This window comes from Tasmannia lanceolata, unplaced genomic scaffold, assembly GCF_043159265.1.
Source record: "Tasmannia lanceolata isolate RefF3 unplaced genomic scaffold, GAP_Taslan_0.1 ptg000016l, whole genome shotgun sequence".
Taxonomy (NCBI): domain Eukaryota; kingdom Viridiplantae; phylum Streptophyta; class Magnoliopsida; order Canellales; family Winteraceae; genus Tasmannia; species Tasmannia lanceolata.
Window position 1 is genome coordinate 14,805,435 of NW_027518693.1, and position 107,524 is coordinate 14,912,958.

The 107,524-nt window shown below is 38.5% G+C and overlaps 6 protein-coding genes across 18 annotated transcripts; 3 read left to right on the forward strand and 3 right to left on the reverse strand.

The window, feature by feature from the left end:
* The first annotated feature begins 3,750 nt into the window (after positions 1-3,750).
* On the forward strand, positions 3,751-17,861 carry LOC143848158 (SNF2 domain-containing protein CLASSY 1-like). Of its 5 annotated transcripts, none has more exons than XM_077357012.1 (6): positions 3,751-3,769; positions 9,922-10,036; positions 10,992-11,242; positions 12,076-13,893; positions 15,289-15,447; positions 15,545-17,861. In XM_077357012.1, exons 2-6 carry the CDS (start codon positions 9,982-9,984, stop codon positions 17,504-17,506), a joined length of 4,245 nt encoding a protein of 1,414 aa, XP_077213127.1. In that variant the 5' UTR covers positions 3,751-3,769; positions 9,922-9,981; the 3' UTR covers positions 17,507-17,861. The 5 variants fall into 5 exon arrangements, with proteins under 5 accessions (XP_077213127.1, XP_077213125.1, XP_077213128.1 ...); XM_077357010.1 differs by lacking the exon at positions 3,751-3,769 and adding an exon at positions 7,642-7,775; XM_077357009.1 differs by lacking the exon at positions 3,751-3,769 and adding an exon at positions 8,704-8,993.
* Positions 17,862-22,875: 5,014 nt separating this feature from the next.
* Positions 22,876-38,843, forward strand: LOC143849191 (protein BREAST CANCER SUSCEPTIBILITY 2 homolog B-like). 8 transcript variants are annotated; one of them, XM_077358250.1, is made up of 25 exons: positions 22,876-23,097; positions 23,175-23,324; positions 23,571-23,720; positions 24,419-24,568; positions 26,365-26,499; positions 28,199-28,702; positions 28,817-29,210; positions 29,289-29,332; positions 29,415-29,542; positions 29,629-29,783; positions 31,768-31,890; positions 32,000-32,233; positions 32,314-32,395; positions 32,494-32,544; positions 32,645-32,720; positions 32,830-32,941; positions 33,030-33,101; positions 34,616-34,811; positions 34,888-35,070; positions 35,271-35,413; positions 35,484-35,546; positions 35,648-35,864; positions 36,892-37,053; positions 37,151-37,249; positions 38,409-38,842. In XM_077358250.1, exons 1-24 carry the CDS (start codon positions 22,920-22,922, stop codon positions 37,205-37,207), a joined length of 3,759 nt encoding a protein of 1,252 aa, XP_077214365.1. In that variant the 5' UTR covers positions 22,876-22,919; the 3' UTR covers positions 37,208-37,249; positions 38,409-38,842. The 8 variants fall into 8 exon arrangements, with proteins under 8 accessions (XP_077214365.1, XP_077214360.1, XP_077214361.1 ...); XM_077358245.1 differs by having other exon boundaries at positions 28,199-29,210; positions 38,380-38,843; XM_077358246.1 differs by having other exon boundaries at positions 28,199-29,210; positions 35,274-35,413; positions 38,409-38,843.
* A 1,083-nt stretch (positions 38,844-39,926) lies between these two features.
* On the forward strand, positions 39,927-56,042 carry SLP1 (Calcineurin-like metallo-phosphoesterase superfamily protein). Of its 2 annotated transcripts, none has more exons than XM_077358254.1 (10): positions 39,927-40,208; positions 40,428-40,528; positions 41,626-41,739; positions 44,824-45,036; positions 47,607-47,742; positions 50,250-50,422; positions 50,902-50,990; positions 51,426-51,495; positions 53,969-54,086; positions 55,714-56,042. In XM_077358254.1, exons 1-9 carry the CDS (start codon positions 40,028-40,030, stop codon positions 54,053-54,055), a joined length of 1,164 nt encoding a protein of 387 aa, XP_077214369.1. In that variant the 5' UTR covers positions 39,927-40,027; the 3' UTR covers positions 54,056-54,086; positions 55,714-56,042. The 2 variants fall into 2 exon arrangements, with proteins under 2 accessions (XP_077214369.1, XP_077214368.1); XM_077358253.1 differs by having other exon boundaries at positions 39,929-40,208; positions 53,969-54,077.
* Positions 56,043-58,294: 2,252 nt separating this feature from the next.
* Positions 58,295-63,558, reverse strand: TBL35 (TRICHOME BIREFRINGENCE-LIKE 35). Its single transcript, XM_077357853.1, has 6 exons — positions 63,206-63,558; positions 61,789-62,065; positions 60,933-61,104; positions 60,570-60,766; positions 60,275-60,424; positions 58,295-58,682 (listed from the first exon to the last, which is right to left on the reverse strand). Exons 1-6 carry the CDS (start codon positions 63,396-63,398, stop codon positions 58,352-58,354), a joined length of 1,320 nt encoding a protein of 439 aa, XP_077213968.1. The 5' UTR covers positions 63,399-63,558; the 3' UTR covers positions 58,295-58,351.
* Positions 63,559-65,882: 2,324 nt separating this feature from the next.
* On the reverse strand, positions 65,883-74,442 carry TBL34 (TRICHOME BIREFRINGENCE-LIKE 34). Its single transcript, XM_077357192.1, has 5 exons — positions 74,042-74,442; positions 72,748-72,919; positions 71,641-71,837; positions 68,508-68,666; positions 65,883-66,438 (listed from the first exon to the last, which is right to left on the reverse strand). The coding sequence occupies exons 1-5, from the start codon at positions 74,395-74,397 to the stop codon at positions 66,090-66,092; spliced, it is 1,233 nt and encodes a 410-aa protein (XP_077213307.1). The 5' UTR covers positions 74,398-74,442; the 3' UTR covers positions 65,883-66,089.
* An 11,160-nt stretch (positions 74,443-85,602) lies between these two features.
* On the reverse strand, positions 85,603-86,600 carry LOC143848247 (abscisic acid receptor PYL4-like). Its single transcript, XM_077357144.1, has one exon. It carries the CDS (start codon positions 86,489-86,491, stop codon positions 85,793-85,795), a length of 699 nt encoding a protein of 232 aa, XP_077213259.1. The 5' UTR covers positions 86,492-86,600; the 3' UTR covers positions 85,603-85,792.
* Between the last annotated feature and the right edge of the window lie 20,924 nt (positions 86,601-107,524).

Genomic DNA, 107,524 nt, shown 5'->3' on the forward strand with positions numbered 1-107,524 from the left:
GAGATTTTCAGAGTTCCTTGATGAGATCGTGGATATGATGGAGGGTCACATGGTCCACGTCCACCATGTCAGGAGGTTCAGCGAATGGAGAAGTGAATATGCTTACCCGTGCAAGAGTGGGTAGAGCAGTGAGTGCTTTGACTCTCTTTTCCTTTGATTTGTTCTTTATTCTCTTTTCTTTTTTCCATGTTTGGCGTTGTTTCATCCCATGATCGCCTTGGTCATGATTTATCTCATATTTAATACAATCCAGCATTTCCAAAAAAAAAAAAAAAAAAAAACTTTTAGTATTATATGGGCCCATTAGTATATCATTAAATGTAAGTGAAGTATTCATTTTCATTTTTCACCTAACCATGATCCAAACGCAAAAAATATTTTTTTTCAGAAAAAGTTCCCACTTTCAATTTTTATTGAACCAAACATTTAAAATAGTTTTCAAGTAATAGAAGAGATGAGGCTTTTTCAAGAAAGGCCTTCTTACGGGGGAAGACGAGCCCTAAGGACATGCAAGTTAACCCTTATGTTGAGAGTTTATGTGCTTTTTACTCTAAGGAGAACAAAAAATCCGGGAAAAAATGCCTAGGATGGTGTTCCCGTATGGCCCAGTAGTTTTCAAAAGGTACCCTACGGCCCACACCATAGTATGATCCAAACTGTCTATTTATGGGTCACAGCATAAATAAGTTGTGCCCCAAAAAACCATTTCCGGATCCATACGATGATCCCAACCTTCTGAACTACAGAGGTTTCCATAATATGCGGTTCCTATATAGATTGGAGGTCTAGGATCAACCTATGGAAATGATTTTTGGGCATAACCCATTTATTTCGTAGCATATCAAATGGACGGTTTGGATCATGCTATCGTGTGGGGCCTGTGGGCGTACAGTATGTCCCTACAAGAATTTCTTTTTACAGGAGAGGAAAGCCATATTTGCAGACTTGCACAGAGGGGGCGCAATGCGACGGACGGAATAGGAAAAGAAGAAAAGCCCCTTAGGAGACCCACTATGCCAAAAGCGAGAGAAAGCCTTACAGTACAGTACTTTTTGAAAAATACTGGACTAGATGGGCTTACACCATATAAAATCTAGGAGTTCCACAACCCAGGCCCATTCCCCGTTTCTCCAAATCTCATCAAAACAAAGAGTGCACACTAATCATTTCTACACCAATAGTAAAATACCTCACATACACATTACTTCTGTATATCGTAGTCTGCCCTCATTCGTCATTATTATAACCTTATATTTGATGGTGGTCACATGTGGCCAAATTTCTGCCAAACTTTTGCAAAGAACAACGACATTTCACTGCTCTCTCTCGTACGCTTTTCTGTAAATACAGCTCTTCTCAGTTCATCTGACCCTTATCCTTGGTACATCTTCCATCTGGCACAACATCCAACCGTTCATCTTGTTCCCTTAAAGGACTTCACATTATTAACCCTTTACATAGAACTAGACAATGCCCTTATTAAGCAGGGAATTGATATCTGCACTTCCATATTTGATAACTTCACTCCTCTTCAATTTACAAGAGGAATTTTCTGGAAAAGTTCGGAAAGAAAAGATATTTCTAAAATTTCTTTCTTTTACATACCTTCGATTTATGATGATATCTCTGTAAATTAATCATAACCATATTATTTCCCTCTAAATTAGAGAAAGAAAAAAAAAATCCTGAGTAAAAAATTTCCACGAGAAATGTTTTTCTTGTAGCCCAAACAGAGCCTAAACGTTGTTCACCGAGGGGATAAAATCTTTGGATTAGTGGTTCGCAGGGTTGGGTTTTCTGTCTGATGGAAGGCCTTCAAATGGTCAAGGCTCTGTTTGGATTGCAAGAAAAACATTTCGGATGAAAAAAATTTCTTGGAAAATTTTCTTCCACGATTTAGAAGGAAGTGGTATGATTATGACTAATTTATAGTTACCGATTCGAGTTTTCTTTTTTTCGTGAGTAAAAAAAAGTGAGGAAATTTAAAAATATTTTTCCTTTTCTGGAAAAAATCCTGCAGTCCAATCTCCTATGCCCTCTATCCATTCATCTTCTCTATGCTTTTCCTCTTAATCTTTATGAGGATTGCATGACTCCCGACATTCATCCAATCACCTTTTGAATGGAACCTCAGTTTCACACTTGTGTTTTTTGGGTGGCTTCTTAATATTCTCTAGAGGGGATGTTCGTTTATATGGAATCTATTTTCCCTGGAAAAAACTTTTCTCCGAATATGAGTTCCTTCATTGTTTGGATAACTCATTTTTAGGGAATTTTATTCCTAGCTTTAAATTTTCTCCAAAATACAGGGAAAACAACAAAAACCAGTCAGACCTGTTAATTTTATTTTCCTAGAAAAGAAAATACCCCCATTTTTTAATACATGGTATGTTTTAGAAAAAAAAAAGAGAAAAAAAAAAAAAAAATTAAAAAAACTTTCTGCAGTCCAAACACTTCATATGTAATACCAAAGACTAATTGAACAATGTCTCTATGTGTGAAAAGGACAATCCAACTAATCCCATCTTGGAATTTTCTCAATCCAACCAATCACTGACCAGGTTTCAGAAAAAAACTTGAAGATTTGTATTCATGTGGAGCCCGCCTTACCCTCCTCAAGTCTAGTCACGTTTGGCATCCCTAACCACACAATTGTCTTGCTTATGGTTGATCTACAATCATTTTCAACCAAACTGATCAGACCCAAAGACAATTTTTCTGGGCAAAGTCTAATTCCAAACCTGGTTGGAACCTGGTTAATTGGGAGGAAATCATGAAGCATACTAACAACTACCCTTTCATTGGTATAAAGTAAATAGATTCTATTAATCTTGGATGATTCAATTAAGAGATAAGCATGGGAGATGAGGACAAACTTATGAAAAGATCATCATGATTTACTCTAATAAGATCAACTTATGAAAAGATCATCATAATCTACCCCTTACCTAATCTAACCTAACTACCTCTTATCTAGTATTTGATGATCCAACGGTCAGATCTTGCTCGACCTGGTATGTTGTAACAACCGTGAACAAGGTTTTCTTGATGAGTTAGGGTGGAGACTTATGGACGATCTCCGTTTGTATGACTTCAACGGTCAGATATGCCTACACGATTGAGACTTCTCATCCATATTGTACATCCCCTTGGATATACAATCAACACCTTACAAATGGGTATACGAACACATACGCAAGCCTTCAAATTGCTGGAATGAACCCCGTATTAAAAATTCTAGCTATCCCCCTTCCAATCCACCTTTGACCTTACGAAAAAGTGCGGGTCTTCAGCTGCAACTGGATCATTCTCAATTAGAACGTAAGTGGTGAACAGGGAGGAGGGGTAAGTAGTGTTTAGTTCTCAACTAGTGCGGAGTGGCAAAATAAAGAGCCAGTAGGGGCCTATGTGTGGTGGGTCCACCCCATAAAGTAGGCCCTACCCCTCTCACGCCTCACTCAGAAAAAAGAGTCGTGAGAGAGGGTTTGGTGATGTGAAAACAAAGAAAAAAAAAAAATGGAGAGAGGAGAAAGGGGAGGAGGAAAAGGGTTTCTCTTGGTTCATCTACGGTTTGTTTTAGGGCAAAATCCTAAAGGGGTTTTTTCGTAACCCTAACTCCATTGAAAGTTTAAGTCTTTGCAAAGGGGCAAGAAGAGTTAAGAAGAAGAGCCAAATCTAGGGTTTTAGAGTAGGTCTCGGAGAAGAAGTAGAAGATCTCTCACCTTGTTCTTCGAGGTGGGAAAACATTCTCTTGCAAGGGGTTGTTGAGGTAACTTGTATTTGCTCCAAGTTTTCTTTGTTAATCCTCTATTCTTGTGGTATACCTTAAGTTTTTGGGAAAACTTGAGAAGAAAAACTTTTTATTTCTCTTTTTGTTGAGAAAATCCGCCGGGCAAATCTATTTGACCATGCACAAATTAAATGGAAAATATCAAGTAAACAAACAAGCCACAAGATAAACACCGAGATTTTACATGGTTCGGCCAAGCCTACTCCACGGGCAAGAAACACGATCTTCTACTATGAGATAAACAAAATACAAGGATTACACTGGATTAATCTCAAACCCACAAACTCGCAACTCTTTCCTTGCTTCTCAACCCAAGACCGTATACAGAGAGTAATCCGAGAGAAAACCCAAGAGAAAATCCAAGAGAATATCCCTAAGAAGAAACCCAAGAGGATCCCAAGAAGAAACCCACTCTCTCTCTCTCTCTCTCTCTCTCTCTCTCCTATCTTGGGCAGCAACACACCCAAGAGCCTCTCAAGTTTGACGCAGCCCAAAAGAGAGAAAACAAATATCTTTTTTTATGTGTTTTGGTTTTCCAAACCCTAAAATAGGAATTTTCTATTTGCCTTCCCACCATGTATGGGAAACAAGGCAACTTTCCAACAATCTCCACATTGGCTTATTTTTCAGCCACCTGAAGATTTTTCGTTGATGTCGCCATCGATCTGCTATGGTCGCAGACCACCATTGGCCTCATGAAAGTAACAGCTACACACCCTCGAATCACATTGGTTTTGACTCCTCCCGATTCGATCAACACGGCCAATGCAGATGTGTAGCTGCCAACCTGTTGACTCACTCGGTCAAACCTTGGAGAGAGATCTCGATCCATCATCGCCAACGCAGGTACTTTTCACCATCGTTTGCCACCTGGAAACCAGTCCCTACACTAATTGCGAAAGAGACCCTATGCGTGCACGCGCTACCACTCCGTTTCCAACTAACCGTCGAGATCTTAGGAACACTAGTCACCGTGTCCCCGATCAGACGATATAATCCTCCATATTTCTCTCATTTCATCATAACCACACAACCGCGTGTGATTTTCATGGCTCCACCTGCAACCCTTAGAGTCCAACTAGCCAAGAGATATTAGATTCCTTCGTATCTTTGGGACATACGTCACACCACCCAAAGTACGAACCACTCCATCAAACATCTTAATCTTCACTGTACCAAATCTCGTGACGTCACAAGTAAACCCGTCACCGAAGGACACTATAGCCACCCTTGTCTCCTAGAACGTATCAAAATATTCCCTCCTGGAGTATATATGAACAGAGCACTCTGAATCTAAAATTCACTCATCATGAGGAGACGTGTGATTACCTGTGGAGACTGTGAGAACGTCTCCAAACTCTTCGCTATGTTCATTCTTTAACGCCACCGACATATTCGTAGTACCATTGTCCGTCTGCTTAGCTCACTTTGGACAATCCCGCTTGATGTGGTCATATTCCTTACAATAGTAACATTGCACATCCTTTCCGTCGACCCTGAATCTTGACCTACCTTTTCTTGATTCCCTGTCAGATGACCTTCATCTTTGATTCCCACCATGAACAACCAACCCGTGCTCTTCACGTCCACCAAGAACATGTTTCTTTCGCATCTCATTTGATAAGAACGACGCCGTGACTTCCTCCAACTTTATTGTTTCCTCATCATACAAAAAAGTTGTCACCAGATTGTCGTACGAATAAGGAAGAGAAGTAAGAAACAACTTGTCTTCTTCCTTCAACTTTTCGTCAACATTGTGGAGTTGATCTAAAAGCTTGTTGAATACCGTGATGTGTTTCAGAAGATCTCTGCCTTCCTGCATCTTCAGCCCGTACAATTGCCACTTCAGATACAATAAGTTGGGCAAACTTTTTGACATGTAAAGTTTTTCCAACTTCTACCATAATTTAGGCGCATATTCTTCTTCCATAACGTTAAACATAACATTATCTGTCAGACATAGCCGAATCGTGCTGACGCCTTTGACTCTATGTCTTCCCACTCGACACTTGTCATCTTCTCCAGCTTCCCATCCTTCCCCTTCAACGCCTTAGCCAAGCCATGTTGAACTAGGATGTCATTCGCCCTCACCTGCCATAGGGTGAAACTACCATTTCCGTCAAATCTGTCGATGTTGAACTGAGTAGAACTTGATTTTACCGTCATCTCAGATTACTTCGCACTTCACGGTGTAATGCTCCACCTCGAACAAGAATCTTTCTTTGACAGTCTTTCTACTCCCAAAAAATTGCTCTAACCGCGATCCAATCTCAACATCCACAATCCCCCGGCCCCGGCTCCAGCCTCGACAATCGCTCCAACCACAGCTCTGATACCACTTATTGAGAAAATCCACCGGGCAAGTCAATCCGATCGTGCACAAATTAAACGGAAAAGATAAAATAAACAAACAAGCCACAAGATGAACACCGAGATTTATGTGGTTCGGCCAAGCCTACCCCACGGGCAAGAAACACGATCTTCCAGTATGAGAAAAACAAAATACAAGGATTACAATGGATTAATCTCAAACCCACAAATCCGCAACCCTTTCCTTGCTTCTCAACTCAAGACTGTACACCGAGAATAACCCGAGAGAAAACCCAAGATAATATCCCCAAGAGGATCCCAAGAAGAAACCCACTTTCTTCTTCCCTCTTTCTCTCTCTCTTCTATCTTTCTCTTTCTCTTTTCCTCTCTGTCTCTCTAGCCTATCTTGGGCAGCCAACACACCCAAGAGCCTCTCAAGTTTGTATGGTAGATTAGTATTTTTTGTGCTTTTGTGCTTTTTTTGTTCGTGGCTATTTTCTTGATTCACAGGTAGAATGGGGAAATTTATCCGCCTCGATGTATCCGTGTTTTCTCCAACACTGTGGAAGTGTCATTATCAATAGAGAGAAGGCATAAAACCCCAAGGCTCTACTAGCGTGTTTTCCCCAACCCTGTTATGTGTCATTACCAATAGAGAGAAGGCATAAAATCTAGGGCTGCAACTCGAGCCGGGTTTTACCCGACCCGCATCGACCCAACCCGAAAATAGCCTGGGTTGGGTTCAGGTTTCATGGGTTTCGGGTCGAGCCAGGTTGGGCATTCAAAAGCCCGCAAGAATCTCGGGTCGAGCCGGGTTTGAAGGGGCCCGACCCGAGTTACATAAGTTATAGTATGTACATTTTTTTCTATTGTTAGTTAAAAGTTAAAAGTGAAAACCCACGCACCCACTGTCATTGTATGCGAGTGTAATTTCTACTTCTATGAGTTGAGTTGATTCAGCATTGTTTGATTGTAATTACAACATTGTTTGATTCAAGTGTAATGTGAGTGTAATTACATCATTGTTTGATTCAAGTGCAATGTGAGTGTAATTTCTGCTTCTATGAGTTGAGTTGCCTTGCCAAATAAGAATTTTCCTTAAAAAATTGCGTCAACGTGAAAAAACCCTACCCGACCCGACCCGACCCAAGATTTATCATGGGTAGGGCCGGGTTTGGGAATCGTGAGTTTTCCGAAAAAAAAAAAAACCAGACCCGACCCGACTCGAGATATTTCTCGGGTAGGGTTGGGTTCTCCAAAACCCGACCCGCCCGACCCGAGTTGCAGCCCTAATAAAATCCCAGGGCAGAAAATTTTTCCATCAGAAATGTTATTCTCGTAATCCAAACAGGCGGATAAGACAAGTATTTCTCAAAAGCCCAAAAACGCCTCTCTTTCTCCCTCGTTTATCGCGCTTTGAAACACATCTCGTGCTCCCGTATTCGGAATCTATGCATGCGTGGGACATGGCAAAAATAAAAAAAGCAAACAAAATAAAACATCACTTTTATCAGAACTCTTTAGGGATGATTTCTCCACCACAAATTTTCCTCTTCTATAAAAAATCCCTTGGTCTCTAAGTTCGCCGGAATCCGGTACTGGGTCACCGGAACTTACAAGGGTTTTGCTCTTTTCCCATTTGTCCCTGTTTTTTGGCTCTAGTTTCTTAGAAAAGGTTCGATCGATTCTCATGCATGCTTTCTTAATATTCTCTTTTTCTTCTTTCCTTTTGTGTGTGTGTGTGTGTTTTTTTTTTTCACTTTCTCTGTTTGCAAATTTTTTGATGGGTTTCTTAATTGGGAAATGATATTTCCACTCACTCCCCTTTCTCAGTATTTTCTGTTCATCTTTTCCTGAAAATGAGGAAAGAGACAAATAAAAGGAGATCAAAATGCCGCCATTGTTAGTGGAAATGCTGGAAAAGGGGTGGAAATATCATTTCTGTAGTTATTTGCATGCAGTAGTTTCACTCTTCAGATTGTTGTGTATGTACTCATGAAAAGCCATTTGCTAACTTACGCTGTATGCGCGGTTGGTGTAACCTACGCCCATTCTTGAAAAAGCAAAACTACAGTGCACTCTGCCACGGACCATCGCACCCTTTTTTTCTACTTTTTGCATTTGGGCCCACCATACATGTGGCATGTCCCTGTAGCGATCTGGATCGTTGATCAATCATCGAATGGGCAGCCCACTTACTGTAGACCATTTGGTGGGCCCGTTAGTGTAAACAAGATCTTGGGGTAATGCCAATTAAATTATTGTGGGAAATGATATTTCCATTTCTCACTTTGTTAAGTACTTTATGAATTGGGGAGACAGTACCATTATCAAATAGGGAAATCATACATTCTCCCCCTTTTCTTCCCTGGGCCACCCCGTTTAGTTTAAAAAAGCAGTTATAAATACACTTGAGGGGGTGGACCAGGAAAGAAAATGGGCCAAATATATCACTTCCCTATCAAATTTGGGAGTTAGGATGTCATTTTTCTTATACGCTAGAGCTATGCATGCGTGGGACATGGCAAAATAAAAAAAAAGACAAGGAAATGATAAATTCCCACCCCCTCTAGGATAATTCACACTTCTTTAAAGGGGAGTATGTGGCAGACTTTAACGCTTTTTAAAGTCAAATCACGTTAAAGTGTTCAGAATTATCCAATAGTGGGTGCGAATTTATCATCGTCCCAAAATAAAACATCACTTTTGTGAGAACCAGTGAATGATTTCTCCGCCTCAATTTTTTTCCTCTTCTGTAAAATCTCTCAGTACTCTGTTCACCAACCTTTCTGGATCTAAGTTGGCCGGAATCCGGCACTGGGTCGCCGGAATTTCCGAGGATTTTGCTCTTTTCCGATGACTCTCTGTTGTTGGCTTGGATTTCCTAGTAAAGGTTTGATCGATGCTCATGCATGTCTTCTTTATTTTCTCCTTCTCTTCTTTGTAATTTTTTTGATGGGTTTCTTAATTGGGAAATGATATTTGCACTCCCCTTTCTCAGTATTTTCACTCCCCTTATATTTTCCTGAAAAATGAGGAACAAGACAGATAAAAGGAGATAAAAATGCTGCTATTGTTAGTGGAAATGGTGGGAAAAGGGGTGGAAAGATCATTTATGTTGTTCTCTGCATGCAATAGTTTCTGTCTCTCTTCTCAGATTGTTGAGTATGTACGGATGAAAATCCATTTGCTAAATTACGCTGTATGCGCGGCTGGTTTAACCTATGCCCATTCTTGAAAAAAGCAAAACTAGAGTAGACTCTTTTACTACTTTTGCATGTGGGCCCACCATACACGTGGCATCTCCCTCTGGCGATCTGGATCGTTGATCGGCCATCGGATGGTTAGGATCATCCGGATGGCCCACTAGATTAAAATTACCCACTTACTGTAGACGTCATTTGGTGGGCCCTTTAGTGAAAACAAGATCTTGGGTTAAGATGGTTCTTAAAGTGGACTCTGATTGGTAGAGAATTAATGGCAATTTTCTATGGGAAATGATATTTCCACTCCTATATTTTGATATTGGCACTACTCACTTTGTTAAGTACTTTCCTGATTGGATTTGAATATAGCTTTTATTGGAATGGTAAGAGCCAACAGCTAATTATGAGGCGTAAATTGGAGAGATAAGTACCATGATCAAATATGGGAATGAGGGTATCATTTTTCTTATAATTTTGTCCAATGTTTTATTATGAGCTTTTCATCATTGCCTATATTATTTGCCCAGGAGTTTGAATATAGCTTAAAGAATTTTGTGTTGCATTGTGTTTCCTTTGTTTATGCACTAATCTATTGGGTATTTACTCATCTTTCAGTGGGATACTAGGCATTGAATTCAGATAGTAAGTGTTGGAATGCTCAAGCAAGCTCGCTGAATGGCAATGGAAAAGAAACAGTTGTCTCAACCCATACCTCCAACCGATGCATTCCGTAAGCAATTAAACCATTCACATCTATGGAGATGAAATGTAAAATCAATAGCTATAAGGTCAGTTTGGTTGCATGTAGTTACCTCGTAGAGTAGTGGTTAATTAAAACTTAGGTAGTCAACAGAGAGGAGACAATCCAATATAGTAGTCTCCTCGTAGAGTAGTGGTAACTGGTAAGTACTGTTTGGTTGTCAGCTGAAGTAGTTTCCTAGTGTGGAGTGTCATTACCAAAATAAGGTGGCAGTAGGTGCCGGGGGTTTCATTACCAATATATAGAGAGAAGAGGGAGAAAAAAACATAAACTCCAACACTCTACTAGCTAATAACCACCTTTTGTGGTTTTTTGCTATTAGTTTACTAGTATGCCACGTGGACAGTGACAAAGAGAAGCCAAGTAGTCTTTTAGTAGTGAAAAACCATCTTTTTGTGCTTTTTTGTTAATAGTTTGCTAGTATGCCACATGGGCAGACAAGGAGGAGACAATCTAGGTAGTCAGTCACTTAGTAGTTTGAATGAACACATGGAACCAAACAGTACTTGTAGATGACATGACAGCCCCAAAACTGCTCAACACCTAGTAGAGCAGAGAAATAATTGTGCAACCTGATAGACCATTAAGGAGTCAGTGAGTTGATCCTAGAATTGCTCGAGTGTCTTATATTGGGTTATTAGTTCAATCACCAAGCAAACTCTGCCTTAGAGAACTCAGAAGAGTCGACTAACGACTTAAGAAACATTAACCAAAACTCTTGGGACTCATCTGAGTCAACTTTGACTCGAAATTCTTACAACCAGAGTTGAATCTTGAGTTCTGGATTTTAATGGTCTATGAATACTTTAATGCTCCCAAAGAAATGCTTTCTCAAACGTCTATTGTTTTCCTTTTGTAATTCTTATTTCTATCATTATTTTTACACAATTTGCACCATGCTCATGTTGTTATTGTCATCTTGCAGCATTCGAGACATTTCACAATGGTTCATGGGAGGGCATAGAGCAAGTTAGAATTAAGTGTGGAAGTATCATTGTCCAATTTGTACACCACGGATATGGGATAGAGGAGAATGTCATTCCTAACAACATTCGGTTACGGTCAAGAATGGCAAGCATATCGGATTGCAGATGCTTCTTGAGGCCTGGCATAGATGTTTGTATATTTTCAGCCTACCCAAATGCAATCAATTCGACTCAAGAAAATCTACAATCAGTACGTTATTGTTTTCATTTATCGGGGTTCATTCTAGTTTTGAACTTACAATAGCTCATCATGTCCAATTCGCTGTTTTATTTTACTCCAAAAGCTTAAGCTTTTAGAGATGGTGTTATTTAATCATTTATACTTCAAACATGTTATATGTTCATTATTTCATATTTCTAGTGCTTCATATATTCATATCCACATAACCAGAGGTCCAGAACTATTGATATTGTTTCCAGAACCATAATTACTAACCATACCATTGGAGCTTTTCAAAGCCGTGTTTCCATAGTATACGAGGTGTTTTATGACCAATAATCGGAATATAACATAATTCTGCAATGCCTACCATAAATATCAATCACACAAACTGGCGTTGCTTATATCTAGTATTTTTTTTTAATGGTGCTTACATCTAGTGATTAATAATTATCTATTTGAACTTCTATCTCATGAACCTACTGAACAGTATTAGAACCATACTTTCAAAACTCTCCTGCTTCATGGTGGACTCTCCTGAGTCGAATTCCTTTTACCTTGGCCTCGTTCTTGTCCGATTCTGCATTTTGCCTTCCAAAGTCAATCAAAACTCCTTTAACTCTCCTGAGTTATGCCACTCCAACAAGTATTCAGCTGTGTCAACCGACTACTTGACCGCGTTGTGCTGAGCCGACTCGGATTTGCTTTGGTCATTTTCTGATCCGCATTCACATTTTAAAACACTGATTAGAACATGTCTAAAGCATTTGGGCCATTTTGACATATGTAACTTGAACAGTCTTCTCAATGTTCACTCTACTTGGTTTGAGAAGATGATAATTAGCAATTGTTTTTCTATGTAGGCATGGCGTGACGCTAAAATCATTTCAATTGACCGAAAGCCTCATGAATATAAATGCACCTGCCAATTTTCAGTAAGCTTCTACAGGGATCAGGATCAAGACGTGTCTGTGAAGAAAAAGAGTGCACTTGAAAGGGGCAGCAAAGAGGTTGCAATTGACAATATTGCTATCCTTCAAAAACCCAACAGGAAATGCTCTGAAGATGGATGGTACCAGTGGAGCTCTTTCGAAGACTGTCGCTCTGCAAATGAAAGTAAACTATTTAGCGGCATTCTCGCTTCTGAAATTGCATGGCTATTTGTTATTTCTACTCTGAAAGGAAGTGGCTTTGATGTCATATTGATGCACAACAAGATAGTTTATCTAATTCTGAATGGGGATCGAGACGATGATATTGGGAGTAAAGAACACGAATCTAAAAGTCATGATATGGTCTCCAACAATGTAAAAGCCATTAGTTTCCAAAGATGCAATGGGTTTTTGCAACCCAGGATTGAAACTTTTGCCCTTCATGAGCGTATGATTGTTCCATCAACTATCATTGAGGCAAATCCCATTCATTATATTCTGGAAAATGAATTACATAATGAAATGAATAATTGCTTAGCTTTGCGACGTCCTAAACGTCAAAAGGTGCCAGTTGATAATTTTGTTAGCTATGATTGTTTTTCAAAATCTAAACGCTTGTCAACTAAATCAAGGAAAAATGAGATTAACAGATGGAAAGAAAAGGAAGCGGCATCTCCAATTCAGTTACCCAGTAGACATGATTTACTGCTTGAAGCTGATAATGAATTTTTGATAGAGATGAGTTCTCTGAAACTGCAAAATGAGGGTGAACAGATAGCTCACAGTGATATGGATGATTCCAATAAGTTTGAAGCGAACGAAAATAGTCGGCTACGACACGAAAACATTTATTTTGATTCTATGCAGCAGGTTTGGAAAATTTATGAGAATCACCAGGAGGTTAAAAGTACGTGTGAAAGAACCGAAGAAGACAAAGGCGTGTATAGTAATGATAAGAGCAAATTTTATCCTCGGAAGCGCAACAAGAAATGCCATGGAATTTTTACTGATTCTATAGATATAGAAGAACACCACGCTTGGCATATGAATGGCGTAGAATTTTCTTTCCACGACAATGCTATTCCAAGTAGTGATATTTCCCCTGGTAGTCCGCTGCCAGATATGATTGACAGCTCCGCAGAACTGGTACCACGCCCAAACATGTTGCTTCATGCTAATCCTGTATTAAATCAAGATGGTCCTTTTGTTAAGATTCAAGAAAACCATGCGGAGAAGATTAGTAAGAATTATTCTAAGCACCATAGCAAAAGCAACACGTCAACAAAACAAAGAAAGAGGGCATCAGAAATAAATGATATGGAATTTCCTTCCCTCAATCCTAACGACCCGGACAACTATGGATATAGGGATAGAGCTCCAAAAGATAGAGCGAAGAAGAAAGGATCACATAAGTATCTAAAGGGAGAGAAGGCATATTCAAATTCTTATCAGAGCAACTCTCCTTATCCATCATCAAAGACAAAAAGGGGTGTTGAAGCAAGAATTTACAGTAAAAACTTGTGGCAAATGATAGAAGGGTGCATGAAAAAGATTGAATATGAAATGGATAAACAGGACCCACTTGTTTCTCAATGGGAAGCAAATCAGGTAATCAACAAATCAAACCAAAGGATGGTGTTTAATTGGACACAGTGTGATGATGATTGCGTTGAAAGTCCAGAGCATAATGATTTGTGGAAAGAAATGGATAATTCAATAAGTTCACATACTTCTCTTAAAGCAGGCAAGGTACATGTATTTTTTGATAATATAAGTTTCTGCTTTCCTATTTAATGTATGATACTGAACAGAACAAAAAGTTTTCTTTTAGTTCAAAATGATCAATATGTAGAATCAGAACAAGCGATTGCCGAGATTCGCGCCGGCCAATTTTGATACTATAAGTGTCTGCTTTCCTATTTAATGTATGATACTGATATCCGCACGACCATGTTTTGATACTATAATTGGCTGCTGAGAGCTTTTTGCAAATTGTAATACCCTTTGACTGCTAGTTAAAAAATGTAAAACAGGGTGAGTTCGCCCCATTATCAAAACAAGGTCGTGCGGATATCAGTAGCCTTAATTTAATCTCTTGTTTATGGATAATTTTCTGCTGTAAAAAACCGACAACTAGAAAAGTGGTACAAACTACAAACTTCAACCAGTTTTGATGCAATTAGAGATGGAGCTATATGCTTAGTGATTCAAACAAAAGCGTAAATGGTTTGTGAGTCATTCTCAACTCAACTCAACTCAACTCAACAAAGCCTTTGTCCCAAACTAGTTGGGGTCGGCTAAATGAATCCTTTAGAAAAATTTCATGAAGAAGGTGAAAGGAATCTACCCGGCTCTAATCCTGGTTCTTGTTGGGTTCTTCTACGTGGATCGTTTTCTTCCATTCTATCCTATCCAAGGTCATGTTCTCTGTTATGTTCCTATCTATCAAGTCTTTCCTCATTGTTTCTACCCAAGTTGTTTTCGGTCTGCCCTTGCCTCTTTTTACTCCATCAATTTGGCACGAGTTGCCTCTTCTCACCGAAGCATCCAAAGGCCTACGTTGGATATGTCCAAACCATCTTAAGCGGTGCTCTCTCATCTTCTCATCAATTGGTGCCACCCCCACCTTTTTACGAATGTTTTCATTTTTAATTCTATCTAACCTTGTGTGGCCGCACATTCATCTAAGCATTCGCATCTCCGCTGCACTCATCTTGTGCACATGTTGCTTCTTGGCGGACCAATATTTGAGCCGTACAGCATGGCTGGCCTCACAGCTGTCTTATAAAACTTTCCCTTCAACTTGCTAGAGATTTTACGGTCGCACAGAACTTCTGAGGCAAGCTTCCACTTCAACATTAGAAATTTAAAGAATAAACCATACTAGATGATAAAAATATAGCCATCCAAAATCTAACTAGAAATAGGGTAAAATGTATTTTCAAGATGAGAAAAGGTGTTTTTTTTAGGCATCAATTTCCAGACTGGTATTGAGCCCTCCTGACTGCATGTCAGTGAAGTGGTGTTAGTGAGTGTATTTATTTGTTTATTCTAAAGTGGTTGAAAGAAGGATTTTTAAAAAAGGAAATGATTTTCTAAATAACCCAACTATTCCATTTTAAAACACTATCGACTAATTTTCAGGAATCAAGCATAGGGTTCTCTGATTTTACTACGGACAATTCGTGTAAAGGCAACAGACAACCATGCGACCACGAATACAAGCTGGATGAACAAGTTGGACTTATATGTCATCTTTGCAACATTGTGAGCACTGAAATAAAATATGTGCTGCCACCCATTGTAAGCCAATTTCAAGACTTGGAAAAAACTTTCTTGCAATCCTTAATATGATATTCTGATTCTATTATCATTAACATTTATTGTGGTTTCCTTATAGTTTCAGGGAAATGGTTGGATCAGAATTGATGAACAATGCAATGGAAACAACTTGGTGCATGATAGGGAATACGATTTGGGTTTGAATCCTTTCATCAATGCTGTTTCCTCAAACACCATCTCCGTATCAGAACAGTATGACAATGTTTGGACTATCATACCAGAGTTCAGATTAAAACTACACGCCCACCAAAAGAAAGCTTTTGAATTTCTCTGGAAAAACATTGCTGGAACTTTGAATCCGAGAGACATGAAAATTGCGTCTGTGAAATTAGGCGGTTGTGTAATATCACATTCTCCAGGAACAGGAAAGACACTGCTTGTGATATCATTTCTGGTCAGCTATTTGAAGTTGTATCCCAGAAAGCGGCCTTTGATACTTGCTCCAAAGACCACGCTCTATGCTTGGTACAAAGAATTCGAGAAGTGGGAGGTTTCTGTTCCTATTTACCAAATACATAGCCGCAGAAACTACAAAAAGGAAATTCAAAGTTGTGGAGAACGTGAATCTGTTGGAGACCTCAAGCTAAATCTTGAAATGATGCACATTATGGATTGCTTAGATAAATTACGAAAATGGCATGAACATCCAAGTGTCCTCCTTATGAGCTACCCATCTTTTTCCTCCTTAACGCAGGGAAATTCAAAATCTGAACATAGGAGATACATGGCAGGAGTTTTGCGACAAAATCCCGGGATTCTGATCCTTGATGAAGGTCATAACCCCAGAAGCACCAAATCAAAGTTGAGGAAAGCATTGATGGAAGTGAAAACGGATTTGAGAATTTTGCTTTCTGGAACATTGTTCCAAAATAATTTTGAAGAATATTTCAACACTCTTTGCTTGGCAAGACCGAGCTTTATTTCTGAGTTGGCAAAGGAATTTTACCCAAAAATGGCCATCAAGAGGGTCCGCAAACCGAGAGAGAAGATAGGAAGGCGATTTTTCGTAGAAAATATTGCTAAAAGAATCAATTCAAGTGTAGAGGAAGACAGGAAAGTGGGCCTTGATATGCTAAGGAAAGTCACAAATGGATTTATTGATGCCTACGATGGCAAAACTTTAGACATGCTACCTGGTTTACAAAGCTATACACTCTTAATGAAATCTACAGATGTGCAGCAAGATATTTTATCAAGGCTACAACAAGCAACTGAAGCAAAAGTTAGAAAAGGATATGCTCTTGAGTTAGAGCTTCTGATTACCGTTGGATCAATGCATCCATGGTTGATAAAAACTGTTGCAAGTGTGACCAAGTATTTCAGTACAGATGAATTGGAGGATCTTGATAAGTATAAATTTGACATCAACAAAGGTCCAAAGGTGAAATTCGTTATCGACCTCGTGCAACATTGCATCATCAGAAGGGAGAAAGTACTGATTTTCTGTCGCAACATCCCGCCTATAAATCTGTTCGTGGAGATATTCAAGATGGTTTTCGGGTGGCAAAAAGGCGAAGAGGTGTTGGTGCTTCAAGGTGAGCTGGACTTGTGTGAGAGGGCAAAAGTGTTGGATAAGTTCAAAGAACGTGGGGGAGCCTCTCGAGTACTGCTTGCATCAACTACAGCTTGCGCCGAAGGCATCAGTTTGACGGCAGCGTCACGGGTTGTTCTGTTAGATTCTGAGTGGAATCCTTCCAAAACAAAGCAAGCTATTGCTCGAGCATTCCGACCCGGTCAGGAGAAAGTAGTATATGTATATCGGCTCTTGGCATCGGGGACGTTAGAGGAGGAGAAATATGGTAGGACTGCATTGAAAGAGTTGCAGTCACGGATGATTTTCACTGGTGGATGCCTCGAAAATTCTTCTTACAAGGAAACCGAAAACATTGATGATGAGGTTCTGAGGGAGCTGGTTAAGGAAGATCGAACAAAAGCATTTGAAATGATCTTGAAACATGAGAAGGTTAGCAACAATATGGGGGAAAGCAATGAAGAGGCTGCACTGGTTTTACCTGAGTAAGCTTGTGTTTAACACATCTTTCTGTATTTATGTTTTTGTCTCTTTTGTATGCATTGAGAAAAACTACAGAAAGGTGTTGGAGAAGCAGATTTGTAAGTATTACCAGCAGCTCTTCTTATTTGTATATCTATCTTGTAAATGTCTAAAATGCTCAGGTCCCTGTAGAATTCTGTAAATTTGTATGGCTGTTTTCTTTTCTTGTCTTTGTAGAGAGCATGTGGAACTCTGTGCTTGAGAACTTGGGCTAGGATTTCTTGTTAGACTTTGCAAGATCCTCTAAGACACTTTCTAGTCACAAGGTTCTTCTATTTGTTTCTCATCTTCTTTTAAGAGAAGTTAGCGATCATTTTTCTCAGTGTTTGACAGTTTTATAATTATTAAGGGGAATGGTCATGTTTGAACTGTTGAAAAGTTTCTAATTCTATGGTGGCCTTGAGAACAGAAAGTGCAAGGTTAAGAAGCTTGCCATTCAGCCATTCAAAAAAAGAAAAGAAAAAAGAAAACAGAAGAAGCTTGCCACTCATGGGTTTGGAACACCGCTGTTCGTTTTAGATTATGAGAGCCGATTGTAAGACCATAGTCGGTTAGTTGCAAAATCGGACTGGCAATTGCGTTCGGTTCGCACCCAAATAGTCGGTTCCGTACTCACAATCGATTGTCTAGTTATAACACTAGAGAGGGGGTAAACCCATCGCTTCTTCCTCTTTCATTATTCCCTCCCTCTCTCTCTAGCAAACCTTAGATTTCTCTCTCTCCTCGTATCTGAGCAAGCGCTCTTTCTCTCTCTCTTCCATTGTCTACTCATCTCCTTCCCTAATCTTTCACCTTACACCCCTTGACCTACGCCCAGCGCTGGTCACTAGATCTTACCACTCAGCCCGGATCTTAATACTAAGCCCTTGTGACTCCAGAGTCGAGATGAAGAAGTGGAGGAGGATCCAAGAAGGTACATTGTCATTACTATGTTGCCTGTAACTCATTAAATTTTCATCACTCTTGGAACTGGTATTCTGTCTGTTTTACTTGTCTGATATAACTTTTTCTTGGAAGCATGCCATTATAGGTTTGGTATCCATCTCTTGCAATTGACGCGTTTAAGCAAGAGGATTTCTTGCAGGTATATATCTTTTCCATGGGGAAACTGAAATTTATTATCTAAGTACTGTTCATTTCCTGGTAATCCCACATAAGATAGTATGTTTCATTAGTTTCTTAATTCATATGCTTTTGTTTTCTTATCTTCTGCACTTAAATTCTTGTTTAGAAGCTTACAGGACTTTTAATTTTTGAAGTTACCAACTAGGATTATTATAGTTCGTCGTTGTTAAATATTTAAATATGTCCTAAGAGCTGAATCTCTCTTTTGAACAATTGAATAGCTGCAAAACAAATCCTGATATGGAAATATTCTGAATGGGGCATTCCAGTCTCTGTTGGGATGGAATGCATGTCAGGTATTGAAATTTGGATATAATATATCATTTACATGCGTTCATGCCAAAAAAAAAAGTACTCTTCTTGACAGAGTTAGCCTGCACTTTCTCCAATTTTTATCATTTGCTTCCATCTTACTATACAAAGTGAATTTTCTTCAGAATAAATATTGTGTTCTATATCAAACCATTTGGCTACATATACTGTTTCTTCAGTAACAATCCTGGTCCTGTCATATCTGACTCGCCAAATTTGTTTCATTTATTTGGAACTTTTTTATTTGTGTTTCGTATTTGTTTCATTTATTTGTGGAGTGAGCGGTAACAAATGTGGTTTAGTGATTTACACCCTGTTTCTTATCTTTGTGCTTTAAAACATGAAAGTTTCTGTTAATAAATAGGTGAATTATAATTAATCATAACTGCGCCGTCCAGTGTTTTTCTAGAGTAACTTGTAAATTGCATCTACAATAAATGCAACATATATGGTGTAGATACATGGCTATGGTTGTGTAAATTTCTCAATCTTCGCTTTCTTCATAATGTAAGTGATTTTGAGTTGTGTCTCTTCAGTTAATGGACCATCACATAAATCTTTTAGGGAAGTTTTTGTTTAGTGTTCTCATAGTGGCCCTTTATTGAAGTGGGATATCATATTGGTTCACATATGAACCACAAGATGGGATGCTAATGCTGCTCTGTCGACCAAACCACAATGAAACAAATAGCATCCTCGACATTGGTGCCTACTGACCCTCAGGTGCTTGGAATATTAAGTTCATATGATGATGTCTGCGAATAATCTTTGTAATGGTGAACAGAGAGAAGTCGACTCTGTCCTAGGGTATCAACATTGTCCTAGGGTATGACCATCCTAGCTTCCGGTGATCTCTTCCCTTGCTTTCTGTTTCATAAGCTATTTATCCCCAAATTTCTTCATGTCGAGGGTTGGTTCTTATTTGTAAAAGATTCTGAGCATTTTACCACTCTATGGGTGATTTTGTGATGATGAATTCCAAAATTCCCATGTACAAAGGGGAAGCTTGAGTCTGTATTCGAATATTTAGAAACTAGAGGCAAGTTGGTTTGATTTGGCTAGGATTATGTTGAACCCAATACCAGGAATTCGTGTTTGGAAAATGTTGATGTTTGCATACCTTTACCATGACTATGGCAATTGATTAATTGTTCTCGGCATCAGTTTTAGAAGGATTCATTTCAGAACAGAGGCAATTGGATCATTTAGGAATGGTTTGCTATTGTTGAATTGTCAAATTATGATTTGTTGATGGAGGAAATGTGCCCGGTGAGTTTGTCATAAACGTTCGGCCTTTATTGTTGCGGCATTGCTCGTAATGTGCTTCTTCAGTAGCTTGCTGTGGTGTTAAGAACTTGGTTGCAAGGGTTACAATTTTGAAATCCCTTTTTCTCACTATTTCCAGCGCATGAACTACTTTAGGTTGTTTATGATTTGGTGTCTATTAGATCTTTAGACTTGTGAGAATATAACCAATTTTTATAATGAAATGCTTTGGTCATCTGGTGGTGTAGATGTCCTCTTCATGTGAGCAGTTCTATGTATGAATATACTAGTGGGAGCAACCGTGCGATGCACAGTTTGGGAGTTATTTAAGATGATCGTAAAGAAAAATTGAAAGGTGATTGATGAACAAAGCAGCCTACTCCGTAGGATGATCCAAACCGTTCTTTCGCTCGGCCACAATGTAAATAGGTTGTGCCCAAAAATCATTGGAAAGAAAGAGGCAAAAGTGCAGCAAAGAAAATTTCTATTAACTCGAAAAAGGGGGTGAAGAAGATCCAAAGATATTGAAAATTATTCTCCATTTTTTATATGTACATGTCCCTTGGACTTCTAAGCCTGCTTTTCGATGGGCTGATCCAGTTCTTGCAAAGCTGCAGTGAATGGGCAAGTCTGGCTACCATGATTTGTTTCTAAACATATGAAATGGCTAGATAAAAAAGGAATTGAAACCTTCACTTTTAACTCTCTCCTTTCTTGAGGGAAATGAAAAGATCCTTTCCTCTTTTTCTCTTGGGCAATTCGAAAAACAAATAAAACCCATTTCCCCTCCTATAAGAGTTATTTTTCTTAAATGCAGAAAGGAAGAATTCATCAGTTTTCTGGGTTCTCTTCTTATTTTACTGACATGGAGTTATCAGGCATGGAGGAAGATGGAGGAGAACGAAAGAGAAGTCTTTCAAAAGTCTAACCACTCTCAATTCTAACCCAAAAGTCTTTAAAACAGAGAATGAAAGAAAAGAAGACAAATGATCAGAACATGATTTCCTACAAACATAGCTATAGCGGTTGAACCAGAATCAGCTTCCTTCCCCATCTCCCCAAGCCTTTAGAAACTTAAAACACCAAATGGACCATAAATCAAACTGCATATCAACAAATAATAGAGCAGAATAAATTTAAATGAAACATCTGTACTCGCAAACACCTTGTGTATTGCATCTCTTATGGTCTGACACTCAACAGCAACCGATATTGTAAATCCATCAGACATTCTTTGCATAATTCAATGCTGAATGGCATATACCGTAAGGGCCCGTTTGGATACCTCATGCATTTGTATTTTTGATTTGGATACAAAACACATCAATCATCTTCATGATCATGTTTTAAGAGAGAGAGAGAGAGAGAGGAGGAGGAGGAGAAGGGAAGGAGAGATGTCTCGCTGTTGTCGGAGCAACATGAGGAGCAGCAATGGTGAAGGAAGTTGCCACAAATATTGATTTCCAAATAATGTCTCGCAGAACAGATTTGAAAATCGGAAATTTTTGCAATGTTGTAGCTGATTTGGAAATCTAAGGATCTGTTTGAGTTCAAAATATCAACTAAATCCAAATCTAAATCTTGATGGCATCCAACCGTGGCCTAATTGAATAAGATGAACATAACTTTAGATAGAGAAGAAATTCACCCTGCACAATCAAATGTAAGCATATCATCATTTATTTTAAGATGGAAGACAACTTTACATTAGGAAACAGATCGATATTTGGTATAAAAAAGTAGGGGAAATGATATCCCCCCACCCCCCACCCCCCACGCCCCGAGGATAAATTCACCCCTGTAACGTTTTTCTATGCGTTTAAGACTTAACAAATAACGTTAAAGGGGGGAATTTTATCCGTCAGAGGAGGGAAGATATCATTGCCCAAAAGCAGTCATAAATACACTACAAGGGGGTGACCCATGGAAGAAAGTGGCTACGTGTATATCACTTCCCAACAAGTCTTGAGGGGTGCAACTCGGGTCTGGTTGAGGCCAATCTGAACCCGACCCGAACAACCATTTGCTCAGCCCGAACCCGACCTGACTAAGCCTTTTTGCCGACGCGACCCAACCCGAGATTTTAAGCTTAAAAACAAAAAAAAATTATTAAAAATGTTGGGTTCACTCGGGTTGGGTTGCCCAAGCCCTCAACCTGAACCCGACCCAAACTCAAATCAGGTTGAGAAAATTCAACCCGAACCCGACCCGACTTTTTTCCGGGTTGAACCTGTTGGGTTCGGGTTGAGCCGGCCCGAGTTGCACCCCTAAGTCTTCTCCATTGCCCATTGTTCCACTCTCGTTGGACGATTTAAAACCTCATGAAAAATAGGTCATTTAAGATTTCTTTAAGCCGTTGATTTATGCCGTTCTCAATCTTTCAAATGAGATCAACGGTCTCACTGACCAGTCATGAGTCATGAACATTTTTGGTTCATATAGATGAGATCTCAAGTCTCTAGTCTCAAGTCTCAACTACACAATGAAAGGGGGCGTTCTTATAAAAGTTGCGGGTGCGCGGGGATATTTCCTCTTTTAAGTTCAATCTTCGTTTCTTTTCGCATTACCCGCTACTTTTCCCGCCCGCTTTGGGCTCGACTCGTCGACTAAAACAATTAAAAGAACTCTCTCTCTCTCTCTCTCTCTCTCTCTCTCTCTCTCAGCTGCCGTAACCTCGATGGAAACGACACCGGAGTATCCGACGTGGCAGATATTCCCGGACGCCGGAAAACAGTTCCGGTGGAAGTTTTCGGGCCAAGATCCGAACTCGATATCGCAAAATCCCAACAATACCTCAAATGTTCCTCAAAACCCTAGCTCTTGTCTCCCTTCCATGTCCGATCTCTTGCTTCAAGGCAACCTTCTCTCAGATCTGCTCCTCCTCCTCCTCTCTCGATCAAACCTAAAAAATTCTCATTTTTTTCTTTTGCAGGATCTTCAAAGCTTTTTCAAGACGAAAATGTAAATGTCCATGAAAGTTCTCCAATGTTTCGAACTGCATCAGGAAAATCTGTTGCGGTGAAACAGTCTTCAATTAGAACAGCATTATCTGTTCTCGGAGAGGGTGAGATTCCAGAGAGAGGTGACTCAGCCATTCTTTTTTCTTTTTTATTCATTTTTATTTTCTATAACCTAGATCCTTCCTTTCTTACTGTTTCATTTATTCGCTCTCGCTACAATTTTTTTGAAGATTGTGTTTGTTCTTTGTCGAGGATTACATGAGCATTTTTTTTTTTGGTCCGATTACTTGCTTCAAGGCAACGTTCTCTCATGTCTTCTTATTTTTCTTGTCTTTCGATCATATGTAAAAATTCTTATTTTTTTGAAGGATCTTCGAAGCTTCTACATGATGAAAATGGCAATGGCCATGATAGTTCTCCAATGTTTCGAACTGCATCAGGAAAATCTGTGGCATTGAAACAGTCTTCAATTAGAACGGCATTATCTGTTCTCGGAGACGAAGAGATTACAAAGACAGGTGACTTGGCCATTATTTTTGCCCCTTTTTTTTTTTGTTTTTATATTTTATACCTTAGATCTTCCTTTTCTTCTCGTGTCATGTGTTCATTCTCGCTACAATTTTTTAACAGTTATTGCAACAATAATATTATCCCCATGATTTTGTGTGAAGGATTATCACTGCAATTCTCAAATGAATTTTTGGACTTATTGTAAAGGTTATTTTTTTACCCTGGCTATATGGGATGTAATGGTGAAATTGTTTGGACGCCTGAGCGAAGTGGTACATTCTCAGTTAAATCTCTCTGTTCTCCTTGACTCAATCCAGTTTTTCGGGATCATTTTCCCTAAATTTTGGAGTCTTTCCTGCCTATATTTCGTAATCTCAGCTTCCCTTACCTCACCTCAGTCATCTAAAAAGCCCTAATATCGATGGAAACATTGCTGTAGTATCTGATGTGGTTGATATTTCCCAAAGCTAGGATACAGTTCCGGTGGGAGTTTTCCCTCCAAGATCTGAACTCCACATTGCAGAAGACCAACAATGCCCCCAAATCTTCCTCAAAACCCTATTTCTTTTCTCCCTTCCATGGTCGATCTCAACATCTCAGATCTTCTCATTGTTCTTTTCTCTCGATCAAATCTAAAAATTCATTATTGCACGTCTCTTTTTTTCCCATTTCAAAAACAAATCTAAAAATTCACATTTTTGTGCAGGATCTTCAAAGCTTATTCAAGTTGAAAATGGCAATGGCCATGACAGCTCTCCAATGTTCCGAACTGCATCAGGAAAATCTGTCTCGTTGAAAGAGTCTTCAATCAGAACAGCATTGTCTGTTCTCGGAGACGGAGAGATTACAGAGAGAGGTGACTTGGCCCTTTTTTTCCTCTTCTCTTCTCTCTCTCTCTCTCTTTTGTTTTTTTTTTTTTGTTTTTATATTTTATATCTCAGATGCTCCTTTTCTTCCTGTGCCATGTTTTTCGCTCTCGCTACAATTTTTTGACGGTTGAGTTTGACCTCTGTTGTGGATTGCACGAACAATTATTTCAACAGAAATGCTCTCATCCTGATTTTGCATGAAGGATTATTGGTTTGAGTGTTAAATGAATTTTAGGACTTATCTGATAGGTTAAATTCTTGTTTTTTCTGGATCGGGGATTTAATGGTGAAATTATGCCTTGGCAAAGTGGTACATTCTCAGTTAATTTTTTTGTTCTCTGTAGTTATTTGAGTTTTTTTGGAGAGAAATTTCCTTACCTAAATTTGGAATATTTGCTGCCTCTTCAAGAGCTATTGCCTTCATATGGTGTGCAGTGCTAGGCAAGATTTTGACTGGATACCAGTTATTCAAAAGAAATATTTATGAAACTACTAACTGCTTATTGTGTGGATTCATAGGGGAAATCTTAACATTTTTATAAGCTGTCCCTGTTCTGTCTAGATATGGAGTTGTTTATCTGGATTGTTTAATATCTCAATTTAGATTACTTTCATAGTTTAATTGATATATGAAGATGGTGGAGCAGTAGACCTTTTGGAAACAACAGGTTGTCCTAAGCTTTTGCTCCCTTCTCCTACCTGGCTTATATGCAAAGATGTGAATCATCAGAAATTTGGATTCATTAGAGTCCAATGGTAAAAAGAATTGTATTGGTACAATTATGAATAAACATTGTTTTTGATATCTCTGAACTTACTTGTAAAATAAACCATTTTAATGGTATTTCTACACAAGATTTGTTTAATGTTTGGACTTCAATATGCAAGGATTACAGTGATTCTTCATATTCTTTTACTAATTTTTGTATTCGTTGGCTAAAATAAGGTTGTGGCATGGGATGCCTGAGTTGTACAGTGGTTTTGTCTCCTTTTTCTTTTTCTTTTGTTGGTTTGTCCAGTCTTCTGTGTATCCCCTTCTCTTTTTAACAAAAATTTAATTGTTACAAAAAATGCCATTACTTGGCATCAAAAGTGTAACATGAGTAAATTGTGGTCATCTTTGTTATGGTGCAATTTTTTTTTTGTTATCAATTCCATATTCTTTTGAGTAGCCAGTCATCACAAGCTGTCGAACTCATCCTGAGGGTGGAGGGTTGTAACTTGTAAGGAAGGCAAGAACTGTTTAGAAGTGCTATTCACCCTATTTGATGTTCGGTACCCATGAAAGCTCATGAGACTAATATTTGACTGATTACGTTGTCAACAAGGGAAAATGTTTGGGTGACAATCCTCCCAAGCTCAGGAAATTGCCTAGGTATTATAGGTAGTTGTCCAATGAACATGTGCAGAAGAAAACAAAAAATTGTAGTATACATGAGATCAAAGATTCTCTTGCATATTTAGTTATTGTTCGAGCATGCAAATTGATATACTCATATGCATAGTAGTTTAATTTGAAATGAATATATATGTGTGCTTTAGTTTGTATCATTGGCATTAACATATTGTTCATGCCTCATGATTTATTTTTAAGTAAGTTGTATAAAATGTTGTGTTTGTTGTTTAAATAAGAAAACTTTATAACAATTCATATTATTGACATTGACACATTGTTCATGCATCAATTCCATGCTTGATCCCTTGGTTTGTGGAAACCTCCTTTCATATCTTCTTCTTCTTTCACTTTCTATCCTGACCAAAGCTACAACTTACATTTTTGTAGGGCCTTCGAAACTTCTACATGATAAGAACAACTCTCCGATATTCCGCACTGGGTCAGGAAAATCTGTCGGGGTGAATCAATCTTCAATAACAAAGGCACTGTCAATTCTTGGAGAAGGAGAGACTAAAACAAGAGGTGACTTGGTGGTTCTTTTTCATTTCTATTTTTTTTTCTTGATTGTCTTAGTCCTTGTTTTTATTATTCTTTGATTTGTTTGCCCTCATGTTACAAGGGATTTGGGTTTTGCATTTTGAAAGCTCTTTTTTTTTTTTTTCTCATATTATATCTACTAGCAATTTTTTTTTTAAAAAATTTCTCAGTGTAATTTGGCAAAGATAAAATAAATATAGTATGCAAAATTTTGGTAATTCTTTGCTTCAAAACAAAGCAATGTGAACTTGACATGTTTGATGATCTTAATTCTTGAATTTCAAGTTTGAACGCTCATACTTATTATATATGGGAGTGAAAGCTAACATCTTGTATGAATGTCTGTAGGCATTATTTATGTCTATTATGTATGTATGGCATTGCAAAAGCTAAACTTCTTTTAATTGTTTGATCCAGAGAAGCAGGATTCGTACCCAGAGTTGGGGATTCGCGAATCCGAACCGTGATTCGATTCGAATCCCCGATTCCCCATTTTGGGAACCCCGATTCCCAATTTTGGGAATCCCAATTCCCAATTAATGAAAACCCCGATTCCCACTTTATAGGAACCCCGATTCCCAGGCGAATCTCCAGCGAATCCCAACTCCCCACGACTCTCAACGATTCCCCGGCGAATCCCCGTCGACTCTCTGGCAAACCCACGATTCCCGCTTCCCACCATCCCAGGAGCCTTCGATTCCCGCCTTGGCAACCTTGGTTTGATTTTGGGGTATGGGTGTACTTTGTTGATTATGTTGTCTACAACACATTTAGTTACCGAGAGAATCTATGTAATGAACAAATATAAATAGAATGCGATAAAGAGAAGCCTTGAAGAAGGATGAAAATATGGAAAAGTCTAAAATGGCGATGATTGTTTGACTTGTTCCTAATAAACACTCTAAAAGAAAAGTTTATAATAAAAGAAGAGTTAATAATAAAAGATGTAAATGTAATATTCTATAATAAAATAGAATGTCACACTTGACACGGTATGAATCCATACGCCCACATTAAGTCTATCACTTCTAGCAATACATTTAAAAGTGTCCAAAGGAATAAAAGTGTCCAAAGGAAATATGAGCTTCGAACTTTGATCTTATGCTCTAAATTCGTTTCCTGTCATCTTTATTGCTTGTAGAGTATAAACATGCCAGATATTTATCTCAACTATCTCTCAGGTGGTAAATTCTAATGGGGTATCAAATATCCTATGAAGACTAAGATAAACCCTCCACTAATTTCAACCAAGGGTGTAACAGTGTCGATAGATTGTTATGCATCTATGTCTTTTACACTAATGGAAAATAAGCTAATAACCTGCTGAACACATAAAAGCATATAAAGTAACCAAAGCTGATAAGTAGTGGATGCATCATGCAATATACCTAGATTTAAAGATATACCTATTAATCAGTTGGATGACATTCTTTTGGCAATCATTCAAAATCAAAATCTATGAGTATATTGTATATATGTGGTTTATTGCAGTCCTGGTTGTAACTGCTTCCAGGAAGTATTGTACTTTACATGCATTCTTCATATTTCATTTCGTCATTGGCCTCGTTGCATCTAGGTAAAGTTATGTCTGAATTTGATGTTCCCTGTGTTTCTTATGCATTCCTTCCGCTATCTTTTGGTTTTTATTGTGGAGGCAGCTTAACCTTAACATGTTTTGGTGCAGAATGCGTGGATAATTATGTTGGAAATCGTGGACATGGTTTCTCTAATTCTCTTTTCCAGACAGGTTCTGGAAATATTGTAAATATATCTTCTGCTGGTCTCACCAGAGCTAAGACTTTATTGGGGTTGGAAGAAAATTACAGTCCATGTACTTCTCAAAGTCTCGAGCACACAATTAAACGGTCAGATACGACTGAATTGGATAAACAGGGAAATTCACAGCATCTGGAAAAGTTGCTGGGTCTGACACCTGGAACTGAGGGCAAGCATAGACTTGGGTCTTTAGACGCTAAATCACTTCCCAAATGTCCAGTTAATTGTCAGAAGGATAAATACTCATCTGGAAACCAGTCAAAGGAGGACATATTTGCAATGTGTGGATCTGGTTCTAAACAACCTCCAGTCATGTTTCAAACGGCAGCAGGAAGATCTATATCAGTTTCTAATGATGCTTTACAGCGTGCAATGGGCCTTCTTGGTGACTCCGAGTCAGGGATCTCACCGAGTAAGATTGCTGCATATGATCCATTGTTTTCATTTCATAAAGAAGATACAACTTGTGATATGCCTTCATCTAACAAAGAAAATGTTTCATATGCTTCATTTCTGCCCCAAAAAGCTGCAACTGGTAAACATTTGGCGAATGGAATCCTACCTTTGAAGGGAACATTATCCTACCAAAAGCAGTCATCTTCTTTTCCGAAGGTTGCCAATTCTGAGTCCTACATTCCAAGAAATGTAGATGAAAATGGATTTGTGTCTGAGGGTGTTTGTAGGTCAAATACTATTGAAAAGGTTTTGAACAAGGACATCTGTCCAACTCGCATGATATTTGGAAATTCTTCAGAAGTTACTTCGAGAAGTTCACTAGGAAGGTCATCGGGTGTGGCATTGGTTGACATTTCAAACAACATTGATGCTGCTTATACAAATCAGAAGCATGATACCATTGAAAAAAGGAGGCTTGGAAGGAGAAACTCTATCTCTCCATTCAAAAGGCCCCGGCGTTCTCGGTTTGTTCTTTTTTTCATTTATAATTGCAATAATTATCTTTGGAGTATATTTCTGACTTATTTATGTCTATCCCTCAGGTTCTCCACCCCCTTGAACAACAACATTTCCGTCTTGTCTACTGGTAATCTGCTTAAAATGCTTATAACCACCATTTGTATTTCTTATTAAATTATGTTTTTTTTATGTAAGGCATGCCTTTTTAGGTTCATCGACATTATCAACATCTGAAGATTCCTGTTGCAAAACAAGGGTTTCCACTCGTTATCCATTTCAGGTTAAGAGAAAGACTGTCAAAGAATTTTTCGGAGGGCCTCCCTGTCACCATAATTTGGTAGATTAGTGCTGACATTTGTTATTATTTTATTGGTCTTTTTTTCTTTCTAAGATACCGACTCCTATATTTATGATTGGTTTTAGGTTTGGAGTTTATCGGATGAGGTAAAATTCATGACTGCAGATAGTGCAGAGAACTATATATTTCATGCTATGCCTGGATTGGATGAGGTGGGAGTGGAAGCTCTTCAGCATATGTTGCTTCAATCTGGAGCTTCCTTGCAAAATGCTACCAAAGAGTACATACTGTTACTCTTTGTTTTCTCTGTTTTAACTTTTGTTTAATAAACCTTATTTGAGGCATTGTACTCTTTCACAACTTGGAGGGTAAATTACTGCAAGTGATCTGGTTACTTGATGATATTTATTTTTCATTTTATTTCAAATATTAATCCTGAAGTCTTTGCTAGTAGAAGTTGCCTATCTCTTCCTTCCATTATTTAAGCATGTTTCTTTGTTTCTACTATACAGTATGAATGCTCAATGAACCTATAGAAAGGAGCTTAACAAATCTACCACTGTCCCAGAACAAATACTAGGTCATATTGAGGCTTTCTTTGATGGTCTTATTTCATCATTTGACTTTTGTGTGATTTAAATCCTTCCAGCTGGACTATATAACTAAAGGTAGTGTTAGAGATTTCAGTGTTGCTCATTATTTATGTTATTTTCTTCACATGCCTGTAAGCGAATATATGCTCTTCTTAAGTTAATTTTGGTATGTTCATGTCTAGTGGGCTGAAACTTTTTCTTTCTACATAATACAACTCATAAAGTGAAAGCAGATCTGATTCACTTTAAAATATTAGGCCTAGAGAAAAGGTGAACTGGACCCAAGCTTTCCACTAAACGAACTATAGTTCCTGTTAGCAAAATAATATGTAATTCTTTTAGTATTGCTACATTTATTTTATTTATTTTCCTATTAGAAGTTAAGGGCACATTGTTCTTTGTATTTTGTGTGTCTCATCTATGGAGAAGCTCCAGTATACATTGTAAAATTTCTTTGAGCATAATTGGGTATACAAGTTAAAAATTCTAATATTATTTTCTTGAGAATATGTAGCTAGAGATGCAAATTCTAGTTCTTGTCAAAGAGTTCGTGTGGCTGGTTTCATACTTGTTCTTTTACTTCAGCTTTAGCATTTATATCATTATGTAATGTCTTTCACGTGATTAATGAGAATGCATTACCACGATTTGGGTTCCACATCCTCTTTTTCTTTGTATATTCTTGCAGAATTTACAAGGTGTCTGAGCAAGGTTGCATCTTGATCTAATCACTATTTTCTCATTCGAAATGTTAGCATCATGCGCTTCATATTCTTCGATCTAAAACCTTTTTCTTCTCCTTTATGTAACCCCTCCCCCCTTTTATCACAATCCCAATATCCTAAATCTCCAATTATTTTATCTGAAAATCCTAAATCTCATCACTCTTCCTGCAAACGCTTGATCCATATTCCTTCTATTTGGAAACTCTAATATCCAATTTCTATTCGAAAACCACATTCATGGACGCGTATAAACCTCCATAAATCTGCCCAATATAAGGGTTAAGATGATCCTATGAAGCTGATTTTTTGGGCACACCCTATCTATATGAGGGCCTATCAAATGAATGCTTTGGATCATCCAAACAATGTGCCCCCCCCCCCTATGTTTGTGAGCTCTAGCTCATATAAGCTTATATGAGCTCTAGCTCACAAACATTTTCCCCCATGTGTGTGATGCTTTTCACATTATTAATGAGAGTATACACCTCCAAGAATTGGGTTGCCCGTCCTCTTCTCTCCATTTCTAGCAGATTTAAGCAAGCAACATACAATTTACGGTGTACATGATATTCATACAAAACAGAACATATGGAGCCAAGCTGTGCTTGGAAGTTATATAAGCTTCTAATACTGGGATCTGTGGATTTTGGTCTTAGTACTGAGATGTTATGTAATTGATAGAATGTGATGAATGGCTCTGTGTAACAAAGCAATTTTGCTTATTCCACTTTTCAGCCTGCTATATGGAGTTATGGACTAGTTTCACACAAGTGGAGGGAACTATCTGTCCTTTAGTCCTTGATAGTCTGATATGGATTAACTGTTATATGCCCGTTGGATTTGATGCACTTCAACTTATTATGTAATTCCTAGTGCTTCTCTGAACTGTCTATTCATTTAGCTACCACACTATAATTGATTTCTTTCATACTGTCTTCCACTTTAGGTGGGTTGCAAACCATTACAAGAGGATAGTCTGGAAACTTGCATGTCTCGAGAGATGGTATCCAGCTCAAACTAGTGGCAAATACTTGACAGTGGCTAATGTGCTAGAGGAATTAAAATACAGGTTGATTAATTTAATTCATCCCAATCCATTTTCTAAATGGGTTCTAAGGCATCCATGAATTTCTCCGTGGTAGGTATTCATACTTTATTAGGATGTCTCTGTATAATAGGTACGAGAGAGAAGTAAATCATGGTCATAGATCTGCCCTTAAAAGAATTCTGGAAGGTGATGCATCAGCTGCTTCTATGTTAGTTCTATGTATTTCAGCCATTCGCTCCTACCCTGACCCAAATATTGGAAAAGAGGACTGCCTTATGGCTCCATGCAAAGATGCTAACAAGCGTGATGGTGCTAATAATTCTGAAAGTAGTCATGTTGCTAGAATAGAACTAACTGATGGGTGGTGAGTGCATACTTATTCTTATGCTGATGCATAAATATACTGCAGTTTTTAAGATACTAATATGCTTTTTTCCCATGAAGGTATTCACTGGATGCCCTTTTGGATGCATCACTGTCAAAGAAACTTGTTGCTGGGAAACTATTTGTTGGCCAGAAACTTCGGGTATTCTACACTTTTTTCATGACATTTATCCTATTGGCGTAGAACTATTTCGACAGTGCTATCCTCTAGCTTACAGTTAGTGATTGTGTCTTTTGAAGATCTGGGGAGCAGGTTTATGTGGCTGGGGTGGACCTGTTTCATCCATTGAGGTTCTTACTGGCTTGAGAATATTTTGTTGAAGTTTTAAGTTTGAAACTTCTCATCATACATACTCAAGGTTTCTTAGTCCTTTTTTTTTTCTGTTTTCAGGGATTCAAGGCTGTTACTTTATTAGTGCACATAAATGGGACATATCGGGCACATTGGGCTGACAAACTGGGATTTTGTATGCACTTCCTGATTGCAAGATAATCTTTTTAATTTTTCCAGTGTTTATTTGGATGTACCACATTACATTTTACTCATGTAGCATGTTTTACTTTTGTCTTATCTAGGTAAGGGCCAAGGTGCTCCGTTGGCTTTTAGGTGCATAAGGGGTTCAGGAGGTCCAGTTCCTAGAACGTTGGTTGGTGTGACACGAATTTATCCAATTCTGTACAAGGAGAGGTGAAATAATTTAGAACTGATCATATTGTTTTGTGAACTTATGCAGTGCTTATAGTAGTATCAACATTTGATTCATTTCTCATTTCAGGTTAACTAATGGGAGCTCTGTTGCAAGATCAGAAAGGATGGAAACCAAAGTGTTGCAACTCTACAATCACAAGTAATCGGTCTCTGCTAATTTTAGGCAACACTGTATGATTCATTTCTACACTTTGAACAAGGCTAATTTTCGAATCCTATTTATTCAGTTTGTACTTGGGAATATGATGAACGATATGGTAACCTGCATCTCCTCCTTATTTAACATATGCACACTGTCTTGTTGCAAATAATTTACATATTTCGTATTTTTTTGTGACCTTTAAATTCTTATTGAGTTAAACGTTTCAAGAAATATCATTGTGTAATATGACGTGCCACCACTTCATGATAGCAACATGAAGATTTGATCATGGGAAATCAATCCTTTTTTTTGTTAATATATTCAGAGCATAGTTTTAAAACTCCCCCTCATCATCATGGACTCCCCCCCGAGTCGACTCCCTTTTTACCTTGGCTGCGTTCTGCATTTTGCCGTTGTGTTCCACATTTTGTCCTACAAAGTCATTAAAAACTCCTTTGACTCTCCCTAGTTATGACCGTCAACTGAGTACTTGACTGTGTCATGCCGAGTCGACTAGGATTTTCTTCGGCCTCGTTTTGACCCTCATCCGTGTTTTGAAACACTGATTCAAAGTCTACTCATTGGTTCTATAAAATCCTTTATGTTGAAATTAGCCTGTGATGGTGCTGCCAGGATGTTAGGTGCAGCTGCATTGTTGGAGACTGGACCCCCTCTGGCAGTTCAACCTTATCATGCTGCGCGGGCTTCGTCCTTGTTGACTATTCCCACGGACACCACTTGCCAAAATACAGTCTTCTAAAGCTCTAATTACATTATTGGGATTATTTTCATAGGACATTGTGGTCTCCTATGTTGATTTCCTGGATAGTAGCATTCCTTATCGTGGTGTCTTATATTGTTTAGATTTGTTAGGTAGACTATTACCCCTTAGTCAAGATGAGTAAATATGTTTAGGTTTCAATATTTTGGAGAGGCAAGACAACTGTGTTGATCTTTAGATTCTCTTAGAAGTTGGCAATTCCAGAAACTACCGAACAAAATAATTACTAAAAGCAGCTTAAGTAGTTTATCCTCTTGCCTTTTTTTAAAAATAAAAAATAAAAATCCATTCTATATCTAGCACACTTCCTAGACTCCTATTCCTAGAGAGTTGAGATGGGCCTGTTTCTGGTCTGGAAGTTAGGAATGGATATCCATTTCAATGCTTAACTTGCTTTGGCATGGACTCTGACACCTCGTACCAAAGCAGTGTGCACAAATAAGATGTTTTTAGGTGATCTATGCTATGAACCTGCAGGTTATGTAAGGTAAGCCATGAATTGAAGTAAACATAAGTTTCTCTCTTTTGCTCTATATGAAATGGAAACCACAATGGAAGTTTTGATGTCTGTTGAAACAGTCAAAACTTATTTGCTTGATACCGGTTTTCGTAATACCAACAGGAACTTCTTTAATATACGAAGGTGGTGGTAAATTTATTAATGTCAGTTCATGAAATTCTTAAAATATATCTTTGTATGAGTAATCCTTGACTCCTGGTTTGAATTCAGGCGGTCTAATATTGCAGAGGATATTATGTCCGAGGAACAAAAGGTGTCTGGTTTCCATTATAAGAATCACAGTGATACTGAAGAAGGGGAAGAAATCTTTAAGCTTCTCGAGACAGCTGCTGAGCCTGAGCTCCTAATGGCGGACATGAGTTCAGAGCAACTGATTTCTTTTGCAACTTATCAGGCGAAGCAAAAGGTGGGTATTCAAAACTTAGGTTGGCAAATTGATCTGAATCCAGAAAGAGATTAACAGACGGCACGTGCAACCTTAGGTAATCAGGGAGTCAGATATGCAGAAGAAGATAGAGAAAGCCCTGGATGATGCAGGTCTTACTGTGAGACATGTCACCCCCTTTATGAAAGTGAGGGTTGTGGGATTAACTCGTAAACATTCTAAAAGAAAAGAACGCCCTAGGGAAGGCTTGATAACAATTTGGAATCCAACGGAGAAGCAGGTGAGACTATGAGACTCTGCCTCAATACCTTTTCAACCTACAAGGTCTTGGATTTTCTTCTCACAACTACTTTCTCCATTCTGCCCCCTCTTGATTTTTTCTTCTCTTTTTTTTTGGATTTTTTTTCTTAAGTAAAAATGTTTAAGGGATTTGGAAACAAACTAGGATAGTTAGAAGAACTGAACTGCCGGTCTCTGCAGAAGGTTGATCTGGTGGAGGGGCAAATATACTCTATCAGAGGACTTATACCACTGCACTCGGATTCTGATATCATCTACTTACAAGCAAGAGGATCTACTACGACATGGCAACCCTTACCTTCCTTCACGATTGAAAATTTTGAGTAAGTCACTGTAGTTCCTTCTCTTTTGAGCAAAATACATTTGAATCCAACTCATACTGCTCTTGCACAGACCATTTTCCACTCCTCGAAAATCGGTCTTACTTTCAAATTTGGGTGAAGTTCCTCTAGCCAGGTGAGCTTTTTTGCATCCCCACCTCTTGCTTTGTATGCTCCTCTTCTAATGCAATTGAGTGTTTCCTATGCTTACATTACTGTTCCTGTGGATGGATTCAGTGAATTTGACATTGCGGCCGTAGTTGTGTACGTGGGAGAGGTTTATGTATCAGGTCACCAAAAGAAGCAGTGGGTGTTCATGACAGATGGGTCCGAATCAGGGACCGAGTTACAATCAGAAGGATCTTCCAACTCATTGCTTGCTGTCTGCTTCTGCTCACCTGTCACAGACAACGATTCTCTTACACCAATCAGTTATAATCTTACAGGATCCATTGTGAGTATATGATGAATGCTCCAAAATAATATTGAACTCAGCTCTTGAAAGTTTGGAAGTGAATGAAATTTGTTTTTTTTTTTTTTTGGAGCATTCGCTTTATACTCTACTATATCGTTTCTAACTTGAAAAACCACATTTTTAAGAAATTCCTTTTCAGACATGCTCCACTATGGGATTTAAGTCAAGCCCATCTGAACTTCTTCCAATGGGGCATCTATGGCATATTAGTTTTTTTTTTAATGTTGCATCTGCAGATATTATCTTTCTAGATGTGAAAGAAACAAAGGAGAAATCCAATGAATGAAGAGGGACTGGTGAGTGAGAGGAGAAGAAGAAAAGAAAGGGAAGGGTGAAAGTTAGGGGAAAGGGAGGAGAAGGCGAAAAGGAGGGAATAGGGAAAGGTGAGGAGAAGAGAGAGAAAGAGACTTACCGCGAGGGGAGAGGGAGGCGCCGTCCATGATCGCCAATCTCTGGTCTTGCGCCATCCAACAAGAGAGAGAATGGCTGCTCCTCTTATTGTGGTTTTCTTTTCTCTTCAAAAGTTGGTTTAGGGTTGGGAGAACGGGATTTAAGTAGGCTTAGGGGGTAGGGTTTGGGTCGTAAGTGGTGGGCGATGGGAGATGGGTAAGTGGGCCATGATGTGGACGACCCCCCCCCCCCCCCCCTCTCCAATATCTATGCCCATTAAAACATAAAACATAACATATAATGGTTTAACAACTAAAAAAATGCATAAATGAAATAAACAAGTAGGCTAAAACTAAATCACATCAATTATGCAAAACTTTTAGGTCTTGATTCTAGATATTATTGGTCGTCACAAGCAAATAGAATTCTAAAAACAGCTGTTCTTTAATCATGTCATGGATATTATCGTTGATCTTGGAAAAATCTCATATTTCTTGTCCCCCAAGCCATTTTATTATGAATGTTTTACTTGATCCTTTAACTGCTAGTGTTTGTTGTCCCAACAAGTTATTTTGTTGTCTAGCAGCATGGACCAAACTTAACGCATCATCTGTAGGTTGGCTTCTGTAATCTAGTCAAGCAAGCACGGGACCCTGTGAATCATGTGTGGGTGGCAGGGGCAACCGATCATTCTACTTATTGTTATGACCTTGGTGGTTGTTCTTACCTCAAAGAAGCTGCAGACTCTGCTCGCGAATGGGCAAAGAGCTCTTCTTCGGTGAGCGCTATCAAATCTGAGACGATGGTTAATAAGATTATTACGTGGTTCCTTATGTTTAATTTTGGCCTTCTTTCTTACATTAAACTGTTTGCAGACCATCCAGAAGCTTAAGGAGAGGGTTCTATGTATTATTGGTGTTTGTGAAAGTTAGGATGCTGAACGAGTCTATCTATTCAGATTTTAAAAAATGAAAGTAAGTCTGCTCTCTTACCTCTTTATTTTGGTGTTTTTGATGGACATATGGGTATCCATAGTTTATTGTTGCTACTAACATCTCAGATCTGCATTTTCATGAATGTCTGATATGTTATGCTCCAAAAGGATATTGGTATCATGAGATTCGTGCGAGTCTTAGCCAAGTTATTGTACATGCTTTTCTTTGAATAGGGATGTTTTTTGGATGTGTGTTAGCACGGTTTTTGTACTTCTTGGTTTTAAATTCCAATTTTAGGCAAGTTACTGGGTTTGATGGTTTTGAAATGGGAAACTATGTACCTCTACACGATATAGTCATTCCAGATTTGGCATGATGGTCTAAGCAACGTTTCAATACTAGTATTGTTGTTATTGTATTTAAAAATGAATGTCAGAGATCGTATCATTAATTCTTTTAAAAGGTCATAATGGCATTATTTCTAATTTAGAAAAAAATAAAATATTCTTTGCAATTCATTCAGAAGCTTTATAAAAAGTTAAAGACCTGTTCAACAAATGACAATCTTGATCGTGTTGATGATCTGCCACAACTTGATCTTCCTCTTACCGTTTGAAGGACTATTAAACACATGTTTTGCCAAGTTCCTTCCACTCATCTATGGAAGCACAAGTAACTACAACTTCCAGTAAGTGTTATACTCATTTCGTCAAGCATTGTGATATAGGAATGCCGATGTTAATCTTGGGTCGTGGTTGGTAATGTTCTTTCTTACTATAATTTAGTTATATTCTATCAAAAAAATAAAAATAAAATGTTATATTGATCTTGTATACATCCTTTGATTGAAAGTGGCAGGCTCTCAAAGGGTACTTTCATTATTTATGTTTAAGATCTGTAGGAGAAAAGTGAAATGTTACCTTCTACACCTCTTAGTTTCTAATTAGGAAAACGATTAATCCGGATGTCTCAGCAGGGCTTCTGGCACTATATTCCACCATTCCCTTAATCCGCATAACCCTAAGTAACTAGTGGAAGGTTTCATGATTTCATCAATCTCACCATCACGCATTTTAAAATTGCATTTGCAGTCTGGCTAGCCAATCTGAACAGAGTATGTCAGATTCTTGGTTTCTCAATTGTTGTCTTGACCAATGTTTTTCTTGCAGATTCATTTGATTTATGTGTTGTGATGCAGACTGCTTGGGCTGCCGAAGTTATATATCAGAAGGGACTTAATTGACTGGAATAAGAAAAAGTAGAGCATCGTATAAATGTTGAAGCAAAAAATGAGGGTGAGATTATGTAGGTTAAAGTTGATGCTGAGGTAAATTCTGTGTTGAAAGGATTAAATTCAAGATTAAGATTCATGGAGGACACCAATTGTTCCAGCGCTTAAATTGAAGGTGGCACTATGATTTCTATCAATTGGCTAACAAAACAGCTTCAAAGTCCTCCCTATGGCTTCTCAAATATGTTCAGGGAGATGGCGGTTATCTCCCTCTGTTTTCTTGAATGCTTTTTCTCATATCCATCATGAAGGAAACATTGGAGGCATCAATGTTTTGGCGCCACTTGCCATTTTGTTACTGATGCAAATTTTTTTTTTTTTTTTTTGCCCTTTTTCTTATTCTTTTAGGCTATATCTTGAGCCTTGTATCTGTATTAATGTATCTTCCTTTTCAATGAGTTGTTTGCAGAAGTAAAAGTGGTGTAGGAACAATGGCTTATGGCTGAGATTACCTGCAAGCATATGTTTAGTGTAAAATGGGCAGTTCTGAGAGTTCAAAAGACTGTCTAAACAATCTTCTCCATAGGATGATTCTAACCCTTCAATGTATTTGGTGTAAAATGGGCAGTTCTGAGAGTTCAAAAGACTGCTGTAGAAGAAACCTTTGCAAATCAAAGGGTTAGGATCATCCAATGGATTGGATACTAGGGTACAGCCAATCTATGGTGGGGCCAACAAATGAATGGGTTAGATCATCTAAAGAGGTGGGCCGTTTCAAATGTATTTCTTAAATGTATATTGAGGTATTTTTGCCACGTAGAAATCCTTTCAATATACACACTTCACACAGTGATCCGATTAATTTCGAGGACTTTTTATGTGGTATTTTTCAAAAAGTACTGTATGGCCCATACCATATGATGATCCAAACCGTCCATTCTGTGGGACACAACGTAAATAGATTGTGCCCTAAAATCATTTCCATAGGATGATCCCGACCCTCCGATCTATAAAGGTTGCCATAGTATTCAGTTCCTCTGTCGATCGGAGGGCTAGATTTCATTAGATGACCTCTACTACTACCCCGGGTGCAAATGGATAAAGAAAACTTAAGCAACTGATCGTGTTTAAGTCCCCTTATTGGATGGTTAGGATCATCTATAAAGTATGATATAAGGATATTGGACTAGATCATACTTAAATATGTGGGTGTACCATATCAAAGATTAGGGCATGGAAATGGATATAATTAAGAAACAAGAAAAGAAAATAATCAACCGTTCATGTTCATGTCCCCGATTCGATGGTTTGGATCATCTAATAAGTGTGATTCAGATTTTAAAATAATGACATCTCATGTTAGAATTAATCAACGGCTCATGTTAGAAGTCCTTCACTTGTATGGTCAGGATCATCTAGTGCGTGAATATTACGAGTCTATACTACATCTTACGAATAATCGCTTAAAAAAAGAAAAGAAAAAGAAATCTTTAACACTTGGCTGAGGGATTCTCATTTCTCAAACGCCTAAATTTAGAAACTGAGACTCGTTGTAGTTTTTTATAGCCTACAACTCTTTTCAAAACATGCCTTCCTTTTCTCTCACTTCTCTGCCTCTTCCTCCTTCCCAACCTCGGAAATCCTCAGAAACCTGTTTAAATTGCAAGAAAAACATTTCCGATGGAAAATTTGGAGGCCTGAAACCCATCACCGTCACTGGAAATCCTCCCACTTTCGTCTCTGCCTCCGGTCGCCGAATTGTCGCAGGTGAAATTACATCAATGCCCATTAATCATTCAGTATTCCCCCTTTTGTTGGATTATCATGTCAGCAGTTTGTTTGTTTTATTTTATTTTATTTTGGGCTTGAATTTCATGGTTTAAATTATTGGAAATTTGAGAGATATCAGAACAATCTAAATGGGGAATTAGATTGAAACTTCTAAATGAGTAACTACTCATAGTATATTACGGTTTGAAATTTTAGTTGGAGATTTGCATGGTGATCTTGCACAAGCTAGATGTGCATTTGAAATGGCTGGGGTGTTGAGTTCAGATGGCCAAAACTTATGGACCGGTGGAGAGACGGTATGCCTATTTGTGTAATTTATATTTAACTTGGGCTTCATATGTTATTGTGCATTTTTGTGGCTTACTGTCTTATAGCTGGCTAGACCTCTCAGTATGGTATTTAGTGTTTGATTAGCAACATTATATGGATCATAATATCAGCTTCAGTATTTTGTATTTAGTTTGAGGAGAAAAATCCAACTATTATATTTGCTTTTACTCTATCGGCACTTAGATTCTTTGCTGCGAGTAGAAATTTCTCGTGTGAGGGTGTAAGGGCCTGTTTGTTTAAGCTTATCACAACCTATTGTGAATGCCAAACTGATTATTAGACTCAAAATTACGTTTAAATTTGAGTCTAATAATCGGTTTAGTACTCACTATCAGTTGTCATAATCTTAAACGAACAGAGTCTGAGTAGAGTAAATGCTCTCTATGTAAAAATTATAAACATTTATTGGTAGGGGCTGAATTTCAACTGTCCTCTACACAAATTCTAAGCAATGGCTGCCTCTGTGTTTTTTCCAGCAGATAAGAGCATAGTTTCAAAACTCCCCTGCATCATTGTCGACTCCCTTTTACCTTGACCACATTCACATCAAGATAGACCGAAAAAACTTCCTCAAATAGCTAATTTTTTCAAAACATAAATCTTCTAAAATTGAAAGTTTCTTCAGGTAGAAAATTTCACCAAATGGAAATCCATGCTTTGTCAGATTCAATTAATTACTGTATAAATAAGATTGCACTCTATAAAGTGGGTATATAAATTGAAGGTGTACATATTTAAGACCACTCTCCATCTAGTTAGTGTCTCCCTTTATTATTATAATATTTATTAACAAGCTATTTGACTGCATTTTCTGAATCCTATTGAGGCTTCTTTACCATGTTTGGTTCGAAGTACGGGGAAAGCTTCTTCCATTTATGGATTTTTCTTTCCAATTTCATAGTCCATCAAGATTTGCTCCATGTCCATGATTTCTATAGTTATGCATCTATCTTGTATAACATTTACTGAAATATTTCTAGAACGCATTGTTTAACCTAGTTGGTTATTTGTAATTATTCAAGACGAAGCACACTGACAATAATCCTGTCATTTGTATATCTAGGTATTAATTCAGCTTGGCGATATTCTCGATCGAGGTGAAGATGAAATAGCTATCTTATCTTTATTGAGGTCATTGAGTATTCAGGCAAACACTGAAGGTGGAGCTGTCTTTCAGGTCTGTTTTTAGTGATGATGAAAGTATGGTTTCTGATTGTTTCTGGAAACTACTGAATTGTGCGTGTGCGTGTTAGTGTGTTAGAGTGTTAGAGTGTTAGTTAGTTAGTTAGTTAGTTATAGATCAAGTTCATCATTCTACGTCTAAAATATTTCCCTTGTTTGTTATAGATCAAGTTCATCATTCTACGTCTAAAATATTTCCCTCGTTTTTAGGTGTTAACTTGGATTTTACATACTAATACTAATGTGTATCATTTCCATTTCAAAAATGCATTTATAAACTTATTTCCTACTATTTGACATATGTTTTGTATCCATCACATTTGTTCTTACAAATGGGAATGGTTTCTGTTTCAAAAATGTGTCTTATATGCCTCTAGGATGTTTTCGGCAACTTTGTTTACGTTCAGTGCAAGATCAAATGATGATAACTAGAGCAATCCTAAACAGAAACAGAAACGATTTACTTATAAGCTAATAAATTACAAGAATGCTCCCACTTACAAGAAATGAGTGTAACTAGAGCAATCCTAGGCAGAAACAAAAATGATTAATCATCCACACCAATATAATTACAGAAATGCAACCGCTGCAAATATTTCTAACCAACGGAGGTCATTGATTTTGTCTGACCTGTGATACGATTGGAAATGATGATGCTTTAATACAGCTAGAACTCGAGGATCAGATGCAACTGATGTTCGTTTTGCTCCATGACAACAACATAAACTGTTTTGTTTTTTAAAACAATGCCAAGGACTGGTATGATAGGGTGTGAAGTGTTTACAGAAAATGTAGTAATTCAATGAACTAGAGGGATGCATTAGAAGCTTCTCTATTTATACAATTACATAACAAACAATATCCAAAATTGCATTTAAGTAAAAAAAAAACCTTTACAATACTTGCCTTATTGATGCAAACCATAAAATGAAGAAGGAAATGTAAACATCCTAAACTGGATGGACATAATGATCAAAACTGTTAATATAGGGGTCCTTATATTATGGTAGAGAACTGTTTGAGGATCAAGTATGATGAATTTTCAAGGCATAAACACACTCAGTCTATTGATTTTGAAGACTACTGTGAACCATCCCCATATGGGTTCATCATCATATAATCACTTGCATGGATTGCTTTTCAGAGTTGAACACTATGGACACAAAACATGGGGGCACGTAATGTTCGAGGACTTTCATTAATAAAATGAGGAAGGAAATTTAAACACCCTAAATTGGATAGATGTAATTATCACAACTTTTAATACAGGCACCTTATATTATGGTAGAGAAGTGTCTGATGATCATGTGTGATGAATTTTCAAGGAATCAACACATTCAGACTGAATGATTCAGTCTATTGATTATATAAATCAACTATGCACCATTCCCATGTGGGTCTTCTTTATCAGATATTCACCTACGTGGATTCCTTTTCAGAGTTGAAGGTAGTATGAAGTCAAAAATTGAGGCGCACATAATGTTGGACTTTCTATGAAAGTTACATGTACTGGATCTGCATGTTTGCATGTATTGGATCTGCATGTTTACGATGTTAATGGGAAAAATAGCATTACAACTGGTGTTTTATAATATAAAATAGCTTTATGTGCTTATCACTGCTTCTAGAGGGTTATATATTTTTTTTAAATTTTTTGAGTGGTAACCTTCTCGAGGGTTCTATATGACCGAGGGTGTTGCTTATAAAGGTAACTTTTTGTTTCCTTATTGCGTCAATATTCTTGTACCACCATTTTGGATATGGTATCAACAAAAATATTTGATCTTTCCACATTATCATATTTTAGAAGCCATTTTTAATTGAATTTGGTTTTTTCTTAATGTCCTCTGTTGGACTCAGGTAGAACTCATCCATAAAAGCTAGCCATTAAGGGGAGGGTGCCCAAGTCCTTAAAAGCCCTTCCACATCCATTCACTTTTCTGAAGTGTGATCTTTACTTTTGCATGGAACCCCAACAATCTGCCCCTCCCCGCGGAATCAACATGGGAACTACAAGATCTTCCCCAAGGGGTTTTTCTTCGTTCTCGAGGGTACACCAGGCTTACCACTCCCCGCCTCTGATACCACTTGTTGACATTCACCATAAGCTCATTTGTCTTGGATTCTTCCTTGACAGACTTCTTTATCTTTTCACTTGCAAGAATGGATGGCATTACCTTTGTTGTAACCAAGATATCCTTTCAGACGCGAAAGGTAGTAACTAGGTGGTCGTAGGACCCATGAAGAGACAGCAAGAGAAGTTGTGTTAGCCCCCTCTCTAACTTGCACCCAACATTCAACAGTTCTTATACCCCATGTTCTTAAATTTCGGCCGAAATACCGAAATTTCAGTGATTTTGGTCGGGACCGACACTGAAATTTAAGATTTACATTGAAATTACTGAAATTCCCACTGAAATATCGGTTTCGGTTGTTTCCAAAGTCGACATCTAAAACCTTTCTTATACCATCATGTTCAAAGTGTTGAGATGTCTTAGAAGACTTGAGTTTTCTTCCATCCGAAGAGCATATAGTTACTTCTTGAGACACAACTTGTTGGTTAGTTATTTCTCCCTGTAGAGACTCTCGAGTTTGCTTCAAATCCTGGTTGCAGTCTCGTCGTCAATTATGTTGTAAGTGACCTTTGCCAAACATAGACGAATCATGCTAACAACCTTCATATCCAACTCTTCCAAATTGTCATCGGTCATCTTTTCTGGTTTCTCGTCTTTGCCTAGACCGGATTTTGCCGAACCAAGAGATCTGTCACTCTTGTTTGCCACAGGCTGAAGTCATATGCCTCATTGAATTTCTCCACCTCGAACTTGGCGCTCGTCATCGCTGCAATCTCCCAAAACCTAATCGCTCTGATACCACCAGTTTGTTGGGAGTCTGGGACCTAGGTAGAACTCACCCTTAAAAGTTAGCCATATGAATTTGGTGATTCATATGATGAATCATGGATTGTTATAGGCATTTTAAATGCTCTTTATGTTTTTTAAGTGCATATTTATAGCATTTTTTCATTGCATGCTAGTAGAATTATTTTGATTTGGAGTTTTCTTTTATATTCTTTCAGGTAAATGGAAATCATGAGACCATGAATGTTGAAGGTGATTTTAGATTTGTTGATCTTGGGGGATTTGATGAGTGTATAGACTTTTTGGAATACTTGGATGATTGTGAAGACAACTGGGATGAAGCTTTTGTTCATTGGGTTAGCGTGTCTGAGAGGTGGAAAGAAGATCGTCGGATGTCCCAAAGTTACTGGAGTCCTTGGGATCTTGTGAAGGTATTATGCTACTCTGTTTCAATATCTTTTGAATTTGTTTGCAATTTCTTAGAAGATGTTTAAAGCTTCTTGCCTCTTGTAAGTATATTACACTTGGGCATATATAGTTTGAATTGATTTAAATACTTGCAACAAGAGAAGGGCTCTATTAGATTTATAGTTATTCATTGGGAAGGTATACAATTAAGAATTAAAGGATTTTCATAAAGATCAATTGAAGTAGTTAAAATTTTGTCTCACAAAGATTGCAAAATGAATAAATATGAAGTTCTTGGTTAAAATGTCATTGTTTAAAGGTGCTCATGGTGTGCCATATTTTGGCCCTGTTTGGTTGCACAAATGCTCGACAGTCATTGGAATTTCAAATGCCAATGAATGCCGATTCCATGTTTGGTAGCCAATATTGCATTGAAACTCCAATTGACTACCAGACATGTTTGGGACATCATCATTGTTTTTTTCCTACGTGGTGCCCATGTGGCACTAATGTTCCCTCCTCTCATTTTCCAACCAAAATTTACCATTTAGGAGTGGAAAAGGTCTTCTCGTATTCTCTTTCTCTCTCTCTCTCTTCCCTATCTCTCTCTGCCAAACTTTATATTGGTAATGACACCCCTACTTTTTCCACTACTCTCTGCGAGGATTGCCGTGCAACCAAACACTACTTACCACTTCCACTATTCTCCGAGTGGAAATTCTAGACATCTTCCATGTTTTTTCTTTTTTTTTTTGTTTGAATGATTGACATCTTCCATGCTTTTCTACTCCCTTTTGGCTTCTTATTCCACTACTCTCCAAGCCACTCCAGAGCAACCAAAATAGTGTTTGTATGGTTTAGTTACACATGAAATATTGTATTGTGTAAACATGGTTCCACCACCTTATTTATTCAGTTTACAATGCAAAAGTATTGCTAACATCACATAAGTTCAAAGATGTTCCTAGAATTTTTTGTGACTTCCAATGCATCTTTCATTTTGCATGCCCAGTTTTCCCAATAGCACTTTGTGAGGCTGATCTAGAAAATAGGTTCAAAATTGATTTTAGGTACCTTGATATGTGCTATACTGCTATGGATACATGAGATGTGCCCTTCCGACGAGACAAGGATTCGGTTGTTCTGAAACTTGATGAAAACCCACCAAGGTCATTTGGCAGATTCATCAACCAAGATATCAGTTTGAATGAGACCTCAATCCCACAACATGGAAGGGCCTACCTTTTGGAGGAACTTGATCTCATTCTGTAATGGTTCTTGGTTTAAAACCATTTGCAGTGACACCATGCCCCACATAGGAGGAAGTAATCCCATCCTCATTATTGGAAAAAGGCACCCTTGAATATCCTTTGTCTTGGTTGCCTTTGCTGACTCCCTCAAAGTAAGGCTTTTGGCAACGGCTGAGGACTGCAAATGGATGGATGAAGAGAAGTCCTTAATAGACGGTTATGATTGTCCAATTGGTATGAAAGGTCTGGATCTTGTACACGTATTCCACGTGTATTGATTGGATCATAGTTACTCATAGGAAGATAGAAAAAGTGTTAATAAGTACTTGGGGTTGCAACTCGATTTGGGTGGGTCGGGTTTTCCAGAACCCTACCCTACTTGAAAACTATCTAGGGTCGAGTCGGGTCAGGCTTTCTATGGAAAACTCAAGATTCATAAGCCTGACCAATCCCAACCCGAGAAACTATCTCAGGTAGGGTCGGATCGGGTTTTTTTACAAGATGAGTGTTACTCCAAAAATAAGTTAGTCATTGATTTCGACGACAAAAACATATCGCTCTTCACTAAAGAGATAATACCGTTAAAAACTATCTAATGGATATGAAGTGCAGATAAATATGGTATTGTTACCAGTTCTGTAAATTTAGTTCTTGCAGAAATTCTTGTTTTGTTGTGTAGAGATTGAAGCAAGTTATTTTATGGGAGATGATTTTTTTGCCCCGCTCCCCCTCTCCCCTTTTGTAGGATTATGCGCCCCCCCTTTTCACATGAATTGTGGCAGACTTTAACGCTTTTTGACGTCAAATCACATGAAAGCGGGGGGCACATAATCCGCCGGGGGGGGGGGGGGGGGGGGGGGTGAAATTGCAGCTTTGCTCATTTCTTTCTGTGAGCTTGATGCAATTTTTGTTTTACTTAGTCACTTTCCTTATCTCTATTTATTATCTATATTAGGTCTCTTTTTCAATTTATCTAGCTGTTGGGATCATTCTAACTATTCTTAAAGAGATGACGGCTTACATCACCAAAGAGAAAAATAGAGAAAAATAATTAGTAGCAATATATGCTCAAGTACTCGTCACCATTTTATGCGGAAAAGAATATTTGATTCTTTATATTTCATACTGCATGATTTACATTGTCAATTTATTGGGTCTTTCTTTATTATCAAAAGTCAAAAACACACATTGATTCTTATCACTGTTACTATCTTAGAACTGCATTCATGCTTAAGAAAATGCATAAGGCCTCTGATTTTTTTGGACATCCAATGAAAGCTATAGATAGAAACCTTCAGAAATTTTATAATTATTCTGACAAATTTATTCTAATATTAGGACAGAAGCAAAAGGGGGTGATTGCAAGATCCTACCTCTTAAGACCAGGGGGTCTATTGGCATGTGAATTGGCACGCCATGCTGTTGTACTTAAAGTTGATGACTGGGTGTTCTGTCATGGTGGACTTCTTCCACATCATGGTAAAATAAGATTCTATTGTCTGAGTTGACTGGTGGATTAGTCATCAAATCTAATGCCTAATGGAATTAAATCAAAAGGCTTCCTCCTTTAAAATTATGCTTATGATGCAAATAAATTTTCTCTGATGTTTATTCAAGTTGTGAGATTCTAGATAGCATTTATAACCTTTTTCTAAACTTGATTATCTGCGGAAAACACATTTAATAGACTGATCGCCCAATTTATCCCTACGTTGACTCACAATATGGACAAAACATACACATCTAAACCCATTTCAAAAAAAAGAAAAGACAAGAAAAAAAACATACACGTCCAATCTCAAGAGGGCATGTGATTTATAAGGTATGATGTGTAATTTTGGAACTTCCATTGCCTAAAGGAGAGATCTTGTGACTTTAAGAATATGAAAGATTTTTCTTTGAGCAATGCCATTCCACCAAGTATTGACATGTGGTTAGAGACATAATACCATTTTCGAACAGATAACCTTTCAAGTCATGAGAAATATACTAGCTTCTATTACCAAATTGAAGGATTTTGAAATTGGTCTCCAACTGGTTCTAGATCACCTTATGGAGGATCTTAAAATGTTGGATACCTCATCTTTACTTTTCATAAGATATATCTAGGTATCTCGAGAGCAATCATCAATAAAAGACACATAATATCTATATCCAAACATAGAAACTCTAGGGGATGGACCTCCACACATCAAAATGTGGAATTTGGAAATGAATCCAGCTTTTATTGATGATTGGGGAAAAAAGTAGTTCTACAATGCTTGGAAATCTAACATGTGTCACTGCAACTTGCTTACAGTAATTTATGACAAGTTTAGGAAATAACTGACGAATACTAAAGCAAAGGAAAATGACAAAGTCGAGAATGCACATCTCTCAATCTTTTTTCAAACTATAACTTTGAATGAAAAGCAACCGAAGATGAAGGTGCCACACTGTCCAAAAGGTATAAGCGTCCATTCTCACGACCACCACTAATTATCCTTCTCATTTTCAGGTCTTGAAAAACACAGTAGGAAGGAAAAAAAGGTTACACTACAATTCAAGTATTTAGGAAGACTACTCAAAAATTAAAGATTGGAAGAGAAATACGGAATGTGAAGAACAAAAGTTAATGTTAAGAAATGAGACACCTTAAGGGTACCTTTCTTCTTCTTCTTCTTTTTTGAATGATACCCTAAGGGTTCCCTGAAATAGAAAAAAAAGAACCATAATCTATTTCCACATTATCTTTATTAGGACATAAGAAGGAAATAAAGCGGTCAGAAGACTTAGTACCTGGCTATTCCGCAGTTGATTTGGAACTCGATGAAACCTAAGGATGCGGGACACTTACAAAGGTCATCAATAACATGGTTTGTGGGATTCATAGTTGCATTACCAGAGGGCAACTATGGATGAGTCTCATGAGAGCACCTATCATCAACAAACAAGCTCTCTGTTGAGTATTTTCAGTTTTGTTATTAGGGGTATTATGCACTTTTTTTTTTCTCCATATAAATATAAACTGGGGTTAGAGAGTTTAACTCTCTAATTTCCCTTTCTTTTATACTCTTCATACAAAGTATGATGTAAAGAGACTTTATTTCAACATTCTAATTGTCTGTTGATTGCTTCTTGAGAAATCTAACAGCCTTTAATAGCTAATTAGAGAAGTTTGAATAAAGATAGGAGTGCCACTATTAAAACAATGAGTGCAAATATCTGTTCACAGACACAAAGCCACCGGCAATTGTCATCAAAACTTGCATATTCAATGTATGATGGATTTTTTTTTTTGATAAACAACTTCTCTAACAAAAAGAGCAAAAATGCATCATTTTACCTCAAACAGAGAAACCTTGAAATTGCAATTCCCATCTTCGATCCATTGGTCAACGTTTGATTCATGTTTTTGATGCCTGATTTGACTAGGAATCACCGAGAAATGGTCACACAAGCCTTCCTCAAAGAGATTATATCTTAAAGAGGTGAAAATTGTGAAAAAATGGAATCAGGTTGCATTCTAAGGACCCAAAAAAAAAATCACATGAACCATAGGAGAGGCACAGCATGAGAGGCACATCTGTGCTGTATGGGGTGGTAGTATAGACCGATTTGACAGATAAGCCCCTTTTATCAGCCCAATGAGGTATTCTTTGCACCTGCCGATAAAAGTGATTGTATTAAAAACCATGGCTATTAACAGTTAATATCCATTTTATGATATGAGTTGGTTTATGTTTAGAAAACAGTTCCATTTTTTATTACAACATTGGCCAATCTTACCATAAAATACTCCGTTAGACCCATGATTATTATGACCTTTGGGTGTGTATATACTTGTATGGATCCTATTGTACACACATCTCATATACTCTTAAATATCTAGAAGGCGAGTAAATGTATCTGGTATGATAAATAGTTTTCATCCAATTCATTTATGCTACCTGATAGAGGTATTTCTACTTTTTTTTTTAAAATGAGAGGTATTTCGACTTTTACAGTTGCATATGGTATAGAGAGAATGAACAGGGAAGTATCTTATTGGATGCGAGGGTTTGATGAGAACAATGACAGCCCAGAAATTCCTTTTATAGCCACCAGAGGTTATGATAGCGTTGTTTGGAATCGCTTGTATTCGAGAGATACTGCAAATTTGTATTATCAAAGCCAGCAGGTAACTAATTCTTATGATGCAAAGAAGAAATTTAATGAAACGGTCAAAAGAACCTTATATATTTGCTTGAGTAGCTGATAGTTCCGATACTAAGTTTCCTATAATACATAAGTCACAAATATCGTTCTCGGGAATTTCTCGGCAAGGGAAAATCTCCGGATATATTAAATTTGTTTTATTTTTTCGGGTTTATATCTGGAAACGATAAAAATAAAATTATTTAAAAATATATAAATTAAGAAAAAGTATGAAAATAAAAAATATCGTCAAAATACCATAACAATATCGTGATATTATCATGGTAAATGAAAATGATAATATCGCTATATTTTTAAAATTCTTGGGATTGTTTTGGGATTTTGTCGTTTTATCAAATTGTCACGATAAAATCGCTATATTTTGAAAATATAAGAGATATTTGTGACATAGTATCATAAAACTTTATGCATCTTTCTGAACTGAATGCATACGCTCATCAGGTCTGTTCAATTGTTGAAGAAACCTTGCAAGCAGTAGGTGCTAAGGCAATGGTAGTTGGCCATACTCCTCAAAGTGGAGGAGTAAATTGGTATATACCTTTTCTTTAGTGGAGCTTTTTGTGGAAAAAATATTGATATTAACTGCAGGCAAGGATTGAAATGTCGGTTTCGGCCACAACCGAAACCCAAATTTAGGTTTCCGCCCAAACTATGTTAAAAAAAATGTTGGTTTTTTCGGAAATTTTTACCAAAATTACCGAAATTTTGTGGAAATTTTGTTTAAAAAAAAAAAAATCAAATTTTACATTTGGCTGAAAATTCTGAAATTTCGGCTGAAATATAGACCAACACCGAATCTATGTACTTTCTGTGTCGGTCCAGACCGAAATCCAAATTTTTGGTATTTTGGCCAAAATTAAAAACCATGACTGCAGGACCTGTTCTATTTCTCGGGTTATCTATTTTTAACATTTTTTGGCTGCATTTGTCTTCTGGGAATAACTATATTTTGAAATTTTGTGCAGTAAATGTAATGAAAGCATATGGCGTATTGATGTTGGAATGTCAAGAGGAGTTCTTAATTCAAAACCCGAGGTGCACTAAATTTCTTTTCCAGTATACTGACAGAATGTGCCTCCAATAACTCATTCAACATATATATATGTGTGTGTGTGTGTGAATTTTCTGAATTGCACAACTAGTAACAGTTTAGCTATCACATGTCACGAATGGGAATGCTTAATATCAAACTAGTTGCAAGGTCATGGTTCGTAAACAAATTAGCAGTCAAATTACAGATTCCTATACTCAGAATTGTGAAATATTAATATGGCATGAGGTTCGTACACTCAATGTATTTCTGCACTGTTTATTGAAGTTTCAAATACATCATTTCGGGCTTTGGATAGATAGGATTGTTTTGATTATATCTTCAGTGTTAAATAAATCTTATATTTAAATGGAAGAAGGAAAATAATAATATATGCCGCGGTATGAAGAGCCTCAACCTGGACTTTGTGATGGGTCTTTTCTTCTGCTCAACTACACCATTTTGAGAAGGTGGGGGGGGGGGGGCAATAAAACTGCTAAAGGATATCGTGAGAGTGGCAGAAATCCCTGAAGGTTTGGGACATATATTCTCCGACGTCATCACTCAACTGTTTGGCATAGGTGTCGAGGACAAAAAACTTTTTTTTTAAGGAAAAATATCAAGGTGAAGTGAGATAAATCATTGATGAATAGGGCATAGAAAGTGAACCAAAAAGAGAAGGAGAAGGAGCTGGTCCCCCCACAATAGAATGTACTAAGTACTAACTCAAACAGGAAAAAAGTATGGATATTATTATATGAAGTAAAGGAAGTTTGGTCCACTTCCTGAGTTTCCAGCTGTGAGATAAATGTCTGTGGAAGCTTATTACAAGAAACATTAATGTAGGGCTGTAACGCGACTGTCTGTGAAGGCTTTAAAGTATGTGGCTTAAGCAATCACGCCACACTGAAAAAATATAGGAGGTAGATGAGGCAGATCAGAAATCATAAGTTTCTAAAATTTATAGGTTTCTGTAATGAGTACCCCTAGCAAGGAGTTCTCCAATTATAGATCCTCACAAGAAAATAGGAAGGTGTAAAAATAAAATAACATGAGAAGTATGAAGTGAATTGGGAAACAAAGAACAATTTACACTGGATGTTTGGAACTTAATACACATCAGGGACATGGAATTGACCAAAAATAGATGGGATGGAACTATGGAAGCTGTACTAATATGACTAATAAGAAGAGACCAATCATTACCCAAGATGACATGAGAGGAATTGAAATAAGGAGCTGAGAAAAGATTACATGTGTTATCGATCAAATGATGGGTGACACCCTTATCGGACATGTGTAGGTGGGCAGTTGGGTGGTAAGGGAAATGTCTCCCAACTGATGAGCAAGAGTCGCATGGGAAAATAGTGTAGTTCCGAAAACTACATACCTGATAGGTGACTAGAGAACGAAGCCCGCCACGATATGGAGCAGAGACGACTCCCCAAGGGAAATAAAGTGTGGGCAACATGTCCGAATGTAAGTGGGGTTGGGTCGTAAACCATGCTGGGGACCACCACAGTGCGGATGAGGAGCTTACTGTCTAGGTCGAGGTGTAAGACATCCCTGATGTTGATAATGAGGGTTTCCACTATCATGTCCATGCCCACATCCACGACCGCAAGTATTAGACAATCCACTTGAATAAAAACTCTCAAAAGTATTTAGAGATGAAGATTGATTGACCAGTGTCTTAGAGGATGCCTTCGTAGGTTGAAGAAGACCATCATACTATTGTAGCTGGACTCGCAGGTTAGACAAAGGATAGAAACTCAGATCTAGTCACCATCGTGGTACTAAAGATATGATGGTCATCACCAAGCTTCTTCTGCGAGTAATGGACCTTGTCACACTCATCAAGTGGTTATTTGATTGCAAAAAATTGATCAAACAAATTCTTAAATCTTTAGGAAATACTCATGAGTTGATAGAGATACTTTCTGGCAGTTCTTAATCTTTGCCTAAGCTGCATAATACGAGATTCAAGTTGTTGGCGAAGGAATAATACTGATTTTTGTTAACCAATTACTCTCCCAAGTACTCGACCACGTCAACCCAGTACTCAACTGCGTTAACCAATTATTTGGTTGCGTCAACCAAGTACTTACCTGTGTCACGGCAAGTCGACTAGGATTTACTTTAGCCGCGTTTTGACATGCACCCACGTTTTGAAATATTGGTAGGAATAATACTTGTTAAGAGAAAGTTTAGAGAGAAAAATGAATGAGTTAGGGTAATCTCCCCCTGACTCATATCTTTATACTAAAACATAAAGAAATGTACAAAGTCCTAAATGCCCTTAGGCAAGTTACATATTCCAACAATACTAATTTTTGTTCCAGTAGTTCATGTTGTCTGATGTTTTGCCTCAATATTTGTCGACCTTATGGATTGCTGTTAATTCGTTGTTATTTTTGGTGGCTTCCTAAATGTTTTAGTTTTTGGAGCTATAAACTGTTTTCTGAACTGACGGGGCAGGTTCTGGAAATAATAGACAACAGGGCGAGAGTAATAAGGAACAGAACAGATGCCTCTAATGAACTACATATCGTGGACTATACATGAATACGGTATATAGACTGACAAGGCTGACAAGGTAAGACAGCAGAAATATCTTTCCATTTGTTACTGAACTATTTTCCTATTGACCAAATTTCTCCACAAATAATAACCATGAGTAATTGGAGAAGATTCCAGCAGTGCTTTACTTATTAATAATGTTACTAGATTACCTGAATTTTTTTACTTCTATTGTTTGAACTTTGAAAGAGGAAAGACAATTAACTCACTATGAAAAATTTCCACGTAACAAAAACTCCTTTTCTTGTGGGTATGCATGCTTAACTCTTCTTTATGTTGATTTCTAATAGAATTAACAGATAAAGTGACTATTTGTTGAATATGGATATTTTTTATGTGATTTTTCAAAATACATTTTTGGTGTGATCTTTTTTTTTTTTTGAAATGGATTTTTGGTGTGATCTTCTACATGTTTTTTATTTGAATTGGAAATAAGAAAGAGCTGTAGCCACTTTTTGTACTGCTTCTACATGTTTCAAAGCTTAGATCCATGATTTTTTTGCTTCTAGCTGTTTATTTTTCTTTTTCTTTTTTCTAATTACTTTATTTTAATTTTTTCAAACTTTATATTTTTCATGTTTATTGTGCATTCTCATTTAATATGTGTTGCTATTTAACGGCCATTGAGCTAAATCCACATGTCTCTGTGTTAACATGCCATTTTTGTTACCTTTTTTTTTTTTTTTAGTATTTTTTCTAAAATTCACACACATATGCCATTCTTTGTCCTAGATTTATGTGTGTATGAAAAGGGCGGCCCAGTGCACGAGGCTCCCGCCATTGCAGGGTCTGTGGAGGGCTAGATGTACACAGCTTTACCCCTGCTTTGCAGAGAGGCTGTTTCCGTGACTCGAACCCGTGACCACCAGGTCACAATGGAGCAACCTTACCATTGCGCCAAGGCTCACCCTCTCCTAGATATATGCGTGTATACTTGTGCTTATTTCATTGTCTTTTTTTCTTCATTTCGACCATTTTTTAAAAAAAATAAAAAAGTAATTTATGTTCTTTTTTCTCATTGGTTTTCATGCATTTGTTATTTTCATTGTAAAAAAATATTACATCCTTGTCTGACAATTTCTATGTTTCTCAATCCTTAAGTTGCTCACTAACATACTAGAAACATTATAAATTATAAATATATGAATGCTAAACTCAGGGGCGCCCTTGCAAAAATGGAATGAAAGGGCGCCCCCATTGGATCCATGTCGCCATAGTGCATGTAACATCCTTTTACGTTTTTGCTATTATAAATGCACTATGGTGACTTGGATCCAATGGGGGTGCCCTTTCATCCCATTTTTGCAAGGGCGCCTTTGAGTTTAGCATTCCTTGTATGAAAATATATATTTTCTAAACAAAATATACCAAAAACATTAAAATTAAAAGTAAATAGGATCACTACTGGATACCGAATTGTCTGTGTATTTCCTTTCCATTCATGTTTCCCATATTTCTTCTTATCTTAAATTTCTGATTTTTTCTCTCATTAATGTTCACTGTGACCAAGAAATTGCATCACAGCGATCATCATTGATTTCATCTACAAGGGTTTCTTCATAAAATGAATGTGCTACTCTATGTATTTGGATTTTTGGTATGTTATAGTGGTCTGCTCTAGCTTCACATCGATGTATTTTCAGGGAATATACCACTGGTTTTCAAGCCCAATGTTCAAGTCAAAAACAGCATATGAGAAATGCCATGATATGAAAAAATTCCTACAGGTGAATGGGAGATAGCAGTGGGAAGTTAAGCCAACATGCTATCCATAGAAAGTATCCCAAGAAATTGCAGATTATTTGCATAAATTAAATGTAATGAAACCAAAGTAAATTAAGTGTATATGCATTATATGAATATTACTATCTTCATGGATTTGTGGAAAGTTAAGCCAACATGCTATTCAACAGTATATAAATTATATGTGTATTACTTCATGGTTTTATGGAATCAAAGGATGAACTTGCCATATTTTGGTGCTGGACTGTTGGTTTCAATTTACAAAATGCACCTCAGAAATTATAAATGAAGCCCGAGGTCTTTTTTTTTTCATTTATATCATTCAATATATAGAAAAAATGGTATTGTGATTTAAATATGCCTTTTCTTGGAGGAACGATTCAATATGTGAGCATGGTTCTTGATGCTTATTTATAAGATTTTGAGGGTGTCTATTCCAAGTTATTTTGTATTTCTCTGTGTGTACATCTATGTACACACACTGTACGTATGCTAATACCACAACATACATATAATATGTATGTTGTAGTATTAGCATACATAAATGTACATATGTACACGTATAAATAGGCCACTGAATATAACATATCTCACTGTCAAGAGCGAATTTCTTATTATTTAGATATTTAGATTCAAAAAGAGAGAGAGAGAGAGAAGGGGATCCATTAGAAACTTGCAAAGCAAGCAAATTGTTGATAAAACCCCAAAATGGCATTTTCCCTGACCCATTCTATTTTTCTCCTTTCCATTCAGGAAAGACAAGAAAATTTCAGGGCATTTCCTATTGAATTTAAGAGATGAGTGACTTGACTAACTATGCTCTATTAGAAATGAACATAACAGAGTTTTCATGGGTAGACAATTGGCATAAATTCTTTTAATCCCGATGTTGATAAGATTCTGCATGCCAAGTTCTCAGTGCTCATTTTTTTTTTAAAAATAGCCCGGAATTTTTCTAGAACCCCGGCCCAACACAAGAGGAGGACATGCTGCCTCAAAATCCGAAAACAATAAAGAAATCACTTGGACCGAATATTAAGATTTCCCAATATGTCACACCTTATAAACCCCCTTACAGGATTAGGGAGATCTTTGCATTCCCAAACTATCGCAAGCCAAATGTTAATACAAGCCTAAAATTGGACCTTGTAATACAACAACTATATTTCAAGCTTGAACCAAAATAAAATCCTAGATTTGATGCGACCCTTTTGTCACTTCAGGATGCATCCCTCCTGTCTGGCCCCTAAGGTAAGCATCCATTGTGCCTAGTCATCAAACCTTTTTCTTTATTATATGCTTAGCAATGGTAAGCCACATAAGAAAGCCAAACCATAGATTTCTCCAGCCTATAAATCCCCAGCTCAAGTCAGGATTGTGAATAGACATCAGACATGCAATAGACCAAGTTGTTTGGTAGTTGGCAGATATTCCAAACCATTTTTGCACTTAGAGCCATTGATTTTCTGACCTAAGTATTTTTCTTAATGTAGGTATTTAGTACCTTATTGTAGTTTCTAAGTGCGAATCCAAAACCTATGATACTTGGATACTTGTTAAATATTTCTTTTGGCCAAATAATTATCTTGTTTCAAGCATGTGCCTTTCTATTCAAATTAAGTATCATATTTTTCGCTCATTAGTCTTCTATTTACAATTTTATTTCTATTTTTTTTTGAAAATCCAGAATTTATCTAAGAACCCAGGCCGGCACCTTTAATTTTATCGATATGATAAAAGAGTACAAAGAGGGGGACATACCACCTTACCTCTAGATCCACAAAAGTATTACAAAAAATAAAAAATTACAAAGAAGGGGGCATACCACCTTACCTCTAGATCCACAAAACTAATACAAAAATCCTACCTGCTAGCTTGGAATGCCCAAGGAGATTTACAATTTTAACCTTGAGTATAAGTCTTACAAATCTTAATTTTAAATTTATTATTTATTCTAGGGCGATGATATTGTCACCCCCCCTGCGTACGCATTCGCCCCCCTTATTAATGCTTTTTGACGTCAAATCAAGCCAAAAGGGGAGCGAATGCGTAATTTAGGGGGGGTGACAATATCATCGCCCTTATTCTATCATCTAAGTTAAATCTAGTTAAATTTTATGATATTTGATTGATAGATGTCTTGTGCCTTATTACATAATGTAGAATATTAATGTCCATGTGTCATACATTTTGAAAATCTGCCAAGTCGTATCTCCCTTCTTTTGTCTAGTTCCATATCCGTATCTAGTATCAGTGTAGAACTAAATATGCTCTGTGCTGGTCTGATTTTCATATGTCCATTTTTTTATCAATGAATCCATCTCATCCTGTATGGTAAACCCCATGATGTTTTTTATTCAAGATTTAAAGTTTCCATTACCCTTGAACCATATTGGAGCTTATGGGAGTAACTGAACAGTACTGTGGTTCACCTAGCTGAACAACTGCTGCTTGAATTCATCAAAGTCAAGTTTTTCAGTATGGGACTCAAATCAATTCATCTGCTTTCATTAAATAAACCAGTACACTATAAATATTCTACAAAAAATGGAAGATCAGTTCATTCCAAACATCAGGTACACCAGGCAAACACCAATGTATACAATCAGAATAGCTAACAGGATTCAAGAGCTGGTTAGGCGATAGCGTCTCCCAGAATTTTCGATAGATGGATGGGTGTCCATCTTTTCGATACTCAGAGAGCTGAGTGATGTTAAGAACAGAAACTTTCGATTTCAATGTGCTAAGAACATTATCTACCACGCGCATGGTGGGAATGTCAGACCCGCTTCCCCAGTAGCCCTCCATGTCAATGGGAGTTTGCTCGTTGAAGCAATTCCCAACGCTTCCTGGTTCCCACTCCCGGTTCCTGTAGATCATAAATAAATTCAGGTAATACTGATTATTATGGTAGTCATCAATGAACAGTTCAGAGCCAGCTTTTATAGCACCAAACAGTTTGATGATATCTTTGAATGATAGAATGAAAAGAATTGGGCTGATTTTTTGTAACTACTATGCATGCGTTTCAAACTGAAGAAATTACATGGTTTCAGACGAAGTTTCGTTATGTTAAATACTTAGGCCCTGATTGCTTAAGATTATGACAATGAATTGTGCATGCCAAACCGATTATTGGACTCAAAATTACGTTTAAATTTGGGCCCGACGGTTTGGCACTCAGAGTCAGTTGTCATAATCTTAAATGAACAAGGGCTTAGTTGAAATTACTCATCACAAAAAAAAAGAAAAAAGATATCATACACACAGACACACAAGTATCCCGGGCCCATGCTCTGAGTGGTTGTAAAATGGTGGGCCCCACCCTATCAAAATATGAAGGGAATGATGCGACGGGACCACCATCACCACTCAAAACCATGTATAGGGTGGGACTCACTATTTTACAACTCATGTTATTGATGGGATGAGGATACTGCTCTACACATCGTGTTTTATGGGGTGGACCTACCATTTTACACTTCTGAGAGAGAGAGAGAGAGAGAGAGAGAGAGAGAGAGAGAGGGAGAGGTTGCCGCATTTCCAGAGGAAAAGGTTTTTCAATACAAATTTTTATTGGAAAGAAAACGAATGACAATGGAAAGAAACATGGTTTGAATATATTATTAGGGATTTGCAATACAAGTTCGTGGAAAGCCATTTCACGGGTCACTTTTGCAGGAGAGAACAGCCACCTCAGATGAATTATATATATATACTAGTAAAAAAACCCTGTGCGATGCACGGGCCGACAAAGAACTGTACGGACCACATCATAGGTTGATCCAAACCGTCCATGTGATGGAACACAAAATCAATAGGTTGTGCCCGTAAAATCATTTCCATAGGCTGATCCTAGCCCTCCAATCTATAAAGGTTTCCATAATTAAAAAAGCATAAAGGAGGGGGGTAGGATTGAAATTATGTGGCTTTAATGGGTGCCTTTGTTAAAAAGCATAAAGGAGGGGGTAGGATTGAAAATATGTGGGTTGAATGGGTGCCTTTGTTAAAAAAAGTCAAAAAAAGTGATGTGTAATTCTCATAGAATTTTGGGAGATATTCAAATAATTCTCTCCTTTTCTCTTATGCTCTATAGTATATAATATATATGGGATTTGCTAGGGTCCATCGCAGATGGTCTGTTGCATGTGAGAGCAGCCCACAGGCTCACTTTTCAACAAATTTTGTCTTCATTTTTTTATTCATTGACGTGGCTGCTCTCACATGCAACAGACCATCCGCGAAATGCCTTCCGCGATGGACGCAAGCATATCCCTATATAGGCTATTGATGTTGGCTAAACTATGTTTTTATGCACTGTGAATAATTTGCATGAAGGTCATTGATCTATGTCAATGGCATTGCCCATATGTATTAAGGTCAGAGACATCTCCCATGTTTCCAGCAAGACCTAATCTTCCTAGCATGGAAACAAGCAAACACAAGGGAATCGTCACTTACCAGAGATGCGTAGGGGACATGGTAACAAAGAAGACCCGCTTTTCAAAAGGATTCACATTGGAAGCCACCCAATCAGCCCAAGCTTCCAAGGCAAATTTCATGGCTCCCAATCCATCTAGTTCTTCGCAAACTCCATCTTCATCAGTAGCTCTGCAATGACAATAAGGTTTCCATCAAGTTTGTACATATCAAATATAGACAAGTGAGAAAGATCAACAACAAAAAAGAACTATGGCCCACTCTGTCTTTCATTATTGGTATATTCTAAAATTGGTCGCGAGAAAGCTATACTCACAGCAGTTTTATCTTCCCCTGTCTCCACCATAAGTATGTGTTAAAAATCAAAATATCGGCTTTCGCCCACTCGGATGCATGCTTGAGAACTGAATCTGGGGCGATAATCCTATCATCCAATCTATGGTTCACTGGATCATCAGAATTTGACTCAACAAGAAGAGGTGCCCAGTAAAACTCAACTGTAGCATTGTATTCCTATGCAACATACAAACAAACACAAATTTAATATCAATGCAGATGGGTACTACCATATCATGAAGGATTAGTCGTTGAAAATGATCAAACCTTTCTTCATTTAATTGAATATTAGGCATCATTGGCATGATCAAGTTTAACTATAAATTCAAGCATAATGGTTTACCTCTGCCCTAAAAATGGTTAGAGCAGCATTTGGCGTAATGGATTTCTTGCCATCTGGAATAACTGACTGTAACAAACATATCATGGATATCCACTGTCCTCTGTTGAGTGAATCACCCACAAACATCAGCCTTTTCCCTCTCAATTTCTCCAGCATTTCAATGGCATTCCACCTTAAAAACACATGGACAAGCTTCTCAGAACCATATTTCCATCTTATAAAACAAAATGGAAAAAATACATTGCCAACTTATCTGCATAACATTTACCAAAAAAATTTATCTGCATAACAAAAAAGATTTTTATATCGTAAATGTGGAATTGTATTTCCTTCGCAAATACTTTAACAGGGCAAAGTATGAACGGAAGCCATTCGATGATCTAAACAATTCAGCTGTTGTGAGACATGATCCAAAAATCCCACACATCAAAATAATCCTAACTGATTTGCGCCCATTAAATGGGATGGTAGCAGAAAAAAAGTCAATGAACTATATTCATCAGAAAGGTTTCCACAAATCAGTGGAGAGTGTTTTCAGGGCATGGCCTATATGTTGCGAACACAAGCAGATGAATGGTTAAGATAATCAAATATGTGAGTCCCACACTCCCACTTGTACTTTTTAACCCTGATGTATTTCCATCAAAACAGCTCAACAACACAATCATTTCATATCCTGAATTATGATTACAGCCAATCAATCCCATACCACATCACAGAAAGATAGACAAAACTCCAATGCCAACTTACTCTATATGAACTAAATAGACTTCTAACCAAACATATCTGTACATTTTCTAAATGCTGTTCAATTTCTCCATGACCATGACTCAGAAAACAAAATACATTTGCTTACCTCTTTAAGTTGCAGTTGTGAGGCTGCCACCTCCTCTTCTGGTAGGTGGAATCTGGCCTGCCATGTTTCAGGCAAGCCAACTGATCTGACATATATGGGCAATCCGCCTCGTTGTAGAGCGGATGTGAAACATTGTCAAAGACCCAGCTGCCCGAGAACACATCGCAGCTCCCCTGATTTAACTTCTGTTGATTGGATTTCGGTGTTGAAGAAATCCACTCTTCATGGGTAGTGTAGTTTCGAGTTGTAATGCATGCTTTAGACCAATCCAAACTCCCTAAATTTCACAATTCATCATCCCAATAGATCAGGCAAAACAATCCCAACTTTCATGAATTCAAAAGCCATTACCCCAATAGATCAAATAAACCATTCCTAAGCTTCTACGCTAATCACCCCATTAGACCAAATAAACCAAGCCAACCACGCTTAAACTCAAAACTGACAAACCAATAAATAAAATTGGGCTATTCTACTCAGGGATAGAACAAAAAAAAATTCAACCTTCATAAATTCAAAACCCATTATCCCAATAGACTAAATAAGCCAGTCCAACATTCCTAAGCTTCAAAGGTAATCACCTCATTAGACCAAATAAAACAAGCCAACCTTGCTTAAACTTAAAACTCACAAACCACCAAAAAAATCCAACCTTCATAAATTGATAGCCCACTATCCCAATAGACCAAATAAACCAGTCCAACATTCCTAAGCTTCAAAGCTAGTCACCCCCATTAGGACAAATAAACAAAGCAAACATTGATTAAACTCAAAACCCATAACCCAATAGACCAAATTGGGGCTGTTCTCCATAGGGATAGAACCCCCCCCCCCCCCCCCCCCCCCCCCCCCAAATAAAAAACCTTCATGAAGTCAAAATCCATTACCCAAATAGATCAAATAAACCAGTCCAACATTCCTAATCTTCAAAGCTAATCACCCTATCAGACCAAATAAACCAAACCAACCATGCTTAAACTCAAAACTCAAAAACCAATAAATCAAATTGGGGCTGTTCTACAAATGTGTAGAAGGAAAAAATAATAAAAAATAAAGTCCCAATCCTTATAAATTCAAAGCCCATTGCCCCAATAGATCAAATAAACCAGTCCAACATTCCTATTCTTCACCCCATTAGACCAAACTAAACCAAGCCAATCTAACTTAATCACAAAACCCACAACCCAATAGATCAAATTGGGGTTGATCTCCACAGGGATAGCAATCCTGAATTCATTTTATCCTTGAAAAGACTCACTATCCTCTCTTCTTGGTTAAAAACATTAACAGAACAAAATTGGTGAACAGCTTCAGGACAAAATATCCAATCACAGAAACAACTTACAAAAGGATTTAGAGAACAGCCCCAATAAAAGAAACAAGGAAAGCTCTAAATAGGAAAATTTTCCAAACTCACCCAAATCTCTCTTTTTGATTTTGTGACTAGAGAAGCTTACAGATGTGGGGAACAAGCTGTGTGTAGTGGCAGCTTCTTTTTGTTCTTGGATTTGATGGGTATTTTCAATGTAGAGTACAGAGGCTACTACAAATACAGAAAAGAAAAAAGCAAGGAGAGGAAAATGGGTCTTCTTCCTCATCCAACGCTGCATTTTAGGAAGGAGTATAATGGATTCAAAGATCTATATTCGTCAAATGTTGGATTTCATAGTCATCGGACAAAACCCATGATAGATTTTTATTTTTTTTTGGAGTTAAATCTAGATTCTGCCGACAAGCCAAACTGTAAATAGCCATGTGTTTTTCTTTCTTTAGTAAACTTTTCTGGTCAAAATGAGCTTTAGGCCGAAGCTGGGTGTATAACTGTATTAGCCACATTTGAATCCAATCGAGTCATATTGATCAGGACCGTCCAATTAAATAGTAGGGTCATTAGATTTTTTGGTTTTTGGGTATGACCCGTTGACCCCATCCCATTTGGGTATCTATATGCGAAATACCTTTTGCGATGGGGCTAGCAATTTCCTTAGTGGAAGGTGCTATTGGGTCAGCAATCATACACTGATCTTCAGTGTATAGAGTATTTTGTGAGAGTTAGGAGAGAATAAAAAAGAAGGGCGCTGATATTTCCCCCCGCCCTTGTAGGCTATTCCTCCCCGCCCCTCTACGGCTGGTTAACGTTTTCCCATCATTTGACCGGTCTCTCTCTCTCTCTCCACACACACACAACACGAACAGTTTGTGGAATGGTGGGCCCATCTTTGAACAACGTAGGCCCCACCATACCACATCATAGGATAATCCAAACCGTCCATTTGATGGGCCATAAACGTAAATAGGTTGCGTCTAGACTTGGCAAAAGCGATCCGTGCCCGCGGGTCGACCCGACCCACCCGCAAATTTGCGGGCACGGGTCTAAGTTTTAGTGACCCGTCAAAAACTAACCTGCAGGTGACCCAACCCCCAAAAACATGGGTCGGGTCGGGTCAATCCGCGGGCACCCGCATTTTTACAGTATTTTTTAATTTCTTTGAGAATGTTATCATCACTGCTGTTTTTTATGAGGGAACTCCTCACTTTATAAAAAGTACGGTATGGCCTGCACCATAGGATTATCCAAACCGTCCATTAGATGGGCCATAGCCTAAATAGGTTATGCCCCAAAAATTATTTCCATTGGTTGATTCTAACCCTCCGATCTATAGAGGGTTAGGATCAACCCTCTAACATTCAGATTGGAGGGTTAGGATCATCCTATGGAAATGATTTTTGGAGCATAACCTATTTAGGCTATAGCCCATCTAATGGACGGTTTGGATCATCCTATGGTGTGGGCCATACCGTACTTTTAATAAAGTGAGAGTGCGCACATAAGAAACAGTAGTGTTGATAACATTTTCATCTTATCTTTATTTTATAAGAATTTGCTACCAAGGAGCCTATTGCAATTTCTCGGCAAGTGGCCATCGTGGTGCAAAGATCCCCACAGGTCGAATGCAAAAATGAAAAAAAGTAATCATTACACCAAAAAAAAGTAAAATAGCTCAAGTATAAAGTTTTAAATGAAAAATTACGTAAAAATCGTTATAAAATGTAAAATTACAAAAAAAATAGCAATAAGTTATAGAAGTTTATGACAATTACGGAAAAAATACATGCGGTCAAATCAGAATAATTCAATCCCATATTTGCGGCATATTTGTTTGTCTTGACCCGCGGGTTGACCCGGCCCACCCGCGGCCCGCGCGGGTCACCTAAATTTTGACCCGCAAAAATGCGGGTCATTTTCTCACCCGACCCGTGGACCCGCGCCCGCGGGTTGACCCGGCCCGACCCACCCGTTTGCCAGGTCTAGTTGCGTCCCAAAATATTATTTCCATAGCTGATCATAGCCCTCCGATCTAAATAGAAACTACATCTTATGCAACCTCTATAGATTGTAGGGTTGTGATCATCATACGGAAATGATTTTTGGGGCACAACCTATTTACATTGTGGCCCATCAAATGGACGGCTCGGATCATCCTATGGTCTGGTCGGTACACTTCATTTTCAAAAATATGAGTGGGGACTAAATTGGTACGAACCACACCATAGGATGATCCACCATGGACGGCTTGGATCATCCTATGTTGTAGACGGTACGAACCACACCATAGGATGATCCACCATGGACGGCTAGGATCAGCCTATGGAAATGATATTTTGGGACTCAACCTATTTACGTTTATGGCCCATCAAATGGACGGTTTGGATTATCTATGGTGTGGTATGGGCGGGACCTACGTTGTTCAAAGATGGGCCCACGATTCCACCAACGGTTTCTGTTGGGCCCACCAACTGTTCCTGTTTTGTGTGTGTGGAGAGAGAGAGAGAGAGAGAGAGAGAGGTCAAATGGTGGGAAAGTGACATATACGTGAATCCTAACGTTTAACGTTAGCCAGCCGTGTGGGGGGGGGGGGGGGGGGGGGGGGGGGGGGGAAAGAATCCAAAGACCTCTGAAAATGATTTAAGTGCTTAATGTTTTAATAATTGCACAAACTCAGCTTGTCTTTTCTTTTTTAATTGGCTTCCGAGTGCTCCTTGGGAAATGTAATAACCTCTGAGGTAGCAGTTTAAATCATAAAGACCATACGAGGAAAATATGAGTTGCTGCAATTATCAAAACATGGTAGGGCCAATATGACTCATATGAGTAGCCTTTATGTATTGTTACATGACCACAGTGTCTTTCTCCTCGTTTCTGTTTTTTTTTTACTTTATTTTTTAACAACATTGTTTAGATGGAAAATTTTAAAAAATAATGAAAAATAAAAAAATGTCCATTTTTTCTCCAAAATTGCTTATTTGGCGAACATGTAGGCGTAGAGGAGTTCGTTCCATGCATCGGGCACGCCGGGGAGGCACCAGTGGTTGCAATCCGCATAACTACTAGGGTTTCGAAGCTGATCTTCGGTCAAAGGGTCCCATTGCTTCCGGTGAATCGAAGGGTGGCCGTCTTTTCGGTACTCTGAGAGTTGTGTGATGTAGAGAATCTGTACATTTAAACCTCTTGGCCGCAATCTTTCAATTGTTGCTTCAACGGCTTGCATCATTTTGGTATCAAATCCTCTCCCCGTATGCCTATCTTTTGTTATGGGCTCTGTCTCATTGAAACAATTCTGGTCGCTAGCCGTGCCCCACTCGTCGGCCCTGCAAAATTCATGGTAGCATTTCATCATCATCATCATCATTATTATTATTGTTGTTGTTGTTGTTAGAATGTGGGATCTAACGGTTGGATTGGGTTAAGATCTCACCGTTGGATCATCTTGGAGATAGATTGGGTAAGTTAGCTAAATGAGGGGCGTGGATAGATCATGCAAGTGGATTAGAAGAGGCAAGCAAAAGAGATTAGGAAAGCAAATTTGATTAGGTAGATTTAATTCCATAATTATCTTGATTTGCACGTTTTCCGTTTTCACGAGGTGGCTATGCAATAGCCCAACTGAGAAGAGAAATGCCTTATGTGATGGTCCCTAGCAAATCCCTTACTATTATGACATTTGCTAGCGTCCATCACAGAAGGCATTTCGCGGATGGGTTTGCACGTGAAAGCAGCCACCTCGTGAATGAAGACAAAATCTGCTGAAAGTGAGCCCGTGTGGCTGCTCTCACATGCACAGACCATCCTCAAAATGCCTTCTCCAAAGACCCAAGTAAATCCATATTATTCATACAAAGTGATCATATTTCATTTCGAGGTATTCTAAATTGAAGGAGGCCTTGCAAAAAATGAACTGAAAGGGAGCCCCCATTGGCTTAAAATGAGAGTTATGCATTCATTATTGCTGCAAGTCAAAGTCTATTAAATGCACAACCAGCCAATGGGGGGAGCCCTTTCACCCCATTTGTGCAAGCCACCTTTCAGTTTAGAATAACTCATTTCTTAAAACATTTAATAAAACAGGTTTGTTTTCACTTTCACCTTTATTTCTCAAACGGATTCCCTAATTGGAAGTGTTTTCCTCTATTTAAAAAGGAAATTACAAAAGATTCTATTAAATGGTGTGATTGTTTTTAGCAAAACCCTTGTTACACTAATAATAGTTGATGGAGTCTAGACTCACATGTGCTCTTCCAAAAAAAAAGGGAGCAAAGGGCACCCCTATTGGTCAAAGGAAAAAATTGCCAATGGCGGACACCAAAATACAAGAATTCTGAACGGGGGACACACGTTTAAAAAATTGTTAGAGAGGGATGAAATTGGGGTAATCAACTCTTTAAAAGGAGGTAATCAACCCTCTAAATAGGGTTATCAAACTCTCGAAAGGGGGTTATCAACCCTCTTTAACAATTTTTCAAAATTGTGTCCCCCGTTCACAATTCTTGTATCTTGGTGTCCCCCATTGACAATTTTTCCTCGGTCAAATCCCATTTAAGATGGCAATCAATCTTAAAATTTTATGCATGGAGTTTTTTTTTTTTGGTAGTTTATTTTTATTCCAACATTCCTAATTTGGTGGATTAATTAATTTCCAAAAATTAAAGCAAATACAAGGAACCTTGCCACTTTTTTCTATTTAATTTGATGAATTGCATAATGTTCCGCCAATATGCGTAAATGGAGGCCTTATTTACGGAAAACGTTTTCCCTTAAAAATGTTTTCAAGACTATTCATGAATAGAAAATTGCAACTAGAGTATAAGAATAAAAAATACCTTGAAAAGTAGTCTACCTAACCTTGGAAATTAGTTTTACAATGATTTTTTTTTAATTGTTACCAAACATACCCTAAGCATTCATTAGTTAAAAGAAATGCACTTGCATAAGATATTTAATAGCCAGTAAAGCATGGTTAACCTACCTAAAAAGTCCAAGGCCTAAGATGTATAAGATCTACTAAAATGGGAAGTTTTGGAGGCATGGCCCATACAATAAATGAATGGTTGAGATCATTCAGATTTGTAATAGAGAACATCCTATTCGCTTGAGCTGAACACATATATTGTATGCAGGGGTGCAAGTCGGGTCGATTTTTGGGAATTTGGGTTGCACTTTTACCTTGAAATTGGGTCGGGTTGAGGCTGATTTCGATACATTTTAAGCCAAAGCTCACCCAGGCGCGACCCAAATTGAGCAGCTGTTGACAGCTTCTTAGAATTGTAACAGCCTATATCAACTAATTTGAAAGGCTAAAGTAAAGAGAGGTTGCCTAAAATGGGGGTGTGGATATCATTTTCTTTGCATTCAAAGTAAGGTGGAGTTACACTCTTCTTACCGGGAGTGGGTTGGAGACATGCTGACGAAGAAAAGTTGGGTGTTGGTGGGGTCCACATGGGCTTCGAGCCAGTCTGACCATGTCCTCAATGCCATTTCGAAGCTTCGAAGGGTCTCTATCTCTTTGTAAATTCCATCCTCTTCCTCAAATGTACCCCACCTGATTTTGCATAAATAATTTATTTAGTTCAACAAAATGGCATGAATATTGCTCATGCGAAAAATATGTGTTTTTATGACTAAGTTTTTTATAAGATATGATTAGATTCAGATTAAAATTCTTAGGCGGTCAATAGGTATACAGCATAGAGAATCAGAAAGCTTCTCTATCCCCCCCCCCCCCCCCCCCTCCCTCCTCTCTCTCTCTCTCTCTCTCTCGCTCGCTCCCTCTCTCTCTCTCTCTATATATATATATATAGAGAGAGAGAGAAGGAAAAGGAGTGTGCGGTCGAGGGCCCAAACACATGGGTCCTACGTTTTTTGTGCTGATCAAGACCATTCATTTGCAATGCCCCATCATAGATAGGGTGTGTACAAAAAATGAGGTCCATTAAGTGGAAGGCAAAAATGGGCAGAGCGGTGGCAAACGGTGTCTGTCCATTTTGACCTCCACAAATGGATGGGTTAGGATGATCCTATGGAGCTGATTTTTTGTACATACCCCATCTATGTAAGGGCCTTTCAAATGAATGCTTTGGATCATCCTAACAAAGTGGGCCCACATGAGTTTGGGGCCCTCGACCGCAACAATATATATATATATATATTGTTGCTAGGACTGTCAATCGGGATGGGCAAGCTCGAAGCCTGCCCATAATTAAAATGAGAACAAGCCAAACCAAGCTTGGTCAAAAGTTGAAGCCCGAACTCTAATTTGGGCTGAGCTTGATCAAGGGTCGTCCAGCCCGTTATAGGCCCGAGCCCTATAATATATTTACTATATAATTTTTTAAGATTTTTTATGCCCTTAAAAATCAGTAGATATTAATTAAATAAGTTACTTAAACATTAATATCCTATAGGCTATAGTTCGACATTAAATATGTTGTTTTCTTCTTCTTTATTTGGCCCCTCTTCAGCCTACTCCATATGAACGGTTTGGATCATCATATCCTATAGGCTATAGTTTGACCTCAGATTTATTAAATGAATAAGACAAAATCTGGCAAAAATCAATCGGTGTGGCTTTTCTCACATGCCAAAGCCAATAAGTTTAATGGCTTTCTATGAAATTGGCTTTTCTGTGCTTGGCTTAGTCTTTTCTCGTGCAGAAAATAAGAGGTGATGGGCAAGCCCGAACTCGGCTCGAAGCCCATTGTACAGACATGGGCTAAGCTTGAGCACCTCAGGCCCGCCCAAGCTCGGCCCGATTGACAGTCCTAATTGTTGCTTGCCACTTGCAAAATGACATGTGCTTTAAAAGCAAACACGAAGAGTGGAGGAATGCTTGTTAACTCCTCTCAACTCTTCTCACTTGCTACTTGCTAATGTGTTCCCACCAACTCTTTTACACCTCCTTTCAAAAACACCCATTTTCAAAATTACTATTTATTTTTAAAAACCATTAATGTTTCTTTTTTCCACAAAATTACTGTCTATTTTTAAAAAAACCATTGATAAAAGCCACTTTTCTTTTGAAAATATCCAACAAAAATTTCACAAAAATTTACCCATAGTCACTACAATTTCTTATATATAGTTGATAAAATGACACAAGCACATATTTTTATCATTTTTAAGGAATAGTCTGAGAAGACAAAATTACAAGTGAGGGCCACTTATTCAATGATCCAAACCATTTATTTAGTACTAGTCGCTATGAAAGGCTATGCAACAAGCTAGCCTCCAATTTGTAAATGCTTCCTTTCGGAATGCAGATTGTTGTTTTTCTATTTTCTAACCATTTAAAGTACTCTTCAAATTAGAGGGTTGCAGATTGTTGTTTTTCTATTTTCTAACCATTTAAAGTACTCTTCAAATTAGAGGGTCAGAGTCGTGTAATAGGCGTGGATTTTGGTGCATATACGGGCCAGAAAGGCTTAGGAGATAAATTTCAGCATGGATCGTCAACAGGACTAGAGATAGTCATGTGAGCTGGGCTGCACCAACATGGGGATCCATTCCTCCAAAGATCAGTTGTTTCCTCTGGAAATTTTTCCAGGAAGCCATTGCCACAGATGAAAGAATAAAAAGCAAGCACATTCAGGTGCCATCCAAATGTGTTTGTTGCTCGATCCATAAAGAGGAAACCATGAACCACCTATTCATAGAAGGAGAGTTAGTTCGATCTATTTGGTCAGAGTTTGCCAACCTTTGGAACTTCAATCTGATCCAATTTCAGTCTATCAAGACTAGAATTATAGGTTGGTGGAAAGCAGGAACTAAAAGAAAAACTCAAGCAGCCCATCTATTCAGCCTCACAACACCCATCATAGCTTGGGAAATTTGGAAAGAGCTGTGTAGCAGACGAATGGAAGGAAAATCTAATTCCACCAATATTAATCATCAGTACTATTTCAGAGGGTACTAGAAACCTGGATTGTAGCCATTCTCCTCTCAAGGAACCAAACTTGTTGGAAGTTCTTTTTCTGTCCCAGCTTGGCATTTCTCCTTGCCGTCCAAGGATTCAAAAGGATTGTTGGATTCTATGGAAGAGACCTCCTAAAGGAACTTTGATGCACTTGGCCTTCCCAACATCAGAAGCAAGATCAACTAAGTAAAAAAAAAAGAAAAAAGGCTTACCAGATAAATTGGTTCGGGTCATTGTACTATGTTTGTCTATACGGATTGGATGATCCTAACCATCCAATTATTGTTTTAGAAATGGATGATTGAAAAAGAGAATAGTCCATGCTCGCCCACATTATATGAACAAAAGTTCGCTTGTCCTGCGACTAGGGTTGTCTGATCTTATCTGTGTAATTTTCTAGCAATGGATAGAACTCATTAATGAGTAATCCAAATCAATGGTCTAGATTGTTTCAATGATCTCGGAAGAATTGAAAATATGTAATCTTCGATCTACTAATCCGATGAGACAAATCGGATCTACGGTAATATAAAGGTAGCCCCACATCCTATAATAGGGGTCCCACCACTCAATGTTGTATTCAAGGTACGTAGAATGTACTTACAAGACCTTCATCTTCTCTCTTCTCCACCAGAGATAGGAATTGAAGACGAGTATGTCTGCGCCCGTCCAGTGCCTTGCATGCTTTGTGATGGACTCTGCCCTTATTATCCGGTCAGGGAGCCTATGGTTCACAGGATCATCCGAGTTTGATTCCACTAGTAGTGGGGCCCAATAAAATTCGACCGTTGCATTGTAATCCTAGGTCGTTACTCCAAAGTTAGAGATTAAGTAAAGCTCTCCAAAAAGAAAGAAGATCGAAGAGAAGACAGGTAAAAAAAAAAAACCAGCTATAGCATGTTTTTACCAGAAAATATGGGTTGCCAAACATCGGAAAATTCTATTTTCAAGGACATTTTTTTTTTCCATGGATTTTTTTCAACATCAAGAAACAAGCCATGCAATTGTGGTATGACTTTAATGCGATAAAAATGTCATTTTATAAGCTTATTTATTGTATCACCTATATATCACAATGTATATATGCTTTTAAATGATATATTGCCAAATTCAAGTATAGAAATATTTACTTACTTTTAAATATTAGCTACCAATATTTTACATATAAATTACTAAGGATTTGCTAAGGGCAATCGCAGAAGGAATTTCCCGGCTGGGCAGTTGCATGTGAGAGCAGCCACCTCAGGTGAATTGAATGAATTATACAGTATCTGTGAAAAGTGAGCCTGTATGTCTGCCCTCACATGCAACTGCCCAGGCGTGAAATGCCTTCTACGATGGTCCCTAACAAATCCCAAGTTACGTACTAATATAGCTAATAAATCAATTTTATGGTATAGCGAAGTGCCAGTAAATTCTCCATGAACTTTTGGTGACAATAATAGTAGATTTTGCTGCACTTTCAAATATAGACATAAGACTATACCAAAATGTTTTGAACTAAATATTCAATTATATTAGTTTAAGAAAATTCCCCTAGTATGATCCATAAAATGTAAAAAAATTTGAATGATTTTACAGTTTTTGATTTGATTCTTTTGGGTTTATCTTTATGATCATTATCTCTTTATGAGCTTTTTCAAGTTCTTGAGGATTTTCCTCTCATGATGGCCAGTAAAAGGTATTTTATAATTTAGATAATGAGAATTACCAAGGCTTTGAATGTGGTTAAGGAGCCATTAGAGTGCATGGACTTGTGAGCAGTGGGGATGGAGGACTCCAAGAGGCACACCATTGAGACCCATTGCCCTCTGTTGAGGGAATCACCAACAAAAACAAGCCTTTTCCCTCTGAGCCTCTCTAAGAGTGCTGTGGCATTGAACCTTGTTAAGATGAACCACAACACAAATCAAACAATCTGAAAAAAAATAAAAAATAATAAGAAATTACATAATAAAAAGATAATTATAAAATGTAGTGCTTAGGTTGTTCATCTAGTGGGATATTTCGAGTGTACTAAACCTTGGAATATTTTATTCCAATGAAATTTGTATACCGTGTTCAAGGTACCACGCGAAAGCAAAGATACCACATCGGAAAAGCGAAAGAGATGTGGATGGACTTGTAAGGGTTTAGGCACCCTCCCCTTAACGGCAAGCATTTTTAAGGGTGACTTCTACCCAACAAGTCGTACCAGAGCCGGGGTGTGGAAACCCTAATGTACCCTCGAGGACAAAGAAATCCCTATGCTCTGTTTGGATGCCGGCAATTCATTGGGAGATCTATATACCTGCGGTCAAAGGGGAGATTAAAGGGGAGATCTAAAGCAGATCAGTCAACGGGGAGATTAGGGGTGGAAGAAAGAAACATTGTTTGGTTTGTCTTGCAAATATTGGGGGGATTTGGGATAAGGGCAAAAAGATCTCCTCAAGATCTCCTCCTCCACAAATTTCATCGATTTGAAGAAATTTGGAGAGAAAATCTCGAGCGCACCACATCACCGACCGTTGCCCGACAGCGCTAGTGGTCAAAGACCTTAAAAGGCAACCAAACAATATCAAGAAGATCTCAAGATGTTCTCCCCTCAATCTCCTTAAAAATAGGCAACCAAACAGAGCATAGGGGAAGACCTCATAATTCCCATGTTGCTTCCATGTGAAGGGGAGATTAATGTTGGGGGTACCACACGAAAGCAAAGATCCCACATTGGAGAAGTGATCAAAGAGGTGCTGATTGGCATATAAGGTATTGGACATCATCCCCTTAACAGCTAGCTTTTAAGGGCGAGTTCTGCCCGGGTCCCAACATTCCCTAGAGCCCTGTTTAGATTGAAGGAATTATCTGGAAAAGTTCGGAAAGGGCAAACATTTCTAATATTTCTTACTTTTTTTACACATGAAAAAAATTAACTTGAACCAAAAACCCCTATCACTGTAGAGAGAGAGAGAGAGAGAGAGAGAGAGAGAGAGAGAGAGAGAGAGAGAGAGAGAGAGATGATACGTCACCTTGGAAGGTTGCACTCATGTGGTTGCCACCTCCAGTTTTGATACTTAAAATCCTTTCTCCCCCACTTTTCACAAGCCAACTGATCAGACATATAAGAGCATTGCCTTTCGGAATACAAAGGATAGGACACATTGTCAAACACCCATTTGCCTGAAAACAAGTTGCACCCCGCCCGTGACTCACCAGAACTCTCCCTTCCCATCAAATTTTCCGGGCACACGCCGTTCTTCCCGGTGAGAGAGACGGTGACTGCGACAATTGCACTGGCCACTACCACAATGAGGAAGACTACTAGAGAATTAAAGCTGCTCCTTATTCCCAATACTCTAAGGAGCATTGGATTTTTCTTTGCCATTTCAAAAATTGCTCATTGGCTTTGTGTTGGATTGGGTGGGTTGTTACTTAAAACTTAAAAGGATAAGCTATTTTTTGCCTAACGTGAAGAGGGTGGCATGGCCAATAAAATAACTGTTTCTTTAAGGAGTAGTTTGCCTCAACTTGCTTTTTATATGACATGACGAATTTGCCCATAAGATTCAATTTTGTTTTTTGAAGAATTTGATATCTGCTCTTCATGATCATCTCGATCACCAGGTTGATCCCCCGGTTCTATTTCATTCTAACCCAATTCTTTATCATTAAAAAAGAAGAAGGATTTGATATCTCCACCCCCTGTTCTTTTACAGTAGATGCTCACAACAAGTGGGGGCCACTTGCTCAATGGCCCAAATTATTTATTTCCTAGGCTTTTCTATGGATGGGTCATAGCGCAAAATCTACCCTGATTGGAGAATTCTAACACTCCAATCTGTAGAGGCTTTTCTGATTTTTAAATGTTCTATCTTTCACTAGTGGCCAATAATTAGAGGGTTAGAATCGCCCAATGTGTGTACTCTCACCGTTTTCTAAGAAAATTGTAACCCAAGTAAACCTTGGACAAAATTCTTCATGGTTTGTTCCTTCATTGGAAATTTTTATTGGGAGAGAATATGTTTTCCTGCGTTTGGTAAACTCATTTTTCATGATTTTTTTCATAAATAATTTCTTTTTACTTGTTTCCAAGGGAAATTGCAAACCTACCGGACCTTGGAATTTTTTCCATGCAATATTATTTTCCATGGGAAAAAATTCCATAGTTTTTCCCTATACCCAAACAACCCCCAGATCTATTATGTTGTACAAAAGATACAAAGAAATATTGCTCTGCAAAGATGCAATAACCACATTCTATCATTAACATTGGAAAAAAAAAATTATCATTTGTCACCCTTGAACTTATAATGGTGCTTTCTTTTTATAAATTTGAGGGTGTTTTGGTAACTTCATCAGTGAGATCCCCCAGGCATGGAGATTAGAGTTGGGTTTTAGGTATGGAAGGAGTAGATGGGAGTTGTTGAGATCTCAAAATCACCACCTAATAATTAAGAAATTAAGCAACTACTATATCCTCAACAAGAGTTTGCTTAAAATAGAGAGAGGGTGGAGTTACCAAGGGTGGCATTGCTGATTTCTTATTACTTTTAGACGGCCCAATTATCACCCAATCTATGTTGTGAGTTTGAATCAACTGATACTTGCATTCCACATAGTACTCAAAACTCTCAATAACTGACGAGAGAGAGAGAGCATTCCTTGCTTTTTCTCTACGGCTTTGTTCACTTCTTTTCCCCGGAAAGTAAAGGAAAGGAATTCATTTTCCTTTCCTTTCCAGGTGACGTGGCAGAAGGAAAAGAAATCCAGGAAAATGTCAAGGAAAATGTTTCGTTTTCCTTGGAAAGTCTCTTTCCGATATATTTAATCGGAAACCAAATCTCGAGTAATAGGGAAAAAGTCAATTTCCACGTCAATAAGAAATTCCACATATGATAATATTTTTCCTTAGAAAAGAAGTGAAAACAGAAATTCTGTCTTATCAGGGAAAAAAAAGGCTGTTTTCCAAGGAAAACAGCATTAGGGAAAAGAAGTGAACAGAGCCTACAGGAATCTTTTGGAAAAAAACTTATCTAGAATCTCCTGCTTTTCTGCATTTGATTACATACGTGAAAATTGCAACTTGAACAACCCCAATTCAAGTTTTATTTAGAGGGACCTTCAATTTATAATGATCGAGAATTATATAGGGCATGCTCGTGTGGGGGGGAGGGGGGGTGGGGTTCCCTTGATATTTGACCCAACAGCAGCCCCTTAAAAAGATGAAAAAGGGGGCCGGCCTTGATCAAAACTCAAGGGTACTTCTTGCACGAGCATGCCCGATCAGGCACCATATAAAATCTCTATAATGATATCTCTCTAAATAAATCATAACCATATCATTTCCCTCTAAATCGTGTTATGAAAAAATTACCTCAAGAAAAAAAAATTCCATAAGAAATATTTTTCTTCTCATCAATGGGATAGCAAGTCGAGGTTTATTTTATCCTTGGATAGGTGTGCTATCCTCTGTTCACATTGAGAACAACACGAAATCGATAGAGTATACTATACAAGAATTAATGGTAGTGAATCTCAGTGGTTTATTAAAGATAAAATTATCCAAACAAGGTAGCTAATTGTAATTCCGATAACAACTTATCCAAGGATTTCTATACCTGTGGAGAAAAACCCCAATGGGCCTGGATCGGCTGGCACTTGATTTGCTCAATCCTCAACTGCAATGTGTTCTTTAGCTCTGATTTAGCCCGACCCACACTAAACCTAACGTAAGCTTTTCGAGACTCAAGACTAAGGCAGTTTATTTGATTGGCTTGAAAGATTAGTCTCTCCATTATTAGTGAAGCCAATCCTTTTCCATGACAGATTGGGCCCATTGGGCCACCTGGTTTTATTCTGGGAAACATTCTTAATGGTGAGGCTCAATAGTACCCCAACTACTAAAGTTTGCAATTAAATTCAATGTCCACAGCACAAGTGGCATATGTTTGTTGGTTGAAACTAATCATCTGATTAGTCACTTGCAAATGGATCATTAATTAGGTCAGAGAAAAACTCTTGCAAATATCATTGTACGAATGGATCTACTGTCATGTGTGATCATCAGATGGCACCTGCCAATCTATAATTTGAAAATAATAGCAATAATCTATTAGCTAGACACCGATTATTGGGTGTATATGCTTCTTCTTTTTGGTAGGTAAGCTAGGTTTTATGGGACCCCTACCAGTTTATTAGATAAAAGAGAAAGATGTTACATTCGTTTAATGAGAAATAAAAAAGAATATTGAAAATTCGAGTGGCTGAAGTTGAAGCAGCTACTTTTGAAGTAACAGAAAGAAAAGCAATGTCTATAGTGGGAGAGAGTGACGATCGCTATTATAATATTATGATCATTACATGTATGATATTAAATATAGTTGGAATAATCACAGTAATAGTTGCATTGATAGTTATCTTCATTCTGAAATCAGTATTGAGAGTTAGATTTCAAGTAGTAGTGACAGTTTTGGTGAAAGGAGCATTTTGAGTCAAGATGTGTCTTCGATTCCTTTCCCTGGTGCAGTTGGGCCATCCTAAACTTTGAACCAGAGACCTCGTCCGTGAAGTAAATCATAAGTCAAATTGGATATGTACCTATTGGAATAATTGTTGGAGACTCAATTAATGGATATGCAAGCATGATAACTTATACACTAGACACCGTCCCAAACAAGAACATGAGAAACGGAGATCCAAAAACTCAGGATACAAAAAAATAGAACACCTAATATGCTTACACTAGGTCATTCCTCAAGCTATTCATTATTATCAAATGAAGAAAAAAAATTCAGAGAATTCTCAATGCAAAAGGGACGAAATGAACAGAGGGGTGGGGTGGGTCTTTGATCTGTCTCTCACTTTTTCAATGTGGCACTGCTTTTGGTTCATGTCTCCTTGTTCCACAAGGCAAAAATGCCACCCAACTTCTACATCAAGATATGATGATGTTACTTAGAAAATGGTCTTCTTTGTCTCACACGCCTTCTTTCTTTACAAAGTAATTGGAAAACAGTTCTACTCTCGTGGTTTATTAACTCTCTCTTTTCTAACGTCATTTAAAAAAAATAAAAATAATAAGTGGGTGCCCATATGATCTCAGTGTGCAAGAATTCTGGGTGCCATATCATTTTGGTTATGCTAAAATTATTTCCCAGCCAGAACTCTCTCTCTCTCTCTCTCTCTCTCTCTTTCTCTCTCTCTCTCTCTCTCTCTCTCTCTCTCTCTCTCTGCGTGTGTTGGGACCCGGGTAGAACTCGCCCTCAGAAGTAAGGTGGACAATCTCACCCTCCCATGAGGCGGGAACGTGGGAACCGCGAGATCTTCTCCGAGAGAACTTCATCGTCCTCGAAGATACACTGGGGTAGGGGTGTAAATGGATATTCGAAAATTCGATTACCGTCCGCATCCGAATTCGTTTAAAGCGAATATTATTCGGAACCGTTTCAAGCGCATATTTTCCGAATCCGTTTATGAGATATCCGGCTCATGCGAATATGGTAAATGGTATATCCGATCCGTTTAACATCTGAATTCGAGAAGTAAATCCTTTTTATTTATTATTAATAATATCATTAATATTTATTGTTAGTAATGACACACTATCTTTTGTTTCTAAAAGAAAAATGAATTTTCTTTTTAGAAAGAAAAAAAAAACAAAAGGTGTTTTAGGTAGGAAATGAAGTAATCTCTCATTTTAAGGGCATTCTTGGGGTCTGACATGGCTTCTTTATGAAGCAACAAATGTGGGCTATAGGATGAAAGAGACAAATGGATGATGGTGATTGAAAGAAGATGTCATAGTTTCTAGGAAATTCTAGAGCAAAAAGGCCATAGTCATTGATGGTAAATGGACGGCTCAGATCAATTTTCTAACTTAGAGTTATATAAAAACCCAAAATGCAATTAAAAGAGGAGACTTCTAAGGTTTGCAAGGAGAAGTAAGAGAGAGGAGAAATGAGGAGGTTGCGACACCATCTTCGGCATTCCTTGGTGCCTCCAAACCGCCGCCCCTCTCCACCTTCTCACAGCCACCTCCATCACAGCCAGTCACCTCCATCTCTAACCCAATCCACATCTCCATCCCCATTTCTCTTCATCTTCCACAATCAGCACTCGCACTTCCCCTGTTCAAAATAGCCCAAACCCATTTCATCATATACATAAAAAAAAAAGAAAGAAAAAACCCAAAGACCCTATCAACACCATCATCCATCCCCACCGCCTCTCTCTGCCTTTGTTTTAAAAGGAAGAAGAGGATCTAATATATTTTAGGGTTTGAGAGTTAATTTTGTAAAGAAAAGTTAGATGTTTGGTTTTAGGGTTTGGAAAATTTATTCGAGGACTAAGGAGGAGAAGAAAGATCAAGTGCTGCAATCAAATGTTCAAATCTACCGGATAAACGGATACGGATAATATCCGAATTCGAATAATATCCGACGGATACAAATTCGGTAATAGATATTAAATATCCGTCAAATTTGAATCCGAATTCGGATAGTATATGCTGTAATCGAATTCGGATATAGCCATATCCCGATTTGAATTCGATCTGTTTACACCCCTACACCGGGGTTACTGAGATCTTCCCCGAGGAATTTTCACCTTCCTCTAGGGCACACTAGAGCAACCAGCATCTTCTTTGAAAAAAAATTAATAGGAGTTGAAATTCTACTAAGAGGTCCGTAGAGATTCACAAGAATGGAAACTAATACATTTTCAAGAAACTTGAGCTCGGAAAGAAAATGATTTCCGCAACACACAATCTTGTCATTGTAGCAAGAATTAAAGAAACGGCAAAAAGAAATTTAAGAAATGGCAATAACAAGATAGAGAAGTAAAGAGGATTGGTTCTACTAGCACACTGTAAGTAGAAAGAAAGCCTTACAATAACAAGAGTCCTTCCCCTTCCTTTCTTGCCATTCTCTTTCTCTATTTCCCAAGCAAGGTTAGCATTCTTCTAATCCCAGCCCAATCCGATCTCTCCGCTTATTGATTTCCCCCAAAAAGAAAAAAAAAAAAAAAACAAATGAGGGCCATGCACCCCTATTTATAGGGAGGGTGGATGAATGAGGGGCTGCCGGCCACTTGTCCTCCACTTGAGGTGGTCCTAACTACACTTATCACCCTCTCAAGTGGGTATTTAGCTACCATGTTGGTCACAATTGCCAAGTGTCACTCTTGGTTTTGTCCTATCTCTTGTGGTCCTCTTTGGCTGCACACGTTTCACCCCTATATTGCACCCCTTCTTACATGTCTATACCTTACACTTATCTACAATATTACCCTCGCTACAAAAGACACAAATTCGCTCAAAATCACAATAGCTTGATAGGAAGACTCGCTCAGCACCATTAGATGGATGGATAGTTGAAGACAGCATCAGTGGCGATTAGCGGACTTGATTGATGAGATCCGTGACCGTGTGTAATCCGTTTTCAACACATACGACCGTGCGGAAGGTAATCCGTTTTCAACACATACGATGGTTGGCTAATAGTGAGCTAGGCAGATCGATTAGCTAGGGACGGGGTGAACTGAACAATCTTGGACTTCTTTTATTTTCTTCCCTTGTGATGTTTTTTGACTTCTTTATTTTGTCTCCTATCATGTTGTATTCTCATCTCAAAGATCCCCTCGGTTTTACTGTCTTTTTCCATGTCAGACCAACCATGACAAAAGCTGCTGAAAAGTGAGCCTGTGTGGCTGGTCTGACATGCGACAGACCATCTGCGAAATGCCTTTGCGATGGAAGTTATCAATTCCCTTTTAATAAAATCACACCATTTATTCACATTGTGTTTCGCTTTTTGGATGGATGTTGATACCATTTGTGAGTATTATAACAGCAGTGAAAAGCAAATTAAAAAAGTGTAAAATAAAGTGCATAGTGGCATTATCATAATAAGACAGTGGGCATTGGTCTCCTTTAAAATGGATCGTGAGTCGAACTCAGATAGTAGGATCCAAAAAGTAATTACATCGGATTAGATCCAATCCAAAATTCCCTTGTTGAATGCTCCATATTTATATGGAGACCAAAATACAATTTTATATCAGGAAGTGATATACTCACCCCCTTTTCTTCCTCCACCCGCACTCTTATAGTGTATTTACGACTACACTTTTTACACTACAAGAAGCTGGCTCAGGGAAGAAAGGAGGGCAACTATATTATTTCCCTTTCATATCCCTTAAATTAAACACATGTGTGAGACCAAATAAAGGGCCATGCCTTCCAAGTAGTTGAATTTAAAATGGGCCTTACATTTCAATCTTGACTAATTTGATATGTTCAAAGATAGGGACAATTCACATAGTTTTGTAACTTCAATATGGCCACAAAAATGCAAGTTTTATGTTGGGAAATAAATATTTTTCTTTCTTTTCACTGTGATTTCGTTTTCAATTTCACACCATTGTTGAAAAATAGTATGTACGCTTATGTACAAATTTCCACAAAGGATATGAGACTTGTGAAGGATGTTACATGGAGCATGAGACTTGTGAAGGATGTTACATGGAGCATGTCCCATCTAGAGACCTACTAGCAAGACAATCTCATCTTGATGAACGAAAGCAACCACGACTTTGTTCGCTAGCGATTTCTTGGGCTAGACTTCTAACTCAGGGGCGGATTAGCGGCAGCAGAAACTTGATGACTATTCTGAAGAACCTTCAAATTGAGGAGGCTAATCTTGCGGCAAATATAAATTTCTTATTAATCACAATCCTGTCAAAAAACTTTTTGCAAAGGTCTACTATAAACTTTGCTTGGACTTCCCTATTCCTACTAAAATTAAAATTCCATCCACTTTGGACGTCCAACTCAAAAGCAACTGCTATAATTTCTCTATTTTTCCTACAACTTGTAAAATTCTCCTACAACAAGGCTTCTTTTGATTGGCCCAAATTAAAAAAAAAAAAACTCCTAAAATCTCTCTCAAATCCCACTAAATCTAAAACTCTTAAATGTCTCCTAACCTTGGACAATTACCTCTAGAAAATCCTAATAAAATAAATTCCAAAAAAAAAAGAAACACTATTTAATTTTAGATCAACATGGGTCGTTGATCGAGGGAGTCATAAGTTGAATCATAAGTTGCAAATTTTTTTTTTTTTTGAAATGGTGAGATTCATTAAAAAGAACACGACCGAGGGAGTCGAGGCCGCCAAAAGTACAGAGAAAAGAAAGATAGACCACAACCAAATATAAGCTGCAAAATTGTGGTAATTTCATCCATGGGACTACTAAGATTCATACCAATGGCAATATCACCTTTGAGGTTAGCAGCTAAAATTAAATCTTTTTTCTAATGACACCCTTTTAAGCCAAACCATATTATTACAAGAAAAAAATCTGAAATTTTTTTTTTTTCTATTTACAGTCCTTGGATGACACAAATTAATTAATTTTTATATTATATGAACATTTTTTATGTGTTTTTTTAATATCACGCTTATGAAACCGGAAAAAAAAAATCATTTCTAAAATGTTATGTAAACACATTCTGATTGTGTCTTGGTCAGATTTTACAAAAAATAAAAAACATGGTTAAATAAACATGGATCATTATATATTAAAATTTAAACTAAGATATCATTGTCACAAAATGGGATTTTACCCTAATAAAAGAAAGAGGACTAATATCCGCACGGTCATATTTTGAAAATGGCGCTACTCACTTTGTTTTACACTTTTCTGATCAGATGTAGATACCATCTTGAGCACTGTAGCAGCCGCACAGATCAAAGTGAGTAGTGCCGTTATCAAAATATGGTAGTGCGGATATCAGTCCGAGCGCCATTATCAGAATATGCATGGCAAAATATGGTTATTATTGTCATTTAAAAATCGCATATATAATTCTCATTTTTGGGTGAAACAGTTGTAATTGAGATAGGAATTATATCTAACTATCTAAGGTCACGTTTGTAGACCTTTAGAGTGTCTTGTACTTTGTAATCTCTGTCTACAGTAGAAGCTCCTCGATCTCCTTCGTTGGTCAATATAGTTAAAAAAAAGTGACAAACAGTTGTAATTAGGCATAGGGATTCTATCTAATTTTCTCTTATTTTGCACCCTAGATCAATTCTAACACAACATCCTGATATCCGCTTCGTTTTGATCAAATCGATCCGGTCCATTCAAATGACTCAAATCTAATCCCACTCGATCATCACCATCCAAACTCGGGATCGAAAACTTAATTAGAATTAGATTAAAACATGGTATTAATTAAGAAGAGTCTATATATATTGTAAGTGGGTTAGGAGGTTGTTGATGAGGAATGAGTTGTGTGGTCAATTCAACAAAGGAGCAAAGAGGGTGGTGAGATAGGAGACTGAGGGAAAAATTGGGAAAGAAAGGAAAAAAGAAAGAAAGAGTGTGGTGTGTTCAAATAAGTAAGAGAACACGGGATCATTAAAGCAGGCCTTGCCCACTTGCACTCCAACTTGCAAGTTGCAATATACATCCATCCCATTCAAACAAAAAGAAAGAGGAAAAACATAAACATACCAACTTGCTCTTTTCTTTTATAACAAGTTGAGCTTATCAAAAGCAAGTTGCAGAGACAAATAGCTACTGATTCCCACTGCAAAAGCAGTATTTTAATGCAACAGGGTAGCCCCTCATGCATGTACCATAGGGGACATCGCGTACCTTATAATTTATTATTATTATTTCTTATATTATTATTAATATCGATATCATTATTATTATTGCTTTTATTATTTTAAAATGGCAAAAATAGTAAAAAAATTGGCACCAAGCCTTCATGCTGTTGTGGTTAGGATGTAAGGTTGCAGCATGAGGTCATGGGTTCGATCATAGATTGAGGAAATGGTATCAGCACTTGAATGGAATAATAATAGTAGTAGTAATAATATAAATCGATTAATTAATTTTAAAAATTTAAAAATAGTATAAAAAAAAAGCTTAGCGTCGAGCATCGGTTATAATGGTTATAATGGTTAGGACATAAGGTTGTAGCTTTGAGGTCAGGGGTTCGATCGCAGACTAGGGAAACGGTGGAACCGTAGTAATAATAATAATAATAATAATGGAGACCCTTTTTTATTTGTGCCACCCCCATTTTGTGGTTTCATCACTGAAGACAACAAATTGAAGTAGTCATACCACCAAGTTTTTAAATTTTGACCAAAATTTCGGATTTCGGTCTAGACCAAAACCGAAATGTTTTGAAACCAAAATTGCCGAAATTTGGTAAATTTCGGCGAAATTTGGTTAAAATATTATTTTTTTATTTATTTACAGAATTTCAGCCGAAATTACCAAAATTTCGAGATTTCAGCAGAAATTTCAGTTAGGACCGAAATTCATGCCGAATCCGAAATTTAAAACCTTGCATACCACTACAAGGGGGCGTGCATGGTTAAAATGAGATTTGTATTTATCTACTGTCACTAGTACTACTTGTAATAATAATAATAATAATAATAATAATAATAATAATAATAGGGAAGTGATATATCCGCCCCCTTTGATCACCAGGAAAACCCCCTGTCAGTGTTTGTGGCAATCAGGGGCATTGAATTCTTCTGACATAAGTACAACAGCGCCTCTTTAGTCATTGATACACTGGCAGGGGGTGTTCCTGGTGATCAAAAGGGGCGGATATATCACTTCCCTAATAAGAATAAGGGATTTGCTAGCGTCCATCTCAGAAGGAGCGCATTTCGCGGATGGGCTGTTGTGGTTGCTCTCACATGGAATAGCCCATCCGCGAAATGCCTTTTGCGATGGACCCTAATAATAATAATGATAATGATAATGATAATAATAGTGGGGGAATCATACTTTCACGACCTTTCCAAGCATATCCTCCTCCTTTTATCTGTCTTTTTTGAAAACGATGCCACTTCTTCCTTGTTAGTTCGTCATTTGTATGAAAAACAAATAAATGGCAGCGAAAATTTCAGGGGGTGGTAGTATCATGTCATTTCCCCGGATATGATATTTCTACCCCTTTCCAGGTTTTCCTCCCCCCTTTTTGTCTGTTCTAATAACTTCCTAGAAATGACCCTATTTTCATGGGGACAAAAAAAAATACTAGGCAAGGAAAATGCAATCATTTCAAGAAAAGACAAAGGGGGCGGGAATGTAATTTTTTAAATAGCAGTCGTTAAAAAAGAATTCTAATGACGAAAGAGACCACATGGAAAGCCCAAAATGTCATTTTTAACCGCTTATTGTGATAATGTAAAGATGGTTAGAACTTAGAAATTAAACCCAAGAACAAATAACATTTTTCATTAAAATTTCATGAAGCTTGGCTAATTGAGCAAAAGCACAGAAGGGTATTACAGGCTTAACTTGTAAGCTTTTATCAATAGATCATACATGTATTCCAATGAACGGAGACTAGTATCTCTCAATGGCATTTAGAACATACCCATGGGTATTTTGGTCCACTTCAAAGATAAAAACCAATGCAAGGTAACTTAAAATTGATAGTACCAACTACAAACTAATTCCTAACAATGTGCGTATATGTAATGACCATAGCAATTAGCAAAGAAGAGAGAGAGAGAGAGAGAGAGAGAGAGAGAGAGAGAGAGAGAGAGATGACAAAATCAGAAGTGATCAATCACATGAAGGATACAAGTAGACAATATTCTACTCTCTTCCCAATACAAAGATACATCATGTACAAACACAAAATCCCCCCCCCGCCCCATGACTAACTGTAATTTCTCTCTGTCACTCTTATCTTCTTGACTTTGAATGATATCAATAGTACAATGGATGAAGTTTTTCAACTTGTGGTTGTTGGTGGAATCATAGAATTCTCAGCAATCTGAGCAAGACTCTGCAAGTTGCACTTCACAATGGTATCCACAAACACGCACGTGTCCTCACGTGAGTTCCCGGGCGGGACATCAACCACATAAGACTCGACCACAACCGTCCCTCCAGACGCGGCCGACGCCGGATGGAGGGTCGTGATCGACCGATAATTCGCAAGCCGGTGGTCCCCGCCCACGACACTAAAGCTTAAGACATGACGTTCGTCATCGAGGATCTCGAGCCGCTCTGTGCTGGATCCGGCGGGGATGCCGGACACAAGCCGGACCTCCCGAAGGGTCCCGACATCTCCAGTCCCAACTATGACGTGGCAGCTCTTGATGAAGTGCTTGTAGGCTTGAGGGTTGTCGAAGCGTCGGACCACGGACCAGACCCTTGGGAGCGGGGCCGCGATGGGCTGGACCACCGCGGAGCAGCACTGGTTCGGTCCCACGGAGTGGGTGTGGTGACGGGCCACAGTTTCTGGGACCGGGGTGGCGGTGGGTAGTGGGATGCGCCTGAGTTGGGTGGCGGAGTGGTGGTGGTGGGTGGTGCTTATTTGTGATTGCTTTTGGCAACTCATGTTGGTGTTGGTGTTGCTGCTGGTGCTGGTGTTGGTGTTGATGATTCTTTGAAGTTGAAGAGAAGATTTTTGATGGGTTGAAGGCATTCTATGTTTTATCTTTCCTTTTCTTTGGCAATCTTTGTTGTGATTTGGGAGGGTTGAGAGTTTTGGATTTTGGGGGTTTATTGGATGTGAATTTATATAGGGGGATGGTTGAGAGAGAGAGAGAGAGAGAGAGAGAGAGAGAGAGAAATTTAAGAGGTGGTTTGAGGGTGTCTTTTCTAATGGATTCTAGTGGTGTTAGAGAGAGAGAGAGAGAGAGAGAGAGAGAGAGAGAGAGAGAGAGAGATGGGTTGGTTGGCTTCCAAAGAGGTTAATTAAAATTCATGTGGGGTGCAATAAAATAGAGCCAAGTTGCTGAGGTGAAGTTACTAAAAATGCCCTGGTTTGGATGCTATTGTAGTTACCAGATTATCCCTATTATTTCTTTATATTTACTTGTCTGGCTATTGTTTGTATGTTTTGATTTAGTAATTGTTCGAAAAAAATGGATTTTCATGTACTCAGCTGGTCATGTACTTGGAGGAATGTGTGATCTTTTTTGCGATACAAGGAGAAATACCATGCATGTAGGGGTGTAAACGAGGCGAGCCGAGCCGAGCTTGGCCAGGTTCGGCTAGGTCAGGCTCGGCCGCGAGCGGCTCGCGAGCCTTATCGAGCTCGAATTATATTAATTTTATACCCCTCATCTTCCCTGGACAGCCCTATCTAGTGTTTTTTTACTACTCTTTTTACACTAGGGGGTGGTCCAAGTAACAAATGGGGTTCCAAAAAAGAAGTGACATATTTTGCCTCCCCCTTTCACTCCCTAAACAATCCTTTTAGTGTATATAATAATATATAATATATATATTTAAATATATTAAATTCTTAACGAGCCGAGCCTGGCCTAACTCGGGCTCGGCTCGTTAAGGATTCGAGCCGAGCTCGAGCGAGCTTCCGAGCCCGAGCAAAAATTGACACCCTTACATGCATGGCATAGTGGGTCTCACCTTTGATTGATCTGAACCGTCCGTTCGATAGGCCTTGCTCTGGATAGATCTCCCATGCTTCCAAAATCATGCCAATCATCCAATCTGCGGTCATGATAATTTTCGTTCATCAAGATGAGATTGTCTTGCTACTTGATTTCATGTAATAAAGGTTGAAAATGGAGGGCAGTTAGGTCATTCACTTAGGTTGATACTTGTTTACTAGTATAAGGACTGGGTGGCGAGTTCGTAATATAAGAAAAAGTCAAGGGGCATTTCCAGCATCAAAGTAGTAAAAGAAATTAGCAAATGGGCAACCCACTTGCAAGAGGCGTAAGCCAGTGGGTGTAAGATAAAGATTAAAAGAGCGTTCCGTTTAACAACAAAACACAAGTGGCCCAAAACTCTCTCTCTCTCTCTCTCTAGACTGATATCTACACTACTGTATTTTATAATGACACAACTGGCTTTGTTTTATACTATTTTAATTGGATTTGTACGGCTGTTATAATACTCGGAAGGGCGATGATATTGTCACCCCCCCTAAATTACGCATTCGCTCCCCTTTTGGCTTGATTTGACGTCAAAAAGCATTAATAAGGGGGGCGAATGCGTACGCAGGGGGGGTGACAATATCATCGCCTTACTCGGAATTGTATCATCATCGAGTCAGAAAAGAATAAAAACAAAGTGGGTGGTGCCATTATCAGAATATGGTAGTGGATGTCATTTTAATTAGCTTTTCACAGCTGTTACAAATATTCAAGAAGGTATCAATATCAATATCAATATCAAATCAGAAAATTTTCTAGTTACAATACTCAATATGGTATCAAATATCAACATCCAATCAGAATTTTTTAATTAGCTTTTCAGAGCTGTTAGAATACTCAAGATGGTATCAACATCCAATCAGAAAGTATAAAACAAAGTGGGTAGTACCATTATCAAAACACACTAGTCCCAATTAGCACCAAGGAGCTAGAAAGTACAAGAGGAGAGAGAAGATAAAAGAGAAAAGTATAGGGAGGTATATCACATGGAGAGAAAATCAAAGATCTCCAACGATGCTCTATTCACCCTATCCCCTAGCTAAACGATATGCCTCAAAAGAAATTGCCCGTGCATGGTAAAATAATGGGCCCCACTTCATCACAAAATGAGGTTTAATATTGTGGCCCCATCCATTGAACCCACCCGATCAAAACATGAGGTAAAATGTTGGGCCCCACCTGATGTATGGATTTAGAGGAGTTGGTGAGACCCATCCTATCAAAATACGGTTTAAATTGTGGGCTCCACCTGATGCATGGATTAGAGTGGAGTTTCTTGGACCCAACCTATCAAAATAGTGTAGAATGGCGGGGCCCACCCTATGCAAGGATCTGGGTGGAGATGTTGGGCTCACTCATGGGTATGAAAACTAGGGCCCAACCATGTGCATGGGTTTGGGTAGATAATGGCTAATTTCGGTGAAGTGCTTAGCTCTACCGACGCATTTTGTTGGTTTGGGATGTTGTACGAGGAAAATCTGGTGTTTTCCAAGCAAAAGGGATCTGTGAATTGGACAATCCTAGCCGTCCGATCAGACCTTCATGATTTTTGGTACACATTTTAGCTGTTGGACATTAGCCACAACTCAATACAGCACATGTAGTTGCTCTGATTAAAAGGATATATACTGGAACAAGACAAGCGCTAGGGATGTCGATGGGCCAGATTAGATCCGATCCACCCATTCGAACTCACAGTCTACATAATTATTCAAACCCTAGCCAAATCCTTAAATATGGATCCATCAGTTTAAATGTTTAATCATATCGGATCTTGAGAATTTGGCGGATTTTTCAGATCTATTGGGTCTTGCACGGGACATGCGTATAATTGGGATAGTGATCTTGTAGAGGATAAATTATAAGATGGATGGCTGTAAAACCCGTATTTATTAAAATGTACGGTACGGCCAACTCCATAGGATGATCCAAACCATCCATTTGTTGGACCACAATATAAATAGGTCGTGCCCCGAAAATCATTTCCATAGGATGATCCTAACCCTCGGATCAATTGAAGTTTCCAAAACGTGCTGTCCCTCTATAGATTGGAGGGTTACGATCATCCTATGGAAATTATTTTTGGGGCACGACCTATTTACATTGTGGCCGAACAAATGGACGGTTTGGATCATTCTATGGAGTTGGCCGTATCGTACATGTTTCAATTTATCTTTTGTGTGGAACCCTAGGTCCCTAAATGAAGGATAACAGAACAAGAGGCTTGGATCATCCAACCAAAGAAGATAGGATCTTGAGAGTATTAGTGGAATACTGGAATCCTAATCAGTTTTGCATTTTGCAAAGCAGGGACTAATGGGCAAAATTCCCTCTTCTTATATTAGGCCCTTTTTGGAATGCAGGAATTTTTTGGAAAAGTTCGGAAAAGAAAGATATTTCTAAATTTTCTAAACTTTTTTTAAAGTTGAAAAAGACAATTAGAACCTTAAGATAATATCCCTAAACTAACCATAATCACATCATTATCTTCCACATTATGGAAAAGGAAAATTTTCCTGAGAATTTTTTTCCATCAGAAATGTTTTTCTTGGAATACAAAGAGGCCTTTATTTCTCTTCTATTTAATACTTATATCTCTACATCACAATATTCACCCAATTCAAGTAGCGTGGAATCTTAAGTCCCTAGGATCGAGACATAGGAGAAAATTGCATAAATTTATGGGTGTCAGTATCAATTCCATTTTGGTAAACACTAGCACAAATAGTTCATGAAAATGAAGAATTATTAGTAACAATGGAAAAAGCAATCAAAGAGAGTCTTACCTGTATCTGATATGAACACCATCTGGGTTGGATCAGATTGATCTAATCAATGGCAACATCAAATCTTATGTAGTTGGCAACTTGGGAATCTGATTCTTAGTGTTAGATGAACTGCTGAACTTTTTTTCTAGGATTGGGACACCATTCCTTTTCTACCAAAAAGGAAATCATAGAGCAAATCACGATCAAAACTGCGGAGAATCGTAGCATTCAGATTTTAAGTGGTGGCCCACATGTTTTTATCTGCACCCTTAGCTTTTGTTTTCTTTTTTTTGATAAGTAATTTACAAGAGAGGAATACAATATGAGAGAGAGAGAGAGAGAGAGAGAGAGAGGCATTATTCAGGGACTTCTTTGGATACCACCAAAATGGATCTTTGTCAATAAAATTGCTTTATGTTAATTGTATATTTATAAATAGGACATTAAGGGCACTTTGGAAGCAAATATAATACTATATGAAATGATATGAAGAGATCGACCGTGGCACCATATGCAAATTAATGGCACTAGTCACCTTTTGTTTTATATTTTGATATTAGCTTTTCATGGTTGTTACAATCATGGGTTAAAATTTCGACCGAAATCCGAAATTTTGGATACCAGTGGGGATCGAAACCGAAAATTGCCGAAATTCAATTTTTTGTCATTTACCAAATTTCAGACTGAAATTTCGGTTTAATTACATTAATTATTAAAAAAAAGTGTTACAAAATTTCGGCCGAAATTTCGGAATTTCGGTCTGGAATTTGGAACCAAATTACCAAATTTCGGACCGAAATTTTGGTTTTTGGTGGGGTCCAAAACAGTTACCGAAACCGAAATTTTAAACCTAGGTTACAATACGAAAACAATGACTGAATCAGAAAGGTGTGAAACAAATTAAGTGAGTAGTGCCATTATCAAAATTTTATTAACTATGCTGAGTGTAAGATAATGGACCCCGCTCCATCAAAACATGACTTGTAAAAAATTAGGCCCCTCCGCATGCTGTGCGCGGGGTGGGGTGGAGATCGTGGGACCTACCCCAACAAAACATGGGGTCAAATGGCGCCCCCTCCGAATGTATGGGCTAGAGTGGAGTTGGTGGGGCCCACCTAACAACCATGGTGTAAAATGATGGGGCCCACCCTATGCATGGGTTTGGGTGAAGATGATGGGTCCTACCTTATCAAAACATGAGGTGGAAAATGTTAGGCCCCAAGGTGAAGATGTTGGGTCTTATTATGATATCAAAACATGTTGTGTAAAATGGTGGGCCCCACTCATGCAATGAATGGGTGTAAAATGATGGACCTCACCTTATAAAAACATATGTTGTAAAAAAAGGTGAGCCACACCTATGCCATGAAATTCCGCTAATTTTTTTTTTGTGGAAAAAGTTTTTCAATAAATTTTTTTCTTAGGAAAGAAAATGAATGACAATGGAGCAAGACAGGGTTAGCAAGTGGAGTATTTTTATTATAAAATCGCGCATTTAAAAGACGGCAGAATGGAAGGGGTGGAGGGGGACCTTAGATTTGATACAACACCAACCGACTTTTAAAGAGGTTGTTGGATCAAATATCATGGGAGGTATTCATACTCCCATTATGTGCATACACGCATATACACCATATATTTTTTTTGAAACTAGGATAATCATTATTTGCATATAAGATTATGGGTATTGCTAAGGAGTGCCCTTAGGGCTAAGGGCACCCGTTAAGGTGCATTGGGAAAGGAATTTTCCAATCATTTTACACATACTTTCAGAATTTTACACCTCTTCTGAGATTTGTTTATAAAAATAAGTGTAAAATTCCTTTCCCAATGCACCTTAACCTTAACGGGTTCTTCGGGCACTCGTTAGCAAATGGTTGGCTTCAGAGAGTTTTTCTTTTTCATTTTTCTTTTTGAAAATTGTGAAAACCTATGGCAGCTGGTTAAATGGTAAAAGACAAGGTGAGTTAGTGCAATTATCAAATAATGGTAGTGCAAATATTAATGGCCTTTGAATATGAGGGAGTCTAGACTGGCCAAATCCCATTTAAGATGGCATTTAAAGTTAGGATCATAAATGTCTTTAGTGGAATTTGAACAATAGGGGGGCCCTTTAATTTATTCCCTTTTTTGCAAGGTCACCTGTGAATCTAGCATTCCTCTCTAAATATTTATGATAATGTTATCATCCACTATATTATTTAGAATAATATTTTTTTCTCTTTAAATGATTAATGAAATAATATCCTCAATAGCACATAACAAAATATCAAACTTTGATCTCTCATATTTGAGACCTAAACAGGAGAAACATAATAGGACTGAATTCTTCCTTAACACCGAGAATACCTTGATATGACATATACTCTAACTCTACTCAACTGAGCCTTTGTCCAAACTAGTTGGGGTCGGCTAATGAATCCTTTAGAAAATTTTCATGAAGAAGGAGAAAGAATCTACCTGGCTCAAATTGACTAAGTCTAATCCTAACAAGAGTCGGGTTTGTCTACCGAGAATACCTTGATATGACATATACTCTAACTCTACTCAACTGAGCCTTTGTCCAAACTAGTTGGGGTCGGCTAATGAATCCTTTAGAAAATTTCCATGAAGAAGGAGAAAGAATCTACCTGGCTCAAATTGACTAAGTCTAATCCTGACAAGAGTCGGGTTTGTCTACGTGGATCATTTTCTTCGATTCTCTCCTATCCAAATTTCAGACCCAATATTTTACATTTCGACTGCTTATTGCTGTTTCTCAAGTGTATTTGCCTATTAGTTTTGGATTTAAACTTTAAAAGCACATTTTGATAGTTCTTTTTTCCAAGCGTTGTTTGAGCAAATAGGATCTCCTTTTGGCGTGTGGGATCGATGGCTCTAATCACTATGGAGCTGTTTGGATACGAGGGATTTTCTAATCCAGGATTCTAAAATTCTGGCTTTTACAAACTAAAACAAGGATTTTATATGCTAAAACAACGCTCTTTTAGCAGTAACTACCTCCATTTATTATATTGTGAATTTCCAACCTAATCAAATGTTGATACAGTTTTTTATCTAAAACACACCTATTCTTATTAGATTGCAAAATTGAGACCTGCTTAAAGAAGGAAAAACAAGGAAAAAAATGTCTGCTAAAAATATGAATTATTTCCCCCCTGTTTTTTAGCCTTTTCTCACCCTATCCTCGCTTGTAGCCTCTCAAGTCTCATTCTCCCACCCTTCGTACCCCTCTCTCACCACATTATAAACTAATATTCCATGGAAAAAGAATTCAAGGCTGCCAAACGTGGCATAAACAACAAAATTGTAACATTATTTCTCTCATTAATTCCCAAAATGGGCCCACCCCTTAGAATGCTAAATGAACCTTATCTATACCATTTTCTATCTTGTGCCTTTGACTACTGCTAAAAAAAGTATACCCAATTTGCTATTTTTTTAATTCTATGTTGAAGCATAGCACACAATACAGTGAATCCTGTAATAAGAAAGTAATTTCATTTTGCAATTTGCATTCTGATACAAATGGTCTAAAAAAATAAACTAATGGGGGCACTCCTATATAAAACTAGTTTTTGTGAGAATCTTATTCAAGGCATGAATAAAACAACCCCACCAAACAACATTAGGAAACAAAACCCCACCAAAGAAAAAACAAACTAAGTCAAGCAAAGCAAAGAAATGTTTCTAAAATTATACTTCTTATTTCAGACTCAAGGTTAAAAGAAGCATGGAATATATTTTTCCATCATAAACACCCACTTTACATACTCAAAAGTTAACTATCAGAACCACAGCTGAATTTGGTTGCCCATGGATATGAGCGATTTTAAAATCTTCAACCCCCTAGGGACGAAAGATTTCGTCAGGAATGTGAGTAAGATTGCAATGATGTCTAAAAAAGTTGTGGAAATTAGATGACAGAGGGGGAATAAAAGACTAGAATCTGTATAACTTATGAATGCAAATTGTCATGACACCAACAAAATCTGGAACGCCCAACACCGAAACCAGCAGATTGAAATTCATTTTGCATGCAAAAGCAAATTGAATGTCTGAAATTAAGATAATAGAGCCCAAAAAACATTAATGGTTGTGAAGAATTGTATAGGAAAAGCACAAGACAACTCTTTAGCCCTTTGATGTCCTATTTAGGCTATGGAAGTTAGAATTCTAATCACAAAAAACTACTACTATTGGGACTACTTTATCAATTAAAAGCTAACACAAGTAAATAGCCGCATAAACCAGAAATAATGGGAGCATTTCATCGATGAAACATCCTCGTGGTGCCTATCATCACTCAGATCATGGTAAGGATCACATACATTTATTAGAAATATTATCAAATTAATGCAGGCATTATCTCACTAGGGATTTGATAGGGACCATCTCACATGCAACAGCTCAGCCGCGAAATGCCTTCTGCGAGGGTCCCTAGCAAATCCCATCTTACTATTATAATAAATATGGTTTTATGTTTTGGACAAAAAACCCATATGAGATCTGGTTGGTGATAAGTACTTAAATGGGTCCTGCTTGAGGTAGCAAAAATCAGTTTAGATATTTGTAGTTTTTATATGTAGCTCTTATAAGTCTTAGAGATAAAGGTTATCTAGATTGGCTTGGGTTGGAGTCTTAGACGAAGTGGTAAGTCTGTTTTCTATTTACAAATAACATGTAGCCAGTCTTTTTGAAGTCAGTGAAGAAACTTGTTCAAGAAAGTGTGTATTTACGCACAAAGGAGGATTGATCTTTCTCTCAGAGTGGATCAAGAGGCTGATCTTCCCTCTAAAAAGATCAATCGTGTTATGAACCGATCTGGGTTCATAACAGTTGGTATCATATATTCATTAGAAATATTATTATAAATCAAACAGAATTGCTTCAAAAGCTCAATGATATTATGCTGGAAGATCAATTCTTTTTTTGAATAGCTTGTTGGAAGATCATTAAATTTGGATCATTAATGGTGCCTATATCATAACAAGCGGGCCTTTATTTGCTTCTCGAACCTCACTTCAATTGCTTCCCAAACCCACAAGTATAAACTTTTCTTCATTCTAAAAAGACCAATCAGGCCCTTAATGCCCATTTTTTTGAAAAACGTAGAAAGATGTTATGATGTTAGATATTACAAAAAACAATGATATTACAAATGTAGGGGTCTTTGATTTGCAAAATTGTGAAATAATGATAAAGATTGCTTCAAATAGCTTAAGAGAGTAGAACTTCTCAATGCCAAGACGCCATAAGCTAGTGGCCAAAATCAACACATGCATGGATCAAGTCCTATGACTAGGCCACTTAAGTAATAAAACAGAGTGAAGCCTAACAGTACACCGAACTACCAAATCAAATCAGCATAAATTGGAATGACGTCAACACTTGATCTGATCACGGAACTTTTTGCCAATAGCAAACGTCACAAAACACCAGTATTTTGCCCATACCTCATTATCGTTGTTCAACTAGAGGATCCTGTATGGTCTAGGATATGGCTTTAACTACGAAAAAAGAGTTTTGGGGCCACCTCCTGTGAGATAACTTTCTCACAATTTCCAGGGTCAATGAGGGTGCAAACACTCCCATTAATGGAGCACTTTGTAAAGAAAATAGGGAAAATGACCAAATGAAAGGGCTTTCTACTGACTATGACATTTGAAGAGGGGAGACTTGGAAATAACTAATATACATTGATGGTGACTGGTTTGCATGGGTTCAGGACAAAAATACCCTCATTTTTAAAATACCGTCACCTCTCTCTCTCTCATGGGATGATCCCAACCATCAATTAGAGGGCCACAATTCCTCTCTCTTTCTCTCTCATGGGATGATCCCAACAGTCCATTAGAGGGCCACAATGCCCCCCCCTCTCTCTCTCTCTCGTGGGATGATCCCAACCGTCCATTAGAGGGCCCCAATGCCCCCCTCTCTCTCTCATGGGATGATCCCAACCGTCCATTAAAGGGCCACAATGCCCTCTCTCTCATGGGATGATCCCAACCATCAATTAGAGGGCCACAATTCCTCTCTCTTTCTCTCTCATGGGATGATCCCAACAGTCCATTAGAGGGCCACAATGCCCCCCCTCTCTCTCTCTCTCTCTCTCTCTCGTGGGATGATCCCAACCGTCCATTGGAGGGCCCCAATGCCCCCCCTCTCTCTCTCTCTCATGGGATGATCCCAACCGTCCATTAAAGGGCCACAATGCCCCCTTTCTCTCATGGGATGATCCCAACCGTCTATTAGAGGGCCACAATGCCCCTCTCTCTCTCTCTCTCTCTCTCTCTCTCTCTCTCTCATGGGATGATCCCAACCGTCCATTAGAGGGCCACAATGCCCTCTTTCTCTCATGGGATGATCCCAACCGTCCATTAGAGGATCACAATGCCCCGCAGGTTCGTGCACCTCTCTCCGGTATCCTCTAAACCACTGCTTACACTGTATAAACAACTTATAAACACTCTAAACAATTGTTTACCCTATATAAACCACTTGTAAATACTCTAAACCACTGCTTACCCCTATATAAACCAGTGCTTATACTGTATAAACAACTTATAAACACTCTAAACCACTGTTTACCCTATATGAACCACTTGTAAAAACTCTAAACCACTGCTTACCCCTATATAAACCACTTACAAACACTATAAACCATTGCTTACACTGTATAAACAACTTATAAACACTATAAACCACTGTTAAGCCTATATAAACAACTTATAAACACTCTAAACCGCTGCTAAGCTTACATGAACCACTTATAAACACTCTAACCCAGTGCTTACACTGTATAAATAACTTATAAACACTCTAAACAACTGTTTACCCTATATAAACCACTTGTAAATACTCTAAACTACTGCTTACCCCTATATAAACTACTGCTTATACTGTATAAACAACTTATAAATACTCTAAACTACTGTTAAGCCTATATAAACCAGTTATAAACAATCTAAACCACTGTTAGGCTTATATAAACAACTTATAAATACTCTAAACCATTGTTTACCATATATTATACACTTATAAATCCTCAAAACCACTGCTACGATTATATAAAATACTTATGAACACTGTAAACCACTGTTTACCCTGTATAAACCATGTATAAATACTATAAACTACTGATAAGCTTATATAAACCACTTATAAACACTCTAAACCACTGATAGGCTTAGATAAACCACTGTTTATCCTATATAAACGAGTTGTAAACACTCTAAACCACTGATAAGCCTATATAAACCACTTATAAACACTATAAACTACTTCTTACCCTGTATAAACCATGTGTAAACACTCTAAACCACTGATAAACCTATATAAACTACTTATAAACACTCTAAATCACTGATACGCTTATATAAACCACTGTTTACCCTATATAAACCAGTTGTAAACACTCTAAACTACTGATAAGCCTATATAAACTACTTATAAACACTATAAACTACTTCTTGCCCTGTATAAACCATGTATAAACACTCTAAACCACTAATAAGCCAATATAAACCACTTATAAACACTCTAAACCACTGATAGTCTTAGATATAACACTGTTTTCCCTATATAAACGAGTTGTAAACACTCTAAACTACTGATAAGCCTATATAAACCACTTATAAACACTATAAACTACTTCTTACCCTGTATAAACCATGTATAAACACTCTAAACCACTGATAAGCCTATATAAACAACTTATAAACACTCTAAATCACTAATAGGCTTATATAAACCACTGTTTACCCTACATAAACCAGTTGTAAACACTCTAAATCACTGTAGACACCCCATTTTGACAAGGCCCTAAAGTCCCCAAAATTGAAAATCCAATAGAATTCTCGAATTTCGGGTCCCCAGACGTCCCGAAATTAATCTCGAAATTCCTGAGGGGTGGCCCCAAAATGAGAAAATGGAGAACAAGACGGGCGAGTGCGTGCCATCATCAAAACTGGCTGTGCTCATATCATTCCCCTCGTTCGATGCAAAATGAGGGTGCGCCCATGTCGGCCCATTGGTCAATCGGTGTAAAAATTTGGAACAGGTTAGCGCGGCTATCGAAGCAGGGTAGTATTGGTGTTATCTCTCTTTATTACGAAAGAGGGGGTTGAAAACAACCAAGTGAGGGTGCTCATTGATGGAAATAAAAGCAAGTAGGGCATAATGGCAATAGGGTAAAATCGCTTTATCTTGGGGGCATTTAATAAGGATGGGCATTACTTCCTTTGCAAGCAACATACTTAGGCCATTGGATTAAAGAGATGAGGTGTAGGGCTTAGATCAACGAGGCACTCTATGTTTTTAGGGTTTCTAGGATAGAATTAGAGCAAGGGAGAGGATCAAGGGTTGAGAACAACCAAGGGAAGCAAGATGCCACATAGAGGGTGAAGATTAGAGCTAGGTCCCTAACCCTAGTTATAAGAGAGGATTTTCTCAAAAAAAAAAGAAAGAAAGAAAAAGAAAAAAAAAAAAAAAAAAGAGGGCAGCAGCAGCAGGGAGAGCAAGAGGAGGGAGCTTCTTCATCTTTTCTCCCAACAGGGGAGCCGAAGAGGGGAGCCACCAAAACAGAAGGAGAGAGAGAGAGAGAGAGAGGGAGAGAGAGAGAGACCGCCGGCCAATCGCCTCTACCACCGTCTTCTCCGGCCATCCTAGCCGGAATCCGGCAAAAATCCGGCAACCCCCATCACTTCCGACCACCATCTTCCTCGGCCAACAACCCCACGACCTCATTTGCCATTCAAACCCCATCTCCCTTCCTCCACAGCCACTCTCCACCATCCTCCACCGCACCACCCAAACCCATTAAACCCAAAACCCTTTTTTTTTTTTCCCCAAAAACCCACCTCAGCCATCTCCCTCATTCTCCCCATTTTTATTCTTATTTTTTTCTTTTCTGTTCTTCCTCCCACCGCCGATCACTTCACAGCCGCCACCTTCTTCTCCGGCGAGCTTGCCGGAATCCGGCAAGCCTACAACCCCTTCTTCCTCCTCCATTCTTTTCTACCACCTTCCTCCTCCTCCACAGCCGAACCACCATCCACAGCCACCATCTCCACCCCAAACCTCTACCACCTCCCTCAGCAACTCCCAAACCCAAACCCCATTTTCGAAAAAATCACCTCCTCCTCCATCTTCTCCGGCAAACCGCCCCGCCGCCACCACCATCGAACCCCCAGCCACCCATCATCATCTCGAAAATCTACCCCAAGCTCCATTAAAACCGCCCACCACCACCACCACCTCTATCATTCGGCATTTTTCCTGCAAATCCAAAACCCATTTCAAGAAGAAAAAAAAAAAAAAAACCACCGAGCCTCTTCCACCGAGACCCACCAAACCCCCACCCTTTGCCTCCACCCCAGCCGCCACCGCAACCCTCCCCGTTTCTTCTCTTCCCGCCTCGCCGCTCCTCCACCACCAGCCGCCACCATTTCTTATCTCTTAAAAAAAAAAAAAAAAAAAAAAACTTCCAAACCCAAAAATCCAACCCACCGCCACCTTCTGCCGTTCCCACCTCCATTCAGCCACCGTACCCTCCCATCAAACCCATTTTCCCTTTTTTCCCATCTCACTTTCTAAAAAACCAAGCTCTCTCCAGATTCACCGCCATCAGCCACCTTCTCTTCCCCAACAGCCGACACTTTAAACCCTAGAGAAGACCCCACCTTCTCATCTCCTTCGGTGAAATTTCTCCCGGAATCCGGCGATCCTCCGAGGGACCCAGTCGTCTTTGTCGAAATTGGATCGGAATTTCGATCTACCCCATTTGTGAGGGAAGGAGATATAAGCAGGGTGAAGAAATTAAAAAGAAAAAGGGGGAAAAGGAGGGGAGGATTCGGTCATTCTCTTTGGGAAGGAGGGATCATTTTGTTGAAGCAAAAGAGAGTGAGAACAGCGATGAGGAGGTAATTTCAGAAAATTCTTGGCTGAGCTCTCGTCAATTACACTGGTAATCTCGCATCCTTTGGTTGAATTTTGATAGCGAGACTACCCAGTTTTAATAATGGCACCAAACCAGCTTTTTTATTTTATTTTATTTTATTTTATTTTATTGAAGTTGATTATTAATATTAAATTGTCGAGAATAGTAACTGTTTGAATAGTAATAGGATGAAATATTTATTTTTGTGCATAGTAAAGGTTGTGTGAACAGTACTAGAATGAGTAATATTATTAAATCATTATTTTGTCGATTAATATTATTAAATTATTATTTTGTCGGTGATTAATATTATTATTTTATTATTTTTGTCGGTCGCGATGAATAATATTATTTAAGTATTATTTTCGTCGGTGGAATATTTAATTATTATTTCGTTTCCAATTATTGATGGTTCCCGCTGGTGTGGGATCCGCTGGTGTGGGGCCCGCTTGTGTGGGACCCGCTGATGTGGGACCCGCTGATGTGGAGCCTACTGATGTGGGACCCGCTGATGTGGAGCCCGCTGATGTGGGACCCGCTGATGTGGGACCCGCTGATGTGGAGTCTACTGATGTGGGACCCGCTGGTGTGGGGCCCGCTGATGTATGAATAGTACTTGGTAGGTCCTACTGTGAATAATAGTTTTGAATAGTACTTATGAATAGTAATCTTGTATAGTAATCTTGCATAGTGACTATTGACATAGTTCTTATAGATTTTCAAGAGGTTGTCCATCGATTTCAGAGGTTTCCTCGGCGGGTCCAGGCTATGACGGAATGCTTCTTGAGCCAACCCCTTCCCTTCCTGCCTTAGAGTTTTCGCAGGTTAAGGGATTTCTTCCTCTTTAGAGTCAGTCCTAGAGAGTTTAGGAGTCAGTCTTACCGTCCTAGGGTTTAGGTGTCTGTCCTACCCCTGTAGAGTTTAGGATTCTGTCCTATCCCTTCATAAAATTTAGGATTCCGTCCTTCTATCTTTCAGAGTCAGTCTTCAGCATAGGAGTCAGTCCTTCAGTCTTTCAGGGGTCTGTCCTATCATCATAGGGGTTAGGATTCTATCCACCCTCTCATCAAGTCGTGCGTTTTTTTCTATCCACTCCTGCAAGGCATAGGATGCTGTCCAACCCTTGCAGAGTCGTGATTCTGTTCATTCCCCCCGCAAAGCATAGGATGCTGTCCAACCTTTGCGGGATATCAGGAGCATGTCCTCCCCTTGTGATGATAGGATTCTGTCCCCTTGTGTCGAAAAAAATCAAAAACATCTGAAAAATAAAAAATCTCAAAAATCTCGAGTCATTAGAGTGTAGTTAGGAAAATCATTCCGAACTACGGATGGCTTGATCCCTAGCTGAGGGGTACGTAGGCAGCTCAGGCGTGCTGCTGGCATCCTGAGTGCAGTCACCATTTTGCAAATATTTCCCACAACTTCATAACTTTCACGACTTCAAAACCTTCCAAAACTACAAAAATTCTTCAAAATAACTTTACCAACAATTTTCAAAAGATCCTCCCATAGAGTTAGGAGTCAGTCCTAGGCGTTTGGGGGTGTCGTAGAGTGGGGAGTCTGTCCTGATTGTGTTGCTTTGTCATGTCCGGTCGTGTGAGTGTCCCTAGAGTTAGGAGGCCTCAGGTCGTGGTCGGTTAGACACTTAGTCGAGCCGATGGCTAGACTAGAGCGCGCTTAGATAGCCCACGGTTTTCCTTAGGACACACAGCCTAGTCACACCTAGGGTGTAGGGTTCACTGGCATTAGTTAGGGCATACAGGGAGTCCTAAAAATCACCACTCACTTGAACTTAAGTAATGTCGCAAGAAGCTTTAAAAACTAGTCGGGTCTAGTTAATCGAGTCTAGGATAGCGGTTCTAGAGGGTTAGGCATTGTAGTTTAGCATAGGTCGCCGAACTACGTTGGCTCTGATTCTTCCCGAGGCCGGGATACGTAGTGCAGCTAAGATGGATGGCAATCTTGGTCCGAGTCAATTATCGCATTAGAGTCTAGGGTTTGTCATGTTGTATGTTTTTGCTGTGTTTTCTTACTTTCCTGTACAGATCCTATACCTTTAGCTGTAGCATGCATGCGTTTGCCCATCAGAACATAGACACCAATTAGGCATGGCACTCATAACCTAGCTATTCTTAGGTGTCATATCTTTCATTTCTTTTTGTGTGTGCTTCTTATTCATCTCCGAGACATGCATGATTAGCTAGACGTTATCTCGGGGATATTCGTTCCCATTTCACATGATTTTTACCCAAAACTCTTCAAAGTTAATAATAAATGGCATAAGAGACCAGGTGCTCGCACTTGGGCGAATCGGGGGCGCCTAATCCCTTCCCCATTCGTCATCAGGCACGGACCTTTTATATCTCTGGTTATCTGTTGCGACAGAGCACAGCATGGGATCCAGGGCCTACTTCCTTGGATGGCGACTCTTTCTTTGTTTAAGGTGCGTCTCGAATCCGGGCTGGTCCCCGAATCGAGAGGTATCTAACTTCACATCGCCGCTCATGCTGTGAGGGGCACTCTTTCGAGAGTTCCTCGGCGGAGCTCTCCTTCACGTGGATGATCCAGAGACTGCGCGCGGGGGCCCGTCCCCCCACGCCCGTCCCGGATCTGGTTCCACAATCACTGATAAGCCTGTATAAACCACTTATAAACACTATAAACTACTGCTCACCCTGTATAAATCACTTATGAACACTTTAAACCATTGTTAATCCTTATAAACCAATTATAAACACTCTAAACCAATGGTAAGCCTTAATACACCACTACTTAGGATTATAAACCACTACTGAGGATTCTTAACCAAAGAAGCTATATAAACCACTTATAAACACACACTTCAGTAGTGATTTATCATAGTGAAATAGTAGTTTAACTTAAGAAATTAATGGTCTACAGTAAAATAACAATGATTATAAAGTGGAAAACAGTAGTTTAACATGGAAAACTTTCATTCAAGTTTATAAACATGCCTTATAATTGAAAGAGAAGGGAGAGAGCTAGAAATACACACATTTCCATTGAATTGAGGCTTTGTGCAATGGAATGGTGGTTTCTAGTGAAAATTTCAGAATCTAATAACGTTTTTTTACAATAGTTGTTAGGGAGGCTTTGACATCTAAAAATGAGGTTTTCAGCAATAGAATGGAGCTTTTGGCATCTAACAATGGAGGTTTTTGGGTTTTTCATACGTACGTAGGTGGGAGGAAGAAGAAGAAAAGAGAAAAAGGTGGGTTTTGGGATTTGTATTCTAAATATAATCATTTCAAAAAGGTGATTTGATAGGGAGAGAGAGAGAGAGAGAGAGAGAGAGAGAGAGAGAATCAAGGGCATTTTAGTCATATGCACTCTTGATTGGTGATTTACAAAACACTCCTCTTCAAATGTCATAGTCAGTAGAAACCCCTTCTATTTGGTCATTTTTCCAAGAAAATATCATGTCTAATCCAATCTTCCCCAGGCATAGGTGCGTGGCATATTCTCTGCGTCACCAAACACACTCCTTGGGTATCTTCGGCTGTGATAACATCCTTTCTTCAATATCCTCCTCGGGATTTGTTGCCTTCCCATCATACCCATCTCCTTCATACTCATGATTATACAATTGTTGTTTTGCCTTTGGACACAATGTCCCAGAGCTTGACATCGAAAACATTTAATGTTGGCCCGTCAGTTGGCACAGTTGGAACTTCTCAGCTTGCCACCAAGCCAAGGCGCCCTCTTAAGTGTGTCACCTAGATAATGACCTTATCAGCTGGTACATCATTGAGTTCCTAAGTTTATTCCACTGTAGCCTACCAATCCAATAAATCCTCAGGTTTTAGCCCACCATGGAACTCTGGGATCTCTATCTTTAGGCCATTTTCCCACCGGTGGTTATGGCAGAGGATTGGGACCTGCTCTACTGTGCCTCTTGGGGGCCCTAACTTCTTCCTCATCGTCCCCTACATCATCAAATCCAGGTTGTATGGGAGGGGTCAGAGATTTACCCCGTAAACTCATCCGGTCAAGCCTTGCCAACAACTCATAGTGAGCTGCCATCATTCGGAGCTGCTCGGATTGTTGTTGTTAGCTGGCTGTCAACGCCTAGAACTATTCGGCTTGCTGCTCCGTCAATCTATGGAGCAGCTCCACTAATGTCTTTTTTTTCTTTTTTGAAAACATTAGCAATTTTATTCATAAAGATCTAAAATCGTATATCGAGCGGGGACAAGATGTCCCCGAATAGCGATATAGATTAAGACCGAAATAGAAGATAGCCCATCCCTATGGACAAACGCCATTAAGGCGTATACATCATAAAGGATTCACAAAACGATCCGCCAGCGTGACCGTTGTTCCCACCCGTATCACCTCATTGCGCGCTAATTCGTCTGCCAAAGAATTCGCCGTTCGTCGCCTGCATTCCATTCTTGGCCGGATGGCTTTAATAAGAACACGAATTTCTCCCAGTGTGAAGGAAGGCCTCCAAGGACCCGGACAACCCCCAGATGCCCACGCAATGGTATTGGAGGAATCCCCTCCACAATTAGAGGACCCAAGTTGTTGAATCTGAATAGCAATGCTTTCGCCTCACCTTCGCTTTCGTCTCATATTCCAATAGAACCCGAGCAAGACAACAATATGCTACCGTTCTCATCTCTTATTACACCGGCTATTCCTGCAGCACCTGGGTTACCGAGGGAATTGCCATCAAAGTGGAGCTTAAACCATCCGTCTGGTGGCGGCTCCCAACTGGGTGAAGAAAGTTCTTGGTGTTTCAGTTTAGAGATAACCGTGAGCCAATGCCGCAAGATATGGCCAGTCGGATAAGGGATACCGGACATTGCCTTGGACCACGAAATAATTGCGAGCTTCATTTCTAAGGCGATATGCCACAATGTCTTCCTTCTTCCATTAAAAATTCGGTTATTCCTCTCGATCCACAAATGCCAGATGATTGCATAAGGGACCATTCGCCACATATTATGCGTGGCGGAATAAGCGGGGTCCATATGCGGGCAAGGCGAGAGGTGCTGGATGATCCGTCATCCAAACAACGGAAAAAAGATTTAACTCAAAATCCCCCGTCCGGATCCGGAGTCCAAATCCAACTGTAGGGCTCGTTAGGAGAGCAGTATGTATTAGATAGGATTAGCAGTAGTGAGGCGAGTCAAGGGATCTGTTTGTCTTTCAGGTTGCGACGTAATCGGATGTCCCAAGATGAATTACTATCAGTACCACCCTGACATAAATAATCGGCCACGGTGGATGATTGTCTCGTGGCAAGCGTGAACAAATCTGGGAACTGATTATACAACGGTATGGTTCCAACCCACAGATCAATCCAGAAACAGGTCGCAGTTCCCCTGCCCACACTAAACCGCACGAGCGGGCTGAATAAGTATCTGTTAATGGCCACCGACCTCCACACTCCTGAACGTTTACCAGTGCGAGGGCCACGGCATTCCCACTCATGCCAACCACATCCATATATATCCCGAATTATATCATGCCATAGCGCCTCTTTCTCAGTCCCAAAACGCCACAACCATTTTCCAAGCAATGGCTTGTTGCGGGATCTGATCTTACCTATGCCGATTCCACCCCTCCTCTTCGACTTGCATACCTTGGACCATCGCAGTAAGTGTTGCAGACGCTTGTTGCCTGCGTCTATACCGTCCCATTAGAGGACCTCTGTTGCTTCTCGATCCGATTTTCCACCTTCGCCGGAATCTTGAATAAGGACATGAAATAGACCGGCATGTTAGACAATGCGGCCTTGATCAACGTTATTATGGCCCCAAAGGATAAGTACTTTTTCTTCCAAGTTGCCAGTCGACGTTCAATTCTCTCAACCACTGCATCCCATTGTGTAATCTTTGTACTCCGAATCCCAGCGGACGGCCCACTGCATCCCATTGTGTAACCTTTGTACTCCGAATCCCAGCGGACGGCCGAGTTATTTGATAGGCAATGTAGTCTGTCCACATCCTAGCTTTGCCGCATGGACAAGAACATCATTTGGAGTGAGACTGATTCCTGCTACTTCACCTTTGAAAAAGTTAATTTTCAGAGAGATACCATTTCGAACCAGTAGAATACCCTCTTCAGGTTAGTGATTTGCGTGGTACCCGGCTTTAATAGTATCAATGTATCAAAGAGATCCACTATTGTTGAGATTGAAGAGCTAGGCATCTCTTCTTCCAACTCAGCTACAGGTGCACAGCGTGGTGCCAGCAGTATCAAGTTTCTAAAATATTAGCATCGGCCTCAAGGACTGTTATTGGAATGGTTCCAACACGAAAGTTGTCGGATTGGCTCAAAATTGAGGGTGGTAGCTGCTGTAATCAGCATCGATGAAGTTGCGTTGTCTTCTTGAAGCAACAGTAGCTGAGAAGTTCTTTAAATTCAGCATCTGGATCAAGAACCAATGACGCTCGGTTTCCCTTTTACTGAGACTGATTTTTTTTCCTGTGGCCGGAAAGATCTTCTTTATAGTGTGCTGAAGTCAGTAGTCCAATGGTGAATTTAGTGCCTGATGTGGTGAGGCTGGTAGTATCTTTCAGACAGTAAGCCTCAACAACTTGGAGAGAAATTGAGCTCTAGAAAGGGCTAAAACACTGAGTTGGAGAGGATCAGTGACAGGATCAGTGAATCTGGAGTCAAGAAATAAAGCATCTGCTTCTGTTGATTTCGATCTTAGAGAGGTTCAACCAGTGAGTGTTCAAAGAGTAGGATCAAAGGAATGGATGAGAATTCAATACCATAATGGCTCTGATACCACTTTTGATCTGGATCGTGTTCAGAGAACTTTGTTTCTTACAGTGTGGAGCTGGAACTCAGCAAGAATTCAACATTAGTGACGAAGCTACTTTGTTGGATTATGTTACTGTAGAATCGGATTTAGATGTTTGAAATGATAATCACATAATATGCTAGAACAGAGACGATATAAAACAAGAAGACAATGTTCCTGTAAAGAGGAAAAATTGCAGGTACTGTAATACAAACAGTTAAAATAAATGAGGTCCAGATCCGTACTCTGAGCAGGCTTAGCTTGTCTCTGTAACAAACAGTAGGTAATGGACATGTTGATAGTTTGATCTCTCTCTAAAGAGTAGGCAGGTTTATGAATCCTTACAGAATGGACTAATGAACAGGTAGGAAAACTAAAGGCTAATAAAAAAGGGCAGCCCAGTGCACGAGGCTCCCGCCATTGCGGGGTCTGGGGAGGGCTAGATGTTCGCAGCCTTACCCCTGCTAATATGAAGAAAAAGTAAAGGCTAATATGAAGAAAAAGTTACAGATGTACAAGGAAAACACTAGTACTAAGAACAATCAAAGCTCTTGACTGATACTTG

Excerpts from the sequence above, each read along its gene's own strand:
- LOC143848158 (XM_077357012.1), top strand. The coding sequence starts at position 9,982 with ATGGCAATGGAAAAGAAACAGTTGTCTCAACCCATACCTCCAACCGAT. Across the intron at positions 10,037-10,991 it reads ACCTCCAACCGATGCATTCC|CATTCGAGACATTTCACAAT; the intron begins GTAAGCAATTAA and ends GTCATCTTGCAG. Across the intron at positions 11,243-12,075 it reads CTCAAGAAAATCTACAATCA|GCATGGCGTGACGCTAAAAT; the intron begins GTACGTTATTGT and ends TTTTCTATGTAG.
- LOC143849191 (XM_077358245.1), top strand. The coding sequence starts at position 22,920 with ATGGAAACGACACCGGAGTATCCGACGTGGCAGATATTCCCGGACGCC. Across the intron at positions 31,891-31,999 it reads CTAGAGGAATTAAAATACAG|GTACGAGAGAGAAGTAAATC; the intron begins GTTGATTAATTT and ends TCTGTATAATAG. Across the intron at positions 35,865-36,891 it reads ATAATCTTACAGGATCCATT|GTTGGCTTCTGTAATCTAGT; the intron begins GTGAGTATATGA and ends CATCATCTGTAG.
- SLP1 (XM_077358254.1), top strand. The coding sequence starts at position 40,028 with ATGCCTTCCTTTTCTCTCACTTCTCTGCCTCTTCCTCCTTCCCAACCT. Across the intron at positions 40,529-41,625 it reads TATGGACCGGTGGAGAGACG|GTATTAATTCAGCTTGGCGA; the intron begins GTATGCCTATTT and ends TTGTATATCTAG. Across the intron at positions 45,037-47,606 it reads GTCCTTGGGATCTTGTGAAG|AAGCAAAAGGGGGTGATTGC; the intron begins GTATTATGCTAC and ends ATATTAGGACAG.
- TBL35 (XM_077357853.1), bottom strand. The coding sequence starts at position 63,398 with ATGCAGCGTTGGATGAGGAAGAAGACCCATTTTCCTCTCCTTGCTTTT. Across the intron at positions 60,767-60,932 it reads TAACCATTTTTAGGGCAGAG|GAATACAATGCTACAGTTGA; the intron begins GTAAACCATTAT and ends TATGTTGCATAG. Across the intron at positions 58,683-60,274 it reads ATGTCCCCTACGCATCTCTG|GAACCGGGAGTGGGAACCAG; the intron begins GTAAGTGACGAT and ends TATGATCTACAG.
- TBL34 (XM_077357192.1), bottom strand. The coding sequence starts at position 74,397 with ATGGCAAAGAAAAATCCAATGCTCCTTAGAGTATTGGGAATAAGGAGC. Across the intron at positions 72,920-74,041 it reads CATGAGTGCAACCTTCCAAG|GTTCAATGCCACAGCACTCT; the intron begins GTGACGTATCAT and ends CATCTTAACAAG. Across the intron at positions 68,667-71,640 it reads AGAGAGAAGATGAAGGTCTT|GTGGGGTACATTTGAGGAAG; the intron begins GTAAGTACATTC and ends ATGCAAAATCAG.
- LOC143848247 (XM_077357144.1), bottom strand. The coding sequence starts at position 86,491 with ATGCCTTCAACCCATCAAAAATCTTCTCTTCAACTTCAAAGAATCATC.